General features: G+C 42.5%; 1 protein-coding gene across 5 annotated transcripts; it reads right to left on the bottom strand.

The window, feature by feature from the left end:
• Positions 1–83,991: 83,991 nt before the first annotated feature.
• LOC132828426 (T-complex protein 11-like protein 1) lies at positions 83,992–137,760 on the bottom strand. Of its 5 annotated transcripts, none has more exons than XM_060845531.1 (11): positions 137,716–137,760; positions 134,834–134,996; positions 118,376–118,508; positions 113,620–113,740; positions 108,062–108,282; positions 105,471–105,607; positions 103,811–103,980; positions 100,968–101,149; positions 96,562–96,725; positions 94,771–95,019; positions 83,992–84,718 (listed from the first exon to the last, which is right to left on the bottom strand). In XM_060845531.1, the coding sequence occupies exons 1-10, from the start codon at positions 137,716–137,718 to the stop codon at positions 94,790–94,792; spliced, it is 1,524 nt and encodes a 507-aa protein (XP_060701514.1). In that variant the 5' UTR covers positions 137,719–137,760; the 3' UTR covers positions 83,992–84,718; positions 94,771–94,789. The 5 variants fall into 5 exon arrangements, with proteins under 5 accessions (XP_060701514.1, XP_060701515.1, XP_060701516.1 ...); XM_060845532.1 differs by lacking the exon at positions 137,716–137,760 and adding an exon at positions 137,202–137,287 and having other exon boundaries at positions 134,834–135,022; XM_060845533.1 differs by lacking the exon at positions 137,716–137,760 and adding an exon at positions 137,202–137,258.
• Positions 137,761–144,179: the final 6,419 nt, after the last annotated feature.

The raw sequence follows: 144,179 nt of genomic DNA, 5'->3' as shown, positions 1-144,179 counted from the left end.
TGAATTGCCCATGGTGTTAAGGGATGTGTAGGTTAGGTGCATTAGTTAGGGGTAAATATGGGGTAGCAGATGGATTACTCTTTTGACGGTCAGTGTGGACTTGTTGGGCCAAAGGAGCTGTTTCCACACTGTATGAATTCTATGATATCAGTGCATGCAGATGGTACAATGTAGTGCAGGCCAGTTTTTAAGTATTAGGAGCAATATCAGACTCCCTTTTGATGTTTGCAGCCAACAACCAGTATGGCCAGTGCTGGCCAGATATCAGGGTCCAGACTAGTACCTGAGGCTGCCGTTGAATCAGTCCTTCAGCAACCCCTGAGCAAAAGCTATCCGTTGGATTTGACTGAGATTTGCCGATGACCACGATGAGCTTCCTTTGGTACATGCTAAGTGACTAATCAAGCAGCACCAAGCTGGTGTTCACACTAAACAGAGACAAAAAAAAACTGCAAGTGCTGGAATCTGAAGTAGACAGGCAGGAGGCTGGAAGAACACAGCAAACCAGGCAGCTTCGGGAGATGCAAAAATCGAGGTACCGTGTGTGGATCCAAAGAAGTGATACATCCGAAACGTTGACTTCTGCACTTCCTCATGTTGCCTGGCTTGCTGTGTTCATATTGAACAGGCAGGGCTTAATCTCACATCATGGACTCCACTGTAACTTCTCTATGCCACTAAAATGTAAGATGATCCTTTGAGATTCACAGTTTTCTGCTAATTGTTCTTCATCCAGCAATAAATAGCCAGCATTGTTTATACTTCCCATCACTCTTACCTCAAGCCTAATATTTACCATAATAGTGTAATAAGAAAATGCAGACTATTTAAAGCATCGAGTCACTATCCAACATGGTTCAAACTAACTTACTTTTCATTTCTGAAAATTAACTGCTAACATCAAATAAATTTATGCAAAACAACGATTTAAAGCAAGCAAATCATACAACATGTGATCAGTTTGAAGATACACAGGGCTGAATCCTGCGATTTTTGGCAATTGCATTGAGTTGTTTTGGAAGGCTTTTCACTAAAAGGCCAAGTAAGTTTCCTCAACAAATCTTATCAAACTTACCTCATTAACTACCTACCCTGCCTCTATGACATCCCTCATGTCTGATTCTAGACCTATCTTACCAGTTCCATCCCCAGAATAACTTGCAACTCAGCGCATATCCTGGAATTCACCAGCATCCGCGCCATCTTGAAAATTCCATAGCGCACCAGGGTAAACTCTGTCCACCTGGAGCTGCCCTGTAAAATTCCTGGCATTTGCCATGGACCTGGCAGACAGGGAAACCTGATGCCCTAGTTTGTAAGCAATGTTCTGGGGGTCCTGCTGAGCAAGGTGGTGCCAGTATAGGACTTCCCATTCCCCAGGACCACCAATGGAGGCCACAGCACAAGCCTACACCAGCCTGGTCTGAGGATTCCACTCAAAGTAAAACCAGCTGGAGGAAATCCCAGCACTGTAGGAAGGTGGTCAATGGCCTTCTCCATGCCACCAATCTAAGTGTCACCACTTTATTTCAGAGACCTCATGCACACACTATCTCTGCTGCTGCACCCACCTCCCTCCAAGGCTCAGACTCTGTCATTCTCACTATTGTGTGCAATATCTTCCCTCATGCATTTGTTATGACATGAGGTAAACCCTTCTGCTAATTTGAACCAGACCCACATAAAAGCTCATCTCGCCTCTTAATCTGTTAAAGTATGAGTGACCAAGAACTACAAAAATCCTTCCATGTAAAGAAAAAAAATGTTTGAATGCTTTATTCTTTAACTCTAAGAAATGCAAGAACATTAAACAACAACTATCTACACAGTAATCCTCCTTTGTCTGATCGATATATCTACCTCCCAATCTACAATAACATACTGATCCGATAAACTCCCCCCCCGATTAAGTTTACAAAAAAAAAATCAAATTTCAAAACCAGCATTTGTTACTGTTCCCTTGGTATCTTTGTCTGTACTTTCTAGGGTCTTTTCTTTGGTCTTCAGCTTCATAAATTTTATATGAAAAGAGGCTCTGCAGGCCGTATTTTCGTTCGTGCTCTTTGCCACTCGCCCCAACTCATCAAAATGCTTGATTTTATATCCCCCGAAACATCAGACCGTTTCATTGGCTTGATGTCATCGAAACATTAAAATTTAAATTCAATTGGATTTTGGTATCTTGGCGTATAATTAAAACTGATTGGTCGAATTCAAATTTGTTGTGTATCATGGCAACGCAACTCCAGCTATTTGTTTCACAACCAAATGTTACATTATTAAATTGTTCTGTGCTTTCAGTCAGTCTTGCCAGCTTTAACACTCTCTTAAAGGTACAATACACACCGACACCTTCCTAACATACCCTCCTCTACCCCAACACCACTAACCCTGCTTATGCTCAAATCATCAATTCTCCTGCTTCTCAGATGCTGCCTGACCTGCTGTGCTTTTCCAACGCCACACTTTTCAATACTGCCTACTCACTTGATCAGGTACCTCCACACTTGCACTAAAAGTGATAGCTTTTCCATCCCCTCTCATCTCCTGTAATACTTGCCTCATTCTCATTCCAGGAGTGAAACATCCCCCAAGAGGTTAGAAAGATCCCAGACAGGTGGTCTGCTCCCATCATTCAGCTTCTCACCTGATATGACTCTGACCATCCCAAGCAGGGTCTGGACTGGTACCCGAGGCTGCTCTTGAATGAGGACATTGGCAACCCCTGAGAAAAAGCTATCCATAGGACTTGACTGAGATTTTTTGATGACCATGACAAGCTTCCTTTGGTATATGCTAAATGACTAATCAAGTTTGAATATTATGAGCTTGGTATTCCTGGCTGAGGGGCCAGGACTGAGGACTGCATACCAAGGAAGTCAATCCAGGTGTTCCCCAACAGGGAACCCTGGAAGAATTAGGACACACAGAACCTGCTAAAAATCAGGCGTGAGGCCTTCAGATCAGGAGACCCACTCAAGTATAAGGAATCCAAGTATGACCTTCCCAGAGCCATTAAGACAGCCAAGGACCAATACCAATCCAAACTAGAGACCCAGATAGGCACCCAGCAACTATGGCAAGGATGGAATGACATCACAGGTTCCAAAAAGAGACGGGGCAAGGTAGCAGACGATGATGCATCCCTCCCAGATCATCTCAATGCCTACTACACTTGCTTTAAGCAGAATTCCTGTGGCGAGGTAACACCTATTTGGACAAGTCCTGACAAACCTATCCCAACAGTCACTGCATCAGAGGTCAGATCAGTTTTCCTTCATGTGAATCCAAGGAAAGCGATGGGACCAGACGGAGTACAGGCCGTGCACTCAGAGCATGCACAGATCAACTGGCAGAGGTCTGTTCGGACATCTTAACCTCTCCCTGTGGGATGCCACTGTCCCTGACTGTTTCAAGAGGCCCAACATCATCCCTGTGCCTAAGAAGGCTCATGCAGCATATCTCAATAACCACCGCCCAGTGGCTCTAACTTCAGTGGTCATGAAGTGATTTGAAAGGCTGGTCATGGCATTAATCAACTCCAGCCTCCCCACTACTCTTGACCCACTCCTATTGGACCAACAGATGCCACATCACTTGCCCTTCACTCCTCCCTAGTACATCTTGACACCAAGAACAGCTGCGTAAGAATCCTACTCATTGACTACAGTTCAGCCTTCAACACTATTATCCCCTTGAGACTGATTACTAAACTTAGTGATCTTGGACTAAACCTCACTCTCTACAACTGGATCCTCAGTTTCCTGACCCACAGGCCACAATCAGTGAAGATTGGGGACAATATTTCATCCTCACTAATATTCAACACTGGAGCCCCCCAGGGGTGCGTACTCAGCCCCTACTGTACTCACTGTATACCCATGACTCCGTCGCCAAATATTAGGCTAATGCCATTTACAAGTCCACTGATGATACCATTATAGTCGGTCGAATCTCAGATGGCGATGAAACAGACTACAGACGGGAAGTGGAAGACCTGGAAAAATGGGGCACTGGGAACAACCTAGCTCTCAATTCCAATAAAACCAAGGAACTCATTAGTGACTTTCGACGGGATTTTACTCATGGCCCCCCACACAATAACAGCACAGAGGTGGAACAGTGGAGAGTGTCAAGCTTCTGGGAGGGGTCATCTACAACAAGCTTTCTCGGACTCTTCATGTGGATGCACTGGTTACAAAGGCCCAACAACATCTCTTCTTCCTCAGGCAGCTGAGAAAATTTGTCGTGATGGTGAATACCCTTGCCAACTTTTATAGGTGCGCCATCGAGAGCTTTCTGTCTGGATGTATCACTACCTGGTATGGCAACTGTACCATTCAAGATCAGAGACGGTTACAGAGAGTGGTGAACTCAGCCCAGACAATCACAAAGGCCAACCTCCCATCTATAGATTCCATCTACCAGGCCCACTATCAAGGAAAGGGCGCTAGCGTTCTCAAAGATCCACCCCACCCTGGCAATGCTTTTCTACAATCTCTACCATCGGGGAGAGGGTACAGAAGCCTGAACACACGCACCAGCTGGTTTCAAAAGAGTTTCTACCTTACTGTTGTTAGAATACGGAATGAGCTCATAAATTCTTAACACTTTCCTGTACCTGTGTTTTTGTTTTTACCTATTATTTACTTATTTATGCTACTTAACTCTGTGATCTGCTTGTATTGCTCGCAAGAGAAAGCTTTTCACTGTACTTTGGTACACATGACAATAAATTCAATTTAATTCCATATGCATAAGGCATTACGAGGCAAGGATGTGTAAGTATCCAGCTAAGCTCAGAGTGAGTAAGTGCTGTAACAGTGAGCAAAGAGCCTGTAGCTGCAGCCCTGGTCCAGTCCAGGAGCTGGGTGTGTGTCTCTGAGAGCACAGTGTCCTTGCTGCAGCATTACAATAAGAGTTACCAGGGCAGTATTATAGTACAGAAGCATCCTGGAAAGAGATTGAAGATGTGCCATCAGGGTTATTAGAGGCTGGCATGTATTAGGTGCCAATGTCTGTGCAGCGTGTTTGTGTGTGTGTGGTGTGGGCACATGGAGCGTGAAATGTTGTTATCTGGTATCTAACATAGAGGTGGTTTGCTGGAAGGGATGAACTAAATCCACCAGGTCCTTGCTCTGATTTCAATACTATGTTTTTTTAGTATGTTTGATAAGATGGCAAGCTGAACATTACTGAGGACCATCAAGAAGATATTTAACAGGCAATAAGTTCTTATTTGGCAAGTCACCGCTGCCTAATGTGAGAAATTCCTAATAGTGAGAGATTTACCTCATTGTGACATTTTTCTGCTTTTCATAAGCAATCAGCTGCTAACACCATGACCAGTCATGTTAGAATCCCCATCTAAATCTGCCACAGATCTCACCACAGGCCAGATCACTCAGACGTCTGTAATAGTCCACCCACAGAAATTGATACATGGCAGCAAATCAATAAACACGAGAACTGAGTGCAAACAGACTGATGATGATGACTGTTTTTTGAAAATGCCCCTTTAAAAAGGACAAGAAGAATACCTGCTGATGCAGCATGACACAGTCAGCCAATCAATTATTTAAATCTCAATTTGATCCAAATTTAATTAACCTAGCAGTTCAATGCCAAGTACAGTAAATAATGAATAATGAATAAGCAAGGTATCGTTTCAGCGAAACTTGCTGTAGTTTTTCAGTTCAGAAACTGGATTTACAGAACAGATACAAGCCTGCCCCAGCAGATTACTATCAGCCTGTCATTTCATCCCATCAGCAGACCCTTCTTCTTTTCCCTTCTTTCTCCAATGTACTTGTCTAACCTCTCCTTAAATTCTTCCAAAATAGATATCTCAAATCCTCTGGGTAACTTCATATTGTAACCATTCTTTGGGTAAAGAAGTCTCTTCTGAATTCCTAATCCTATTTATTACCGTCTGTCTTAGATTTTATCCAGAATGGTGTGAATTTATATCTGACATTGTTTTTATCTGATCCAGCAATGTTTACACCATCTGCCCCAAGATATAAAACTGAGTTGATATTTTGTGGTGTTGAAGAATCCAAAATCCACCTAATTATAATGTATAAACATATTCCTCAGCCACATAACTGTCTTGACTTTCAGTAGCATGTGCTTTCAGTGGTCTGAGTTAAGATGGAGCATGAGACCTTTATACCCTCAGGTCACATTCCATGTCGCAGCAATGATGTCATGAGCATGCCTCTTCAATATATACCATTGAAAATCACATAACACCAGGTTATAGTCCAACAGGTTTAATTGGAAGCACTAGCTTTTAGAGCGTCGCTCCTTCATCAGGTGGTTGTGGAGGACACAATTGTAAGGCACAGGATTTATAGCAAAAATTTACAGTGTGATGTAACTGAAATTATACATTGAAAAATACCTTGATTGTCTGTTCAGTCTTCGAACAGATGAAAGACTCAACAGACAATCAAGGTGTTTTTCAATGTATAACTTCAGTTACATCACACTGTAAACCTAAATGGTCATTAATTTGCCACTTAATTGCCTCACTTGGCAGCGAGACTGGAAGAATAAACATTGGGCCTTCCCACACAGAACATTAGTGGAAAAGTGACAGGGTTCAGGTGCACCAAGCATCTCGACAATTCAGTGTTCTTCTTCCAATCCCAACTGATGATATTATTCAGTAAAGAATTAAACCTGCCTTGATGGAACATGGTTTGTTTCCTTGTAATTTAACGTGGCATTTTTTCACCGAAACAAAGGTATGCAAGGCTGCAGATTATTGGTATTAACATTAAAACAGAAGTCTACGACACAAAAGAAACAAAAATAATGTAAGAGAGAACAATCAAGCTAAATGTGACACAATTTGAAATACATCAAAACATATGGTAAAAAAAAACTACCTCCCCAGCACCAACACTTTACAGATAATCAAATTCAGAGAAAATTCGCTTCCTGTGCGAACTGTCAGGTTGACTTCACAGTTCACAGGACCGAAACTGCTTCTTCTCAGCTAAGTCTTTATCCTTGAATTCTGTCACAACCAAGAGCTTAAGATTCCTCAGTTTGAAACATCTGCAGAGTTTTATCTGAAATACATCTGGTCTGCAAGTTTCACAAGCTACATCCTTTGACTGAGGTAACTTGTTTTCCTAACTGCTCTGAACACTCTTGTTTTCTCAGAGAGAGTGTAGACCAGATTCATTAACATGCTACTGGGGATGTGTAATTTGAGTTACAAGCAGAGTTACAGAAATGAACATACGACTAGGCTGAAACAGCCAAAGTACTGAGTGGATGATCCACCTTGACCTGCTCCTGAGGTATTCAGCAACATGGATGCCAGCCATTAGTCAATTTAATTCCTTCCTTCAACATGATTTCAAGAAAATGGCTCAAGGCCATCAATACTGCCAGAACGGTGGCCCTGATAGCATTCTGGAAATAGTCTTGTTCCAGAACTAGCCATGCCCCAAAGCAAGCAGTTCTACCACAGCTACAACACTGGCTTCTACTGATAACATGGAAAGTTGCACGAGTATGTCCTTAAAAAGCAGTACAAGTCCAACCCATCAATTACCACCCAATTGGTCTCCCCTCCCTTGCCAGTAAAGTGATGGAACGTGTCAATGACTGTGCTATCAAGCAGCACTGACTCTGCAATACTTTGTTCGCTGTTCGGTTCCCAGAGCCTCACCACTTTCCAGCCTTGGCCCAAACCTTGACCAAAGATCTGAACTCAGGAAAGGAAGTTATAGTGACTGCCCTTGACATCAAAGCTGCATTTGACTGAATGTGACATCAAGGATACTGAGCTAAACTGAGTCAATGAAAATTCTCTGCTGGTTGGAATTGTACCTCGCACAGAGTAAAAATGGTAGTTGAAGAATAATCACCTCAATCACAAGGCATCTCCAACAGGAGTTCCTCAGGATAGTGTCCCAGGCCCAACCAATTTCAGTTGTTGCATCAATTACTCTTCCTGCTTCATAAGGCCAGAAGTGGGAATATTTGCTGAAGATTGCACAATGTTCAGCACCATTCGAGACTCCTCAAATACTGAAGCAGTCCATGTCCATTTGCAGCAAGACCTGGACAAGGTTCAGGCTCGACCTGATAAGTGGCAAGCAACATTCCCACCACACAAGTGACAGGCAATGACCAAGTTCAAAAAAAGAAAACCATTTGACTTTCAGTGACATCATCTCACAGAATCCTTTGCTATCAACATCTTTGAGGGGGAATCCCAGGATCTGAAATGAACTAGCTTTATAAATAACATGGCTACAAGATCTGAAGAGAGGCTTGGAATTCTGTAGTGAGTAACTCGCCTCCTGAAGCCTCGAAGACTATCTACCATCTACAAGGCACAAGTGATGAGTGTGATGGAATACTCCTCCCTTGCCTGGATGGGTGCAACTCCAACAACGCTCAAAGCTCAATATCTTTGTCATGTATCAGTGGAGCAGCGTGCTGGAAATCAAACTTTCTGCTCTTCCCAGAGTTGCCACAAAGATTAAGGAGGATATGTCAGAGGCACTCCAGTGCAAGGTGACAAAACTGGGAGAATGGTATCCTTGCAGGAAGCAGGGCATGAGAAGATGTAGTCAAGGTAACTAGGCTAATAATGGATATTATATGGACATCCTAACCCCAGAAATAGAAAAACCGAAGTTAAGGAAGTGGTGGAGTCAGGCATAGACCTGGTGAAGATGTGAGAGTGCTAGAAAATGGAAGAAGAACCAGTTTCATTTTTCCATTCTAGTTTAGAGCAAAAAGCAGCACCCATAACGTCATCAACGTACTGGGGAAAGTGTAGGTTGGGGCCCGGAGGATTGGAACAAGGAATGTTCCAGTTAGTTCACAAAAGAACAGGCACAGTTAGCACCCATGTAGCTACCTATGGCCACAGCATTTGACTTGGAGGAAGTGAGATGTGTTAAAGGAGAGGTTATTTGAAGGGAAAACAAACTTGGTGAGGTAAAGATGAATGAATGATTTTTATTAGCGTGTTTTTTTTATTGTCATGCATGAAATACAACAAAATACAGTGAAAGGCTTACATTCGTTACCATGATACGGTGCCTCTATGATAGTTTTAAGTATAAGAGGAAAATGAAAGGATTTTGCTTAAAGAGAACTCCATCTATGTTTGAGCTCTAAGCTGGCTCAGAGCCACCAGCACAGACCCACTAACAGCAGGGTCACATCTCTCACTGCAGCCTACCTCATTGATGTTGCCGTGATGCCCTTCTGCCACCACCCCCATGCCAGCGCCAGATCCAACCCACCAATGAAGTCGGCCATCTTCAGGCACCATCTTTCACCAACATCACCTTGGCCAGTGGTGCAGCCGCTGATTCCTGGGTCCCATGCCTGTCCTTGAAAAGCAAGCCCAGACAGAGAGAACAATGCTCAGCCAGATAATGGGATGGGTAAAAGTCAGTCTTGAAAATCAATAGCTGCGAATGGGGACCGTTAGTGGCAGACAATGGGTTGTTTGTGGCAGCAGCCCATGTGATGACAGGGGATGGTGTGTGGGGGTTGGCAGAAGGATATGGGAGAAGATGCTCAGGCGCTAAAATTGTTAACCTCGATATTGAGAACAGATGGCTGTATAGAGTCCAAATGGAAAATGAGGTGCTGTTCTTCCAGTGTCGAAGAGTGTGGTGCTGGAAAAGCACAGCCAGTCAGGCAGCATCCAAGGAGCAGGAGAGTCGACATTTCAATCATAGGCTCTTCATTAGAACTGCTCCTCAGATGCTGCCTGACCGGCTGTGCTTTTCCAACACCACACTCTCAACTCTGATCTCCAGCATCTGTAGCCGTCACTTTCTCTCATGCTGTTTTTCCAGCTGGCACTGAGCTTTGGTGGCACCAAGCCTGAGACAGGGATGTTGACCAGGGAACAGGCTGGGGGGTTGAAGTGGGAGGCAACAGGAAGGTCAGGGTCATTTTTGTGGACAGAACGTGTGTTCTACAAAGTGGTCACCCAGTCTGCCTTTCGTCTCCCCAAAGTAGAGGAAACCACATCGTGAGCAGGGAATGCAGGAGACTACATTGAGTGAAGTGCAATCATTGCTTCACCTGGAAGGTGTGTCTGGGACCTTGGAGGGTTCGAATGGAGGAAGTAAAACGGCAGGTGTTGCATCTTCTGCGATTCCATGGGAATGCGCTGTGGGGCTGTGGTGAGGTGTGCATAAGGAATGGACCAAGGTGTCCTGGAGGGAATAATCCCTGTGGAATGCTGACAAGAGAGAGGAGGAGAGGAGAATATGTGTCTGCTGGTGGCATCCTACTGGAGGTGGTGGAAATGGTGGCTGAGATCTGATGGACCTGGGTGCTGCTGGGATGATAGGTGAGTACAAGGGCAACCTTTTCGCTATTGGAGGAGGGAAGAGGGGGGTGAGAGCTGAAGTATGGGGGATGATCAGACCCTTCTCAACCATGGGGTGGGGAATCCTTGGTTCAAGAAGAAGGTGGACATTTTGGAGTCCTCCTTGTTGAAGGTGACATCATCAGAACAGACGTGACAGAGAAGAAGAAACTGGGAAAATGGAATAGAGTCTTTACAGAAGCAGGGTGAGAAGATGTATAGTTAAGCAGAGATGCCAAGGAAAGAAAGGCTGGAGTCAGAGATGGGCCATGTGAAGGTGAGAGTGGAATGGAAATTAGAAGTGAATTTGCTAAATGTTTCCAATTCAGGATGAAAGAGCGAAGGGGCACTGATGATACAGCACAGAAAGAGTTGTGGATGGGGGCCCAAGAAATGTTCCACATCCCCAACAAAGGTACAGGTGTGACGGGGGCCCACGTGGGTACCCATGGTGATCTGAAGAAAGTCAGAGGAGTTAAAAGAGAAGTTGCTCAGGGTGAGGACAAGGCGGAGGAGGCTGGTGGTGGATGGGAATGGTTCAGGCCTCCATTCCAGGAAGAAGCAGAGGGCCCTGAGACCATCCGGAGGGGGGTGGCCATGTAAAGAGATTCCGTAGTGAAACAGGAAGCGGCTGGAGCCCACAAATTGGAAATTCTGAAGCCGGCGTAAAGCATGAGAGGAATCGCAGATCTTAGTGGGAAGGGACTGGACAAGGGGAGAAAAGGTTGAGTTGAGGTAGGAAGAGATGAGTTCTGGGGGCTGGAGCAGGCAGGATTGGGATGGAGGTAGCAGCAGGTTGTGCAGAGTTTGGAGACTATCAGCTTAGAGGTTGTTCAGAGGAGAGAACCCCCAAATGAAATGAGATCAGTGACTGTTGTGGACACAATAACCTGATGTTCCATGGTAGGGCGATGGTCCAGGGGAAGATAGGAGGGAGGTACCTGAGAGCTGGCACTCAGCCTCTGCAACATGGAGGTCAATCCACCAGACAACAAGAGCAGCACTCTTATCAACAGATTTAATTACAGCACCAAGGTTGGATCGGAGAGCGTGGAGTGCAGTCAGTTTCTGGGTGGATAGGTTGGAAAAAGTAAGGGTGGCAGAGAAAATGAGGCGAGCAGTGTCCCATCAACAGTTCTTGATGAACGGGTTGAGAGCAGGTAACAGGCAAGAGGGAGGAGACGAGGTAGAGGGAGAGTGTTGGAGGTGGGCAGTGGGATTTGTGGGATGGAGAAATGACTCTCATCCAAACATGAGGGCATGGAGACAAAGGCAATTGAGGAAGAGGTCAATATCATGTCCACAATTCATTGAGGTGGGAGTGCGGGGGATAAAACTGTGACCTTTACTGAGTACAGAACACTCAGCATCTGAGAGCAGAAGGTAATGAGATTAATAAACACTTGACAGGAGGTGGGTTTGGGAGAGGGGATGGAGTCAGAGGAAAGAGGAGGGGAGGAGGGGCAAAATGCAACAACGTATCTCTTAGTTGTTGCATCTTGCCTGAAATGCCTGAAAAGAAAATAAACTGTTTCTTGTCAGAGTGTAGAATGAGCCGGAGGATGAAGTGAAACTAGGGTTGGTGATGGAGAGACAGTGTGCCTATGGTGATGATTTCTCTCTCTCTGGGCTCTATCTCCACCTTTTTTTTTACTCCTCTCCCCTCCCCTCCTCCCACCCCATCTTTGGCGTGTATATCAGCGTTTTCCTAGATTTGAAGAAGGATCACTGGACCTGCTTTCTCTCCACAGATGCTGCCAGATTTCCTGAATTTCTCCAGCAATTCCTGCTTTTGTTTCTGATTTCCAGCATCTGCAGTTCTTTGGGGATTTTTTTGGTTAATAGATAGGATAACGGAGCACCTGAGCTAGTTGTGTGATCGCAATTCAACCATTATACCAGGTCATGCTGATTGAAACCAAGATGAAAGTAAAGTAGCAATTGAACTACATATAGGAACCATAAGAAAAAGCTCCAATTGCAAAACAATTTCTATCTATTGCCAGTGAGAGAGTGTTACAAATGCTGGGAGTAGTCATCAGGAGCATTTTCAAAGTTTTGTTATAATATATTTTTATTAAGAAAAAATAGATTTTTAAATATTACAACAAATACAAAACAATGCAATTCAAAACAGTATAAAATAGTACAAACCTAAACCCAAATAATAAAAAAAATTCCCCAACCCACCCTCCTATACGAATGTATATATAGAGAAGTATAATATTTTAAAAAACCTAAACTAGCTATTTAACTAAGTAAATAAATACCTAACAACAAACAAATTAATAGTTATAACTCAGCCCAGCTAAACAAAACACTCATACATTCACAGTTCCTCCTTCCTGGATATTGGACTCATGAAACACAATCGTTACAGCTATATAAAAGCCCTTGTTAGTGTGGCAGATAAATCTGTCTCCAGGTATTCCAAAAGGGTTGCCATGTCTTGTAAAAGTTCTCAGTTTTGTGGTATACTATGTTTGTGAGAAAATCCAGGGGAATATGCTCCATAACTATCTTCCACCAACCCGACAGGCCTGGGGGTTTTTCGGATATCCAACCTAGCAAGGTATTCTTCCTTGCACAGGACGTAAGAATATTGAAAAGTTTTTTCTTATGCGCGTCTGCAGCAAATACAAAGGGCAGGCCCAAAAGGAGAGAAATAGGGTCCTTCTCCACCCCTACACCTAAAATCCTCTCCATTGCACCGACCACAGCGCTCCAATATGTTTGAAGCCTGTCACAAAACCAAAGACAATGGGTAAGAGTTCCCGTGCAGACCCTGCACTTGGGGCATGCTGAAGATGCCCCTGGTTTAAATTTTGACAAACGGTCTGAGGCTAAGTGGACCCTGTGGAGAATCTTCAACTGTAAAGCATGGGTCCTATTGCAAATTGATATCTTCCTTGCATTCTCCCAAATATCCTCCCATGCCTCTGATGAAACTTCAACACCCAGCTCTCTTTCCCACATCTTGCAGAGTCGATCAGACTCATCTGAGGTGGCACCCCCCAATTGGTGATATAAAGTACTGACAGAGTGTACACTCTTAGCCCTTAGTACCCCTTTTCTATATCAGATTTGTAGGGATCAGTCAAAAGTATGGTTTTTTTTGAATAAAATCCCTAACTTGAAAAAAACTAAAGAGGTCTCTATTAGGTAACTCGTACTTCTGTACTAACTGATTGAAGGACATCATTACATCTCCCTCAAATAAATCACCCATGCAAGATATACACCTAGCTGCCCAACGTTTAAATCCTGAATCTATCATACCCGTTTGAAAACCCAGCATACCTACTAAAGGTGTAAACAAAGATGTTTTGCCCATATTACCTTCCCTCTACCGAATTGCCCTCCATGCTTTAACAGTATTGATGACTATTGGGTTATGGCAATATTCTCCAACTGTCCTCACTTTGTCCAAAAACAGCAAACTGGTAAGGGGGCACCTTGCCTGGGAGGCTCCAATATCTAGCCATATTGAAAGAGGTCCCCACAAACCCAATCACTTACATAGGTCAAAAGGGAGCTTAATTGGTAATTTTTACTGTCCGGAAGGTCTACTCCCCCCAACTGCGACTGCAGTTTTGGCTAATTTAATGAGGGGCCGTTTACGGTGCCAGATAAAGGAGATGAACCAACTGTTCAGTCTCCTGAGTGTTTGTTTATTGAAAATCAGGGGGAGCATCCGTATAGGGTATAGCAAACGAGGGAGAATATTCATCTTAATAAGCACTATCTGACCCAACCATGAGACTGGAAGTGCCTCCCATCTTTGGAGATCTTGTTTAATTTTTTCAAATAATTGAGTAAAATTGGCTTTGAACAGCCAATCCAGAACTGGGGTAATGAATATGCCGAAATACACAAACCCTTCCCCCCCACCCCCCATGACCACCTAAATGGAATCTATAGTCACTCTCAAGAGCCAACTCTTTCGTAAGACCACCCATAGGCATAGCATCTGATTTAGCATAATTAATCTTATACCCTGAAAAAGCGACAAACGCGTGAATGCATTGTATCAGGCAAGGCACTGAGACTGCTGGATTTGTCAAGAAAATTAGAACATTGTCTGCATACAGCGAGATCTTATGTAATTTTGACCCCACTTCTGGAGCTGATATATTGAGATTCCCACGAATGGTCTCTGCCAACGGTTCAATCACCAGCGTAAAAAGTAATGGTGAAAGGGGACAGCCCTGCCGGCTGTCCCTAGAAATATTAAGTTAAAAATCACACAACACCAGGTTATAGTCCAACAGGTTTAATTGGAAGCACACTAGCTTTCGGAGCGACGCTCCTTCATCAGGTGATCGTGGAGGGCTCGATCGTAACACAGAATTTATAGCAAAAATTTGCAGTGTGATGTAACTGAAATTACACATTGAAAAATTGATTGTCTGTTAAGCCTTTCATCTATTGGAATACAATGATAGTTTCACTTCTTTCATGTGTAAATCACAAAACCACATGAAAGAAGTGAAACTATCACTGTATTCTAACAGATGAAAGGCTTAACAGACAATCAATTTTTCAATGTATAATTTCAGTTACATCACACTGCAAATTTTTGCTATAAATTCTGTGTTATGAACGAGCCCTCTACAATCAGCTGATGAAGGAGCATCGCTCCAAAACTAGCGTGCTTCCAATTAAACCTGTTGGACTATAACCTGGTGTTGTGTGATTTTTAACTTTGTACACCCCAGTCCAACACCAGCATCTCCATATCATAGAAATATTAAAATTGCTTGATCGTACCCAGTTGGTAATGACCGCAGCGAGAGGTACTCTGTAGAGAACCTTTATCCATCTTATGAAAACTTCGCCCAGACCAAACCGGTCTCGAGTATAGAAAAGGTACGGCCACTCAACTCGGTTAAATGCCTTCTCTGGATCTAAAGAAATCACCAATCCCTGTATTGACTGCTGTTGGTATGCTCGAATTATGTTCAGCAGCCTCCTAACGTTATTGGAGGATCTGCGACCCTTTATTAAGCCCGTCTGATCCTCTTTAATAATAGAGGGTAACACAGTCTCCAGCCTTAACGCGAGGGCCTGAGAGAGGATAGTAAAGTCCACATTTAAGAGCGAGATGGGCCTGTATAAAGCACAGTCTTCCGGATCCTTCCCTTTTTTAAGGATAAGTGAAATATTGGCCTCTCTCAGAGATGGTGGGAGACAAAGATGACTATATGAATCATTAAACATATTCAGTATTGGACCTGACAGTATACTTATCAAGTCCTTATAGAATTCACTGGGAAGTCCATCAAACCGGGCGCCTTTCCACTCTGAAGCTGCCTCACAGCTTCCTGCACTTCTTGCTCTGATAATGGGGCATTGAGAAAGGACTGTTGTTTGGGAGTCACACCCGGGAGCTTCAGATCTCTAAAAAAGGATTCCATTTTGGCCTGCCCCTCCTCACAATACTCAGACTGATATAACTTAGAGTAGAATCTCTGGAACGCCACAGTAATCTTTTTAGAATCACATGTTAAGTTCCCAGACCCTTTCCTAATCGCTGTAATGGTTTGTGGGGCACTTCTCTTTCTGCCAAGGTATGCTAAGTTTGCCTGGCTTGTCACCATGCTCGTATAACCTTTGCTTTGCAAAAGCCAGCTCCTTCTTTGCCATCTGCGTGAGCACGGAATTTAGTGTAGACCACAGTGCCGTAATCCTTTGTAGTTTGACCAATGAAGGTCTGTCAACATAGGCCTTCTTGGCTGCCTTCAACCATGCTTCAAGGAGACATTGCTGCTCACTCTTCTGCTGTTTCCTACTTGTGGAATATGAAATAACTAACCCTCTGGCATAAGCTTTGGCAGTTTCCCAGAGAACAGACAAGCTATCAACCGAGCCTATGTTGATGTCTAGGAATGCCCGAGATTCCCTAGAGAAATACGCCACAAACTTACTGTCCATGAGAATAAACAGGTCCATTCGCCAGTACCTTGAATCCACTGTAACATCTTTAATCTGAAACTATGAGGTACACTGGAGCATGATCAGAGATGGCAATATTACCAATCGTACAGGATGCCACCAGATCCAGGGTTACCGCAGGGGGTCAGAAAAAAAAATCAATCCTCATGTGACATCTGTGCGGATTGGAGAAAAACGTGAAATCCCTACCTGTAGGGTGAAGACACCTCCAGATGTCCACCAACCCTAATGCCCCACACAAACCCAATAACTGTTTACTTTGTGCAGAGGGTATCGAGGGATCTTTAGGCAACCTGTCTACTGTGGGGTCCATGAGGCAGTTAAAATCTCCCCCTATAATGATGTGCCGAGATTTGAGACTTATCAGTTTAGAAGAAGCATCTACCAAGAATTTAAGAGGATGAGCTGGGGGACAATAAACATTTAAAATACCTTATTCTTCCCCATTTATCAAAGCTTTAAGAATTACAAACCTCCCGTATGTGTCTAACACATTCCAACAATTTAAATGAGAGATTTTTCCTTACCAATATAGCCACTCCCCTACTTCTGGTATTAAATGATGAAAAATAAACTTGGTCAAAGCCATTCTGCTGTAATTTCAGATGCTCCTTGTCATCCAAATATGTCTCCTGTAACAAAGCAATATCCACCTTCTCCTTTCTAAGACTCAAGAGTACCTTCTTCCTCTTAATTGGTGAATGACTTCCCTTGATATTCCAGGTACACCATTTAATCAAATCATTAGCCATAATAGAACATAGAACATAAAACATAGAACATAGAACAGTACAGCACAGAACAGGCCCTTCAGCCCACGATGTTGTGTTGACCATTGATCCTCATGTATGCACCCTCAAATTTCTGTGACCATATGCATGTCCAGTAGTCTCTTAAATGTCCCCAATGACCTTGCTTCCACAACTGCTGCTGGCAACGCATTCCATGCTCTCACAACTCTCTGTGTAAAAAACCCACCTCTGCCATCCCCTCTATACTTTCCTCCAACCAGCTTAAAACTATGACCCCTCATGTTAGTCATTTCTGCCCTGGGAAATAGTCTCTGGCTATCGACTCTATCTATACCTCTCATTATCATGCATACCTCTTGTATATAATCTTCTGCAATTACATTTAAATTCCAGAGAGGAGGAACCGAACTAAAATGCTGTGCCTTAGTGTCGCACGGTCCACCAAATATAAAAACTACATAAACTAAAACCACTACATTTAACAAACATACAAAATTATTAAAAATAAAAAACAACAAAAACCAGAAAACAAATAATATATAAAGCGCCAATAGTGCTGAGTAGGGGAACTCATCGTCTGCCCGGAGGGAGCAACTACCCATCCCGAACTGCCCATAAATAGGCATCTAACCATCTCAACCACCTTCACTTCTCCCAGCTAGAGCTGCATCACAAGCACAAGCTATAAACACCCCATATATCAATATGAATAAAAAAAATTATTTTATTAAAAAAAGGGAATAAATACCCCACCCATCCTTTGGTATGTCCTAACTTAGAAATTTAAAATGTACATCTTAACCACCACCAGACATAGTTTGAATCAAATTATTATCAAGATAGGCACGGTGGCACAGTGGTTAGCACTGCTGCCTCACAGTGCCTGAGACCCGGGTTCAATTCCCGCCTCAGGCGACTGACTGTGTGGAGTTTGCACATTCTCCCCCTGTCTGCGTGGGTTTCCTCCGGGTGCTCCGGTTTCCTCCCACAGTCCAAAGATGTGTGGGTCAGGTGAATTGGCCATGCTAAATTGCCTGTAGTGTTAGGTAAGGGGTAAATGTATGGGTGGGTTGCGCTTCGGCGGGTCGGTGTGAACTTGTTGGGCCGAAGGGCCTGTTTCCACACTGTAAATCTAATCTAAAACAAAGCTCCAACCAGATTTCCTCCATTTCTTTTACAGAATGATAAACGCATACACAAGCAACAATATTTATACATACTACAATTGTTTAAATTAGGTTAGTTTGTCCACAAAGTCTCTTGCCTTCTCCGATGTGTTAAAAAGATGCATGGATCCATCTAAGATGATCTGAAGCACTGCCGGATATACTGAATCCCAACCTCCTTCAATCTTCTCTTGACACCATCATATGATTTTCGTTTCTGCATCACCGCTGCTGAAAAGTCCTGAAAAAACATGATCTTAGACCCCTCATAAATTAGGGCCTTTGGATCCTTCCCCTGGAGTCTGGAAGCCCCCATGACTCTCTCCTTATCCCGGTAATGATGGAACCGCACCAGGAAAGGACGAGGGCGTTGACCCAGACCCGACCTCCATGCTGCGATCCGGTGAGCCCTCTCTATCTTCAATCCCCTCATGCCAGTCTCCAAGTCAAGGAATTTCGGAAGCCTATCTTCAACAAAATCCGCAGGCCGCTTACCTTCCTTACCCTCAGGCAGACCGGTGATCCGAATGTTTTTTCTCTTGCCCCTGTTTTCAAGATCATCCACTTGGTCACGCAAATTACAAACCTGCATCTTCAGGGCTTGGATCACATCCTTAAGTGAATTGGCATCAGCTTCCACCGCTGTGACCCTGTGCTCCACCTCATCCGTCCTCTTCTCCAGGTCTCCCAGCTGCTGCTCGTGCTTCTGCAGTATGAGAGAGACTGGAGCCAGCTTCTCTTCAATCTGTTCCCCAACATTTCGCGAGATTTCGAGAGCTGATTCACCAGGTCCTGGAGAGTAATCAGCTCTGAGGCTGCTGCAGGCTGAGCTGCAGGCCCGGCCTGAGATGCTCCTCCTCCCTTTTTAGGCATTTCTGGACAGCTGAAAATACAGATAAGTCAATTTTTAAATGTTTCTTGGGGCTCCACAATCTTTCCAATGCCCCAAGAAATCCTGATAACCTGGGTTGGGTGAGTTAAAGAACCGGGTAAAAAATGAGGTCTGCAGATGCTGGAGATCACAGTTGAAAATGCGTTGCTGGTTAAAGCACAGCAGGTCAGGCAGCATCCAAGGAATAGGAAATTCGACGTTTCGGGCATAAGCCCTGATGAAGGGCTTATGCCCGAAACGTCGAATTTCCTATTCCTTGGATGCTGCCTGACCTGCTGTGCTTTAACCAGCAACGCATTTTCAACTGGGTTAAAGAACCGTCCTGCTCCTGCTGCGATGCAAAGCTGTGCAATGTGATCTTCTCAGATCGCCGCCATCTTAGATCCCCCTCCAACGTTTTTTAGTTTTGATTTTAGATTTCCAGCATCTGCAATATTTTTCCAGTAATGGGAACTGGGTTTTGATCAGTTCTAATCCATGGGAGCAAAAGTCCAGCCAAAGAATTAAATTGCATTGGATTGAATTAACTCCAGTTTGTTAAAAGTGGAATGTTTTTCTGGGAATGGGGTCAGTGATTATATCGAATTATTCCACAGGGAGGTAATATAATTATTCCTTTGGAATATACAATGCAATGCAACACAATACAGCACAGGAACAGGCCCTTCAGCCCACCCAGCCTGCACCTATTCCTAGTCCTTATTTAAACCCATTCCTTATTGCTCATTTGCAGTTTCTATCCCTCTCTTTGTTTCCCCCACCTCCACTGGCAGTGCGTTCCAGGCACCCACCACCTTCTGTGTGAAATATTTTCCCCACACTTCTCCCCTAAACTTTCCCCCTGTCACCTTGAAACTGTACCCTCTTGTAGTTGACCTTTCCACCCTGGGAAAAGGCCTCTGACTATCCACCCTAACTATGTCTTTCATAATTTTTGTAGACCTCTATCTAATCTCTCCTCAACCTCCATCTTTCCAATGAAAACAATCTGAGTTTATCCAAACTCTCCTCATGACTAAAATCCTCCAGACCAGGCGACATTCTGGTAAATCTTCTCTGGACCCTCTCCAAATCATCCTCATTCTTCTGGTCGTGTGGCAACCACAAATGTTAACTCTGACTTCTGAGATGCTGCCAGACCTGCTGAGCTTTTCTAGTATTTTTCTATTTTTGTGTTTGATTCACAGCATCCATAGTTCTTTCAGTTGTTATCAATGATTGGTTAGAGTGTATGCAATCAAATGGAGGAATGGGTCATTAGACTAAGTAACCTTTTCCTGGTCTGCATTTCCTCATCTTCTTGTGGGTTTAGATTGAAGCACTTTTTTGTTGAGCAAGTGTGTGTTTTCTGTTTTATTTGCTCTCTAATTTGTGATGTTTACTATGAATTGCAATTAAATAATTTTAGTGAAAATGGAAATGTTAAAAACTTTGTCACATAGAACTTGAATATTGCTGAAAGAAGTCACAGTTTGTTAAAAATCTTTGTATTGCAGTTATCAGGACACTTTGCAAGAATATCACTTTGAGGGGAAAATGGACATTCCTACAACATGACAGATGATGACTGCCAGGCTTTGTTTAACTTTTAACCAGACAGATTGACTCTGATTGGTCAGGACATTGACCTGAGAAATAAATCTGCAAAAAGCTGTCGTGAGTTCTGTTGTGTTGAAGCGGGCTGTTTGCATTCATATTGTTGCTTTTTGCAAAGACAGAGCCCTGTGTATTGGTGCATGTAGCTTCCAGTACACTGAGGCCAGCTGACATGACAACCTGCTCGTTTAAAATGTAAACAAAGTCTGGCAGTTAATTGTCAATCGTCATTAATTGGTGCACTTTCCATGGCAATACTCTACCAGTCAGAGTCCACTTGCCAACCAATAAACACTTTCTTCTCATGTGCTATAAGCATTGATATTCCCTGAGGAGTGTAAGACAAAGATGTCTGACAAACCATGTCTTAAGCCAGCAATAAAAAAAAGACCTGCATTTAAATAGTATTTTCATAATCATCAAATACCTCACTTTATGGCCAACGAATTACCTTCTCTTTTCTGATGTAGTACATAGAACATAGACCTGTACAGTACAGGAATGGGCCTTTCGGTCCAGTGTTTTGTTGAATATGACACCAAATTAAACTAATCTGTTCTGCCTACCCTTGGTCCCTATCCCTCCATTCACTGCAAATTTATGTGCTTATTTAAAAGTCCCTGTAACTCCCCTGTTGTATATGCCTCCACATAACCCCTGGCGGAACGTTCCAAACTCCTACCTCTCTCTGTGTAAAAAAAATCTTCCTCTCCTCACCTTAAATGTATGTCCCCTAGTATTATTTCAATTCTGGCAAAAGGATTCTGACAGTCAACCCTATCTACACATCTCATAATTTTATAGACCTCTAACAAGTCCCCCCTTTTGCCTCCTTTGCTCCAGAGAAAAAAAACCCAGGTTTTCTACTCTCCTTATAGCTCTTGCTGTAATCAGTTTGTACTCTGCAATCTTCACACTGAGTAACATGATAACACCCAGGTAATCTGTTTTGTGATGATGATTGACAGATAAATATTGGTCCCCAGGGTACCAAGTGGAACTCCCCGGCTGTTCTTCAAAACATGCTTTTTTTTTTAACTGCAACTTGAGCAAATTGATGGGCTTTTGGTTTAGCTTCACATCTGAAAAGCTGCCTCTACAACAGTGCACTGCCCCTGCATCCTGCACAAAAATGTTTGCGTTTCACTTCATCATTGAATGTGAACCTAGAACCTGATGGGCTGGAGGTAAGAGTGATGCCAATTGACCCACAGCTGACAATAGATCAATTTTCATTGTCTATTAATGAATTCAAAGGAAGAAGACAAAGTTGTCAAGGAGATACTGAGATACAGACTATTAGACTAGACGGGATTGAGGTTTATAAGGAGGAGGTGTTAGCAATTCTGGAAAGTGTGAAAATTGATAAGACCCCTGGGCCAGATGGGATTTATCCTCGGATTACTGGGAATCTAGGAAGGAGATTGCAGAGCCTTTGGCTTTGATCTTTATGTCATCACTGTCTACAGGAATAATGCCTGAAGACTGGAGGGTAGCAAATGCTGTTCCCTTGTTCAAAAAGGACAGTAGAGACAACCCTGGTAATTATAGACTTACTTCTGTTGTGGGCAACGTTTTGGAAAGGACTATAAAAGATAGGATTTATAATCATCTCGAGAGGAATAATTTGAAGAAGGTTAGGTCGTGCCTCACAAACTTTATTGAGTTCTTTGAGAAGGTGTAAAAAGTGAGGTCTGCAGATGCTGGAGGTCAGAGCTGAAAATGTGTTGCTGGTTAAAGCGTAGCAGGTCAGGCAGCATCCAAGGAACAGGAGATTCGACGTTTCGGGCACAAGCCCTTCATCAGGAATCTGATGAAGGGCTTGTGCCCGAAACGTCGAATTTCCTGTTCCTTGGATGCTGCCTGACCTGCTGTGCTTTAACCAGCAACACATTTTCAGCTCTTTGAGAAGGTGACCAAACAGGTGGATGAAGGTAAAGTGGTTAATGTGGTGTACATGGATGTCAGTAAAGCATTTGATAAGTTTCCCCACAGTAGGCTATTGCAGTAAATACGGAGGCATGGCATTGTGGGTGATTTAGTGGTTTGGATCAGAAATTGGCTAGCTGTAAGAAGACAGAGGGTGGTGGTTGATGGGAAATGTTCATCCTGGAGTTCAGTTACTCGTGGTGTACTGCAAGGATCTATTTGGCACCACTACTGTTTGTCATTTTTATAAACAACCTGGATAAGGGCATAGAAGGATGGGTTAGTAAATTTGCAGATTACACTAAAATCGATGGAGTTGTGAACAGTGACAAGTTGCATGTTACAGAGGACATAGATAAGCTGCAGAGCTGCGCTGAGAAGTGGCAAATGGAGTTTAATGCAGAAAAGTGTGAGTGATTCACATTGAAAGGAGTAACAGGAATACAGAGTACTGAGCTAATGGTAAGATTTGTGGTAGTGTGGATGAGCAGAGAGATCTTGGTGTCCATGTACATAGATCCCTGAAAATTGCCACCCTGGTTGATAGGATTGTTAAGAAGGCATATGGCGTGTTAGCTTTCATTGGTAGAGGGATTGAGTTTAGGAGCCATGAGGTCGTGTTGCAGCTGTACAAATCTCTGGTGTGACCACACTTGGGGTATTGAGTACAGTTCTGGTCACCGCATGATAGGAAGGATGTGGAAGCTTTGGAGAGGGTTTAGAGGAGATTTATCAGGTTGTTGCCTGATATGGAGGGAAGGTCTTATGAGGAAAGGCTGAGGGACTTGAGGCTGTTTTCATTAGAGAGAAGAAGGTTAAGAAGTGACTTAATAGAGACGTTCAAGATGATCAGAGGATTAGATAGGGTGGACGGTGAGAGCTTTTTTCCTTGGATAGATATAGGACAGATGTCAGAGGTAGGCTCTTCACTCAATGAGTAGTAAGCGTGTGGAATGCCCTGCCTGCAACAGAAGTGGACTTGCCAATATTATGGGCATTTAAATGGTTATTGGATAAACATATAGATGAGAATGGAATAGTGTATGTTAGATGGGCTTTAGATTGGTATGACAGGTTGATGCAACATTGAGGGCCGAAAGACCTGTACTGCGTTGTAATGTTCTATGTTCTATGAAAGAGAAAGGAAGTTGAAGGCAAGTACAGGGAAGTGTCAGATGAAGATTCTATGCATATTTGTGCTTATTCATGCTGTCCTAATGGCTCTGTAAATTTGTGACGTATTACTGAGTAGTACACAGTAGTGAATTCCAAACCCAGTTTGTCATGTATACTGCAAGCCAGTCTCACTAGGGACTCTGATGGAAGAACTATAATTATACTCTCATGGCCTTAGGCAAAGATACAAAAAGGAAATTAATCTCAGGTCTTGAGTTATTTTAGGTGAGGACAGGAATAGTTAGAATATTTGCTGAATTCTCGCTGATGAGTTTACACATCAAGCGATTCCCACCTGTAGTGTATTGGCACCCCCACAGCATTCTTCAGAGAGGGTGGGGAAAGAGAGAACACCCAGAGACTGTAAATACAAATGGACCCTCAGCAATCATTCTCTCATTGGAATAAACCCACAGTTTATATGTCAGCTCTGACAAAAAAATGTCTATCTTCGTTTAGCAAAATCTCCAGTGTTTTAATACAAAGAATCACAAGAACTCCAAATGGATAAGTTTATATGTGCATGTGTCCTGTGTATAGGTTAGGATGTGGAGTTTTAGAATGGAGGCTGTTTTCTAAGGATTTTTTGCATTGGTCCTTTCAAGAGATGTATTTTTAAACTAATGTCAAGAAGCACAACTGACCATGAAACAAAAGTCACCTTAGAACCTTAAAATATGGCTCTTGCTTTGAATATGTTCTTACAGAGGGAGAATGGGATGGGATGAGAGTAGAATGCGCTGACTTACTTGCTTATGCATTACAATATGGTTCATAAATCTAATCGTTGGAACTGGAGCATTAATTTCATTTCTCCTCTTCCTTGAGTTCAAATGAATACTGATGAGACTAAAGAGCAAGGGGGGTGCGGGGTGGGGTGGGGGGGGGGGGGGGGGGTGAATTGAAAGTCCTTCTCTGTGTTCTTACATGAAGTTATTTACTTTTCTCCCCGTTCAGTATGTTATTTTCTCCCTTTGTCATCAATGATTCAGCTGCTGGAGAGCCTTTCTGACAGAAAGGAAGGCTGAATTGCTGTAAATAACCATCGATCTTGCTACAGGGAAGGACTTCACCCAGCTTTCAGATTTTTGCTCTGTCTCTCTTCTTTTTTCTGCTGTGGTCGATTCCCCAAGTGGATTTGACCCAAGAGGTTAATCACAATGTTTGTGAGATCTGATCGAGTTCATGAGCTGTGGAGGTGTTGCAGATAAATCCAGTTCCCTCTCCCCCTATATCAGAGATGTGCACCTTCCTATATGATTCATGAAGATACAATCATAAATCATACCAGGGCATTGAAGTCAGTTGAGATCTGTGCAAACTGGAGGACTGTGTGTTAGTATATCCCTGTTTGGATCACTCAACTAATTGCTGAGGAAATTTGCTGGGATGTTTTCTCATTCTTTGCTCCTTCCCTCTGTCCATAAAAGCACTGTGTCTCTGCAGTGACACATCATTGATGGTCCACTGTGAACATCCAGATGACCATAGGCTGCTCTCATTACAGAAAGGTGACTGCTGGTGAGTTTAACCTAAGAGTCAGCACGTCTCAGATCCACCCTTGGCAGTACTGAGATGTCACCATGGTGCTGACTTCAGCTGGAATGGGAATTGAACCCACATTCTTGGCATCACTCTGTACAGCAATGCAATCATCTCGGTGAATCATTAGATAGCAGTGTTGGAGCCTGTTCTTCAGCAGTAATGCTGGAATGTGAACTAAGTGATAAAACTGCCTGTGAAAGTACATAGATCAATTCTCTTTTCCCTGTGTTTTTGATAAAACAGTTTTGAATGAAAACCATGTTGACTCGCTACTGACCAGCACCCAGGAAATATAAAGTATCAGTTGTAGGTGCTTTCTTCACAATCCTGCCCTTCCCTCACTGGAAGCTAATGTAGAGATGGCCAGACGAATGGCAGCCACCCCAAACCCACTTCTCCATACCATTTAATCATGGCTGTTTGCTATTTCAACTCAATATTTCTGTCTTTTGTCCGCATCAATTGATAATTATGATGCTAATGTTGATTGTCTTGGAGGAGGTTGTGTGCATTACATTATGATAGGTTCAAGTTACTGGTGGCTGAGATCTCTTCAAAGTTATTATTTATTCATATTGTACTAAATATGTTTACTGAGACTTAACACGAGGTCCAGATTCTTGCTTCTCTCTTCAGTCTTTTGTGGGACCTGTTACGTTTTCATTGACATGGGTTTCCTATTTACACAGTCACATGTTAATGCTTTGCCCACAATCTCAGCCATGAAAGATCCAATTCACCCCCAGCCAATCACAGTCCTTTGAAGCAAAAAATTTGAGATTTTGAGAGCACTTTACGTCAATGATTCTTGATTTCTTTTCTGAAAGATTTAGCTCTAATTGTGAAATTATGTTCTCTTCTTAATGAAATCTCTTTCTCTTTCAAGAACAGTTTACCCAAAAGCTCTGAAACATCCCAATCAGATCATCCCTCAAAGCCCTCAAAAACAGTTTCTTCTGTTCTAGTTAATGTTCTCAAATCTGTTTGATAGTTCAAAAATTTGTTGACTTTCAGGGTGTTGAGTAACTTTGTTCAGCTGTTTCAAATTAAATTCGTCCTAGCTTATAAATGCAAAGAAAAATTGTTTTTAAATCAAATGCTAAATGATAAATATTTAATATGATGCAAATGAAGTCTGATTGTAACTTTGCGAACTATGCAATAGGTTTCTCTCAGTATAGGCACCTCAAAGTAAAATGGAACCATCCATAGATGCAAGTGATTTCTTCTCAAAAGAGTAAGTTTCAATTGAAACCGAACTGTGGCAATGTGCATCATCTCAGTGAAGCTCAGCAATGTCTGGGAGAAAATGACTTTTCTGTCCCTCAGACACAGCATCAATAACATAGATACAATGAGGTGCTGTGACCTTATTAGTCGTGTTCAAGGGTCTCTCTGATAGAAGGTTGGAACTTTTGAAGCTCGGATGTAAGGAGCTCTGCTGCCTTATCATCATATATATATTATTAATAAACAATGTGTAGAAGAAATGGTAGGAGTCTGGCTTGAGTTTGTATGGGGAACAAAAAAAGCCATTCTAAAATGATGAGTTAAAATAGAAGCTACTGCCTGCTTAAACTCTGTATTTGTAGCACCATGTAAGCTCCTTTTAAGGTAAAAGAAAACTACTGAAGTGGATTGAGACAGTAAGAAGACTGCAAATCTCATACTTATTGAAAATAAAAATGTTGGCAACCTGAATGTGGGAGGAGTAACTCCTGCTCAATGCAGAACTGTTGCTGGTTCTGATTGACAAACTAATGAGTTTGCTCAATTTTTATTTACGAACCTGTGTGATATATGGTGCGTTTCAATAAGACCATAAGACATAGGAGTGGAAGTAAGGCCATTTGGCCCATCGAGTCCACTCCGCCATTCAGTCATTCAATAAATACTGGTATATAGGTGGATGGAAGGTGACATTCTGATCTCAGATTCTCCATACAGAGTCAAGGGCAGGCTTTCTTGTTAATTGGATTTCTGTCCATATCTAGCTAATTTCTCTGAGGAGGGTTAATTGTTTAAACAAACATTTCTGTATCGCACCTTAGAAATGTAGATTGAGAACAAAGAACAAGGATCTATTGTTAACTGTTTAATTTTAATCTTATTTTGATGCTGTTCCTGTATTAGTTGATGTAATTAAGCTGTCATGTAGAAGCTCCCCAGTTTCTCTGAAATGTTAAATGCAATTGGGGTGATGTAGTTGGTGGCTGCACAGAATAAAACTTGAACCGCACGGTGGCTCAGTGGTTAGCACTGCAACCTCACAGCGCCAGGGACTCTGGTTCAATTTCATCCTTGTGGAGTTTGCATGTTCTCCCTGTGTCTACGTGGGTTTCCTCCCACAGTCTGGAGATGTGCATTTTGGGTGCATTGTCCAGGGCTTTGCAGGCTGAGTGGGTTAGTCGTGGGAAATGCAAGGCTACAGAGATAGAGTAGGGGGGGTGGGTATGGGTGGGCTGCTCTTCGGAAAGTGGGTGTGGAGTCAATGGGCTGAATGGCCTGCTTCCACGCTGTCGGGATTCTATGATCTTTCTGCATTTTGACATTAGAAGGGATAAGATTGGAAGGTCACATGCTGAGTCAATCTCTAATTAGAGCAGGGAGAAATCATGTAACCTCTGCCAGAAAAATATGCAAGATAAACACTTTTTCTCCTCTTATCCTCTGCTGGTTTCAGCACTAGAACATGAAGGGAGGAATTAAAATAAAGATGATGATGAATGACACTGAATCTCTAATGGAGCCTCAAAGAAGCACTGGATAATATTACAGTTAATACAGGTTATAGTTCAGTGGGTAAAAGAAGGCTCAATTCTGAACAAAGGTGAGGAGCCTCCTAAAGGCAAATTATGTAACAAAAATTTCTCAGCTGACCTTCCTCTCATTCACATTTTCCCGTGGATGTGAAACAATGGTTGACCAGAATAATTAAGTAAATCCAGATCTGTGAAGTCTTTACATTTTCCAATTTAAACAAAAAGTCATTTGTCCCAACAATTGGAGTCCCTTCAATTAAAGGATAAAACCTTATCATTATGAATGATGTCCTTTATCTTGAACTCGGCTTTTTTAAAAAAAAATCTGATTTAGCTCGGGCAGCTTGTTAAACAACTGGAGGTGTGCTGTTCTTCAGTTTTTCTCCCAGAAATAGGTTTGATTTTCATGCTGGTTACAAACATATTGTGGGTGTAATTTACTTTTACTCTTGTGGAAAATTAAGCCCACATGAACCTAGTTAGTGTTGATGATTTGTGTTATCAATCACTCGGACTCTGTGTTTACTCTCTTGAAATCTGGCACTAAAATGTTCAGTTTTATTTTGACATGTAGAGATGTGTAGAATGAAGGCATTGAGAGTACCAAGGCTTCTATTAATAGAATCCTATGACCAGGGGAATTGCTGGCAGAAGATTCTGAATAGACAAGCTTATAGATAACTACAGCACACTCTGGTGTTCTTTGCAAATAGCTATCAATGGTCGGTCTCTACTGGATCATTGCTAAGTCCTGTACTTTGAAGAAAGGGTCTAAATATTAAAATGTTGTGATTAATTGAAATCTAGTTGTTGCTGTAGTTAAGTATTGCTCTTGAATATTTGTTGTTTGGTTAATTTCCTTGGGAAAAGGTCAGGATATCTGAAAGCAAAATCGACAAGAAATAATGAGCTTATTATTGATGTGAAGAGAATTCAAGATGGTGGTGACCCAGTAGGTCTGCCCTGCTGAGCTCTGCACCAGAACCCAGACAAAGTGGTTCACGCATCCTCCCTTTATTACCCAATGTGGTAGAAATAGTTATTTTTTGACCCCCAGAATTGTTCGGTGTTTAAAATAGTTAGAAAAATGACTAAGGGGAAGAGACCGCGAGGATTGCAGCACACAGGGCACCCCCCTGCAACTACAGATATGTCCATGGCTGCTGCGTTGACCTCTGCAACCACCCCAGGGGACTAACATACAGAGCAGAGCCGGGTCTCAGAGTTTGTGAAATTCTGAGAGAAGATCGATTCAGCAATGGAGGAGACCCAGGCCAGGCTAAAACTGAAACTGGCAGAAGCATGACCAGGGGATCCAGTGTCTCAGGCGGGTGTGTTATGGAGGTGGAGCAGCGAATCACGGCCTCCGAAACCGTGGTAGAATCTTCAGCAGGTCGGGTCCATGCCCTGGAATGGCAGACACGGGCCTTGGAGGAGCAGGTCGATGACCTAGAAATTCAATGCAATTGGAAGAACAACCGCCTGGTGGGGCTTCCTGAATGGGAGGAGGAAGGCCAGCTCATCAGCTTCTTGGAGCAATGGCTCCCACAGTTTTTGAAGCTGGAAGTTGAGGCAGGCTGGGTGAGGGTCACATATCAATTGAGTTCCCTATTATCCTGTGTGGCTGACTGCGCCCGCCAGGACCCGTGGTCAATCTGGTTGGACCTGCAGGTCTCCCAGGTAAAATGTTCTCTCATCAATTTGTTGTTTATGGACAAGATGAGGACTGTTATGGACCATTGCAGAAGCCCGATCGTCCTTAACATGGTTAAAGCATGGAGAGTGAAGCAACAAGGTGAAGGCAACTTACAAAAAACTTCTCCTCCCACTCCCATAGTGGGAATGTTAGGACTCTGGCTGCGGTCAATGGACTCTGGCTTTAAGCTCTGGGAGTCTAGAGGAGTCCCCTCTTTAGGAGATTTATTTAGTGGGGAGGTCATAATGTCGTTTGAGCAGCTGAGTCAGAAATATGAGCTATCTCGGATGGACCTATTTCATTACTTTCAGGTTAGGGACTTTATGCAGAAAAAGACGATGTTGATGGTTAGTCCCTAGAAGTCAGATATGGACAGGAGAGTGCTTCGGTCTATGGGCGCTCTCTCGGTCAGCACCCTCCATCACTTGTTAGGAGGTAACATTTTGAAGGACATTGAGTGGCTATACGGAATCTGGACTCAGGAATTGGGGGGTAGAAATCTCCTCAGCAGCGTGGGAGGATATTTGAGAGAACATAAGGAAGATTTCTATTTGTAATAGGGCGCAGGCTATGCAATTGAAGGGACTCCACAGGGCTCATTTGGCACCGGAGTGGCTTGCGAAATTTAAGATAGGAGCGTCCCTAATGAGCCCCAAATGTAAAACAGGTAGTGGCATGACCACAAGCTTCATTGGTATTGGGGTGCCATAGCGAGTGTTTTGGAAGGGGTCTTGGGAACTGAGGTTAAGGTGGATCCGGTGTCCCTCCTTATGGGCTTGCCAAATCTCCCTTGTTTGGACGTACATGGCAAGAAGCTGCTTAATATTCTTTCATTCTGTGCAAGGAAGAACATTCTAATGAGCTGGGTATTGGAGAATCTCCCGGGACTCTTGCGCTGGCATAGATTAGTTATGGAGCACATCCCCCCTGGACTTCCTGGTGAGTATGGTGCACCAGAAAACGGAACTGTTTTATAGAACGTGGCAGCTCTTTCTGAATTATATAGAAGCAAGACTTGTCGGATATATTGGCTAGGGCCTTTGTGTAGTCATGAGGGCGATGTCTGGCAGTTTGGGGCCCCTGGGGGAAGAATCCTGAATAAATACGGATTTGCCAATGGATGCTCCCGGTGATGGGGAGCTTTGGTGGGATTGCGCTGAGTGCAGTAACTTAACTGAATGTAATTTAATTTACCTTGGTTTAACCTGGTTTAATTTAGTTTTTTTTAGTTATTTATTGAATTGTAGTTTTTGTAGTTTTTTTTCTCTCTCTCCTCAGTGGTTTGTGGAGTAGGCTAATAGTTTGTTTACTGTTATTGTCATTACAAAATTGTTATACTATTTTGTAGTGATTTTGTAATTTTGTAAAAAAGTTAAAATCTTATTTCTCAATAAAAATATTTACCAAAAAAAGTATGGATGAGCAAGCTGTGATATTTTCACAGTACTGTATTTCTAATGAGGCGCTGTTTTGTGAAGCCAGGAGTGTTATACTAGTTAGCAATTTGTGTCCACATGCAGCGAAACCTGAATGGTATCCCAACTGGGGCTGAAAAGTAAGGAGGTGGTGGGCGGGCACCTCCTCGTCACTGATGTCATGCACAGGAATGCTCCCCTGAGACTGATTAATGTGTACGCCCCAGTGGGTAAGAGTGAACGGTTGGCCGTCCTGCAGCAGCTTCCACTGTTGCTGGCTACGTCCAGGCCGGTCATTCTGGCCGGAGACTTCAACTGTGTCATTGAAGCAGATGGACGATCCGGTGGAAGGGGGACAGTAAACTGGACGCTACGTTCAGAGTCCTGATGGAAACGGTAAAAGATGCCAGGCTGCACAACGTCTTCAGCACCCCTGCAGACAGAGTGCAGTTACACCTGGTCACGGGCAGACGGGTCTATCCACTCAAGGATGGATTACCTGTTTGTGTCCTGAATGCTCTTGGTCAGATCCACCGACGTCAAGCCGGTGTTCTTCTCTGCCCACTGCCTCTTGCTGACCGACTGTCACCTACAGGACAAGCAGCGGGCTGGTAAGGAAATGTGGAAGCTGAACACCAAGCTGTTGACCCCGGGAAACATTGAGGAGCTCAAGAGGGACTACGGAGGTTGGAGAACCGTGAAGCCCCTCTTTGGGTCCCCAGCGGACTGGTGGGAAACAGTAAAAGGGAACATCAAAAGGTTCTTCATCCTTAAAGGTGTTCAGGAAGTGAGAGAGAGGCGGAGAAAACTGTCCCAGCTCCAGGAAAGTATGCAGAACCTGCTCCTGCTGCAGACGATGGGGGTCAATGTCAAGGAGGACCTCAAGGAGGTGAAGGGCCAGCAAGCCTCGCTCTTTGCCTCAGAGGCCTCCAAGATAATCTTGCGGTCCAGGGTCTGCTCGGTGGAGCAGGACGAGACGTGCTCACGTTCCTTCTTCCAGAAGGTGTACAAAGAGAGCTCCGTGCTCAGCAGCCTGAAGGAAGAAGATGGCTCGGTAGCGTCATCTCAGGCTGACGTCATGAGGATCAGCAAATCATTCTATGCCAGCCTGTATGATGCAAAGCTGACCGACAGCGTGGCCTCCCAGTCGTTCCTGTCCTCTATCGCGGAGGTCTTAGACGACAGAACACGGGAGAGGCTGGACCAGCCGCTATCTCTGGATGAGCTGACCAAGGCCCTCGAGTCCTTCGAAATGAATAAAACTCCTGGAAGCGACGTCTTACTGGTCGAGCTCTATTCTGCTCTGTGGGACTTGATAGGCCAGGACCTGCTGGAAGTGTATGTTAGTATGCTTCGGGTAGGTACCATGAGTGAATCCATAAGGAAAGGCATCGTCACCCACAAGGGGGAGAGGGAGGAACTCAGAAATTGGAGACCAATGTCATTATTGAATGGGGATTACAAAATTCTGTCAAACGTTATCGCCAACCGGGTCAGGTCTGCTCTGGGGTCGGTGATTCACCCTGACCAAACTTGTGCTGTACCGGTCAGGAAAATTGCTGAGAGTCTCGCACTCCTCAGGGATACGATCGCCTACGTGCAGGACAGAGGGTTGGACATCTGCCTGATCAGCCTGGACCAGGAGAAAGCCTTTGACAGGATATCACACACATATATGAGAGATGTTCTCTCCAAAATGGGCTTTGGGGAGGGAATCTGCAATTGGATCCGACTGCTGTCCACGAACATCGTCAGTGCAGTCTCAATCAATGGGTGGGAATCAGATAGCTTCCCAGTCAGATCTGGAGTCAGGCAGGGCTGCCCTCTCTCTCCTGCCTTGTTTGTGTGCTGCATAGAGCCATTTGTCAAGTCCATCAGGAAAGATGCGAGCCTGAGAGGGGTGACTATTCCTGGCAGCGGGGGCCTGCAGGTTAAGGCCTCCCTGTACATGCATGATGTCGCCGTTTTCTGCTCAGATCCGCTGTCCATGCGCAGACTGATGTGCATCTGTGACTAGTTCGAACGGGCCTCGGGGGCCAAGGTAAACCGAGGCAAGAGTGAGGACATGCTCTTCGGGAACTGGGCCGACCAATCCTCGATCCCCTTCACCGTCAGGACCGACCACATGAAGGTGCTGGGTATTTAGTTCGGGGGGGGTGTTGGGCATGCGCCAAGTCTTGGGAGGAGTGTATCAGCAAAGTGAGGCAGAAACTGGGCAGATGGAAGCTACGGTCGCTCTCCATTGCGGGAAAAAACCTGGTCATCAGGTGTGAGGCACTGTCATTGCTGCTTTACGTGGCACAGGTCTGGCCTATTCCCAGAACCTGTGCCACTGCAGTCATTCGGACCATCTTCCAATTTATATGGAGATCAAAGATGGACCGGGTCCGAAGGGACTCGATGTATAAAGATCTGGGCAACGGGGGAAAAAACACACCCAATGCCACCCTCACCCTGATGGCCACCTTGGTGTGTGGCTGCATCAAGCTGTGAGTGGATCCCCGGTACGCAAACACCAAGTGTCACTACGTACTGAGGTTCTACCTGTCCCTGGCCTGGATGGGCCTGGCCTCGCTGCCGCGGAACGCTCCGAGTAGTTGGACCATTCCGTATCACCTGTCGTTCGTGGAGACATTTATGAAGAAAAACACCTTTGACCACAAGTCCATCAGGAAGTGGTCAGCACGTAGTGTCCTTGAGACCCTTCAGGAAAAGGAGAGGGCGGATCCTATCGAACAGTTCCCTGAGCAGACTGTCAAAGCCAATTGGCAGAATGCCTCATCACCAGAACTTTCCAACAAGCACCAAGACATGGCTTGGCTGGTGGTGAGAAGGGCTCTGCCTGTGAGATCCTTTATGCACGCCCGGACTCTCTGCCACACCACACACTGCCCTCGAAGCAGCTGTGGGAGGGATGAGACTGTCACACACCTCCTTCTGGAATGTGCCTATGCAGAAGAAGTCTGGAGAGGAATACAGTGGTGTTTGTCGAGGTTCGTCCCGAGCAGTGCGGTGACGTGGGACTCCGTGCTCTACGGTCTGTTCCCCGGTACGCACACTGAAACGAACATCAACTGTGCCTGGAGGATCATCAACTCGGTGAAGGACGCTCTCTGGGTGGTCCAAAACCTGTTGATCTTCCAGCTGAAGGAGTTGACCCCGACTGAGTGTTGCAGACTGGCACATTCCAAGGTCCAGGACTATGTGTTGAGGGACGCGCTGAAGCTTGGGGCAGCTGTCGCCAAGGCGCGGTGGGGAAAGACCACTGTGTAACATCTGCCTGCGTAAGAAGAACAAGGGGCCCATGCAGTCATTTGGGCTCCGCTGATGCCTCAGCTAAATATATGGATATATGATTGATAAACGTACAGACCTGTACATACAAATGATAAATCCTGATCTCTGTATGCAAAGAAATGAAATGTTTCCGTATGTATGGCATGACCAACTGTACAGACCATCAAAGTAATTTATGAATAAAGTTTAGTTTTGAAAAAAAACTGGGGCTGAAAAGTGGCAATGTGTGCTACACGGGGACCAGAAAAAGACCATGTCGAACAAGAGAGTCTCCAGCCGTCACCGCTTGAAGTTCAGTGACATTAATATATTTGAAATCCCCCACTCACAATATCCTGTGGGTTACAACTGACCAGAAACTGAACTGGACTAGCCAAAAAATACTGTGCTATAACAGTAGCTCAGAAGCTCGGAATCCTGTGAGGAGTCACTCACTTCCTAACTCCCCAAATTCTACAAAGTGCAGGAAAGGAATACATTGGAGTACACTCACTTGCCTGAATGAGAATAGCTCCAACAATATATATAGGTTTCCTACAACCCGCAACAAAGCTGCCTGCTTGATTTGTACCCCATCTACCCACTCTCTTCACCATCATGTAAATGGTGCTTTCCAGTGACCTCAACAAGGCTCCTTGATCGGCGGCCTCCAGATTCCCTCCCTACAAGGATAAAGGTGGCAAATGAATGGGAACACCACCACATTCTCATCCAAGTCACAAACCATCCTGACTTGTGCCATATCACCGTTCTGTCACTGTTACTGGGTCAAAATTCTGGAACTGCCTTCCCAGCAGCACAGTGGGTGTTCCTACACCCCAAGGACCGCAGCTCACCACCACCTTCTCAAAGGCGATTAGAAATGGGCAATATATATTGGCCCAGACAATGACATCCGATAAATGATTAACAAAGACTTTAATACACAGTGTGTAATATGATAGCATGATGTTTCCCTAAATCCACAACACTGCGTTATCCTAGTTATCTCCGTTAACCTAGAAAAACTTAAGTTAATTATTTGGTGGTTGAACTTCCGAGAAGGCAGTTTTTCAGTGAATTTCAGATTCCAGTGACCAGTAGTTTTCTTTGTAATATTTAGAAATATATTTTATTCATTGTTACTGAGATCCAGTTGGACATGTAGCTTTTATCTGTAACCATGACCGAAACTGAAGCAAAGTTTCTCAATAAAATCAGGTTTCTTTCCTCCAGTGAATGCAGTCAATGGAGGATAGTTACATAATACACATTCTGAGTGTAAAGCTAATCCCAGTCACTTATGACAATGTGGGCTTCAGGTCTGATAAACTCTTCTTTGAAATCATCTTGGACTCAAAATTTGATTTGATTTATTACTGTCAAGTGTACCAAGGTGGAGTGAACAGTGTCCTCTTACATGCCATTCAGCCAGATTTGTACTGTACAAGTGCACCAGGGTAACAGGACAGAATGCAGGATACACAGTTACAGCTGCTGAGAAATTACAAAGAGAGAGAGAGAGAGAGAGATCAACATTAACATTAAAGAAGTCTATTCAATAGTCTGATAACGGTAGGGAAGAAGCTGTTCTTCAATCTGTTCATAAGTGTATACAAACATTTTTTTATATCTTCTGACTGATGGAAGAAGGTGGAAGAGAATCTAACTTTGGTGGAAAGGGTGTTTGATTATGTTGGTTGCTTTCCTGATGCAGCAGGAAGTATAGATGGAGTCAATGGCTAAGATGCTGGTTTGCGTGATGGCTAGGCCGTGCTCACAACTCTTTGTAGTTTCTTTCAGTCTTTGGAAGAGCAGTTACCATATCAAGCTGTGATACGTTCAGATAGGATGCTTTCTATGGTGCATCTATAAAAATCGATAAAAACCTTTATGGACTTGCCGAATTTCCTTAGCCTCCTGAGAAAGTAAAGGCATTGTTGTGCTTTCTTGACTGTAGTGTCAATGTTGGTGGACAAGGACGGATTGTTGGTGATTGTCACTCCCATGACACTCTTCACCATCTCCACCTCAACACCATTGATGCAGATTGGGGTGTGCCCTCCACTCCACTTTCTGAAGGCAATACCAGCTCTTTCATTTTGCTGATGTTGATAGAAAGGTTGTTTTTACGCTATGCCAGTAACCCTGCATCTCCTTCATGTACTCTCTTTGAGATCTGACCTACAATGATGGCATCGTCAGCAAACCTGTTAACTCTTGTCAAAATGTTAACTCTTTGTTATCTCTCCACAGATGCTGACACACCTGTCATCAGGTTCAATGTCTTCATTTAATATCTCCGGTACTTTGCTGTTATCCGAAACAATTATGCTGTTTTATCCTCTCTCAAGATGAAGGTAGGCCAGATTACAAATATGTTTAGCATTTTCAGATTTTCAGCATCTATGTTTTACAGACCAATATTAAATTAGGCAATAAAAGACTTTAAGTGATTTACAAAGATTGTATTATAAATCTATAGTTTTGAATAAACAACAATATCAAGCTTTCCCATCTGGTTCCTTTCCCTGCATTTACAAATTTATAAGGTGTTGGCGAGACCACATCTGGAATATTGGGCCCAGTTTGGTCTCCTTACTTGAAGAAGGATGTGGTGACAATGGAGGCAGTTCAGAGGAGGTTCACCAAGTTGATTCCGGGGATGAAAGGACTGTCATATGAGGAGTGGTTGAAAAGCTTGGGCTTTCTTGATTGTAGTGTCAATGAATGTGGACAAAGACGGATTTTGGAGTTCAAAAGAATGAGGGGGGAAGGTAATCTGATTGAGGGATGTAAAATGCTAACTGTATTGATAAGATGGACATTGAATAGATGGTCCCCCTTGTGGAACAGTCTCAAACACGGGATCATAGATAGAGAGTGAGAGAGGTAGGTTCAAAACTGAGATGAGGAGAAATTACTTCTCTCAGAAGGTCTTGAATCTGTAGAATGCACTGCCCTAGAGCACAGTGGAGGCAGAATCAATCCACAGATTCAAAAAAGAAATATAGTTCTGATGAAAAACTGAATAAAGGGTTATGGGGAGCTGGCAGGAAAGTGGAATAGAGACCAGGATTAGATTAGCCATGATCATGTTAAGTGGCAGTGCAGGTACGAAGGGCTGAATTGCGTTCTCCCTCCCCTAATTCCCATGATCCTTTGTTCTTATCCAGAGGCAGCTGGAGAAGATCCCAGCATTCACCTTGTCCACATCAAACAGCAGCTCCATTACAATTAGTGTATGTTCATTTTCAAATATTTACTGTTTTTCCCTTCTGGCAGGGCATCAAGTGCAGCACTGCTGGTTCAGAGGCAGTGACACTACCCATTGTGACACAAGACTTCCAAATATCCAGCCATGTAAAAACAAATGTAATCAACCTGTTCAGACATAGCGAGTTTTCAGACATGCTATAACACATTTCTGGAATGGGTAGGATTTCAACCGAGGCCTTCTGGCTCAAAGGACACTAACATTGTCCCACGAGAGTCTAACCCTTAAACGCAAAGCCTGTTCAACATGATCTGCTCTCAATCAACTCTGGAGTTGTTTTAGTTGGCCCTTAATGGGACCTGCATTTCTAACACTGGTGTTGGAGTATTCTGTTTATCTCTTTGAGGGTCAATTCTTTGTAACACTGCATAATATACTTCTGATGAGGCACTGTAAGCTTCACAACTCTCTCCCTGAAGAAAAATCAAATCAAATGTCCAGGCTGCAGCATGCATCATTTCTGGAGTCCAGGGCAGAGTAGACTAGAAATATTTCTATTTTTGTAATCACTGGTGCTCCTTTTTTTCTAGAAAAGCAATTTCACTAAATAATCTCAGGTGCACAAGAGTTTATCAAGGTGTTTGGTCCAAGATCTCTACCCCTCTAAACTTAGGCTGGTTGACAGCTAGGATGAATCATTGTGAGAAATGTGCAGCCTGTGATGTCCTTTTCTTCAACCAAGTCTCATGGGCTGTAGGATTAAATTTCTCAGCATGATTTTCTGTTATATCCGAGGTTTATTCCCATTAGCTTGTCTCTGACTCCTTGCTCCCTATAAGCGAGGTCAGGACCTGCACATTCATAGATAAATTTTATTTTGGGGTAAAGCTCAGATGAGGTTATTCCCTTATTTACTAATTGCATCTAGAACTGTGTGTTTTCTTTTTTTAAAAATGAAAGTATGGTGGCATTCTTTTGATTATGTTTAATAAAAGAAAGCAGGATAACTGCACCACATTAAAAAGCAGCTGCTGAATTTGCTTCAATTTATTCTTAAGCCTATGTTGTTTGAGACTATGCTGAGAAAGCAAATAACTGTACTGACTCTCATTATATTGTATTACAATTGGGTGAAGAAGGGTGATTCGGTTCCCCTTGTTTTAAGCCCCCACTTCGAGATGCACAGCAAATATCTTCACTTCTTTTTAACATTCAGTTATCGCCCCTCAATTCAAAATGTGGTTAAGTAGATGAAAAGAACAAGTGAATTATAAGCTTTTCTGAGTGAAAGAAGGAGGAATTTTCTGTCCTGAGTGAAGAAAATAAAACATGATATTGAGCAAGATGTTGGTACAGACAGGAAGAATAAAGGGTACACAATTCAAACGTCCTTAAAGGTATTGCGGTGTTAGATTTCCAACCTGAGGCCACAGTTTTTTTTTATTGTTGACTGGAATACTCAGCAATGGTAAAGTTTGTAAATATCTTTCACTATGTTTGTATGTTCCCAAGTCTGGCTTCATCGTCTTTCAAAGCTGAACAGCTGCAACCAACCTTTGATGTCCAATGTTTTGGACTTACCAAACAGGAATTGCAAATTTCTTGACACGGACCCAGCTATTTAGTTTCAATGTCTTCAGATAAAATGGTATTCAGTGCAAACAGTTTCATTTATTCCACCTTAATCTCCTGGATTTACTTCAATGTGTGGGCAGGTAATCACAGCAGCCATTTTACATCAATATTCATCCATTCTAGTTTCAAATAAAATGTATGAACTCAACACATGGAGCCATTAAAGATGGCCGGTGGGAGTCTTTTGTACATGTACTAAGGGGCCCTGATATTGCTTTCCCATGCAGAGAATCTCCATTGCCCATAAACCTTGTGCAAATGGCAATAATATCCCATTTGTCAAGAATGTGTTGAGATTTTAAGTAACCAGCCTGTAACTCCACCCACCTTAACCAAGAACAATTCCAAAGCGAAGCATAGGCCTTTCTGGTTTAACCCTAATTATATCAATGATCTGTATTGATATCAGAGAAATTGCTGTTGGAGAAAGATTCATGTTTTATTTAATTAACCTTGTACCAATTTATCAATTAATCCTCAAATTCTAAAATGTAATTTTCTGAAATAATCACAGTTGCATTTAAATGATATAATACTAACTACAATGCGCTGGTTGTCAGGCTCCCATCTTACTTCCCAGAGGATTAAAGCTTTAATGAATATTTAAGTTTGCTGGAGACATACTCAAGCTTCTGCCCCATGAATGTATGGGTAAGGTCATCTTTATGACAGATAGGTATCTCTCCGTGACTTTGCAGGGCTGCAGCGCTCCAATTCTGCTGTACGCATGGGGTGCTCCACCTAGTGGCAGAGCTGGTTTTAAGCACAGTCTTTTCTCAAACCATTTTAGTCCATGACAAGCGTTGGGTATACAATCAGACGATAGAAATTGACATTTGATAATCCATATTTACCACTGTTGTAACATAAATTACACCAGCTTAGATGTTTTTCAGTTAGATCTGAACTGACGAAACTTCAGAATGATGGACACAGGATAGCATTGATCCCATCTGAGTCCAAATGTGGCAATGTAGAGAACAGAAGTGTATGTTCATCAAAGACATTCTTTTAAACTTGCTATCCAGGGATGTGGGTGAAGTGAGTAAAAGTACATCTCTGGATCTCATTAGATGACATAATATTCTCCTGAACTATTATGGTCCTTGTTATGGACCAGACCAAATCCTCAAAAAAATATCAAGAAGATAGCCGAGACCCTAACTCTTGTCTTATTTGAAGGCAAGTGTAAAGTGCTATGTTCTTGATGTAATTCAATTAGTCAAACTACTTGGCTTTAACCAAACTGCATTTTATTTTTACCCTACAGATAAAATACAATAAAAAAAAGAATTGGCACAAGTTTAACTCTATGAAATACTTTACAAAATAATAGATTGTTTAATTACTGCTGACCAACTGTTTCAATATAGCAGCACTGCATAAACCCACCCCTGGCAAAGGCCAAATCAGCAAAACAGGTTTCCCTCATTTGCAATCTCTTGCAGCCCAGGAGAAAGAACACTGACAGAATAAAGCTAGCAGCTGAGAGAGGACTCAGCTTTTGCAGCAGCAGAGAGAGAGAGTTGTATCAAGCAATTTCAACTTCAAAACCCCATTTCAGCGACTGGAAGCAAAACTGAAATGCTGAGTCTGTGTGAGACTGACTCCACCCAGCCATGCTGCTTTTGTCTCATTTTTTAAAAACTCAAAAGCTATTTCCTCTGATTTCCATGGAGCAGGCACTTCGATACCAGCTCTACAACAGCTCTCTTCAAGAAAACCAGAACAGAAGAAATTCCGCTTAAAGGCATAGACCATCACACCTTGAGGTAGCTCTGTGTCATGTAATTTTATTCTGACATGTAAGAGTTTAGGTTTCAGACAGAGAGGTTAAGGAGACGGCAATGTCAAAAACTGTCTTCAAGATTAGGTTTCTTTAAAATTGCTTATTGCCTATTAGCACTAACTACAGCTGTACATGGTAATCTGAGGTAGACCAGGCTCTAATCTTACTATTATATTATTGAATGACTGTTCTCTACAAATGCTTCTGTCTATCCGTCTCCCACAGATATCCCTAACTAACTTCATCTGTACCAGTCTTTCTGCTATAATGCGTATTTCGTTAACGTGAATTCGCTGTAATGCAATTGACACAGTTTCTAAATGTGTTAAATATAACTGTACCATATTATTTATGATGCAGTCACATACTCTCCCTCTCTCCAACACACACACACACACACACGCACTCTTTCACTCTCTCCCTCACATACACACACACACACACACACACACACACACACACACACACACACACACACACACACACACACACACACACACACACACACACACACACCTAAGCCTATGGGGTGAATTTGTATTTGCAGAATTATATTTGCCAATATATTCTATTTTGTTCAAAAAGCACACAATCTGTAATCAGTCATTTTTTTTTAGATGCCCTGTGACAATTTATAAATTCCTATTTTGGAAATAGAACCAGTCTGACTCAAGATTGGAATACATACATATTGTAACCTCATACCTTTAGTGCTTGTCTGAGCTGAGATGTAATTTTTGTTTATAAAACTTTAAGTTATCTCGGGAATGCGACTTCAAAGAAGTTCTGGGATTTATACATTAATGAATTGAAACTTGTGACTTATTCTAAAAGATCACTCACTTAATAGCAATTTAGATTTGTTCAATATATCACATCAGTGTACGACACTATGATCTTTTGCTATAAATTCTGTGTTCGGTGATCCTATTCCACTAGCTACCTGATAAATGAGCAGCTCTCCAAAAGCTTGTACTTCCAGGTAAACCTGTTGGACTAGAATCTGCTGTGGTGTGACTTATGCCCAATTGGCAACATTTCTGTGCCATCGTTTCAGGGTTGCTGCAGGTTCCTAAAGCCCTTACACAATAGCAATAGTGTTCCAACAATGGCATTATGGAGGGAACCCACTGGCTTTACAATAATGAATGAGTGGAAATACATGTCCACATCAGAACAGTAGATAGTGTGGAAGGTAATTTGGTAATTGGCATTCCACAAAGTTAATGCTCTTGGTGATAGAAGCCGCAGAGAAGGGAGATGCGGGACTGGCTCTGTATTGATGTAGCTGGTGGTAATAAGTCTCAGTGAATGAGTTCATTGCACAACTAACATTTCACTAGAAGAGTTCTCATAGAACCAGACTCAAGTAAGTAACATAAAACAAAGAACTGCCAATGCTGCAAATCTGATAGCAAAACAGAGATTGCTGGAGAAACTCAGCAGGTCTGGCAGCATCTGTAGAGAGTAGCAGAGTTAACATTTTTGAGTCCAGTGATCTTACTTCGGAACTGATACAAGCTGGGAAAAGGTGAATATATATGATGAAGATGAAGATGGGGGAGGGGAGTGATGGAGAAGGGTGAGAGCTGATAAATGGAGATGGAGCTCATTTAGAAAGAATAACAGGGAGACAAAAGGATGAAGGTTAGTAAGTCAGGGAGAAAGAAACATTGACAATGGGGAGTGCAAGTCAGTGAAAATGGCAGAGCTGTGCTGAAAGCAACCCTTGTTATGACAGGGCTGCGGTTTGGGTTTGGTAAAGGACACAGAAAGAGGTGTTCAGGCTCTAAAGTTATTGAGTCCTGAGGGTTCAGGGTCCCCAAGTGGAAACTGAGATGTTCTTCCAATGTGTGCTGGAGCACTGCAGCAAACCTGAGACAGAGATGTTGGCCAGGGAGCACCATGGGATGTTGAAGTGGCTAGGCAGTAGGAAGCTCAGGGTCATTTCTGCAGCAATGCACACATAGGTGTTCTGCAGACTGGTTGCAAGTCTACATTTTGTCTCCTCAGTGTTTGCGAGCAGCAAATACACTAGACTACTAGAGGGTGTGTCTGGGGCCTTGGATAGTGAGGAGGGAGGAGATAAATAGGCAATTACAAGTAAATAATAAATGGCCTCTCCAAGCTGAGAAACTAATTGAATGATGGCTAATTGAAAGTATGTGTCCGTGTTGAGTATCTAACTGTTCCCTTAACAATCAATAAGACAGTTTATAAGCAGGACCTGTGTGAATTAGCTGACTGGGGAATTGATGGTATAATGCTATTGTCACTGAACTGCGGAGACCCAGGTATTGTTCTCAAACCAAGATTTGAATCTCAGCACAAAACTGAATTTAAAAACTCTGGAATTAAAAGGTCTAGTCAGAACTATGTTGTAAAAACCTATGGTTCATATCTGGTCAGGATTATATATATCTCTAGACCCATAGCATTGAGGCTGACGGTTAAATGCCCTCTGAAAACGACTAGCAAACCTCTCAAACTACAGAACAATCTGAAAAAGAATGAAACCAAATAGTTTACCTGGCATTGACTTGGGCATGAGAGACAAAAATAGCAAACGTAGGCTTAACCCTACATTGCTAATGTCTTCATTACTATTATCAGGGAGCTAGTGTAAAAAATGGGAGTGCTGTCTCTCAGCCTAGTCAAGTAACAGCAACAACAACAATCATATTTTACGTTCCATGTCCCAGTCAGCACCATTACTATCTCTAGGGAAATTCTCCCACTGATAGGACAGGCCCAGCAGAGATAGTGGTGTATGGTCTGGAGCAAGTTGCCCTGGGAGTGCTCGACAGTGAATCCAGACCCCATGATTTCATCATTTATATAAACTATTTGGATGTAAGCATAAGAGGTATAGTTAGTAGGTTTGCAGATGACACCAAAATTGGAGGTGTAGTGGTTAGCAAAGCAGGTTACCTCAGATTACAACAGGATCTTGATCAGATGGGCTAATGGGCTGACAAGTGGCAGATGGAGTTTAATTTAGCTAAATGTGAGGTGCTGCATTTTGGGAAAGCAAATCTTAGCAGGACTTATACACTTAATAGTAAGGTCCTGGGGAGTGTTACTGAACTAGAGTGCAGGTTCATAGCTTCTTGAAAGTGGAGTCGCAGATAGATAGGATCATGAAGAATGCGTTTGGTATGCTTTCCTTTATTAGTCAGAGTATTGAGTATAGGAGTTGGGAGGTCATGTTACGGCTGTACAGGTCATTGGTGAGGCCACTTTTGGAATATTGCTTGCAATTCTGGTCTCCTTTCTATCGGAAAGATATTATGAAACTTGAGAGGGTTTGGAAAAGATTTACAAGGATGTTGCCAGGGTTGGAGGATTTGAGCTGTAGGGAGAGGTTGAATAGGCTGGGACTGTTTTCCCTGGAGGTTGGAGGCTGAGGGGTGACCTTATAGAGGTTTATAAAATGATGAGGGGCATGGATAGGATAAATAGATAAAGTCTTTCCCCTGGGGTGGCGAGTCCAGAACTAGAGGGCATAACATTAAAGTGAGAGGGGAAAGATATAAAAGAGACCTGAGGGGCAACTTTTTCACACAGGGGGTAGTAAGTATATGGAATAAGATGCCAGAGGAAGTGGTGGAGGCTGGTACAAGTGCAACATTTAAAAGGCATCTGGGTGAGTACATGAATAGAAAAGGTTTGAAGGGATATGGGCCGGGTGCTGGCAGGTGGGACTAGATTGGGTTGGAATATCTGGCTGGCATGAATGAGTTGGACCGGAGGGTCTGTCTCCATGCTGTACATCTCTATAACTATGTCTCATCACATCAGGATCAACATGAACAAGAAAATTTCCTACATTCTATTAAATATCACACATGTCTCCCCACCCTTCAACTGATGTATCAATATTATACATCACTTGGAAGAAGAACTGAGAGCAGCAAAAAGATAGAACATGCACTGGTTGGTGAATTTAGAGTCCAGCACCAGAAATAGCTTGGCAGCAGCACTATTGACCAACCTGGTCAATTCCTCAAGGACATAGCTACTAGTCTGCAGCAGTTGGTGAAGGAACCAATGAGAGTCAGTGGTGGTGCAGTGGTAATGTCACTGGATTAGTAATCCTAAAGCCCAGGGGCACAGGTTCAAATCTCACTTTTGCAGATGGTGGAATTAAAAAGCTGATCCTAACTGTCTGGTTCACTAGTATCCCTTAATGCATCTGGCCAGCAAGAAGCTTTGAACTGCCCTCTGGGTAATTAGTGGTTGGCAGTAAATGCCAGTCTAGCCAGGGCCACCCACCACTTCCAGGAAACACTTGCCAAATAGGTGGTTGGAGATGCAGCTCTAAGAATCAGGCTCATTAGCTACACAGGAACTACAGAACCCATAGCTAGTGACGCCGAACTTGCTAGGCAGATAATCATACTTACAAGTGAGCGTTTGTCGAGCATGAACCAATTTCTTTTTAAAAAAGAGGGAAAAAGAACACCTCATCCTCATGTTCATGACATAATGGTAAGATGAAGTCCCATCTTTGCATTGAGAATATTTTACATTGTGTTGTTTATCACAATCACTGTACTAAATGGGGTAGACTTTGAACATCTCTGAAGGAATTCCTCAGGGTCGATATTTTCCTGAATCCACTTGGTCAGAGATGTTATTACACACATCTGGAACAGGTGGGACTTGAACACAGGCCTCCTGGTCCATCGCCAGGGACACTACCACTGTGTCACAAGAGCCTGGAGTTCCTTTGAGTAGTTTCCTAGGCCCAGTCATTTTCAGCTGATTCATCAATGGCCTCCTTTCAATCACAAGGTCAGAAGTGGGATGTTCGTGCTTCCATAATGTTCGGCATCACTCACAACTCCTCAGATACTGAAATAGTCCATGTCTAAATGCAGGAAGACTTGTCAAAGTTCAGGCTTGGCCTGACAAGTGGCATATAGCATTCGCACCACACAAGTGCCAGGCAATGACTATCTACGAGAATCTAATCTTCCTCCCTTGATGATATTCAAAAGCATCACCATCACTGAATCCTTCATTGTCAAAATCTTGGGGTTTTAAAAAAGAGGGAAAACAAACACCTCATCCTCACCCTTTGTTGCATCAGTCCATGACAGTAATGGTAAGATGAAGTCCCACCTTTGCATTGAGAATATTTTACATTGTGTTGTTTGTCACTATCACTGTACTAAATGGGGTAGGCTTCCATGACCAGCCATCTACATACTGTGGCCATAAGAGCAGGTCAGGGCTAGGAATCCTGCAGTGATTAACTCACTTCCTGCCTCTCCAAAGCCTGTCCACCATCTACAAGACACAAGTCAGGAGTTTGATGGAATATTCCCCACTTTCCTGGATAGGGGCAGCTCCAACAAGGCTCAAGGAGCTTGATAGCATCCAGGACAAAATAGCTGCTTGATTAGCATCGCATCCACAAACATTCACTCTCTCCACCATTTATGCAAATAGATGGTTAATATCTATGCGAACCATCTACAAGATTCACTAAAACTCCTTAAACAGCACCATCCAATCCCGCAATTACTATCACAGAGAGGGACACAGGCAACAGGTAGCTGAGGAACACCACCACTTGAAAGTTCCCCCCCAAGTCAACCACCAACCTGAACTTGGAAATATGTAACTTTCCCTTCAGTGTCATTGGGTCAAAATGCTAGAATTTCCTCCCTAATGGCTACCTATACCAAATAGACAGCAGCAATTCTGGAAGCAGTTCACCACTATCCTCTCCAGGAAAAGTTTAGGTGGGCAAGAAATGTTGACTCTAGCTAGCAATGCCCATATCACCATAATGAACAAAATAGTACATAATAGTGTGTTCAATCTAAGAGCTTCAACCTTTTTCTTTGGTCTTGGATTATAATTGACCAATTGATTCACTAAAGTCTTTGTTGGGTCCGTGAACTGTTGAAGTGTATCAGATCAACACACGTATTGTATTCTCAGTAATTCAGTGTGATTAAAAACTTCAAAAAAGCATGTGAAGAATAATATAATGAACTTAGCACAGTTGATTGCCTTCAGCGCCGCCATGTTACAAGAGCAGATCCTAGACTACATCACACCTTAATATAAAACTGCTAACTCTGTCATAGATCGATTCATGCGTTTTCTATGTGAAGCTTTGGCAATAGTTTAGGTGCATCTAAATGTCTGTTGCTAGTTTAACTAGGATGGATAGAGTTCTTTCCAATCTGGGAGGTCTGGCAAAGATTCCAATAAATTTGAATGAGATTCTGTGGATTCATCAGTGATTATGAATTTCATAGCTGTTACTCCACATCTCTATTTTGCTCTCTAAGAAATTTAATGGAGGAGCAATGCTAATGGGTTATCAGCCATTTGCTGTGCCAGGGAGTGAGAGAGCTGGACTGGAGGTTAAATGATTGCTATGAGAGCTCAATGTGCTTGATTAACTTGCTGAAGCTGCATTTGCTGCATGACATAGCTCATAAACCTAAAGCTGCATTGACTTTGAGCTGCTGCATTAACTTTGTTTCTCCAGTCCCTTGTCTTATGATGAATACTGATGAGACCAAGGAGTGAGGGCAGCAACTGTAGCACTTTCTCTATACTCTGTAATGCTTGGGATCATAGAAATGCCCTTTCCAACATTTCCTCTTTCGTTTCTCAACTTGGGAAAACTGTATTTTGTCATTAGGGAGCTGAATAATAAAGGACATCATGATGATAGCTCCAGCCCCAGCTAAAATGTTGAGAGGAGAGAGGAGAATTTATGCTGGGGAAAAGTGGCAGTGCTGTAATCACTTAGGTCGGTCAGATCTTTCACTCCTCAGGGACAGCGAGTCCTGCCGAGAGAGATCTGCCAATCAGTCAGAAGTTGGCAGCTCTCAGTGTACCCACGGACCCAATGGCTAGACTGCTCAATGTCATTCTGCCACTAGTGTAATTACATTGGAGGCTGAGATAGATGTGTAGCTGGTGGCCAGGCCACTCATTAGGTTTAACGTGTTCCCTCACCTTCGAACCATTAACATAGCACAAAAAGTTGTTTTTGCCTATGTGTGTCTCTTTGGCTGTCGCTAAATCCCAGTGCTGAATTTTATTTCTATGTATCTATGTTCCAAAGATGGTGGTAATGTAATGGTGAACTACAGCCTGCCTGCTCCATATGACGTATGGTGGAGACTAAGCAGTGCTTTGTAACACCCACTCTCAGGCACTGTGAAGCTGCTTAATTCTCAAAACTTGGGCCCAGGATATACGTTCACCTGATTAACGGGGAGTGCATTGGGCACTGTGCCAGAAAAAGGGTTTGCAATGCACACCTGTCCCTCATTGGTGGTGTATGGTGTCGGCATGTCATCAATCAGTGTATAATATTGACTTGACTCCATTTCCTAAATAATCCAGCTGACAGCCTCCTGTCTTAGTCACATATAATTAAACACAGCTCCAAACACAATGGAGCATGCCCATCGGTGCTATTTAAAATGATGGTGAAATATTTACAGATTCACTGCTGGATCATTTTGTTTGTCCAGTACTACCTCCTCCATGGTGGTTAAAAGATGCCTGAGCAATTTTCCTGCTGTTAGTTGATCTAGCAAAGGTTCAAACCAAGGCAACATCTTCCCTCTCAGATGAAGGCAGATAATCCCTTTGAAAGAGCAGAGATGTTGCCATTGGTGGCCTGGACAATACTTATCCCTTCAACAACATCACTAACACAGATTCAATGGTCACTAACACAGATTAAATGGTCATTATCACATTATTGTTTATGGGATCTCAATGTACATAAATTGTCTGTTTAATTTCCTAACTTACTCTGACTACTGGGCGGCACAGTGGCCTCACAGCGCCAGGAACCCAGGTTCGATTCCAGCCCTGGGCGACTATGCAAACTCCCCTCAGACGTTCTCCCTGTGTCTGCATGAGTTTTGACCAGGGGCTCCAGTCTCCCCCACAGCCCAAAGATGGATTGAATGTGCTAAATTGCCCCATAGTGTCCAGGGATGTCCGGTGGGATTTGCCATGGGAAAAGCAGCATAGCACAGATGGGGTAGAGGGGTGGGTCTGGGCACGATGCTCTTTGGAGGGTGGGTGTGGACACAATGGGCTGAATGGTCTGCTTCCATAGTATAGGGTATTCTATTTTAAAAGTATTCCATCAGTTGTAAAGCACCGTGGAAATCAGAGGAGCTCGATCACTGGAGAGGAGCTCATTAATACACCAAAAGAAAAGTTGCAAATAACTGTAAGCAGAGTGCCTTTCATGACCTCAGCATCCTCCTAAATTACTCTGGTTACTAGGTGGCACTGACTTCCTAAACTCAGGCAGGATTATTTCTGGTTCCTCTAAGATAGCATTTAATTGTGAGAAGTAAAGGAGATTTTCAGGTTTCCACTTGGTGTAAGTCAATGGGCACCATTTTAACTATGTACAAGTTACTGGTCAGGCTATGTCATGGATACTGTGCCCAACAGTTACTCTCTCACATGATGGGTAATGCGCTAGCCTTAAGAGAAAAGGTCCAGGAGAGAACCACAGCAATGACACTTCGCTTTAAGAAATATAACTATTCAAATAGACTAAGATTTTTGAGTCTATTTTCAATGGAACAGTGTAGACTTACAGGCAAACTGTTGGGTTTGTAAAATGATTAGCTGTCTAGATAATGACCCCGTTGGCAGATTTATTCCTGTTAAAGATATTGGAGAGGAGACAGGGCCTGAGTATATAAAATAGGAGAAGTAGGAGATTCCTTTCAGCAGAGGGCTGTGAGGTTCTGGAATACATTGTCAGGTGGTGTAGTGGGCCTTCAGTAAAAACCACAGTCAGTTCATGGAACTTGCATATTGTAGAAGGTAATTGTCATGACAGATAGCAGTTGGTGCACGGCAGTCCCTGGACTGTCGTTGATTACTTGAAGGGGTCAAAGGGGAACTTTCCAAAGTATATTTATTGGCTTTGTATGTATTTATTGGCTTTGTATATTTTTTCTATTGTTTTTCCTTTCACAGTTACAGGGATACCAATTAGGAGAAGAAGAGGTCATTGATTGAAGAGATGCTTAGCCACAATGATTCAGCGACGACTATGTGAGGTTTGAAGATTCAGCTGGTCCTATCTCTCTTGCCTATCGTGTTTATATGTCTCCCATTAATTGCTCCTCTGGAGCAATAAAAAGGTGCAACGAGCTTTAATGCTGAGTTTGTGTTTTAACTGCAATTACTGTAATTTTAGAGGCACAGGCTGTAGCGATGGACAGGTCTTTGAACACTTACTCAGAGTGACTGTTATTTAATGAACAATTAAAGTCTGCTTTTGGTCTAACGTATTGACGACATGAATCCTGGTGTATTTTTCTCCCAGTCTCTCGTTGAATGCTTCTATTTGCATTATAATGAATTCCTCCATTTCTCGCACCAACTGTCTTTATAGAAGCTTCATTTTAAGAAAGCTATTATTACTTTCAGTTGTGAACTTGTATCCATTTGAAATGTGGTTGACATTGTGTAAGCAGATTTTAGCATCATCCTCGAAAAGGGGAGATATGCATTTCTGCCACCTTAGCAAAATATTAATTATTTTTTAAGGAGAGAGAGAGAGGCCATTGCATTATCCAGTCTCCATCATGTTTTCTGTTCTACATAACACTGCTGGTATAAATGGTATATAAAATTGTCTAAAATGTTTTTTCTAAACATAACTATTTAGACATGCATGACTATAGATCTACAAAGGGAAACAATGCAAGATATCTTATTTCCCATTTCAACTTGAGCCACAAACATCTTGCCCACCACCACCATTTTTCCCAAATGTCTTACCCACAGCTGTCTCTGCTCTCTGCAGCCACTTGCCATGTTTGTTTGAGCTGTCAGTATGTATTCCTCCTTTTGGGGATTATCCTGTACAATGTAACAGAAATGTGAACTTGCACGTGTTGGGCCTTAGTGGCCGTTTCCTTCAGGATCGAGATGAAGCAGTTTGTCACAGGCCAGGCTCACCGAAGCATTGACAGTGCACGTTCTTGTGTGAGAATGATTTCGCTGTTTAATCTTGGAAGTCCCAAAGTTGGACTCAGGTGTTGGTTTCACACAACCTTGCCTGATGCTGTACATAACTGCAAAGAGCTCCCGGTAGCTGTGAGAACTGGGACTGGTTTTGGCTCTGCGCCACAAAGAGTGCAACTTGTTTCTCACTTCAGTTTGTAGGGACATTAGAGTCATAGTCTTCGAGTCATAGAGATGAACAGCACACAAACAGGCCCCTCGGCCTGACTCATCCATGCCGACCAGATATCCCAACATAATCTAGTCCCATATCCCTCAAAACCTTTCCTATTCATGTACCCATCCAGATGCCTTTTAAATGCTGTAATTGTACCAGCCTCCACCACATTCTCTGGCAGCTCATTCCATACACATACCACCTTAAGTTGCCCCTTAGGTCCCTTTTATATCTTTCCCCTCTCACCCTAAACCTATGACCTCTAGTCCTGGGATACCCCACCCTAGAGAAAAGACTTTGTCTATTTACCCTATCCATGCCCCTCAGGATTTTGTAAACCTCTATAAGGCCACTCCTCAGCCTCTAAGGCTCCAGGGAGACAACTCCAGCCTATTCAGCCTCTCCCTGTAGATCAAATGCTCCAACCCTGGCAACATCCTTGTAAATCTTTTCTGAACCCTTTCAAGTTTCACAACATAGGAGAGAGACTAGAATTGTACATATATTCCAAACATGGCCTAACCAATGTCCTGTACAGCTGCAAAGTGATCTCCTGACTCCTATACTGAATGCTCTGTCCAAAGGAAAGCATACCAAATGCCTTCTTCACCATTCTAACTGTGACCCTACTTTCAAGGAACCATGAACCTGCACTCCAAGGTCCTTATGTTCAGCAACATTCCCTAGGACCTTACCATTAAGTGTATAAATCCTGCTCTGATTTGTTTTTCCAAAATGCAGCACCTCACATTTATCTAAATTAAACTCCATCTGCCACTCCTCAACCCAATGGCCCATCTGATCTTGATTCCATTGTACTCTGAGGTAACCTTCTTCACTGTCCACAAAACCTTCAATTTTGGTGTCATCTGCAACCTTACTAACTATACCTCCTATGTTCACATCCAAATCATTTATATGAATGATGAGAAGTAGTGGACCCAGCACCAGTCTCCCATGAGGAACCTTGTCGAATGCCTTACTGAAGTCCATATAGATCATGCCCACCACTCTGCCCTCATCAATCCTCTTTGTTACTTCTTCAAAAAACTCAATCAAGTTGGTGAGACGTAATTTCCCATGCACAAAGCCATGTTGACTATCCCTAATCAATCCTTGCCTTTCCAAATACATGTACCTCCTGTCTCTTAGGATTCCCTCCAACAACTTGCCCACTAACAATGTCAGGCTCACCGGCCTATAGTTCCCTGGCTTTTCCCTACAAATTAAAGAGATTAAGTTCCTCAGTCAGAGTTTGAAACTAATTGACAACAACTTTTTTTACTTTATCTTCATTTAAAAATATGTCAGTCTCCCTCTTTTTGATTTTATTGAAGATATTCATATCCTGTTTAGCCAAACTGTATAATTATGCCAGCTAAAAACCCAGTACAAGTTGTCATAATTCAGGATCTATGGAATCAAGAATAATTTGGGTTCCTTTTGAAGGTGGACATAAACCGCCCCGTGTTTACCGTGGAGCAAGGCCCACATCGGGAAAACCAGCAGTATCCATTTTAAAGCAAACAGTATTGGGAGAAGGGACCCAAAGACTGATCCAAATACACACCAGACCAGACACTAGTCAGGACTCCAGACAACGGTCATGACTCACAGATCGAAACCCACCTTATAACCTCGTCAAGACTCCAACTGACACACACGCATAACCTGATCATGTAAAACGGTCCTACACAAAAGGATGAACCTAACACTTTGGAAGTAACAAAGGGGGGTGCTAGCCTCCAGCCCTCATGGAGAGACAAGCAGATAGCACCCAGACCCATTCACATAAAAATGAACACACCTTTTGTGTATGCTGCCGACTCTCCGAGGACGGCAGGAAGCTTGACATTCACACATACTCCAGCCATGATTACCACCATTCACACTCATTCATACCCAATCTCCTACATCCTGACTCATGAAGTATATAACTTGTAACATCGCACGGGAAACGTTAGAGCAATCGAGATTCAAACCTTGATTGGTCTCCGCCGACGTTACATACTTTAATAAAGTTACCGATTGTCGAACCGCACTCTGGGCTCGGACTGAAGATCATTTCATCCGCGCTAACACTTTCCTAATTTTTCCTGCTCCAAAAATGGCAGCATCTGTTTTTCAGAAGCCTACAGCACTTTATTTTTTAATTACTTTCCATTATATTTCACACGAAGGTGATGAAGCTGCTTTAAGGAATACGTTGCGTTTATACCGCATCACATCACATCCTCAGAATGTTCTGGAACGAGCTTCTGAAGTTAAATGTAGCCACGTGCGCAGACGCAGCAGCTAACTTCACACATCAGTCCCACAGACAACAAGTGAAATGAATGATGAGTTATTTTTTTTTCGGTGATGTTAGTTGAGAGAAGAATGTTGTTTAGAAACTTATTACTATTTGACTTAAGGTTATAAATCAATAACCAAGCTCGAGCAATGCTTAAATTAAAGTTATGCCCTCCTATTGAGCTGCAGATGCCTATAGCATGGTTAATTATTAATGGTAGTCATTTTCAGTACCTGCTAAATCCAGATATTTCTTGTACCTACTGTCAGAAGAAAAAGTTCAAACGTTGAGACTTGCATCGGGGTAATGCTTCATCTCCGCACTATAAACACACTGTATCATTTGTATTAACTTCTGATCCACTATTTAATAAGGTTTTCTCTGGTCTACAGCGTGTGTAGAACATGCTGCTTGATTCTTGTGTCTGAGTCAGTCCAATATTCCCCTTTCATCCTTCTAATGTGTATCACTTTACAAGTGATGTAGCCTGATCAGTATCATAATTTATTTTGTACAATCATGTCTTTATTTTTAAGCTGTTTGTGTAATGTATTGACAGAAGGAGAGAAACGATTGACCCACTAAATTGCGCTGTATGTCATGAACTGAGATGAGAATTTTATTTATGCTTCTTTGTCTCTATAGTTACTACTTAAGCATGTGCAGTTATGTTGGATTCTCCTTGTTGAGTAAAAACAAAATGATTAAAGATAAAAAAAAAGGCCTCCTCAATACATTGGTAATGTGGTGACATTTAAAAACGAGACCTGGGAGACCAGAGATCATCTAACTTTATCATGGCCTCTCGTTAGGGATGCTACCTTCATGAAAAAGTGCCTGGTAGAAGTTTTGATGTGTGGGATGGCAGTCAAGTGATGTGATAATATGTAGTGAAATGCAAGTGAATGATCCTTTATCCTTTGTTCAGTTTTCCCCCTCTTTCTCTTAACGTAAGGCACATAAGCCATGATACTCAGCTGCTATCTCATGCAGGCCATTTCCAGGGTATCCTAAATGCCATTTTGACATTTGTCATACTCGAGGCTGGACAGTGGGTGCCGACAGATTTTTGTCAATGGGAGCATCACCAAAGGTCAGATGCTGATCTTATCCAGTGTTTACGTCGGTGCTATTTCAAACAGGTTATCTGAAACTTTGGCTGAATTCCCCACTTCCCTTTTCCTATCTGAGAAAAGCATCCACTATTATGCCTCTGACCAGAGATCAAAACTGGGATCTTTCTGTCACAAAAGATTCTTGTCGTACATTTACCCTGGATAGAATTTGAAAACATGCTTTTGAAACAATTTTTCTCATTAGGTTGCGTTTGTTTACAAACAAAAGGATTTGCAAACCATTTTCTCAAAAGATTAAATCTTGGAAGAAACCATCAAATCTTTGAAGATAGGAATATCTTGAGTAAAGTTCAGATTTGATTTCTTACTGCCCCAGAAAACCTTCTATCAAAATATTGTTCCTGCCCTAGATCACAGATATTACCTTATGTGTTTGTAGTTATGCTTCCAGTTCCATTTGCCAATTGCCAGACCCTTCCACTCACTGCCTTTGTGAAATTCCAGTTGCTGGGTAATGTGTCTAGAAATATCCATAATATACACTATTAGGTTGGTTTAGCTCAGTTGGCTGGGTGACTGGTCTGCAATGCAAAGTGATGGGAACAGTATGGTTCAGTTCTTGACTGAGATTACCATGAAGGACTCTCCTTCTCAATCTCTCCCCTTGCCTGAGGCATGGTGACCCTTAGGTCAAGCCACCACCAGTTATCTCTCCCTAATGAGAAAGAGCAGCTCTATGGTCTGGTAAGATTATGATGGCTTATTTTTTAATGGAAACAATATAGCAAAAGTCCATTCTTCCATTTACTTCTGTATCTTATGACCGAGCCATCAACTTTTAAGAGTTTTAGTAAACTTACGTCGGACACATAGCAGAACATGAGCTAAAATTTCACCTCCATCCTATTTCATTTGGTTAGTGGGTGTCTCATGCAGTTGCTGAAACAAATATGTTTGAAATGCTTAACTGTATTTCAGTCACAACGTGAAATCAATATGTTGCTGTACTCCCAAACATTCTGGTGATGATGAATATTCAGTCGTACATTCCTTAATCTCTAGTGATTTTCTTTTTGTATTAGGTGTCAAATTTCACTCAGTTTAATAAAGGAGTGCTCTTCATGTATAAATCTGTGTTTTCCTCTGTTGATTATTTTAAATGTAAATAATTTTTAAAATTAAATGTCACAAAAGAAATACTGTAGTGCTTCTTTTACAAAAACAAGCCTAACATCTTCAGTTTTCTCCAAGTGAAGTTTATGAACACTGTGATATTGGGTGCTGTGTTACTATTGCTGAGGCTATTGGTTACTGTGACATTGAGTGCTTCTGCAGCCCTCTAGTTCATTGAATGTAATACTCACTCAGTGTTTCACCTGATTGTCTATTCTAGTTGGAAGTCATTCTTGGATTAGGAAGCAGGTGTTAGCAAGGACGAAGAAAGTTTCGAAGTGACTCATTGTTTGTGTTTACATTCAAATGAGCCAAACAAAGCAATTTCAAATTCTGATCAGTGGTGAGTTAATTGCAATGCCTGGGGTGATAGTGGTAGGGGTAGCTGGAAGTCACAGGGAGTGGTTCTTATCTTGGCTTTAATGCCTTAGGAAAACAGACTGGATTCTCATGATTGTTATGCATTAATTTCTCTTGGGAATACCCAATACTGTCAGTAGGTGTAAGGCAAGGTCTGGCTAGGCTTGTAGGTATTTGGAAAATGTTGTTAGTATTTTAATGACCAGGCTGCACTGTTACTGTGACAAATGACCTCCTGAATTTATACCTAAAATTAAAAATCAAGTTATGGAAAAAAGTAAGTGTATCAATGATGCATGCCAGTGTGAACATTGGACAGGAACTTGTGGTAAAGGAGAGATACTGTGTGAAGTGCCATTTAACAAAAGTACTGGCTGTTTAGGCTGGTCTGCCATAGCTTTGTGAAAACTATATCTCACCATTAACCTCCCTGAGTTTCACACACTTCATATTTCCCTTTTGACAATGAATTTGCCTACTTTAATGCACCTTCCTCAGTCCTTATTCTGTCTATTTCTCAGTTTTTTAATCTCATTATTTAAGGAGATACCCCATTTGTCACACTGTTCACAAGGTCCCAAATGCTGCTTTGCTCCTGTTTCACTATCATTGGCTCATGCTTCCATGAGGCGAAAGTGAGGACTACAGATGCTGGAGATTAGAGTCGAGAGTGTGGTGCTGGAAAAGCACAGCCGTTCAGGCAGTATCCGAGGAGCAGGAGAATAGATATTTCGGGTAAAAGCCCTTCATCAGCAATGAGGCTGGGAGCCTTGGGTAGGTGAGATAAATAGGAGGGTGGTGAGGCTAGGGGAGAGGTAGCTGAGAGCTCAATAGGTGGATGGAGGTGGGGTAATGGTGATAGGTCAGAGGGGAGGGTGGTGTAGATGGGTGGGAAGGAAGATGGACAGATGGATCAGATCATGAGGATGGTGCTGAGCTGGAAGATTGGAACTAGGGTAAGGTGGGGGGAGGGGCAACAAGGAAACTGGTGAAATCCACATTGATGCCATGAGGTTGGAGGGTCCCAAGGCAGAAGATGAGGTGTGGTGATATACTGAATAAACCTAGACCCCAGTTAAGTCTTTCATCTTTTAGAATGACCTATAACCAATTCTAAAAGATGAAAGATTTAACAGCAATCTAGATTTGTTCAACATATTTCAGTTGCATGACACTGTAATCTTTTGCTATAAATTCTGTCTCTTATGATCCTGCTCCACAACCACCTGATGAAGGAGCAGCGCTCCAAAGGCTAGTGCTTCCAAATAAACCTGTTGGACTAGAGCCTGGTGTCGTGTGATTTTTAACTATGAAGCGAACAAAGAGTTTAAAAAGCTAAGGCTGTATCTAAATAATGAGGCCTGCCTCAAGGGGACTCACTCCATCAGAATCTGCACTTTTTAAATATATTTCTCTCTTACTTTGCAATGTCTTTGATATTAATCAACAGTTTAAGCAAGTTGTGACAACTACATGACGGGAATAAAGTGAGAATTGATTGGGGAGATGCCAACAGCAGGGCCGGTTTTACAGTCATTCACAAGCAAATTACTGCAGATTCTGAAAGTCTGACATGAAGACAGAAATATCCAATTCACAACGCAACATCTGTGAGGAGAGAAACAGAATTTACATGATTTCACTGCAAATATTCATACTTAGGAAGCGTTTTAGTGAAAAGTCAATGCCCAGAAATATTCATTTTGTTTTCTCTATCTCCACAGAGCCTACTTGGCACCCTGAATATTTCTAGTATTTTTATTTTTGTTTTTGTTACAGTAGTTAAGGCAATTTCTGTTTTCTTTTTAATCAGTGTTTTGAGATTCTATTCAAGCACGTTGATGAGCTTGATTGCAAGGAGTGAGTGAACAGCTCATTTTTTTTCCCCAAGAAAGGGACATCTGCATTTGAAAAGGAGAAGAAGCAACTTAATTGGAGTTCATTACGTTCTAGTTAGAAAATGTACCTCAGTAACTGAAGACCCACATTTAGTAGGGCTATGAATGGTGCTCAGTAGAGCAGATTTTCAGTTTTGGATGGTTTTTGACTTGACATAAATACTTCTAAATCACCTGGGAACTCTCACTGCAAGTGTTAGCATTTTAGAAGAACTTTAGTGCAGGTTGATGTTGCCTTTTAGAGAGCTGGTAGCTCATCGATATCTGTGACCTGGTTTCAAGACATAAAGCAATAAAGGTTGTTGGGTCTTTAACAGCAAGTTGAAGTTAAGACAGGTGTGTGCCATTTAACTGGAGGAATAGAAATGGTTCAGTTTGTAATTGATGCAACTTGTTTTTATTCTATTGAGGAGGTTAAATCCATTGTAACATCTACAACAATAATGAAACAAGCATGAGGCTTTGTTGTATTTAATACTCAGCCAGATAGTCTGGTCCCTCATTCCCATGTCATGCCATTAATCACCAGTATGCAGGAGGTCATCAACCTCAGTTGGTGAGACACTTAGCATGTGGATCAGATTAACACCAATAGCATGGGGTTCAATCTCTGTAGCAGCTGAGACAGACTTAAGGCTGTGTATGTGCCCTACCCGTAGCAAAGATTTCTGGCATTTTGCCATGATTCAGCAAATAATCACCAGTATACAAGGTCATAGCCCATACAGAAGGACTATTGAAAGAAAACGTTTGGAATTATTTCATTAATTTCTGCTTGGATATCCCAAGTAATTTAACACATAGGGTCATAGGGATGTACAGCATGGAAACAGATCCTTCGCTCCAACTCGTTCATGCTGACCAGATATCCTAATCTAATCTAGTCCCATTTGCCAGCACTTGGCCCATATTCCTCTAAACCGTTCCTCCTTGTATATCCATCCAGATGCCTTTTAAATGCTGTAATTGTACCAGCCTCCACCACTTTCTCTGGCAGCTCATTCCATACACGCACCACCCTCTGTGTGAAAAGGTTGTCTCTTAGGTCCCTTTTAAATTTTTCCCCTCTCACGTTAAACCTATGCCCTCTAGTTCTGGGCACCCCCATCTCAGGGAAAAGATCTTGTCTATTTACCTTGTCCATACCCCTCATGATGGGGAAGCACAGTGATGCAGTGATTAGCACTGTTGCCACACAGTGCCAGGGACCCGGCTTCAATTCCCACCTTGGGCGACTGTCTGTGTGGAGTTTGCACATTCTCCCCGTGTCTGCATGGATTTCTTCTAGGTGTTCCAGTTTCCTCCCACAATCCAAAGATGTGCAGGTTAGGTGAATTGGCCATGCTAAATTGTCCATAGTGTGCAGGGATGTGTAGGTTAGGTGCATTAATCTAGGATAAATGTAGGGGAATGGGACAGGGTAGGTTTCTCTTCGGAAGATTGGTGTGGACTTGTTGGGCCTGTTTCCACACTGTAGGGTTTATATGATTTTATAAACCCCTACAAGGACACCCCTCAGCCTCCAATGCTCCAGGGAAAACAGCACCAGTCTATTTAGCCTCTCCCTATAGTTCCAACCCTGGCAACATCATTGTAATTCTTTTCTGAACCCTTTCAGGTTTCACAATACCCTTCCTATAGCAGGGAGACCAGAACTGCATGCAGTATTCTAAAAGGGGCCTAACTAATATCCTGTATAGCAACAACATGACCTCCCACCTCCCTATACTAAATAGATTGGTCAATAAAGGCAAACATACCAAATGCCTCCTTTGCTATCCTATCTATTTGTAACTCCACTTTCAAGGAACTATGAACCTGTACTCCAAGGTCTCTTTGTTTAGCAACACTCCCCAGGACTTTACCATTAAGTGTCTAAGTCCCGCCCTGATTGGCCTTTCCAAAATGCAGCACCTCGCATTTATCTAAATTAAAGTCCATATGCCACTCCTTGGCCCATTGGCCATCTGACATACAAACTCAACCTCTCAATGCTGTTTAATATTCAATACAGACTCTGAAAGAGAACTATTTTTCTAGCGTTTGTTGGTTGCTCCACCTCTCAACCGTTGATTACTGAGAAAATTAACAATGGAAACAATTCCACAGCTGATAATGTGAGCTGGTCTAATGGCCTTAAGTGAAGATCTTTCTTCAGTAAAACACTTCAGTGCAATTGCGCATTTGGAGGTACTGTTTACTGTAACTGTTTGAGATGTTAAGCGTTTTCACTGCAACTACTAGACTAGAAAAGGTTTATTTTTAGTTTGCTTGCTCTTTCTGCTATGACTGAAAATGTAATGAAGTCATACAATTGTTCCAGTTTGCCTGGTCATTAACTTTAAGTGCATTGTCTTCTTGGGATTATTGCTCATGACTCCATTATACCTTCAGAAAGGTAATGTTCCCCTCTGAATGGAGTCTGGAGACTGCATAACCCATTTTCTGCAATTAAGCTGTATGTCAGGATTATTCATCAGAAACTAGTTTCTCATTACACTGGAATACTAATGCTTGTGGGAGAGTGTTAAAATAGATAATTGAAATAGTCTGTGCCTTGAAATCCAAACAGACATCAGAAGACACTGAGATAAAACATCTTGGAATAATGTTCACAATGCAGAAGATGAGAATAAAGTAGAAACCCAAATTATCCTAAATATCTCAGACTTCTGGTTGCCTCATGAATTCTTCAAGCTGTTTCTATTCAATATTTCAGCAAAATAACATTGATGTACGATAGTATGCAATTCAGCCAAAATAAAGCCAAGACAGAATGCTGCAGCAGAATAGGTCTGTGTTATAGATTTAGGATGTACAAAAGATATCCTTGTGGAATTAATAGCGTTGGACTCCACAATAACTGATTCTGGATCAGTGGTGCTGGAAGAGCACAGCAGTTCAGGCAGCATCCAACGAGCAGCGAAATCGAGGTTTCGGGCAAAAGCCCTTCATCAGGAATAAAGGCAGTGAGCTGGAAGCTTGGAGAGATAAGCTAGAGGGGGGTGGGGTGGGGAGAGAGTAGCATAGAGTATAATGGGTGAGTGGGGGAGGAGATGAAGGTGATAGATCAGGGAGGAGAGGGTGGAGTGGATAGGTGGAAAAGAAGATAGGCAGGTAGGACAAGTCTGGACAAGCTTCCTCATTCCCCCTTCCCCCACCTCATCCTAGTTTCAAACTTCCAGCTCAGCACTGTCACCATGACTTGTCCGGACTTGTCCTACCTGCCTATCTTCTTTTCCACCTATCCACTCCACCCTCTCCTCCCTGACCTATCACCTTCATATCGTCCCCCACTCACCCATTGTACTCTATGCTACTCTCTCCCCACCCCACCCTCCTCTAGCTTATCTCTCCACGCTTCCAGCTCACTGCCTTTATTCCTGATGAAGGGCTTTTGCCCAAAACGTCAATTTCGCTGCTCGTTGGATGCTGCCTGAACTGCTGTGCTCTTCCAGCACCACTGATTCAGAATCTGGTTTCCAGCACCTGCAGTCATTGTTTTTACCTCCACAATAACTGAACCTCACTCAATGTGCTTGGTAGTGATCTTTTGTTGCTAACTATTGACTTGTGCAATAGTGTGAGCTGGAGCCGAAGCTGTATACGTACAGGATTCTGTGAACCGTACATGTTCTGGATCCTATGATCTTGCATGTTGTAGCAAGTGTGCCACAGAAAGTGATTTAGGCCAAAATGTTTAATATTCTTCAGAAGGAGTTGGGGGATGCTAGCCCCTAGTGGTATTATCGCTGAACTGATAATCCAGAAACCCAGGTAATGTTCTGGGGACCTATGTTCAAATCCCACCACAGCAAATGGTGGAATTTGAATTCAATGAAAAGTCTGGAATTATGAGTCCAATGATGACCATGAATCCATTGTCAATTGCCATAAAAGCCCATCTGGTTCACTAATATCCTTTAGAGAAGGACACTGCCATCCTTATGTGATCTGGCCTACATGTGACTCCAGGCCCACAGCAATGTGGTTGACTCTGAACTGCCCTCTGACAATTTAGGAATGTACAATAAATGCTAGTCAGCAATGCACACATAGAGTCATAGAGAAGTACAGCACAGAAACAGACCCTTCAGTCCAACTCGTCCAAGCCGGCCGGATATCCCAACTCAATCTAGTCCCTCCTGCCATCACCTGGCCCATATCCCTCCAAACCCTTTCTATTCATATACCCATCTAGATGCCTTTTGAATGTTATAATTATATAGCCTCCACCACTTCCTCTGCCAGCTCATTCCATACATGTACCACCTTCTGAGTGAAACAAATTGCCTCTTTCCCCTTTCACCCTAAACCTATGTCCTCTAGTTCTGGACTCCCCCATCCTAGTGAAAAGACTGTCTATTTATCCTATCCATGCCCCTCATAATTTTATAAACATCTATAAGGTCACCCCTCAGTCTCCGATGATCCAGGGAAAACAGCCCTAGCCTATTTAACCTTCCCCTCAAATCCTCCAACCCTGGATTCTTTTCTGAATCCTTTCAAGTTTTACATCCCGTGAATGAATTTTAAAAAATCAATGAAAGGGTCAAAAGATATAGGTGAAAGCAGGGACAGGGTACCGAGGTGGAAGATTGACCATGTTCATGTTAAATGGCAAAGCAGGCTTAAGGGCTGAGGGGCCTACTCCATTCCTATTTCTGTTTCTTCTAACTTGCAAAAGGTAAATCATAAACATTAGTGATGTAAGTCAATCATACATAGAAACTGTTACATTTTACATCAGAAACAAGATCACATTTACAGTGAAATTCAGTCCATTTTCACCCACTTTTCATTTTAAAGAGACAATGATGAATTTATTCATATTATTAATAGGATTTGGGTTGCACAATGTTTTAAGATGATCAACACTTCATTCTGAACAGGAGACAAACAGAGGGAAAGAAACCATGTATGAGCAGCAAGTAGCATGTTTAAATAACACAGGCTTGATGGGCCCAAGCAACTGGGAGAAGCAGCCGATTAGGCAACCCTCATGAATAATAAACCATCCCTGGTAATCCTGCTTCAGCTGTACAATATAACCTGTGCTAAATTATTGAAATGTATATGAATCAGGAGCTTCTAACTTTAAATTTTTTTTTGCCTGTTGAATTGGAAAAATCAGGGACTATGCTATGGTAACTTAGAAAACCTTTCATTGTATTTTTTTGTAGAAATACACATGACAAAAAATTTGCTATTCTAGTCTATTCTTTTGACTGTCTTTTTGGTAGAGACATGACTCAAAAATTGACTTTTGAATCTCCCAAGTGTTTGTATCATGGATTAATTTCATTAATTTCCAATTAAAAACACAAATAAGGAAAACTGCTCACCCACCCATCCCTGGTACAACCCCTCAGTCGTCTAGTCAGCAAAGACATAACTAATGTTATGTTCAAACGAATGGACTCATACTTTATTTCGAGGTACTGTTGACTCTTAAAATATACTAATGAGCTCCCTTGTCTCAATCATTCCTTGCAAGTGAGAGACACATTCTGTGAAATGCAATACCAGTCTCTGGGTGAGATTCCCCAATGTATTACAGTTCTAGACATGATATCCCAAATTGGTGAAAGTGAGGACTGCAGATGCTGGAGATTAGAGTCAAGGTTAGAGTGGTGCTGGAAATGCACAGCAGGTCAGGCAGCATCCGAGGAGCAGGAAAATGACGTTTTGGGCAGGAGCCCTTCATCAGGAAGGGCTGATTCTGATGATATCCCAAATGTTCCCAGATGAGCAGGGATGAATATTTTTATTCACCTGCCCCGAGGTTGGTTCCTTGTGGATTCTTTTCTCTCAGACTGAATGAATTTATGTTTTAAAATGAACTAGTTTAATCAGTAACAGAAGGATAAGTTTATAAGTTGGTAAATGGAGAACAAAGCACAAAAGGACACATATATGCTCAGATTAAAAATGAGGGGTGATTTGGAAAAAAAGATAAAGTTTAAAATGAGTTCAGTGAAGAGCAGACAATGGGATGTTGCATCTGTTGTATTGCACTAGTAGCACAAATGTTGGTGGGTGACTGACTGATTTTCAGATGTTTGGTTTTGCAAGACATCTGAAATTTTCTCCTCATTTCCTTTTAACTGTGGTTTCACTTGCTTTCTGGCTTTTCAGGCTTTCTTGTTCACCAGCGATCACAAAGGATTTTCTCAGCTCTGACCCTCTCAGAGTCCACCTTTGCCCACACAGACCAAGGTCAAAGCTGCCCTTTAGCCGCTGTTCCTGAGTCGCATCAGAGGGGAAAACATTAACATGTCAGCATTGTGGAATGTAATTAGCAGGTGATGGCTTTCTGCTGGGATCACAGCCCATTATATTTTGATGTGCCAGTCTCCCTTCAACGGGTGACTGTTTGAAGTTCTCATTGGCACTTTCAGATGCGGCACACCAGGGTTCCACTTCAGGCAGACACTGAATTTACATCTGCAGTTGATTTTTGGCAGTATGCCATCTTTTTAAACAAAAATATTGTAATTAAGAATGCAGTATGTTCATCAATTATTTCAGGATTCTGATACATTGTCATGACATACCCAATTTTAGTTCCTGGTGATGGGCCTCAACTACATTTCCAGATAGCTGGTATAGTGGGTATCTATCCCATAGTGAGCTGAATTTAAAAGTAGCACCATATTATTACCAGCATCGGCACAACAGGCAACATGGCCTCACTCTGTGCCATATTATTTTATGAAAAACCCACCCTTCTAGGACAAAGAGATAAGAAATGTGAAATGTGATATTCACCTGAATTCATAATTTTCCCTGCAATAATTTCTTTTCTCATTTCGGGATATTTTTCCATACAATTTGTTGACTCAGATCACTTCTGCTGGTTTCTCTCAATATTTTCAATAGATTTTGGTCACTAGGAACACAGGTTATATCTAGTATCCAGTTTGATTAGAGAAAAGTTAGTTATAAATTTATTAGATGTGCATATACTTAATAAATATATAGAGCACTGCAGTGTGTTGACAGTTGTTGTGGTAGTCTTGGCTATTACTGCATGTTCAAGGAACAAATTTAAAGTGCTTGAGAAGCTCATTAGGTGCAATATTATCAGCTCTATCAGCACCCCAGAGTCAGTACAAATTGCTTTGAAAGGTCACCAGATTTAACACGTGCCAGGTTTTGCAAAACTCTAAATTAATCAGGAACCCACCTGTCGGCTGTTATTTCGATCACTTTCTTTGTGGTCACATGGTTGTCTGTGTTGGCTGAAAGACATATTTGATGATAATGCTAATACATTACCTCCTGTCCGTAGCAGCTAGGAGAAGCAGCCGATTAGGCAACCCTCATGAATAATAAACCATCCCTGGTAATCCTACTTCAGCTGTACAATATAACCAGCCTTTTGGGTTGAAGCAAAATAGACAGCAACTTTGATGTGACAATTCAATGCACTATCGGAGCTCATTCATACCCTGGCTTCAAAAAAAGTCACACAGTCAATGCCCTGTTTTCCCTTCATGCTCTGACATTTAATTGGCAATAAACAAGTGGCTGTGTGCAACTAATGTATGCTTTTTGTTTGAATAAAATGGAGAGTAGGAGATAGCTTCATAAAGGAAGAGAATCTGGAATTGTTTCTGTCAGGTTCATGGGGACATGTTACTACATTCACAGCAATGTACAAATGTGCAGATAAAAACACACGAAATGGAAATTGCTGTATTTTTCCTTCGAGTCACAGCTGCCTCAAAATCATTGCCCCATCACTGCTTGTTGTCAGTCCCTTCTTGGATGCTCCTATTTTTCTTTCACTCTGCCCTGAAACTCACGCATGCCTTTATTCCCTTACATTCAATGGAGACAACATGAAGTTGGGTATTTTTAGACTGTCCTGAATTCACCAAAACACCACAGAACAGAACAGAATAAAATCCTTGAAAACAGTAAGTTTGCTGACTGCATAACCCTGACATTAATTTACAGCTGACGACCAGTGACAATGAGATCAAGTGCAGCAGAAAGAAAGGATGTCTGACATTGAAGAACTGAGGCATAGGATCACACCAGTCATAATCCTGGGAGACGTGGACTGATCAGATTCCTGAAGTCTCTCACCATTGTGTGATAGATATCCCAGGAAACTGCTTTGGTCATGTGCCCAATTACAGTTTAACGACCAGCCACCAACTCTGGGTGTGATACAGCAGCTACCAAAACAATGTCAGCACCCAACAATCTGAAAGGATCTATTCCCATTAAACATCTCAAAGTTGGTTTTCAACCTCATATTAGGCTGTGATTGGAAACCAATTCCAAATATTTAAAAGCGGATAAATTAATTTGTCCACATTTTTCAAACAAATATTTCACTGCGACAGCATGTGGGTTTAATTTGGTCTCCTGCATATCTCCTTCCTTCTTCATTCCCTTCATCTAAACACGTACATCTCTGAAGCTAAATGTCGTCTAGTTACGTAATGCCCCTGTTTACAATGCAGCTGATTCTCTTTGTGTTGTGTCTGGAGGCTATAAATTTCATCATATTCATGGCTAGCATCATCACAATGAAAATAAAATCCAGTCTTCACCCACAGGTCACATGAAGCCATTAGCACCTAGAATCGCTGCTGATGTTGGAGATTTTATTTCATTTTGGATGCATAAAGTATTTTCACTTCACGAAATGCTCATTCAGCATCAAGTAGAGTATTGAGTTTAGTTCTACGCATTGTGGTTGAGGCAGGGTGTGTTTGAGAAAGTTTTAGTGAAGATATGGAAGTGTTTGATGAGGATGCTATCAGGAATGAGGAACTTTGGTTGTGTGGGTGAAATGGAGAAGCTAGGGTTACTTTCTTTTATTCAATCAGGGGAGGTGGGCATCATTGGCTGAGTTAGCACTTAGTGCTTTTATTAGAGAAGAGAAAATTGAGATTTTAAATCATGAGGGATTGAAACAAAGTAAGTCGGGAGAAATAGTTCCTGTTGGCAGAAGGATGTAGAACTAAAGGACATAGATTTAAAGTGATTAGAAATGTACTTTTTAACCAAATCAATGGTTGGGATCTAGGATACCTGTGTGGTGAAAGCAGATTAAAATGCAACTTTCAAAGGGGAAATCTCCCAATGATGATAGTGTGATGGAACATCAGACCAATAACCAACACACTGACTGCACATCTGCACACCCAGATTAGCTGAGGCTTAGAGCCAACCTTCCAGAAGGCAACATTTTGACAAGATCTGAAAGAGTTGTTCAACTGCCAAAACACCACATGCATCCTGACACTTCTGGACTTATAAATTATAGAATCTTTATCACTGTATGACTAAGAATAATATAAGAAATAGGAGTAGGCCCATGGAGCCTGTTCCGCCATTCAATAAGACATTGGCTAATCTTTTCATCGACTCCGCTCCACTTATCCACTCCCTCACCACAATCCTCAATTCCTTTACTGTTCAAAACATTATCTAGCTTAGCTTTAAAAACATTCAATGAGAAAGCCTCAATTACTTCACTGGGCAGGGAATACCACAGATGTACAACCTTCCAGGTAAAGAAATTCCTTACCAATTCAGCCTTAAATCTGCTCCCCCTAATATTGAGGCTATGCCTTCTTTTCCTAGTTTCACCTGCTAGTGGAAACATCCTCCCTGCTTCCATCTTATTTATTCCCTTCAGAAATTTATATGTCTCAATAAGATTCACGCCTCATTCTTTTGAATTCCAGTGAATATAATCCCAGACTACCCAGTTTCTCATAGAGGCATAGAGTCATAGAGATGTACAGCATGGAAACTGACCCTTCGATCCAACCCGTCCATGCCGACCAGATATCCCAACCCAATCTAGTCCCACCTGCCAGCATCTGGCCCATATCCCTCCAAAACCTTCCTATTCATATACCCATCCAAATGCCTCGTAAATGTTGCAATTGTACCAGCCTCCACCACTTCCTCTGGCAGCTCATTCCATACACGTATCACTCTCTGTGTGAAAAAGTTGCCCTGTAGGTCTCTTTTATATCTTTCCCCTCCCACCCTAAACCTATGCCCTCTAGTTCTGAATTCCCCAAACCCAGGGAAAAGACTTTGCCTATTTACCCTATCCATGCCCCTTGTAATTTTGTAAACTTCTATAAGGACACCCCTCAGCCTCCGACGCTCCAGGGAAAACAGCCCTAGCCTGTTCAACCTCTCCCTATAGCTCAAATCCTCCAATCCTGGCAACATCCCCGTAAATATTTTCTGAACCCTTTCAAGTTTCACAACATCTTTCCGATAGGAAGGAGACCAGAATTGCATGCAATATTCCAACAGTGCACTAACCAATGTCCTGTATAGCCACAACATGACCTCCCAACTCCTGTATTCAATACTCTGACCAATAAAGTAAAACATACCAAACACCTTCTTCATTATCCTATCTACCTGCGACTCCACTTTCAAGGAGCCATGAACCTGCACTCCAAGGTCTCTTTGTTCAGCAACATCCCTAAGACCTTATGACTGCATTGGCGCCACCTTGTGCTCCCGCAAGGAGGTTGAGCAATTCATCAACTTCATCAACACATTCCACCCTGACCTTAAATTTACCTGGACCATCTCTGACACCTCCCTCCCCTTCATGGCCCTCTCCATCTCCACTAATGACGACCGACTTGACATTTTTTACAAACCCACCGACTCCCACAGCTTCCTGGATTACACCTCTTCTCACCCTTTCTCTTGCAAAAATGCCATCCCGTATTCCCAATCCTCCGCCTCCGCCGTATCTGCTCCCAGGGGGACCAGTTCCACCACAGAACACACCAGATGGCCTCCTTCTTTAGAGAACGCAATTTCCCTTCCCACATGGTTAAAGATGCCCTCCAACGCATCTCATCCACATCCCGCACCTCCGCCCTCAGACCCCATCCCTCCAATCGTAACAAGGACAGAACGCCCCTGGTGCTCACCTTCCACCCTACAAACCTTCGCATAAACCAAATCATCCGCCGACATTTCTGCCACCTCCAAAAAGATCCCACCACCAGGGATATATTTCCTTCCCCACCCCTTTCCACCTTTCGCAAAGACCTATCCCTCCGTGACTACCTGGTCAGGTCCACGCCCCTCTACAACCCACCCTCCCATCCTGGCACTTTCCCCTGCCACCGTAGGAACTTCAAAATCTGCACCCATCCACCTCCTCCTACACCTCTATCCAAGATCCTAAAGGAGCCTTCCACATCCATCAAAGTTTTACCTGCACATCCACCAATATCATTTATTGTATCCATTGCTCCCAATGCGGTCTCCTCTACATTGGGGAGACTGGACGCCTCCTTTAGGGAACATCTCTGAGACACCCACACCAATCAACCACACCGCCCCGTGGCCCAACATTTCAACTCCCCCTCCCACTCTGCTGAGGACATGGAGGTCCTGGGCCTCCTTCACCACCAGACGCCTGAAGGAAGAACGCCTCATCTTCTGCCTCGGAACACTTCAACCCCAGGGCATCAATGTGGACTTCAACAATTTCCTCATTTCCCCTTCCCCCACCTCACCCTAGTTTCAAACTTCCAGCTCAGCACTGTCCTCATGACTTGTCCGGACTTGCCCTACCTGCCCATCTCCTTTTCCACCTATCCACTCCACCCTGTCCTCCCTGACCTATCACCTTCATCCCCTCTCCCACTCACCCATTGTACTCTATGCTACTCTCTCCCCACCCCCACCCTCCCCTAGCTTATCTCTCCATGCTTCAGGCTCACTGCCTTTATTCCTGATGAAGGGCTTTTGTCCGAAACGCTGATTTCGCTGCTCATTGGATGCTGCCTGAACTGCTGTGCTCTTCCAGCACCACTGATCCAGAACCTTACCATTAATTGTCTAAGTCCTGCTAAGATTTGCTTCCCCAAAATGCAGCACCTCGCAGTTAACTGAATTAAACTCCATCTGCTACATCTCAGCCCATTGGCCCATCAGGTCAATAATCTGTTGTAATTTGAGGTAACCCTTTTCGCTGTCCAATACACTACCAATTTTGCTGTCATCTACAAACTTACTAACTTTACCTCTTATGCTAGCATTCAAATTATGTAAATGACAATAAGTAGAGGGCCCATCACCAATCCTTGTGGCACTCCACTAGTCACAGGCCTCCAGACTGAAAAACAACCCTCCACTACCAACCTCTATCTTCTACTTTTGAGCCAGTTCTGTATCTAAATGGCTAGTTCTCCCTGTATTCTGTGAGATCTAACCTTGCTAATCAGACTCCCATGGGGAACCTTGTCGAACGCCTTACTGAAGCCCATAAGCCAACCCCCTCAACTCTGGTTCCAACCTAGTGAACCTCCTCTGTACCCCTTCCAGTGCCAAAACATCCTTTCTCAAGTAAGGAGACCAAAACTGCACGCAGTATTCCAAGTAGCTCTCACTAGCACCCTATACAGCTGCAGCATAACCTCTCTGCTTTAAATCTCAATCCATTTAGCAATGAAGGACAAAATCCCATTTGCTTTCTTAATTCCCTGCTGCACCTGTAGACCAACCTTCTGTGATTCATGCACATGGACACCCAAGTCTCTTTGCACAGCAGTGTGCTTCAATTTTTTACTATTGGAGTAGTAGTACTTTTTCCTGTTAATCCTACCGAAATGGATGACTTCACATTTATCAACATCTGTCAGAACGTTGGCCACTCACTTAAACTATCTATATTCTTCTGCAAATGTTCAGAGTCCTCTGCACACTTTGTTCTACCACTCATCGCTGTGTCATATGCAAAGTTTGACACACTACACATGGTCCCCAACTCCAAATCAGCCCTGTAAATTGTAAACAAATGCCATCCAAACACTGATCCCTGATGCACACCACTAGTATTGCCAAAACACAATCCTTGTATGTTTTCATTTGAAGCATACAAGAGCTATCTTTGGACAGTATCTTATCTCATTTGGCATGATGTCCTTTTAAGAAACTCATCAAGCTAAATGAACCAAGTACCTGGATGTTGTCACATGTCCACAGGCTCTCTGCATTTAAGTTCGACTGCATAGATTAGTTTAGCTGTAAATAAACCCAGCAGAGATCTCTTATCTCATTTATGCTGCATTTAGATAAAGCAAGAATACTCTTGCAGCTAGCACATGCTGACAGGGCTGAATGGCCTCTTTTTATGCTTTATCTTTTCTATGATATTATTATATTTGATTGTCCGAATATTGTGACGTTGAAACTGTCCATACTGAGGTTCATGAAGACAACATAGATCGAACCTGCCATGTGACCACTCTGCTGACTCAATTATTTATTCATTTAACCAGAGGAATTATTTGGACAGCATGTACCCTTTTCCTTAAGATTAAAATTCAGATTAATTTAAAAAGAAAATTGGCAATGTAGCCAATTTTAACATAGACTCTTCACGTAATTCAGAGCTATTCCATTCAGGGCTACCTTTAGTGAACATGATCAGAGCTGCACTTTTCATTACCAGTGACTAATTGTACTGTCCTTGGCTGAAGAACATTCATAATGAAGTAACCGTGACTGATTATTCATGTAAATCGATTCGTGCATTTGGGCCTGAAATGATAGCAATTCAATTGAAAGCTTAATGAATGTAATAAGTAAAAATGCATTCTGCCATCCTAACCTGAGACTGGGAAGGATGAGAAATCTATATTCCTCCAACTACTGAAGACGTAGCTGTGTTCTGCATCAGTAGAAATGACACTTAGGAAATAATGGGTTGTAACAATTATGCAGGGTAGCAGAAATAATGGCCGTGACATTCGATAATTCCTGAAAATGGGCACAAGGATCATGTTGTGCTCTGGACCCTCACCTACTGCTTTCGATGCAGGTCACAAACAAAACTCTCACTGCTTCTCAATGAGTGAACATTAAATATATTGTGTACCTGAGTAGGGGGCACAAAGTAATGAGACACTTAAAGCTTGCTAGTCACTAATTAAAGACAGCCTGCAGTTCAGAAAGGGGAGGAACATTCTGCTTGGAGGAGATGCTGCAATTATAGAACATAGAACATAGAAAAATACAGCGCAGTACAGGCCCTTTGGCCCTCGATGTTGCGCCAACCGAAGCCTACCTAACCTACACTAGCCCACTATCCTCCATATGCCTATCCAATGCCCGCTTAAATGACCATGAAGAGGGAGAGTCCACCACTGCTACTGGCAGGGCATTCCATGAACTCACAACCCGCTGAGTAAAAGGATCTACCCCTAACATCTGTCCTATACCAACCTCCCCTTAATTTAAAGCTGTGTCCCCTAGTAACAGCTGACTCCATTGGCAGAAAAAGGTTCTCACTGTCAACCCTATCTAAACCCCTAATCATCTTGTAAAACCCCTAATTCATTCCAGATTCTGACCAGGTAAAGGCACAAATAGCAAACCATGGCAAGTATGGGCTCCAAGGATTTCTAAAATTATGCTTAGGGCCTTGGTGCAGAATGTTAAGAGTAGGAGAGGAATAATCTATCCCTTGAGGACCAGGAGGCATTCCAGACCAACTTTGCAACGGACATGGGACCAGATAGTTATGGCAGTTATTGTGCAATGGCTTTAGGGCCCTGGAGGAACCTTGTGATGATGTCACAGAGCCGCTCCGTGAGTGAGTATAAATAGCACAGTGTGACGAATTAAGAAGGAGAAAAAAAACACATGGAATGGTAGACAGGAGCTTGAAGATGAGCCCTGTTAATGTTGGAAACAAGTAAAGAATCATGTGGAGTAGACCAGCTAACACGGGGTGGTAGAACTTATGGAATAATCTTTCAATAATATAATTATAAGATTACAACCTAATACATTGCTGAATACCATATATTATAGAGTTTAATCAAAATATGTATTGAAGTGTTATGTGGAAGCCCAAGTCCGAAATCATTTCTTGTCCTTGTCTTCTTCTCTTGTTTGTTTTGAACCTAACCTCATGGGTGTGGACACTGCACCACACAGCAGAAGAGAAATGAACGGTGCAGGATGAGTCACAAGAATCTGGATACAGAGCTGCGAGAAGTTCAATGAACTCACACGAGCTGTCAAGGTCAGCAAATATACTTTTAGGCACCATATTCCACTAATTGCACTAACAACCACAAACGTTTCTCAACGCATCGTTCACTTAACATAATCTCTACCAATCACAGCCCATCCCTCACATTCACAGCTTCATTTCACACACTCACACCGCTGCAAATCTCACCCTGGTCTTTCGCTTGTTCACTGTTCAACCCTAGCAGCTACATCAGCCAAATACTTTGCACTTGCATCACTGACATGCTTTGCTCTCTGTCTTGAAAAACATGGGTGACACATAAACAGGGGCCAAAGCACTGACGTAGTGGGAAGAGAGCTGCAAATGTGTTGCTGGTCAAAGCACAGCAGGTTAGGCAGCATCTCAGGAATAGAGAATTCGACGTTTCGAGGAAGGGCTTATGCTCGAAACGTCGAATTCTCTATTCCTGAGATGCTGCCTAACCTGCTGTGCTTTGACCAGCAACACATTTGCAGCTGTGATCTCCAGCATCTGCAGACCTCATTTTTTACTCGTAGTGGGAAGAGACACAGCTTTGTGTGCTCCCCCTGAGGAGATAGTGCTCATCACTGTTGGAGCAACCGTTACTGAAAAGGGGATTATCTCTGATGTCCTGGCTAATATTTATCCCTCTATCAATGCCAAAGAAAACAGATTGGAGTCTTTACCATATTACTGTGTGTGGAAGTTTACTGTGCACAAATTGGCTGCAGCGGTTCCTACAGTTTTAACTGTGACCAGGCTTCAAAAATTAATTAGCTGTAAATGACCATGAGATACCAAATGGTTGTGATTGATGTTGTATAAATGCAAGTCTTTTTAAAGGTTTAGGCCACCAAACACGTTTGTTATCTCACTAAGAACCAACAGGAATCAATCAGCAAAAAAATCCAAAGTAATTGCATTTCCTTTGAACAGCAGCAATGGGGCTTCTTCCAGCTGTCTGATGTTCACAGAAGGTGTTAGCTGACCTTATGGTTTCCCTATTCTGCAGAGTTCCAGGGAGCGCTGTGTCAGCTAATGATGCGGCTGCAACTGGAAGCAGCTGTATGCACGAGAAACTCCAATTTCAAGACAAAACAAAACGTTACATAGTGAAAGATGAAACAGCATGGAGCAGGAGTTCATGGCCAATAATTTTGTGCTGTTTTCACACTGCCTGAAATGCCTTGTACAGTGATCTCAGAGAAATTTAAAAAATTTAAGCCAATGCCTCCACTAAACACATCCTCCAACTTTCAAATTTCCAAAATGACCATCACTCAATGGTCCACACCTTGAAGCCTCCTATTAGCCCTCTCCCTTCTCATGGCACCTCTCCATGCAAATGCAGGAAATGCAAAACATCCCCTTTAACCTCATACCTCATCATTACCCAGAACTAGAGATACTGCTGCCATTTTGGTTTGTTTTACTGTGCTGTGGCTATTTATGATTCTGCCATTCACACCACCCCTTTACATGTCTTTTGTTTCTTTTCTCATCCCATTACTGCTCCCTCTGGTTCTATACTCCTGCAACCCTTTTAGCATTTAATTTCTTCTGCCTTTCAACCTATCACAGGACTTCCAGAACTTTCAACCTTCTTCCACCCCAATCTTTCACTTTTTAAAACCAATTACATCTCTAGTTTGTCCCCATTTTAAATGTCTGCTGTGTTTTCTCTCTCTCCACAATTGCTGCTGGTCTACTATATATCTCTAACACTTACTGTTTTGATTTCAGTATTTCCAGCATCAGTGGCATTTTGTGACTACAACACCTCATCCATAACTGCAGCTGAACTTGGCTAACAGAAGTATCATGCAACAATTGACTCTGGTTAAAGTTCTTGTCGACCAGTGGTAGTGTTCTAATGTCTGGGTCAGAAGGTCTGTGTTCAAGATTCACTTCAGCATGTGAAGGCTCTGGAGGTATGTCACATAATATCCAAAAGACTTGATTAAAAAAAAGACCCTGTGACACCTTTGCTCTTTCGGGGCATTGTATTTACCAACTAAACATGATCAGTAATGGAGTCTTAAAACGTTCTGACCCACATCGCAATCCAGTCTTCTGCACTGTCAGGAGGACTACACACCTTGCACATGAAGCAAGAAGTTGAAATGGAGAATTAAGTCATTAGAAAGTGTCCTGTCAGCAACTTCCAAAACTGAATTAGGTCAAGATCAACCAGAGGAAGTGAAGGACAAAAAGCCCCCCAGATTCTTTTCAGCTTCCTGAACAAAAATATGATCATAGAATCCCCACAGAGTGAAAGCAGACCAATTGGACCATTGAGTCCACACTGACGCTCGAAAGACTATCCCACCCATATCCCATCCCTGTAATCCTGTATTTCCCATGGCTAATTCACCAAGCTGCACATCCAAAATATGGGCAATTTAGCAAGATCAATTCACCAAAAAGCAATGCATGGTATCACGTGCAGACAGAGGTATGGGGCAGCCCAGTGGCTCAGTGATTAGCGCTGTTATCTCTCAGTGCCAGGGACCGGGTTCAATTCCACCCTCGAGTGACTACTGGTGTAGAGTTTGCACATTCTTCCTGTGTCTGTGTGGGTTTCTTTCAGGTGCTCTGGTTTCCTCCCACAGTCCACAGATGCCAGGTTGGGTGGATTAGCTATGCTAAATTGACCATAGTGTCAAGGGATGTACAGGCTAGGTGTATTACTCATGGAGAATGCAGTGTTACAAGAATAGGTTAGGGAGATGGGTCTGGGTGGGATGCTCTTCGGAGAATCACTATGGATCTAATGGGCCGTATGACCTATTTCCACACTGTGGGGATTCTATGATTCTACACTAATAAAGATCAGTGAGACTAAATTGGAAATTTCTGCAGACCAGTCACGCTGATGCCAAGTATTCAGTGTCTCTTACTGCAGCTCATGTCGTGTGATTGTTTTAGTCTTATCAGGTCTCCAGGAGGCAATGGGGAAGGGGATTGCCAGAACCAGGACCATCTCACTTGAAGTATGTTTCTATCTTTGATCCTAGTAATGAAATTTCACTCCTTTGGGCTGTATGGTTATTTTGGGTGTGGGGAGAAATTCATAAATGAGAAATGATTGAATTTGGCTACAAATAGGGACAGCACAGTGGCTCAGTGGTTAGCATTGCTGCCTCACAGCGCCAGGGACCCCGGTTCGATTCCCACTTCGGGCGACTGTCTGTGTGGAGTTTGCACGTTCTCCCAGTATCTGTGTGTTTTTTCTCCGGTTACTCCGGTTTCCTCCCACACTCCAAAGATGTGCAGGTTAGGTTAATTGGCTATGCTAAATTGCCCATAGTGTAAGGTGCATTAGTTAGGGATAAATGTCGGGGAATGGGTCTGGGTGGGTTACTCTTTGGAGGGTCGGTGTGGACTTGTTGGGTCAAAGTGCTTGTTTACATACTATAGGAAATCTAATCGACAAATCTTCATATAATACAAATCAACTTCTCAATTTGTGTTGAATATGTTTCTGGAAATTCACACAATGGAAACTTTAACTCATGGGGGATCACATGAACAAGAGGATGAGTTTCATCCAAGATGTTCTGAGCGTAAGAGGTGGGCTATGGTCCAGTACACTCTGCCCCGTGTCCAAGGCTAAGTTAGAGCAAGTAGACCCAGTGCAAAAACGTCCCAGGGCTACAAGTAAAAGGAACAGGCCTATGTCCCTGGACTCGGGGTTGTGTTTGGGGAGGGGGGAAATGTAGCGATTGTAATAAGGTCAGCCAGTGCATCTCATAGAATCTGAATTCCCTGCTTGAGGCTGGGAGTCCTGGATGACAGATATAAACAGGCGTGTCAGGGGTTCAATTCACTCTAAGAGTTGGCTCTGAGGAAGCCGAGCCAGTATCACAAACTATGTACATGTAAATAAAGGGTGACTTGGCCTCTGTGGAGTTATTTCACCTGCACTTGGAAAATTAGGAAAAGATGGAAGTGAATTGAGATTTCAGTCTGTCAATATTTTCATCTTTTTTCTCATTTTCCCCACCTCTTGGGCCTGTGAAAACTGCAAATGCATCTTAAGTGATCATTACAATACACCAGAATATAAATCCCAGAAAACTGGCTGTGTAGTTATACAACACTTTTATACATTTATTTAGAAATCTATTTAGAATTATACAACATGGAAACAGAGCCTTTAGTCCAACTTGTCCATAGTAACCAGCTTTTCTAACCTAGTCCTATTTATCTGCATTTGGCCCATGTCACATTAAACCTTTCCTATTCATGTGCCCGTCCAAATGTTTTTTAAATATTGCAATTGCACCCGCTTCTGCCACTTCCTCTGGCAGCTCATTCCAAATGCGCACCACTGTCTGCATGAAAAAATGCCCAATGTCCCTTTTAAATCTTTTCCCCTTTACCTTAAACCTATGCCCTCTAGTTTTGGGTACATATAGCATTCAAAGCAAGCTAACATACGCAAATAGTTAAAAAGATTGGCCATTGTCATAAAGTGAATCATTCTGTAACATTTCATATTGTCGAAGGTTACACAAGGTTTAAACTGTCCAGACATTCCTCAATGCTGAAAAGCTAAGGATGCACTGGATGAGCCATTCTAATTAAATAGTATCCCTTTGCCAGTTCTACTAGGATAATGCTGAACTGAATCAGATTATTTTTATTTTATCTTTAACACGATTTAACCCAATGATGTATTCTGAAGTGAGCACATGTGGATTTGAGATTGATTTTCTGCCCACCCAGCTTCTGATCAGAGCTGTGCTGTCTGCGGAAGGGGGAAGCATCGAGCGAAGGTCTTGGAAATGGTGTTGCCTGGGAGATGGGGGTGGGGGTGGGGTGGGGGGGTTGTGCTCTTTGATGACTAACTCTATAATGAACGAAGTGTGGTTGACTGACAGAACTGCTCTCCTGCTGTTCTCACAACTGCCTGCCTGCATTCTCTCCAGCAGTAATTTCAATTCTAACATCACCAGCTTTCCATGAATTTATTGCCTGTCTTCATTTACAAATCTCCTCTGTAACGTTACCAAGCCCTGCATCTTCACGCTGGCCCAGTTCTGCTGTCAATTTGGCCTCCTTCAGTGACACCATTTCAGCCATCATGAGTTCACATTCTCCTCTGACCTGTTCCTGTAAACCAGTCTTCCAGAGACTCTATTTAAACTGACTCTTTAACCCCTAACTCTGATTGCTTCTTGGTACGTTTTCATTGTGACAAAGCTGCCAAATAATTAGCTGTTAATTGCACAGAGGCAGATGCTGAGGAATCTCTTTGATCCATCTGCCTCTTGGCTGAAGTTCAGTGTATATTGTATATATTTGTGTGCGTTAAGTCTCTACCTTGTGAGAAATAAATAACACAAATGCTGTAAATAACAGTCAATTGAAACTATTTCCAAACGGTTTGAAGTTTTTTTTCAATGAAAACAATCGGTTGGATGATAAGCTGTGAGTACTGAAAGAGTTAAACAAAGTCCAGTTAGGTTTGACACTGATTGCTTGCCTATTCAGTGGATCTAAGAATTCTATACAAAATATTCTCAATCTAGTACCTAGTGAGCAGAGGACAGCGGCTTAAAACTGGCGCACGGTGGCTCAGTGGCTAGCACTGCTGCCTCACAGACCCAGGGACGTGGGTTCAAGTCCCACCTCGAGCGACTGTCTGTGTGGAGTTTGCACATTCTCCCTGTGTCTGTGTGGGTTTCCTCCGGGTGCTCTGGTTTCCCCCACACTCCAAAGTTGTGCAAGTTAGGTCACTTGGCCATGCTAAATTGCCCATAATGTTAGGTGCGTTAGTCAGGGGTAAATATAGGGTAGGAGAATGGGTCTGGGAGGGTTACTCTTCAGAGGGTTGGCGTGGACTTGTTGGGCCAAAGGGCCTGTTTCCGTACTGTAGGGAATCTAATCTAATCAGTGCATAACCTGGATTGGCAACTTCAATCAGAGGCCACAGGATACCTGCTATAGAAAATGTAAAACATACCGGTAGATCTTTCTTTACCAAGTCAGCGGAAGACACAATAGTAAAGATTGTAGAGTTTCGTACTGAATACTGGGCATGTTAAATTAGCACAGATTGTAATAGTGCACAAGAAGGCCATTCAGCCAATTGAGTCTGTGCCAGCTCTCATTTAGTCCCATTCTCCTGCCAAATCTACACATTTGGCCTCTCCAAATTACAATCTAAATTAAATTTGACGGCTTCGATTGAACCTGTCTCTACCATATTCTCAGGCACTGTAGTCCAGCCCCGAACCACTCACTGCATCAAAAGTTTTACCATGTGCCACTTTGGCTTCTTTTGCTAATTATTTTGAATCGGTGTCCTTTTGTTCTCAAATGTTTCAAGAGTGGGAATGGTTTCTCCATTTCTGTTCTGTCCAGAATATCTCTATCAAATCTCCTCTTGGCCTTCTATGCTTTGAAGAAAACAGTATTAACTTCTCCAGTTGGCCTTCATAAGTGAAGTTGGAACCCCCTTCAAAGATGTCACCTCCTTCCTAAAAAGTGGCACCCAGAACTAGTCACAGTGCTCCAGTTGAGGCTGAATTAGTGTCAATAGAAGTTGCTTTCGTCAGCCATATTGTGATTAATAATGCTGGGATACTTTTTTTTCCAAGCTAATCCTTCTCTGAGCCTGTCCTGCCACCTTTCATGAGTTAAGCCCATAGGTCTGCTACCCTAGGTCCCTCGGAGCCTGGACTCCATAGCCTGCTCTTTCTTTTGTCTTGTCTCTCCACATTCTACCTCACTTCACATTTCTCTGCAGTAGCTTTTGTAGCTGTACACTGTCCTCCTCACAGAGTACAATGCTTCCAAGTAACTGCAACCTTTGAACTTGCACTTTGTACACAAAGGTCTAAGTAATTAATATATTATGATAAGGAAAAACAAGTATCTCAACACTGATCCCCAGGAAACTCCACTACGAACATTTCCCTGGACCAAAAATATCCATTAACTCTATTCCTGTCAGTCAGCTACTTCCATATCCTGCTGCTCCTGTCTCTTTTAGGCCATGAACCATGACATCATTCACAGGTTTGTTCTTTGCCGCTGTATGAAGTGTCTTATTGAAGGCGATGTGCACTGCATCAACTGCGCTACTCTGATTCCCCCTCTTCATAAAATGTCAGCAAGTTAGCTATTCACAACTTACCCTGTAGAAATTCATCTGGTGCTTTCTTCAATTCATTTACACTTAGAAGAATTCCATCCCCACGTTGGGTGCATAAAAAAAACTCTCAAAAAGATAAACATTGAAATAAGAGGAATAATCTAGCAAGACTTATTTGAAAAGTGTTTTCTGTGAAGATCTCATTTTGAAAAGGTCAACGGATGTGTACACATCCTGTAATGGATGAAAGGATTAGAGGGGCCATGAGGAAAATGTTTTTCATCAAAGGGAGGTCAGTTTCTGAAACTAGAGGCAGAAACCCTCAACTCGGTTAGAAGGTGCCTGGATATGCAACTGATGTTCTGAAAATGAGAAATATGCAGGAATGGAGGAAGTGATAGGACATGAATTGCTCCTTATAAAAGCAAGTACTGACATGATGGTTGAATGACCTTCTGTGTAATGATGATTCTCTGACTCTATGGTACACAGCCCCAGGTAGAACAGAAACAGCCCTGGTTCTGTACACATTCATTGTAGAGTTGGATAATTTTTTGGTGGTAGAGAAGTTCTACAATTGGCTTTAATGTTCTTGAAGTAGTTTGGATTCCTGCCCCCAATCATAATGCAAGCAATTTTGCTGGAATTATATGCCTGAGAATGCTGAGTAAGGAAAATGCAAGGTACAGTTGTATAATCCTCGGAATATTAACTGGATCAAACAGGAGGATTGAGGTGGTAAGATAAATCACAGTAATTTCTAAATGGAAACATGGAGATGATGAAGGAACAATTAGTTATACTGATCCAAACACAGAAATCACAAAGTTACAAATTATAATTTAAAGAACAACGGAATATGGGGCTTGATTTCAAAGGGGTGGAAATTACATTACTCCAGTCGGTGCACCAAGTTCAGTTCTGGACACACCATCTCAGGAAGGATATGTTGGCCTTGGATGGGGTTCAGTGCAGATTCACCAGAAAATAATCATAGTTAATGGGATTAAACAATGATGGAGGTTTAGAGTGTTATATTCCCATGAGCGTAGATTGAGATTTAATTGGCATTTAACTTGATCAAAGGAATTGACGGTTTTTCTCTCTCTCTCCTATTTTCTCTGATAAGTGAATCCAGATCAAAGGAGACCTTTAAATCTCTCATTTTAAGGGTCACAATGTCAGGAATTACTTCCCTAAAAGGGTGGTACAAATCTGGAATGCCCTACCTAGGCAGCAGGGTCAATTTTTAAAAAAACAAATCTGAGATTAAACAAGGGTTACAGAACCAAAGCAGGTAGATAGAATTAAGATCAACCATGATAGAAATGAATTCTGCAACAGGCTTCAGGGGGCTCAATGAGTTCTTATGCCCATCGAACTTTAACGTTATGTGGTGCTCAAGTCAATTGATCACTTCCACCTGCACTTGCACACACCATACAATTAGCAAATAGAACTCTTGTAGTGCAATGGTAGGTGAAGTGACTCCACAGAGGCCAGTATCCCATCACCAAGTCATCCTTCATTTACACGTGAATAGGCCTTGACTTCAGTACTGCTTCCTTCGGAGTCAGGTTCCAGGATGATGTCGGTATCTCTGATACTAACTGTTTTTTTCCCTCTTTTTTTTTAACTGCGGTAGTGCTTATTTTTTCCCCAGCACCCCTGGTGTGTGTGTGTGTGCAGGTGTGAGACACAGTGAGAGGCACAAAGTGCACGAATCTTTATTCAATTTCCACCACCAGGAAGATAGGAAAACACCCGGGTGGCCAGTGACAAGCAGTGCCCTTCACGTCAAAGGGCAATGCTGTGTGATCAAACTGTGAAGGGGAGGGCAGGGACTAAATCAAAATAGAGTTGGAGGGGGAAATAATGCACTCCACTCCCCCTAACCGTTCTTTTTTTATTATTAACCCCACACTACCGCCTAACTGCGGTAGTGCTTATTTTCCCCAGCACCCATGGTGTGTGTGTGCAGTTGTGAGACACAGTGAGAGACGCAAAGTGCACAAATCTTTATTCAATATCCACCACCAGGAAAAGTAGGAAAACACCCGAGTGGCCTGTGACAAGCAGTGCCCTTCACGTGAAAGGGCAATGCTGTGTGAACAAACAGTGAAGGGGAGGGCAGGGACTAAATCAAAATAGAGTTGGAGGGGGAAATAATGCACTCCACTCCCCCTAACCGTTCTTGTATGTCAGCCAGGACTCCCTGATTGGATCAGATTAACAGTCCCAATCAAGGAACTCCTATTCTATGATGTCCACCTGGCTGACCATGTTACAACCATTACAATAGTGTCCCTACCTCTGAGGCAGGAGACCTGGGTTCAAGTTTCACCGGCTCCAGAGATGTATTATGACACATCTGAATAGGTTGTTTTAAAATATTCAGAACTGCTCAACTCTGTTAAAAACAAGCTTAATTTGGTTTAATTCAGCCCAACTGAACTTATTTTTTCAAAAGCAAATGTCAACAATTGATACAATTCTCCTCAGCATCCAGTAAACACAGTTGCACAAATAGCTGCTGCACAAAGATTGCTGATAATCCCCCCAGCCTCTCACAATATGGAAAACGTGGTGTTGTACATTTATATTTCTTTTCCTCCCCTTGGTAAGTCCATATCATGAGTTCCACATCAGTGAGCAACGTAGGTGACTTGCAGACTTCAACAATGCCGGTTCACACAGTGCTAGTTGTGGAGAGCGAGAAGGGATCCTGATTCACTTGGTCAGTTCCTTTAGCAGGTGGTTGTGCTAATTTCAATAATTTGCCACTGGTAGCAAGGTGCAATGTGCCATGAAATGCACGCTCATGGCTTTTCACTCACCTGGGATGTGGCACCAGAAGTGAAGTCATCTCCACACACACAAAAAAAATAGGGAGCATCAGAAGTTGGGTTGTAATGTCCTCTTGTGATGTCTCACTTGGGATTCAGCTTAAAGCTGCAAAGACGGGGTGACCGTCAGTCTTTGGTAGTGAGACATTGAGTGATTACTTGGAAAAGTGGCAACAACATCAAAAGAAGGCAGAGTATATAATCCTGTAACTAATACAATCTTCAAAATCTGTAAAACATGTCACTAACATAATTGCAAACAAATATCATTTATAATTCTTAAAAACTCCACACTGATTAGGAATTTTACCAGGGTAACAGTTTATAGCCAGCTAAGAATAATTATGGGACCAGCTCGTTGAATAAAAATAGAATGTTCTGAAAAGAGAAAATATCCTCAGGCATGGAAAGAGAAACAGATCTGTATTTCAGGGAGAGTTTCTCATTAGAGCAACTTCTGATTAGGAATCACCTCCTCACCACCTGATCAGGAATTGATCACAACCCCCCCAAAACCAAAGCTAGACCCTGATCAGGAATTAGCCCCCCACCCCCCACCCCTACAAACTCAGACCCTGATCAGGAATAACCCCCTCCCTTCCCTCACCAAACCCAGATCCTGAATTACGCCCCCCCCTCACCAAACCCAAACCAGGAATTACACCCCCCCCCCTCACCAAACCCAGACCCTGATCAGGAATTACCCCCTCCCTTCCCTCACCAAACCCAGATCCTGAATTATGCCCCCCTTCACCAAACCCAGACCAGGAATTACACCCCCCCCCTCACCAAACCCAGACCCTGATCAGGAATTACCTCCTCCCCCCCTCACCAAACCCAGACCCTGATCAGGAATTACCCCCTGCCAGCTTCCACCAAATTCAGACCCTGATCAGGAATTACACCCCCCACACCAAACTTAGACCCTGATCAGGAATACCATCCAAACTCTGAACTTGATTTTTTCTTTTACAGGATTTATAGTCTGTTTTCAGAAATTTCCATTTTTTTCAGGCTTCCCCAGTTTTTAACCTTGCAGTGAAATAAAAACCTGCAGTTACAGCACCATGAACCATATACAGCGGTAGAAAGGACAATGCAACAAACATGAGGCAACAAACATAATCAACATTAATATTTTAGAACAAAATCAATGAACAGATTTATCTTATGACCCTGATTACACAGCAATCCTTGAAACCCATTACCTTAGATATTCTCTGTCTAACCCCATACGGAGAATTTATTTATCACCTCATGCAAGCTTATTAAAAATATAATAGTGCAATTAAAGTATGTACAGACTGTTGTTGCATGTGCTGCTCCAGTAGGAGGCAGCAATAGCAGGTCAGAGAGTTCTTTTTGTGGAGAAGCTGAGAAAATCAAGCTTTGAGTCACCCTTGGCAGAAAACAGAATGTTCTACAACAATGTTGCTTTGAACAGCTTCGCACGATGATTTATTGGTGTTCAGATTCGAGTAGACATAGGGTGATGAGAGAAGGTCCTAGTTCCAGCTGGTTAAAGAATGAATTGTTTTTTTTTTGCTGGTACAAGCAATGGACTGAAAACAGAAGCACAAACAATCTTTCATGATCTGCAGCCTCAAAATTATGCTAGGCAACAGTGAGCAACTGATTTTAAATATTTATATAAAATTACTTACTGCATTATTTACCACCAACACTAAACTTTAAAGTGAAATCTTAAGATTAACATCTCCACTAAATGTGGAATAATTTTATGTGCCACAAGTAAATTTCGACATAAGAGACTGGTAGCAAAAACAAAAGCTTGCAGAATAGAAGGCAAATGATTAACCGGGTAAGGAGATTAGTTTGACGCTAGAAGATCAGGAATGGAGAATGGAAATCCAATAAAAATCTGCAATGGTGCTTAACTATTTGCTACGTTCATTAATAACTTCGATACACAATAGAAAGAGAGAGAGAGAGAGAGAGAGTCATATATCTAATTGTAATGATGACACAAGGACTGATGACATAGTCATGATGCAAAGGGGAGCACAAAATTCTAAACAAACATTGATTAGACAAACAGTAGTCTCCAGAGTAGTGATCCAGAGACCCAGAATAAATTGGCTAAATACAATTTACTTCCCTAGAATCAGCACCAGACATATTAAAAGTGACTTCAGTCTGTTGAAACTACAACACCTGATTACTGACCCGCTAAGCAACATGCAGTAGCTCAAGTTTAGGGATACCACAACTGGCAAATCAGATGCAAGCTCTAAAGTCCTGCCACATCCAATCATGATTGATGATAGACAATTAAGCAACTGAGTACAGGGGTAGTCTCCAAAAACATCCCCATCCTCTGTGATGGGAAAGCCAAGCATACTAGTGCAAAAGGGTGAAGTATTTGCAAGCCTCATCAAACAAAGTACCAAATGGATGATCAATCTCAGCCTTCTTCTGAGGGCCCCAGCAGCAGAGATGACAGCTTTCAGACAATTCAATTCACTTAGCATGACACCAAAAAAATGATACTGCAAAGGTAGGCCTTGATCACATTCCAGCAATAGTACCAAAAACCTGTGCTCCAGAACTTGATTGACCCTTAGCCAAAACTGTTCCAGTATGGTTACAACACTGGCAGCTACCTAATAACATGGAAAATTGTCCAGTCCACAAAAATAACCAAGAAAAATCCACCTCCACCAATTACTACCCCATCAGTTTACTCTTGGTCATCAGTAAAGCGATGGGAGATGTCACCAACAGTGATCTCAAGCTGCACTTACTCAACAGTAATCTGCTCACTGATCCTCGGCTTGAATTTCACCAGGCCCACTGAACTCCTGACTAAATCAGCCACATTACTGGGAACCTATGCAAGGCCAAGAACAAATGACAGAAAGGGAATATGAGAAGTGATAGGCAGTACAATCAAAACAATGCCACAGTAAAAAGTGTATTTTCTTTATTCAGTCATGAGATGGGGGTCTTGCTGATTAGATAGCATTTGTTGCCCATCCCTAGTTGCCAGTGAATTGAATGGCTTGCTCAGCCATTTCAGAGAGTCAACCACATTGTTGAGAGTCTGGAATCATAAATAGGCCAGACCAGGTGAGGATGACAGATTTCCCACCCTAAAGACAACAGTGTACCAGATGGCTTCATGGCCATCAGTAGATTCTTAATTCCAGATTTTTAAAATTGGATTAATTTCCACCATCCACTGCAGAAGTCAAACCCAGGTCCACAGACTATTAGCGGAGTTTCTGAATTAATAAGTCTGGCCATAATACCGCCACACCAACACCTCCTCATAATGGGACAAAGAACATTAAAGAGACAAGCTGGGAGGCTTTGTGCCTGAATTCATGGAGCAGATGAAATAAAGTGGATGCACTAATCACACAAATAGATATATACAGGAATGATAGATTGTTGGGCTTATGGAGACATGGCTGCAGGGTGACCAGTGTTGGGAATGAAAACCCAGGGATATTTGGTATCTAGGAATGACAGACAAAAAGAAAAAAGCCAGTGGAGGAAAGGAGCATTTGTATTTACAGGTGATTTTAACATGCATATAGATTAAGCAAATCAAATTAGTCACAAAATTATAAGAATTAAAGAATTCCTAACTCCTAACATGGGATGGTTTTCTGAGGAACTAACTGGAGAATAGGCTACCTTAGACCGGGTCTCATACAATGAGAAAGGGACAATTGATAATGTAATTGAGAGAGACCCCTTGGGAATGAACAACTATAATATGCTAGAATTCTTCATCAAGATGCGGAATAAGGTAGTTGATTCTGAGACTAGGGTCCTGAAAGTTAATGAGGGAAGCTATGACAATATGAAGTAGGAGTTGTCTACTATGGACTGGGAAATGTTCCTGAAAGGGACACGGTGGATAGACAAAGGCAAAATTGAACTATAAAAATTGTTTTCCCTGTCTGATTCAAGAGTGTAAAGAGAGCAGTGGCCAAACTATGGCTTATGAGGAAATCTGAAGGTAGCGTTAGGTGCGAAAAAAAAAGCATGCAATGTGGCAAGAAAAGAACAATAAACCTGAGGATTGGGAACAGTTTAGAAATCAGCAAAGGGGGACCAAGGGATTGATTAAAAAGGGATTGTGACTCAGCTCGAGGTAAACATCAAAGTAGCCTGTAAAGAGTTTCTATAGTTTTGTAAAGAGACAAAGAATGATGAAAAATTAATGTACGTCCCTTCTGGTCAGAAGCAGAGGAGTTTATAATGGGGAACAAAGACATGATTGACACAAAAGGAGGATAAGGTACCAAAAATGAAGAACATCATAAGGTTTAGGGAGAGGAAGGAACTGACGCAAATCTGTATTTGTAGAGAAATGATGTTGAAAAAAAATTGATGGGATTAAAGGCTGATAAATTCCCCAGGTGCTGATAATCTACATCCCAGAATACTTAAGGAAGTGGTCCAAGAAAAAGTGGATGTATTAGTGGTCACCTGGACTCTGGAACAGTTCCTACAGATTGGAGGGCAACTAATGTAACCCCGCTAATTAAGGAGGAAGGAAGACAGAAAACAGGGAATTATAGACCAAAGAGTCTGATGTCAGTAACGGGGAAGATGCTAGAATCCATTATCAAGCATTTTATATCAGAACACTTAGAAAACAGTGGTAGAATCAACACAGTCAGCATGGATTTACAAAACAGGAGTCTTGCTTAACAAATCTACTGGCATTCTTCAAGGATGTAACCAGTAGAGTTGACCAGAGGGAATCAGTGGATGTGGTTTGTTTTGGAATTTCAGAAGGCTTTCAACAAAGTCCCACGTAAGAGATTAACGTGTAAAATTGAATGGCAAGCAGTGACTAGTGAGGTACCTCAGGTATTAGAACCACAGCTATTCATAATATATGTTAATGATTTAGATGAGGGAACTTAATGTAATACCTAAAACTTTGCAGATGACACATTGCTGGATGGGAGAGTGGGCTACGAGGATGCAGTGATATTGCAATCTGATTTGGACAGGCTGAGTAGGTGAGCAATTTCCTGGCAGATGCAGTATGATGTGAACAAGTGTTAGGTCAGTCACGTTGGTAGTAAAAGTAGGAAAGTAAATTATTATTTGACTGGCTGTAAATGGAGAGAAGGGAATGTTCAATGAGACCTAGGTGTCCTTGTGCATTAGTTGCTGAATGTAAACGTGTCAGTGCAGCAGACAGGAAAGAAGATAAACTGTATGTTGGTCTTCATAGCAAGAGGATTTGAGTACAGCAACAAGGATGTCTTACTACAATTGTACAGAGCATTAGTGAGGCCACACCTGGAATATCATATCCATGTTTGGGCTCCTTATTTGTGGAAGGATGTTCTTGTTAGAGAGGGAGTGCAGCAAAAGGTTCACCAAATTGATTCCTAGGATGGCAGGACTGATGTATGAGGAGAGATTGAGTCAGTTAAAATTGTACTCATGAGAAAATGACCTGGGGGTTGCAGTGAGAAAGAGACTCACTGAGATTCTTGTGGAGAGAGGAGGAGAACTTCTTCAAGGTAGGCATCCTTGCAAGATGATTCGCAGTAAGGTTAAAATTAGCTAGGCTAAAATTAGCTAGGCAAAAATTAGGACTGCAGATGCTGGAAATTAGAGTCTACATTAGAGTGGTGCTGGAAAAGCACAGCCGGTCAGGCAGCACTCAAGGAGCAGGAAAGCTCTTCATCAGGAGCAATCCTGATGAAGGGCTTTTGCCCGAAACGTCGATTTTCCAGAACCAGGCCTCTCAGTTTAAGGATAAGGGGTAAACCTTTTAGGACTGAGATGACAAGAAATTTCTTCACCCAGAGAGCAGTGAGCCTGTGGAATCCACTGCCGCAGAAAGTAGTTGAGGCCAAAACATGTTTTCCAAGAAGGAGGTAGAGATAGCTTTTGTAGATAAAGGGATTAAGGGATATTTGGGGGCGGGGTGGGAGCTGGATGGGGGGGGGGGGATGCGAAATGGGATGAGGATATTGAGCTCAATGATGAGCCATTGCTCATAACGAATAGTGGAGCAGGCTTGAATGACCTACTGTTGCTTCTATCTTCTATGTTTAATGACTTTGCTACAGCTTTGCTCCAAACCTGGATAACACAGCTGATCTCAAGAGGTGAGCTGAGATTGACTGCCCTTCATATCAAGGATACATTTGACCACTTGGCACCAAGGAGGCCTGGCAAAACTGGAGTCAATGGGATTCAGGGGCGAGGGTAGAAAGAGGAACTCCTCACTGGTTGGAGTCATACTGAGCTCAAAGCAAAATGGTTGTGCTTCTTGGAGGCTAGTCAACTCATCCATAGGTCAACACGGCAGGAGTTCATTGGGCACTACTTCATTGGCATCACTCTAATGTAGACTCTGATTGCCAGCATCTGCAGTCCTCACTTTTTCCTAGTTAATTTTAAGACAACATCCTCAAGGGAGCAGTGGCATGACGGTAGTGGTAATGTCACTGCACTGTAATCCAGAATCCCAGGCTAATGTCCTGGAGTGAGAGTTGCAGTGGTCATGGCCTGAAAACGGTCTCACCACTCAGCAAATGATGATAATGTTTGCCTCCTAGTGGCTTGCCATAGAGTGACTTTAGCTGCAGAACTGGTGAGGAAGTTCTGCTTTCAAAATCTAAGGACGGAAAGAACTGTTGAGTTCCGGTTTTTCTTTGAAGCTTTAAAGTAGTTATCACAATTTGGGTGAGAAATGAGCATGACTGAGCCAAACAGATATCATTTTATCACAATAGAGTAACATTCCACTGACTGTTTCATGAAATGCATTAAATATTACAGCCTCACATTACATGAAATGCTTCCACTCTGATTTGGAAGTGAAGTGTTCTTTGTACTTATAAATTTCAACACTTCAATAATAAATTTTTATGTCTCTTTCAATCCTATTGCATTGCAAGATGTACCTAAATTTGTAACTTCTATTATTGGATTTTAAATAAGTTCCTTAAATTACAAATGGCTGCTATTTTTTTCAGGTTGACGTGAAAAATTCAACACTAAAATGTCCATATTGTTGGAGTTGATGCCACCTACTGGTACAACCTCAGTTTACAAATAGTTGCAATCAAAATGATGAGTTGGCCCAGAATCTCATTTAAAATTTCCGAGATGGCCGTAAGCATTATAAGTACATCTCACAGTTTTACAACTATTCATTTATTTTTCTTCTTTCATCACACCTCTTCCACATTATAGAATCCCTACAGCGTGAAAGCAAGCCATTCAGTCCATCAAGCCTCTACGAACACTCCAAAGAGTTTCCCACCCAATTCCATTCTCCACCATATCCCTGTGACCCTGCATTTCCCATGGCTAACCCACACATCCCTGGGTACTACTGGGCAATTTAGCATGTGTAATCTACATAACCTGCACATACTTGGACTGAGAGGGGAAACTGGACCACCCAGACACAGGAATAGTGTGCAAACTCCACAGTCACCCAAGGGTGGAATTGAACCCAGGTGCCTGGCACTGTGAGGCAGCAGTGCTAATCACTGAGCTATCATGCCACCCTATTATGTCAAAAGTAGTGGATTCTCAGCTACAGGACACTCCTACCTTGCAGATAATTATAGCAAAACATCTCAGTCTCCTAATTTGCTCACCCCCAGGGATATTTTGCAATCTGCAAGATGGTTCCACATTTTTTCATTGCTGTTTGGATACATTTCTAATTCGGAACAGGTTCCGCCAATCACTGAATTGTGACAATAGCTAAACTGACAAAAAATATTTGTTGAGGGATATTTTCAAACTTGTTTGCAAAAGAGAAAACTCCTTTTAAATGGCATTGTTGCCATCTTCAGGGTGTCCCAAAGTGATTTCTAGGTAAGTAGCACTCCGAACCCCAGGCTAATGTTCTGGGGACAAGTGTTTGGATCCAACCGTGGCAAATGGTCAAATTTGAACTTAAGAAAAATCTGGAATGAGGAGGTAGCCAGACGACAACAATAAACTCTTACCTGGCTCACCAACATTTACTAGAGAGGGAACTCGATCATCTTTATCTTGTCTGCCTTACATGTGACTCCCAACCCATGGCAATATGCTGGACACTTGCCTCTCTACCCTCTGAGTCACTAAGTATTGGGCATAAATGATGGTCTAGCCATCGACGCCAACATTTCATAAACAAATGCATTAAAGTACTTATTTTATAAAACACAGTCACTGTTGTAATGTATGGAACACAGTAATCAATTTGTGCAAGACAAGGTACCATAAACAGCAATGTGATGATGGCCAGACAAGCTGCTTTTAAAATGGTCGAGGGATTATAAATATTGGCCAGTATACCAGGGACAACTTCAAAACAATGCGATGAGATCTTTTACGTCCACCTGAGAGGGTTGACAGGACTTGGCATTAATGGTTTATCTAAAATGCAGCACCTCCTACAGAACAGCAATCCCATGGGTCTGAGTTGAAGAATCAGTTGAGATGTTGAGTTCAGATTCTAGCTACTACTGAAATTTGAAGGCACCATATTTGTGGCAAGATTGGACAAGTTTTGTTTGCCACTAGATGGCACACAATGAATATATTTGTACAAAGCATCAGTAGTGTGTTTCTGTAGAAATAATAGTTAAAAACATATGCCACAATTTAGATAAAGTGCGGTCACCTTTGGTCACTGTCTATTCACTGGCTGTGAATAAGAAGAGAGTTATAATTTTAAACAAGCTTTGAACAGATTTCTACAGTGTTACTCTGCTGTTTTCCTGGAGCGTCAGACACTGAGGGGTGACCTTATAGAGGTCTACAAAATTATGAGGGGCATGGATAGAATAAATAGACAAAGTCTCTTCCATGGGGTGGAGAATCCAGAACTAGAGAGCATAGGTTTAGGGTGAGAGGGGAAAGATATAAAAGGGACCTAAGGGGCAACTTTTTCACACAGAGGGTGGTACGTGCATGGAATGAGCTGCCAGAGGATATGGTGGAGGCTGGTACAATTGCATATTTAAGAGGTATTTGGATGGGTATATGAATAGGAAGGGTTTGGAGGGATATGGGTCAGGTGCTGGCAGGTGGGACTATATTGGGTTGGGATATCCGGTCAGCATGGATGAGGTGGACCGAAGGGTCTGTTTCCTTGCTGTACATCTCTCTGACTCTAACAAACACAGGGCAGCATGGTGGCTCAGTGGTTAGCACTGCTGCCTCACAGTGTTAGGGACCCAGATTTGATTCCAGCCTTGGGTGAATGTCTGTGAGGAGTGTGCACATTCTGCCCGTGTCTGCGTGGGTTTTCTGAAGGGTGCTCTGGTTTTCTCCCACAATCCAAAGCTGTGCAGGTTGGATGAATTGGCCATGCTAAAATTGCCCATAATGTTCAAGGATGTGCAGGTTAAGTACATTAGTTAGGGGTATATGTAGAATAATAGGATAGGGGAATGGATCTGAGTAGGCTACTCTTCAGAGGGTCAGCGTGGACTTGTTGGGCAGAATGGCCTGTTTCCACACTGTCTTGGTTCTATGAACATATTGAAGGAATCTAGGATTACTTGTTTGGTTGATTTTATAATGCCAGGGCTTTATGGGAGTCAGTTCTGTGTGTAAAAACTGAGCATATTCACCCCTCCTGTTATTACAGTATACAGAATCAACTGAGCAGAAGAGTCAGGAGTTCTTGCTCAGTGTACCTTTCATTGTGGTAATTTGGATTGGATGGAAGAGTATTGATTACTAACTGCAGACTGTGGGGAATGAAAGACCATGACATGAACTGTGCCAGTACAGTGATCACGACAACCAGGTCTGAATATATACAGACAGGTGAATAATTGGGAACATTTGCAAAATGAGATACTTTTACAATGAAAACAATAATATTGTAATCTCAGGTTTGTATATTTTCAACAGGTGTTGGAGTCCAGAATTTCGCAGGTTACAGTGAGCTCTGGGTATGGCTGGTGTGACCCATGGCATAGGTTCTCAAAGCAGATTAGCTCAATTAACCCACAAGTAACATATTCCTATACTATTTTGATCTGAGCTGCAAACCTCCAGTTTCAAAATCCTGTGGTGGCCCCAGTACAATCTCAGAAACACACCAATGGAATTAGGTCAATGGCATGACATGGGCCTTTGTAATACTAATGGGCTCATTCAATGTTGCACTAACAGTCTTTGCTACGATATCTTTGTCCTCCTCCTCCTTCTGCTAGCAAATCTCCAGGTTTAACCAGTAGGCAAAAAGCAAATGGCAGATGTATAATCATAAGTGCATTCAGGACCTAAGTTACAGATCAAATTTCACAGTCCATGTGGATTTCCCAGTACTGGGTGTCAAGCATCAATTTAAAGAGCAAGGTGTCATTTAGGAAGTCTGCAGCACAACACAGTCAGAAATTTTCTTTATGACTCTGTAAAATCACATGGAATTTCGTGGCAACCTCGAATGTGAATCATTCTAGGAGGAAAAGAGCCAACTAACACAGCAGAACGAAAGTTAAGTTAATCACCGCTATGTGGCTGATAGTTTTGGTAGTACCTCTTGATTGTGCTTTGGAAGTTACAGGCTTCCAGCTACAGCAAGTGGCAAGTAAATACCTATGTTCTTACAGTTTTACAAGCATTCAGACAAACATAGGGTGGCAGAATGGCTCAGTGGTTAGCACTGCTGCCTTACATTGCCAGGGACCCGGGTTCGATTCAAAGCTGTGCAGATAAGCTGGATTAACTATAGTAAATGTGGGGTTACAGGGGTAGGATGGGATGCTCTTCAGAATGCTGGTGCAGACATAATGGGCCAAATGGATTCTGTGTGTAAGGATTTTTGTGCAATGGTAATGTCCCAACCTCTGGGCCAGAAGGTCTGGATTAAAGTCCCACTTGCTCCAGAGGTGTGTCATAATGTGCGTAATTAAAAATATCTATAAATGATCATGAGTTAGCAGTGGTTAGCCATTCAGCCCCTCACACCTGCTCCATTGTTCAATAAGATAAGGATGATCTGACCGTGACCACAACCCCACATTCCCCAGAGCGGGGGCTGAGATTCCCCATACTCATGACCCTCTAAGAGAAAAACATTCCTATTCAACTCCATCTTAAATGGTAACCTCTTATTTTTAACCTATGTCTCCTAGTTCTAGTCCCTCCAACAAGAGGAAACTACCTTGCAGCATCTGCCCTTTCAAGTTCCCTCAGGGTCTCTTATGTTTTTAGTAAGATTGCATTTCATTCTTCTAAACTCCAATGGAACAGGCCCCACTTATTCAACCTTTTTTCATAAGGGCAACTCCTCCAGCTCAGGAATCCCAGTTCTGAAGGGCTTTGAGTTATGCTAGCAATACACTGCCTACTTACAAACGTGTCCACAAAGGATGTATGACATTGGGATAGCAAAGATAAGGAAGGGAGTAAAAATTGAAAAACAAGTGTTCCTTTCAACATTATGAGTAGTTGCCAATGGTTGAGAGACAAGACTATTGGATGCCATGGGATTTATATTTGTTGCATGAAACCAACAACAATTTTTATTATGCTGATAACTGTACTCATTTCTAGAATTATACCGTGGCCAAAAGGATACGGTTAAGATAATAAATACTTCAGATAACTCTCGTTCACCTCTAACATCTCTGATCCTTACCCATCAACTGACTGCAGACTCAGCGGGAGTCCATCCCAGCGTCACCGTCAGGGAAGAGCAGCTTTGCCAGAATCCCAGAGTAATAGGGTCCAAACACCATCCTGTTGTGGTTCAGAATATGGCTGAAGGTGCAGCCAACCTCCTTTAGCTCTGCCTGAATTGGAGCAAGACCCCCGGGGAGAACATGAAGGCCGTTCTGTGGACTCGAGGAGTTGAGAAAACCCTTCAGGTATGAATGAACCCGCTCACCTACAAAAAGAGATACTGCTTAATGAAACCAGTAAGATGACATTGCAGAGTAGGTCCTAGCAAGGTAGGTCAAAAAATGTTAAAAAAAGTATGAAATTTTCTCATAATACATTGATCTGGTTTCAGTATGTATATAGTGATAGTATTTCTCTTCAAGTAGGAAATTAGTACATCTTCAGAGATTGAGATCTTGGGTGTTGGGGAGATTCAAACATTTCAGTTAAAAACTTTCCGAATGTTTGGAGCCTATTTCTTGGGATTGCCTAGATGTTTAGGCAATATTGGATTGAATAGTCTGGATGTTTGCATTACCTCGCTTAGGGAAGATCTGTAGATATCTTCCCTTTGTATCTAGACAAAGGGAATGAAACTTATTGGTGGACTTTCCTTAATGGCGAATTAGTAGTGTGAATACTGTCAATATTTCTAATAAACCCTTGATTCTGATGGTAGCACTTCATTTTGACTGTTGTTCCCTCTCCTACATTTTGATCTCTAGGTATTGACCCACCCTGGGGTCCAGCTCAATACCTTTAGCATTTAACCACCATGGCCACCCTTTATGACACAGCAAAGAGAGTCAATTGTGGCAGGCTGGAATGGGGTAGTCCTGACTAATGTTCCCTCCTCTGGGCTCCATTGCTAATTCCAATGCTGCTTTGCTGAGGTAGGCCCATCAGCACGGAATCAAATCCATTCTGGGATCACGCTGGCCAAAGTGCCCCGGTTCCACAATAAACACTGCATTAACCAGCTGAGTCATTCCAGACACACTTAATATTGAATGTAAATGGAAATAATGGAATATTGTGTGTCAATTCACATCTGGCCTTCAATGCAAAGGAACTTTAAGTACAGGACTAAAAGGTGAGTTGCTGCAATTGCAGAGAGCTGGAATGAGGCTGCCCCTGCAATATTGTGTGCTGTTTTGATCTCCTCATCTAAGGAAGGATGTACTTGCCAGAGAGGGAGTACAATAGAGGCTCACCAGATTAACTCCTGGTACAGTGGGATTTTCTTACAAGGAGAGATCGAGGAGGCTCCAGCATTATGAAGAATGAGAGGCAATCACATTGAAACTTGCAACTTCTTACAGGGCCGACAGGATGGATGTCGGAAGGATCGTTCCCATGTGTTCAAGGTCAAAGATCGGGGGCACAGTGTCAGACTAAGGGATTGGCGAATCCAATCGGAGAAGAGGAAGATTCTCTTCACTCAGTGAATGGTAAATCTTTAAAATTCTGTGGAAGCTGTGGAACTACTGAGCACGTTCAAGTCAGAAATTGACAGGTTTCTGGAGAGTCATGGTATCAAAGAGTCAAGAATAGTGGGAAACTAGCATGGAGGTACATGATCAGGTAGAATCTTGGAGCTGAATGGCCTCCTCTAGTTACTATTTCTGATGTCGGTCTGCTCTGTGTAAAGAACAGCAACATGCAGTCATGACATGACAGCTCAATCTCATTCAGAAAACAGCCTCTATTTCACAGGTCACTATCCAGGAGGGCTCTGCTTATTTTGGAGATTACACAATGAACTCACCAATCAGATTCCAAATGACATTGTCTCTCTGTGAAATGCTGCAGATTTGTCCTTTTAAGCTGGCTCCCTGCTCACTTGTCAGGGGAGGATACCCATGGGCAGGAAGTGACTTGTCGAGCTCTCTGTATATCTGGTCGCTGACTGCAAGTAATACATCTTCGAACCTGAATATTGTGGAGATTGACAGAAGGAGCAACACAAGAGTCCTTTAGATAACACTTACTGCCAATGATGATGGAGAGGGACCCTTTGATTACAGATACCACCTGTTCAGGATTCAGAATCAAAGCCTCAGCCGTTCAGGTCTGTAAAGCTCAAAACATCAGCTTGGCTTGCAATATGGAGGATAGAAAAGGGAAACTTTCTCTCCCTTTCATCTATCCTTCTGACAGTCATTCAAACAATGGAGGCAAAAAATAAACAGTGTTACACTTAATGAACATGGAACATAGAACATTACAGCCCTCGATGTTGCGCCGACTTGCCATACCAATCTGAAGCCCATCTAACCTACACTATTACATGTACATCCATATGCTTGTCCAGTGACGACTTAAATGCACTTAATGTTGGAGAATCTACTACCTTTGCAGGCAAAGCATTCCATATCCTTACTACTGAGTAAAGAAACTACCTCTGACATCTGACCTATATCTATCACCCCTCAATTTAAAGCAATGCCCCCTCGTGTTCGCCATCACCATACTTGGAAAAAGGCTCTCCCTGTCCACTCTCTGGGAATGGAACTGAAAATATGGTAATTGGACTTGGGAAAAAAGAATGTAAAATAGGGGCACATGGAAAACCAGACCAAAAAAACTTAAATGTTTTCCAATGTTGAGATGGAAATCCTCTCAAGAGTCTCAGAACGAAGACAGCTTTTTTCCATCAATATTTGAGAGGGTTCTAAATGAGCCAAAATCTTATGATGAGCTACTCCAAGTTGTTGGCTTGAAGGACCCCTCAGATTCAACAACAGGTTTAGCCAGGTGGGAAAGAAAATGAAAGTGTTTCACAATTAAATATCCCAAATGGGGAAACTGAATTCCATTTTGAAATTATGATGCACACAACTGGAAAGGAATTGATTTTCACCAGGGTGTGAAATAGGAGTGCTTCATTGTGTCTATTTCCCAGGCAGCAGTGACCATCTTGGGCACTTGGTTATTGACAACAAAACAAGGTTATTGACCAAAAACATTGGACTGGATGTAACCACGGTAACAGACTAGGAGGCAAGATGGCAGTCTTCTGGCCACAATGGCATCCAACCAGCTGCAAGAATTTGAGCATAGCAGCCAATGGAGGCACTTACAAGCCACCTTCCATCACTACCAGTGTGCCATAGTCATGTGAAGGTCCAACCGCCAAGTGGATAGACTATTAGGTAAATCCTAGCGACCTCCCAAGAAGACCCTTCTTTATGACCAATCCATGGAGCATCATTCTCCACCCCCCCCCCCCCGAGTAACAATAGCCAACCCTGTGGCCACCACTTGAACCTCCCTGCCAGGATCTTGATGTGCTGAATAAAACGGACTGTGTCTTCAAGGGCACGTCACCATCTCACCTTCATCTCTCAGTCTCATTGAGGGCTACCTCCGATGGTGGAGCTGCTGAGGTTGCTCTGTTTGGACAAGCAACTCTGGGAGAACCTTAGCACATGGTAGTCCCAGCAAACTGGTCGCCATCAGTAAAATACCACTTCAGGTTCCCGCGTTTTGCCAGTGCCAGGTCAGCACCTGCTTTCAACCCTGGCACCTGAACCCCTTCCCTTCCCTCGAAACGTTGAGCCAATACTTGGTTTCTTCCTAGAGGGGTGTTGCTGAGTGTTTCCAGCATTTTCTGCATCATATGTTCCACTTGGTTTATACTCAGCCGGATAATTGGTTTATCAGTTCACGTGTGGTCCCAACCAGGAGAAGTACCCAGGAATCTCGGAAGCAGATAGAGAAGATCACAGCCCGTTTAATGGCTGTCACTATTTCCAAAACATCTGATCACAGGCTGTGAGTGAGTACTAAGAGACCAAGACGTGCCACATAAATTATAGGTCAGAAAGCCATGGTAAATTTGAGTCCCAAAAAATTTCTTGATTCAGCTGAGACCTCTGTTTTCTGTCCTTGTGTGTAGATTGGGACAGGTTTACATAAATAGACAAAGGAAAGTTGCTTCCTTTAGCTGAAGTTCTAGCAAACACAGATTTCAGAGTTTGGGGAAAAAAAAACGCAGGGGAGATGTAAGGAGTACCTTTTGTAAACAGAAACTCTGCCCTTGAAATGAGCATGAATAATATTTACTGAAGAGCATTGGATGGACACTTCAGGGAAGTACAGGGGACAGAGATGGAGAAGGGGATTGGGAATGATTGGATTGATTTACTGAGGGCCAACATAAAGTACATGGGCTGAGTGATCTCCTTTTATGCCTTAATGACTTCAAGAACAAACATAAGCCTCAAGTCCGGCAAGGTTATTTGATAAACATTTCAACCTTCCGATGGCCTAGTTTCCTTTGTACAAGCTAAACACTTCTACATTCCAGAGTAAACATGTGCCTTGGGATATACTTAAACAATCTCCATGCCCATCATTATCTGGGAAACAACTTTTAAGTTCAGTTCAATAAAATGACTGATTCTCACCTTGTTACGGCTGACCTTTAGTTAAACTGTTTAGCTTAACCATCCAAAATGTCTACAACAACCCTAAAACGCAAATGAACCTGGAATGATGTTCTTGGTCTAAATGCTACAAGACTTCTAACTTTTTTTAAAAAAATGTCTTATGGGGATTTGGACATCACTGGCTGGCCAGCTTTTACTGGTTGTCCCTTGTTGCCCTTGAGAAGGTGGTGAAGCTGCTGTCTTGAACTATTGCAGTTGGTTTGGTGTAGGTAGACCCACGATGCCATTATGGATGGAGTTTCAGGATTTTGATGCAGTGACACTGAAGGAATAGCAACATATTTCCTATTTTATGGTTGGTAAGTGGCTCGGAGGGGAAATTGCAGGTTGTGGTGTTCCTGGGTATCTGTTGCCTTTGTCCTCCTACATGGCAGTGCTTATGAATTTGGTAGATGTTGTCAAGGAGCCTTGGTGAATTTATGCAGTGCATCTGGTAGGTAGGAATCACTGCTGTTTCTTCGCATCACTGGTACAGGGGGTGGATGTGGTGCCAATCAGGCAGGCTGCTTTGTCCTAGATGGTTTAAGCTTCCGGAGTATTGTTGGAGCAGCACCCATTTAGGCAAGTGAGGAACTTTTCATCACAGAATCCTGAGGCCCTGATCTGTTCTTATAGCCACGATTTATTTATATGGTTAGTCCACCTCAGTTTCTGGTTAATGGCTCTCCCAATTTTGGGACTAATGAGGAGAATTTTATACGTGTGCCAAGATGGTGTGCGCCATTCTGTTTCCTGTCATTACCAACATCCTTTTCTTCTTCAGTATCGGCCAGAGGGCAGTGAATTTCTGTGGGTCTGGAGTTACATGTAAGCTTGAATCTATCTGGCAATTTATCTGCTCTGGTGGAATACAAACCTGTGTCCCCAGAATATTACCTGGGTCTCCTGATTACCAGGTGAAAGTGAGGACTGCAGACGCTGGAGATCAGTCAAAAGGTGTTGTGCTGGAAAAGCACAGCAGGTCAGGCAGCATCCGAGGAGCAGGAGGATCAATGTTTCAAGCTAAGCTCTTCATCAGGAACCTGATGTCATTCCAAACAAAGCTTATGGTCAAAACATCAACTCTCATGCTCCTTGGATGCTGGCTGTGCTTTTCCAATGCCACACTCTCCTGATTACTAGCCTCGTGATAACACCACTATCATGATCTCACTGACTGCATGTGTGTATAAAAATAGGTCCATTCTGTTAGTATAGGATATCGAGGTTGATGCTAAAGAAAGTCAGCATTAACACAGGGCCCACGATTGTAGAAAGTAAGGGGGTACAAAAGCTCTCGTGTTTCAAAGGAAAGACCAAACACAGTTTAAGGTGGAAAGGTGTCTTTATATAGTGCATTAGTGAAAGCTGGATGGATTGTGTGTTTGAGACCTTGTCTAGACATTGTTTTTATAACAAAAGAGTTGAATGGTGAAAAGGAATGGCTATAGAGTCAATTTTTGGGATGCTGGGGCAAAACAGCATTTTGCTTCCAGATCTATCATGTAATCATAACATAAGTAGGTTAGACTGAAACAGGTGAGAGGTTTCCAAAACTATTGTGAAATAGTGGACCCGGAAACGTCTGTCTACATTCTGACAGCTGAAAGTTGTGCAATGTTTTCACCTGGGTAAACTCAATGAATAGAGCGATCATTACAGCTGGTGCTCCTAACCACACTTCAGAATAATCCATCTCCCCTGTTGCTTCCTGGAGACACAGGTGCTCAGGTTAACTTACTTGCAGTTCAGCCCATCCAACAAGGCACAAGTGACTTGCTTTAGTTTATCTACAAACCCAGGCAAACCACAAATGGCTGCTCCCACTGCATTACTGGTTACCAATAGAATGGAGGCCACCAGAGTCAGCTGATCAACTCTTTGCTGCAGTTCCTGGAGACGTGATCTGTCCATCAGTAGAGTCTGTATTGGGGGGTTGGAAATGCAAATGTTAGCTCAGTTTATCAACAGGAAATTTGCAACATTCACTGGTTGAGAGAATCATCAGAGCAAGTATAACTCTTTTCAAGTATTGAACTATTTCTATTCCATCTCTATGCTCATTAACTGGGACCAAACAACAGCACCAATATGTGGGTTAGAATTGGCCCATGCAGACTTTGGATGATTGGAATAAGAGGTGGGAGGGAAACCAGACCAGGTTTCAATATTGGATTGTCATTGAGTGACCTTTGCTGGACAACATGCAGTGTGCATGTGTCAGGACTGGTCATTTCCACAATCTGATAAGTAGCTGACCACCAGCCAAAGCACAGACTCTCACTTAAGGGTCACAACAACTAAAGACTCACCACCACCCAGGAACCATACCCCTGCACTTTCAGGACAAGAATGAAGTTAGAACCTTCATAAATCAATGTCCTAGCTTGGCCTGAGTTGCTAGAAGTATTCATCCTGAAGTAATTAAGCCGCCTTCCAATTTTTGGGAAAGGAACAACATATTCTGGCTTCTCCAAACTCTCAGTTGTGAGTGGTAGTATTGAGCTTTATTATCAGAGTTCAAAGTTTTCTTTAGATACCGTGTTGACATTAAAGTTCCCAAATTGTAGGTGGACTTCAGTCTTGCAAGACTGTTTCTGGGACCCTTTGCTCTCCTCTTCACTTTAATCACTTTCTGCTTATCTGTCCTTCTCCATTAGTCTTGACTGGGAATTCTGTTTTGACATTTCTATTCATGTCGGAAGAGAATACAATCCGACAAACTGATGGGAGTGGGAGAATCTGGAGCTCGCAATATGAATTTTTGTTTCTGGGAGTAAGCAGGTGTGAAGTTGGTTCCAGGAATGATCAACAGTTTCAGCTGCAGATGGTGCTATTATCACTCAACTATAACAAATATCTGGAAGCAATCAGATCATCAGAATAAACCTGAATTTTAAATAACTATTTTCAATTTAAGTTGTTGAAGGAATGATTTGCATGAGATGTGGATCTTGCAGCTGCTCCCAAGATTCAGGCTTATTTCTAGATTTACTTGTAATAACGGAGAGAAATCTATATCTCAGAATTGGAGGGCCAAATGCAGACTGGTGGGATTCATCTAGTTTGGGATTATAGTCAGCATGGACTGGTTGGCCCAAAGGGTCTGCTTCTGTGCTGTATGACTCTATTACAGTGACTCCATGAGATGCACAGTATCCCACCAACATTCTGACAAAGCATCAGAAAAGCCATTCACAACTGCTGTACTTGGAGTAAGTCTCATTATCAATACCGCCAATTGCAAGATTGAATTACCGTGGGCGGCATGGTGGCACAGTGGTTAGCACTGTTGCCTCACAGCGCCTGAGACCCGGGTTCAATTCCCGACTCAGGCAACAGACTGTGTGGAGTTTGCACGTTCTCCCCGTGTCTGCGTGGGTTTCCTCTGGGTGCTCCGGTTTCCTCCCACAGTCCAAAGATGTGCGGGTCAGGTGAATTGGCCATGCTAAATTGCCCATAGTGTTAGGTAAGGGGTAAATGTAGGGGTATGGGTGGGTTGCGCTTCGGCGGGTCGGTGTGGACTTGTTGGGCCGAAGGGCCTGTTTCCACACTGTAAGTAATCTAATCTAATCTAAACAGAATCTATTTTACTTCTCTCAATGTGCTTGTTTGTTTGTTTAAAATGGACAGTGGCTGTTTGGGAACTACTGTGCTGAAGATATTATGAATGCTAGTCTCCAAGGCAGCCTTGATAAGTTCTGAAACACTATGAAGCAAAAGATCTCAATTCCCTTGTCAACATTGATCAGTAAATATAAGTCGTTTAAATGTAAATAGCCAAAAATTGTCCCACGCTGTTCAGGACTAGCCAGCTCTGACTCTACTCGGTCTCATTTCCTCAGGCTCTCCCTGAAGTCACATTAAATACATCAATTATCAAATTGTGAACAAGGCCACAGCTGTACAATGGCAGAGAGTGATTGAAGGAAGGAGGGTCTTTCCACCCATGAATGGATGGACAAGACATAATAACTATCACAGCAAAGAGTTTGACACATGTTTCATTTGGACAGAGACTGCCCTTTGAAGGCTGTGTATACACCTTTGCCTTCTCCTTACATTTCTCTTTTCCATGGTATGCACTGTTAAACACAAAAAAAGTGTGCTCGCATATTACAGTATTCAGGAGTCATGTGATTGGTGGCTCGGATCAAAGTAACTATGTATGAGAAGCATATGAGGATCTATATGGGAGCGAATAAGGAGTTGAGGGAAGATAAAGCAGAATTATCTAGCACTACAGCAAAGCTGTATCCAACCAGATTGGCAAAAAGGTCATATGCTGGTTTTAAACTTAAAATAACTCAATCTGTTTTTCCAATGATATAATTCAATTCTAATCCAGTTCCCACCTACTGTATGATTTAATGTTCTCTGTTAATTAGCAGTTTATTGTGACAAATTTAATTAATCTGGGCACCTTTAAAGCATCTTTAAGTAGGAAATGAGTCCATGAAGATAGCTGATTTGTCATTTTGCAGCACTATCTGCATTCTCCAGCATGGCAACAGTAGGTGGTAGGCACAGCCCTCTAACCTGTTCAAATAGGTGCTCTGTGTTCACTGGTGACTTGGCGCTTACCTCTGGATAAATGTTGGTGTCCTGGTCCCATTTCAACAAGTTCACGTAGCCTTGATTCAGCACCACTATCGGGCTCACTGCTGCTGGACCATTACCACGAGATGGTGAGACTGAATGGATAGTTTTTTCAATTGCTGCCTTCAGCCAGGCAGTTGTGTGCTCCAAACCATCTGAAAAAATGAGGAGGAAGAGGATAACAATGGCAGCTTGATGTAGAAATTAATGAGACACTGGTTCAGTTACGGACTTGTTTACCAACACAGGCCCAAAAGGCAATTCTGAAGAAGAATCATATCAGATTCAAAACATTCACTCAGTTTTTCTCTCCACAGATACCACCAAACCTGCTGAGTTTGTCCAACACTTTGTTTTATTTTATATCCAAAAGGTCCTTTATTTGATTCCTGGTCTGTGAAGTGATCTGCAAAGTTATATCAGTGATATCCTTCAGGGATTGGACCAGGGCAGAGAGACAGAAATATATAACCCATTAATGTGGGTCTGGAGATAGTTTCATTTGTTAGGTGGTGCCTGGAGGAATGTTGGAATTGAACTGAAAGATGTGAATCCTTAAAACAATTTTAGCCCAAAGGGGCAAGAACAATTTAAGCCCATATGAATTAACTATGATCAATTTAAACTGTGAAGCCTCAGCTCGCACTCAGATTTTTAATAACTTCCCTCGATACCGATATTTGAATAGCAAAGCTATAGATGGAGGCATAGCAAATTTAATAACTGCGTTTTCTCAGACTCTCCAAAATCCTTACCATAAATTTATTTAAGTCTCCATCATAGGAGGGAGGACTCAGTCTCATGACAATATATATAGCCACGTTGCAACTATGTTCAGAAATAATATATCAAAACATTTTTTCCCCCATTGCCTTTCCCTTTTGTGTACACTTGTCCCTTCATTTTGAGAACAGATCTCGGGGAACAATTTGCATTAATTCTCAGTGGTTCTTACAGTTTATCTTCTGTGACAGTTCTACAGCTTTAAGAGGTGTATTTTGTCCTGTTTATTAAATGAAGAAAGGTTAAGATAAGAAGTAAAAATCAGTCTGCTTCAAAGCCAGTGAAGTAAACACCTTGAGGCCTTGGACATTTTTCCCATCTAAGATTGGAACAATAGAAGCAGCCTGAATGGGTGGGGTCAAGCTCCCATAGAACCAGGATTTTCAGTTTTAGTTTTTCAATAGCTGTTGCTGGGGTCTTGAAGTCAGGTTTGGAAGCTGGAGTACATCCCTCCCTGTTACTCTGAGTTTTCTCTTGATATTTTTCCTCATTTACTGGAGAATTGCCTGGGAGAGAATCTATTTTACGGATTTTGCTTTGCCAAGGGTGTGTTTAGGCGATATTATTATATTGGAACGGTTACTGTTCAGTAATTAAATAATCTATTATCCTGTTAAGTTTTCTAATAGAGTTGTTATTCCAGTTTCTTCTTTCTTTTGTTATATTTTTATTTTAGTTGCTTCAAATCTGGTATTTTGACCAATCAAATTGCAATGCCTGGCATTTACCTTTAAAAGAAGAGAAGGTTAGGATCTACACCTTTTTCTGAGTATTTTGAGGGGAGTTAGTCTGATCCATTACACTTCTCATGAGGTCAGTGCCATAACAGGCTGAGCATTGACCCTTCCGGTGAGTTACTTACTGGGTTGTTTGTCAAGGAATGCCTGGAACTTGCTGCGCTCGTACTGGATGGACTCTTGCTTTAGATGAGGCTTCAAAGCCTTCATGGTAAAGTTCGCCATGTCGATCTTCATCAGGTCAAGCACGCGGAAGATCTCTCTAACAGAAAGTCAAGTCAGACTGGATTACAGATTTCATTCCTCTCACCACAGAATAGGCTGTTTTGCTGATACGCTTAGTATGTTACTACACTCAACCTAAGTAGGGTTATTTACTGCAGAGAAGGCAAAGAAACTTGAGAAATGGCCCAGGAGATGATCACTCAAATTTATTTAAAAATGATCATATCAAACAAAAGAGACCATTGTCATTTATTTATGATGTTCTACGGTTAATGTTTAATAGATAACAATAGAATGAAATGACAAGGTTCTGACCTAATCAATTGATAGGTAGCTTGTACTGATATGAAATCAAACCTAGAGGTAATAATCCCACAGGTTACTTGAGAAAGTGAATGACTATATGGCAAATGGATAATAGTCTTCATTTGTAGAGCTGGCCAAGTAGCGAATGTAACTGCAAACAGTACAATAATAAAAGCTGCAACTACAAAAGGTGCAGCCCGTGTTTGACGGCACAGCAGAAACATAGCATCACTATTTACTGGCAGGAGTACTCTGACCAGGGACAGGAGCACTTTGGTCAGAAATCCAGGTCTCTCTGCTGCGATTGCTTTTTGAGATTTTAAAATTTTTAATGTTCTATCCAATCCAATCCCACTTGCATTTTGGGGTAATGTGTCTGCTATTATTGCAGTGAGTAAGAAATCAAGCTAATGAAACAAACTCACCAGGGAGATGGTGGAAAAAAATTGGTCCTGATTCATTCAAATATGCGTTAAATTTCTTTCAACATTAATAGTTTTAGAGCAGTCTATGAGCAATTTAATACAATAATTTGTGATTTGTGGTAATTCTAGCATATGCTGAAGGAAGGGGATATTAGATCTACAAGTTCTGAAGCCTACTATGCTAGGACTCTAACTTTAAGTCAATACGCAGCACAGAAACAGAACCTTCCGTCCAACTCATCCATACCGAATAGATATCCGAACCTAAACTTGTCCCAATTGCCAACACCTGGCCCATATCCCTCCAAACCTTCCTATTCATAAAAGGCATCTGGATGCCTTTTAAATTCTGTAATTGTACAAACCTCCACCACTTCCTCTGCCAGCTCATTCCTTACATGCACCATCCTCTGCGTGAAAAGTTGCCCCTTAGTCCCTTTAATATCTTTCTCCTCTCACCCTAAACCTATGCCCTCTAGTTCTGGACCTGCCCACCCCTGGGAAAAGACTTTGTCTATTTATCCTATCCATGCCCCTCATGATTTTATAAACCTCTAAAAAGGTCACCCCTCAGCCCCAGCTTATTCAGCCTCTCCCCATAGCTCAAATCCTCTAACCCCGGCCACATCTTTGTAAATCTTTTCTGAACTTTTTCAAGTTTCACAACATCCTTCCGATAGGAAGGAGACCATCTGCACACAATATTCCAAAAGGGACCTAACCAATGTCCTGTACAGCCACAACATGACCTTCCAACTCCTATACTGAATGCTCTGTCCAATGGAAAGCATACCAAATGCCTTCTTCACGATCATGTGACTCTACTTTCAAGGAACTATGAACCTGCACTACAAGGTCTCTTTGTTCAGCAACACTCTCTAGGACCTTATCATGAAGTGTATAAGTCTTGTTCCGATTTGCTTTTCCAAAATGCAGCACCTTGCAATTATCTAAATTAAACTCCATCTGCCACTCCTCAGCCCATTGGCCCATCTGATCAAGATCCCGTTGTACTATGAGGTCACTGTCTTCGCTGTCCACTACACCTTGCTAGTGTCATCTGCAAACTCACTAACTATACCTCTTATGTGCACATCCAAATAATTTATATAAATGATGAAAAAATAAAGAAATTGCAAACAATTAGTCAATAACTCTACTGTTGTAGCACCATGTGATGGCCAGGATGGTATCTGACAGACTGAATCACCTAGTTTCTTTCTTAAATCTTAGTAATAGTTGGAGCTTGAAGTTTCTTGAATCTAGCACTTCTTATGCTCCTAATGAAATTGACCTTTGATATGTGGGAAAGTTCTGATTATTATGAACAAGTTGGTCAAACATTTATAGAAATAAACAACCTAACAAAAACAAGCACTGATTTACAAAGGGAAATCAAACTTGACCAACTTAGCAGAACATTTGATAAAGTAACTAAAGATGAGGCAGTGAGGATAGCTGACGTAGTTTTTTCAAGTGTTTTGCAATGGGTTACAGGAGTATTGTTTGATCTGACTCTTGTATATAATAAGAACCTGCATTTATATAGCATCTTTAATGTAGAAAAGCAAATTTCATAGGAAGGTTAACAAACAAAACAGATCATTGAACCATAAGGAGATATTACGGCAGGATTAAAGAGGTCCACTTTGAAGTGCAACTCTGAGAAGGCAGAAGGGGTGAGGAAGGATATTTATATAAAAAAAAATTAGAGCTGATGGTATTGTGCATTCACATATCATTCCCCAGTCCAAACATACCTGAAGAGAGAGACAATCTCTGTGAGGCCTTTCAGCTTCTTAATCTCTGTATCCCTGACTGGGGCACATAGATTTGCCATCATGCCTACAACGAAGCCAGCCAGTCGCTGGATATCCAATGCATCATGCTTAGCTTGTTGCTCAATCAACTCCATATCCAGCACTTCATTGATCTGAGTCCTCAAACGGGTGTGACCAGGAAGCAGGAGAGATAACAGTGACTAAAGAAAAGAAAACCAACAAAGGAATAAGGTTCACTTTAGACCAGCGCTTCTATTCCTCTCTGACATCTTTTGATAAACTCTCAAGATATGGAATTGTGGATCTAACCGTGTAGGTTATACACCTTGTATCTCAGCCCAACAAAGAACTGTGGGGTGGGGTGGCTGCCTAACTAGGTGGTTTCAGCATTTCATGCTATTCATGCTCCCAGAATCAGGTGTATTGTGTACTTTAAAAGCAATGAAAATCAGTTTTATTCTACTCAAAAACCTGGGAACAGCAATATCCCATAGTGCATCACAGCATCCCTCTCAGAAATAACAGGAGGGAGATGAGTAAAACATGGAGTAGCCATTATTGGGGCGTGCAGCTTGCAAGATCATAGGCGGGAGAGAAAGCTGCAGAAGGCAAGGGTTACAGTTTTTATGATTCTAGGAAAGAATGTTTGAGTTGGAGATGGGACATTTATTGCTGTCCTGAAGAGGAGTTGAACAATTAGTCCTGATTCAAAGTCTTTCAATTTTGCCATGATTCCATCCAACTACAGGCTGCCTTCTCTCAGCTACAGGTATTCATAAATATTGTATGGCTCAACGTTACACCTTCAAGTATCAGAGCATCCCAATGTGATAGCATTGCAACAAGACAGACAGAAAAACAGGGGCTCAACCTTTACCAAACAACCAAGACTATTCAGTCCATTATGTCAGCTCTGCCATTCAATGAGGTAGTGGCTGGTCTGATCATCTTAACTCCACTTTCCTCCTTTATTCACTTAATCCTGGATTCCATTACTAATTAAAAAATCTATTTTTGCTTTGAATACACTTAATGATCCAGCCTGTACAATTTTCGGCTATGAAGAATTCCACTGATTCTGTTCCCCGAGAAAGATGAAATTCCTCCTCCTCTGTCCTGATTAGATAACCCTCTACTCTGAGATTATGCTGTCTGGATAGAGACACTCCCTCAAAGGCAAACAACCTCTCCATATCTACCCTGATGATTCCATTAAGAATCTTGTATGTTTCAATAAGGGTGCCTCTCATTCTTATAAATTCCAATGAGTACAGGCCCAAACTACTCAACCTTGCCTTATAAGACAGTCCCTCCATACTCAGGATTAACCTATTGAACCTTCTCTGAACTCCTTCCAATGCCAATATATCTTTCCTTAGATAAGGGAACCAATACCGTTCACAATTATCTATGTGTGGTCTAACTTGTGCCTTGTATTGTTTTAGAAAGACTTCCCTATTTTTAATATTGCATTCTGATTGAAATAAAGGCCAACATTCCATTTGCCTTCCCTATTACCTGCTGATCTTTATGCTAACTCTGAGATTTATGCATGAGGACTCCAAAATCCCTCTGCAGCTTTCTGTAGTCATGCTCCACTTTAATAAAAAAAAACAGATCCTCTATGCTTCATGCCAAAGTGCAAAACATCACATTTTCCCACATTATATTCCACCTGCCAATTCTTGTCCACTTGCTTAACCAGTCGATATCCTTCTGCAGACTGTCATTCTCATCACTTGTCTTCCCACCTATAATTGAGTCATTTGCAAACCTGGTTATAATGCATTCACTTTTCTCATCCAGGTCTTTAATAAATATGGTGAATAATTGTGGCCCCAGCACTGGCCCCTGTGGCACTTTACTAGTTACAGGTTTCCAACCTAAAAATGCCCCCCTTATCTCAGCTCTGTCTTCAGTTAGTAATCAATCCTCTCTCCATGCTAAAATACTACCTCCAACACCAGGGGCTCTTGTCTTAAGTGTTCTTTTATCCTTAACAAATATCTTCTACAATTCCAAATATAATTATATCCATAGCTTCCCCTTTATCTATCCTGTGATCTCTTCTCAAATAATTCTAAACAATTTATCAGACATGATTTCCTCTTAAATGAAACTACATTGACTTGATTTTATTACGTAATGTTAAATGTCCTGTTACTACATCCTCTATAATACACACTAACATTTTTCCAATGACAGATATTAAGCTGACTGCTTCATTTTTACATGTTTCTTGTCTCCTTCCCTTTTTGAGTAATAGTGTTACATTGGCAGTTTTCCAATCCTCTGGTACTTTGCCAGAATCACAGGATTCTTGAATGATTAATGCCAGTGCACCCACTATACTGTAGCTACTACTTTTATCTTACGATGTATCCCATCGGGTCCTAAGGCCATCATTGGCGCCATCAATTTCCCTAGTATTTTTTCTCTAGAAATAGTCGATTTATTTATTTCCTCTTACCTTTTTGCCCTTGATTATTTATCATTTTTGGATTGCTAATAATGTCTTCTACCTTGAAGATGGAAGCAAAGTATTCAACTCCTCTGCCATTTCCTTCATCCACAGTATTACTTCTCCAGCCTCATTGCCTATGGGGTCTGCATCCACTTTGGCCTCTCTCTTCCTTTCTATATATTTAAAGAAGCTCTTGCTCTCCATTTTGAAATTACTTGCAATTTTAACCCAAAGTTGAATTTCCTCACTCTTTACTGTTTTTTGGGAGATCTTTTGTTGATTTTCAAAAAAAAAAACTTACGCAAATTTTCTGGTTTACCATTAATCTTTGCCTCTGACCCTTACTGTCCAACTCTGGGTATCACTATCCAAATAGCTACCGAGCAAGCTGCCAAATCCTTTTTCTTTGTAAATCTGCATTTCTCCTTTCCCAAACCACTAGCCTCCCCAATTACTTTAAAGCTCTTGCTACATCTCTAGGATACTGGTCCCAGCATGGCTCAAGGGAAGCCCATCCCTCAGGAATAGCTCCCTTCTACATACTGGTACCAGTGTGCCATGAACTGAAACCCATTCCAACTGCACCACTCTTGGAGCTACACATTTAGCTTCTTCACTTTCTTTAGCCTATGCCAGTTTGCCCGTGGCTCAAGTAATTATACAGAGATTACTACTTTGGAGGTTCTGTATTTACTTTATCTCTTAACTGTTCAGTTTTGTTTCAGTAGAACCGCTTTTCGAGTCCTATCAACATCATTGGCACAAACATGAATGATGACAACAGGATCGCTCCCCGCCTCATTCCAAGTTGCTCTTCAGTCCGGAGGAGATGTCCTTAACCTTGGCACTGGGCAAGCATCACGACCATTGGGATTTTCACTCACGGCTGCAGAGAAGAGTGTGTGTCCACCGCAGTTATAATCTTATTGCCTCCCTGGTTTGAATGACTCACGTTACAAGATTTATGATATGCAAGTTAGAGCAGAAATTCTGACTGATGATTTTTACATAATTGTGTCACATCCCTGGGTGCTCCTTTTATTTTTAAACAATTAAAGTCTGGATGAAAAGAATTTAGTCCAAGTCCGTTAAATGTCCTGACGTGAGCTGTGCTGATTGTGTTATCTGTTTCATTGAATGTAGACACTGCTGGCTAGGCCAGAGTTTAATGCTCATCACTAACTGTCCTTAAGAAGCTGGTGATGGGTTACCTACTTAAACTGCTGTCATCCATCTAGTGTGGGTATGTCCAGGATTTTGACTCACTGACAATGAAGGAATGGACATAAAATTCCAAATTAGGATGATGCATGGCTTGGAGGGCAACATTGGTGGTATTCCAATTTTTCAGCTGCCCTAAACTTTGGGTTAGCAAAAGTCATTGGTTTGGAAGTGCATTTGTAGATGGTACCCATTGTGTGCGATGATGGAGGGAATGTTTATTTAAGATAGTGAATCCAGTGCCAATTAAATGCATTACAGTAGGTTCTGCTCTAACATGTGTTTCTTCAACACAAATTGGCTTTGACGTGATTGAAGGATTTAGACCGCTATTTGTGGAATGCAAACATTCCTTACCTATATTGGCTGTAAACCAATTCCAGTCCCATCAGTTTAAATGACGTGGCTATTGCGCGGTGTTCTCGTGACACAACATTGCATGAGAACAAAACTATTGCGTTATATCAGAACCGACTGTATTTTATCTTGAAAGACATTGAGCTCAGAGTGTTGTTGGAGCAGCCCCTTTCCAGGCAGGTGGAGAGTATTTCACCATACTCTTGATTTGTGCCTTGTAGATGGTGAACCGGCTTTAAGGAAACAGGTGGTGAGGAACGCACCTCAGAATTCCTAACCTCTTTCCTCACAATTTTTACATCGCTTTTCCAATCCCAGGATATTGATAGTGGGGATAGTGTTCTGATGAAGAGTTATTGGTCATAAACCTTAACTCTGCTTTCTTTCCACAGATGCAGACAGACCTGCTCATTTTCACCAGCAATTTCTATTCATGTTATTGCCTGATATTTGAGAGATCTATTATTCTTATCATTTTTATAAATCAACAGCTGAAAGGAGAAGACTTCAAAAATACTTCTGAAACTTTTATTCCTTGTAGTTTATGTTCAATTCTCTTTGAACTCTGCTAGATTTATGGAGTTAATTATTTGTGAGCTATTGTATAGCATAGCTGCCATTTCTGAATGGATGCTCAAGGGAGTGCTAATATTAGTTTGAGCCCTAATTGGTAGATCCTGTGTGTTAAGAGCAGAAAAATTGTCATGTAGTTGCTTAGGTAGGAAATACCTAGAAAACACCATTTGCAAACTATGCTGGACCATTCATACTTCAAGTTTGTCAAGGCTGAGAGATTTTCCAGCTTTTAATTGAATTTGGTGTAGTTATCATTTCAGTTTTTAGTATTTCTCTCATGTTTCACCATTCCCCTCTCAAGTCCTTCACAGATTTCTTTCCAAAGACTGGACTCTATCCTTTTCCAGGCTTATTTCCTCAGCACACATCATAGGCCTGAGTTTGGTGGGGGAGGACTGTCCACTGCCTTGCTGGAAGTGGAACGATTAGCTGAACTGAAGGACATACAGCCAAAAAAGGTCTGAAAACTCAGTTGCTGCACTTATTGGGCATATCCCTAGACTCCTACGCGGATCAGCACATCTGCAGCTGAAATTCAGACTTCTGCAGGGTGTACAGTCAATTTAGTGGATTCTGAAATTTCCTAATTGCCAAGTTATGAGCAATTTTCCAAATATTTTATCACCCAAGTGCAAGGGTAAATATGAATTTGACAGTTTTACCGCTAATGTCGCCAATTTGGCATGACTCTGAAGGGTTTATGAAAGTTGCTGTATAGTTCAGCTGATTGATTGAACAGAGGAACAGTGAATTTGAAGGTTGCTTCAGTGTTGTAAACAGTTGCCTTAAAGTTTCAGTGTTAAATTCCATCCTGTCTTATTCAAGGAGAAGAATTGAAATCTGGGCCAATTAACACAACAGAGGCTCAGTTTGGTACAGTCCAGCCTGAACTGGTTTTCAGTCCATCTCCAGCACTTACCTCTTTAACTTCCTGGAGCAGCTTAATGGCCTGAGTGTACTGCGGTGGTTTCTCGTCTAATTGTGCCTGCAAGCTATCCCAGAAGGCTTTGTGCACAATCTCCTTCACTTTCCTTTCCAAACTGAAAGAAATATACAAATGTTTATTGAGAACCTCTGCAACTACATCCCAAAAAAATAAATTCCAAAGGAGATGGCATATCATAGAACCTTAGAATGATACAACGGAAAGAAGCTACTGCAGTTTCTTAGGTGTGGGAGTGCCACTAGGGAGGAAGAAGATTGTGAAATTTGACTCAGGAGGAAAGGTGATCTATTTTGAAGTCAGGATGTTGTATGACTTAGAGGTGGTGGAGGTCATGGACTTGAAAGATGGTGTTGAAAGTGCCTTGGCATGTTATTGCAGTGCCTCTTGGAGAGGATACACACTGTTGCTAATGCAGGAGGGAGTGACTGTTGTAGGTGGTGCATGGGATGCCATTCAAGTGGTCTGCTCTGTCCTGGATGGGTGTTGACCGCCCAGAGAATTGACATAGATGCACTCATCCAGGCAAGTGGAGAGTATTCCATCACACTCCTGACATGTGCCGTGTAGATGGTGGACAGGCTTTGGGGAGTCTCAGTGTAAAGACTCCCTCCTAGGCTAGGTTTTAAAAGGGTACCATTGGATGGAAAGTCAGTCAATTCCACCTCAGTAACGGAGGCCCCAATCAGTTCATACTCCTGTTTAAGGAAGGCTGTCTAATCTGGCATGAAGAACAACTGGCCAGTGGGGAAGGCTGGCCAGGTGGAAGGGGGCCTGGAATTAAGAGTTCACCAGGACAGGCCACCATCGGGTTTGGTTTTGTGGTTGGGTTGACTTATCTTTCGGTGAGGGGGGTGGTACCTTTCCCACAGAGTGTCATGTGGGGTAACTGGCAGGTACATTGTGTAATTGGTATTGGCCACTAAAGTTGGTAGTAAGGCTGTCTATTTCCTGACCCACCAATGATAAAATGCCTTCTTTGAAGATGGCAGAGAGAATTACAAAGGCTCTGAACAAAACACGGGAATGTTGATATGAGGTAGGTTTTGCAAAGATTCTCAGTCATTAGTACATCACATGTATTATACCACTCCTATCCTGATAAACCAACCTATTCTCTGTTTCACTGTGAAAAGCGTGATCAGGTTAACAATCATCCTTCACGTAAGAAAAAAGTACAAATGTGCAGCTTCCAAGCTGTTACATGCTGTCTAACACACATGGCAAAGGAAGTTACAGAGAAAAAAGACTGACATTGCACAGAGAAACTCTACAGCAACGGATACTATTTTAAGCACAGTTTGTGCAGTTTAGTTAACCAATCGACAGATGAACTTACCCAGTGTTAACTTTGCATCAGTTGGGTCTGTAGCCTTAAAGGGATTTTGCTTTTTAATAGAGTCATAGAGATGTACAGCATGGAAACAGACAGTCTGGTCCAACCCGTCCAGGCCGACCAGATATCCCAACCCAATCTATTCCCACCTGCCAGCACCTGGCCCATATCCCTCCAAACCCTTCCTATTCATGTACCCATCCAAATGCCTCTTATCCAAATGTTTGTCATCTTTATTACTGTTTGTCATCTTTATAAATGATCTAGAGGAGGGGCTTGAAAGCTGGGTGAGCAAGTTTGCGGATGACACGAAAGTCGGTGGAGTTGTGGACAGCGAAGAAGGATGTGGCAGGTTACAGCGGGATATAGATAAGTTGCAGAGCTGGGCAGAAAGGTGGCAAATGGAGTTCAATGTAGCTAAGTGTGAAGTCATTCACTTTGGTAGGAGTAACAAGAAGATGGATTACTGGGCTAATGGTAGGCTACTTGGTAGTGTGGATGAGCAGAGGGATCTTGGTGTCCATGTACACAGATCTCTGAAAGTTGCCACCCAGGTAAATAGTGCTGTGAAGAAGGCATATGGTGTACTGGGCTTTATTGGTAGAGGAATTGAGTTCCAGAGTCCTGAGGTCATGTTGCAGTTGTATAAGACTCTGGTGCAGCCTCATCTGGAGTATTGTGTGCAGTTTTGGTCGCCATACTATAGGAAGGACGTGGAGGCATTGGAACGAATGTAGAGGAGGTTTACCAGGATGTTGCCTGGCATGGTAGGAAGATCGTATGAGGAAAGGCTGAGGCACTTGGGACTGTTCTCATTTGGAGAAAAGAAGGTTTAGGGGAGATTTGATAGAGGTGTACAAGATGATTAGGGGTTTAGATATGGTAGACGCAGAGAACCTTTTTCTGTTAATGGAGTCAGCTGTTACTAGGGGACACAGCTTTAAATTAAGGGGTGGTAGGTATAGGACAGATGTTAGGGGTAGATTCTTTACTCAGCGGGTTGTGAGTTCATGGAATGCCCTGCCAGTAGAAGTGGTGAACTCTCCCTCTTTATGGTCATTTAAGCGGGCATTAGATAAGCATATGGTGGTTATTGGGCTAGTGTAGGTTAGGTAGACTTTGGTCGGCGCAACATCGAGGGCCGAAGGGCCTGTACTGCGCTGTATTTTTCTATGATCTATGTTCTAAATGTTGCAATTGTACCAACCTCCACCACTTCCTCTGGCAGCTCATTCCATACACGTACCACCCTCTGCATGAAAAAGTTGCCCCTTAGGTCTCTTTTATATCTTTCCCCTCTCACCCTAAATCTATGTCCTCTAGTTCTACACTTGCCCACTAATGCAAAGGTTAGAAAAAACAGTTTTACCGCTACTACAACCCAAACTCTGAGTCAGATGTGTAGATGATACCTTTGTAATCATTAAAAACACAGAAATAGAGAACACACACCGGATCATCAACGCCACACTCACAGGAATCCGATTCACGAGAGAGGAAGAAAAGGACAACCAGCTCCCATTCCTGGACGTGATGGTACAAAGAACACCGAATGGAGAATTCAGCACGAAGGTATACAGAAAAGCCAGACACACAGACCAAGTCCTGAACTATGAAAGCAACCACCCCAACACACACAAACGAAGTTGCATCAGGACATTATTCAAAAGGGCCACAACGCACTGCAGCACACCTGAACTACAAAAAGAAGAAGAACACCTATACAAAGGTATTCAACAAAAACGGATACCCGCGCAATTTCATTAACAGATGCCTCAGGGAAAGACAATGAAATGAGGACATGCCACAACCCAAAGGACTGGCCACACTACCACACATCAGGAGCATTTCTGAACTGACAGCCAGACTGCTGCGACCACTAAGACTCATAACAGCACACAAACCAACAGCCACTCTCAGACAACAACTCACCAGTACAAAGGACTCGATACCCAGCATGAGCAAAACCAACGTGGTTTACAAAATCCCAAGCAAGGACTGCACAAAACACTACATAGGACAAACAGGAAGACAGTAACAACCCGCATCCATGAACACCAACTGCCCACGAAACGACACGACCAGCTATCCCTAGTAGTCATACACTCAGATGACAAACAACATGAATTTGATTGGGACAACACCACTATTATAGGACAGGCCAAACAGAGAACAGCCAGGGAATTCCTAGAAGCATGGCACTCATCCACGAATTCGATCAACAGACACACCGACCTAGACCCTATATACCGGCCACTGCAGCAGACAGCTACTGACAACCGGAAGCGGCAGATTCAAACCACTATATATGCCAGAGGAATCAGCACAGAAGCGCTTCACAGGAGGCTCCCAAGCATTGAAGATATCACTAGAAAGGGGACGAAATGTTTGCAAGAAAAACTCCCAGCTCAGCGAACAGAACCACAACAACGAGCACCCGAGCTACAAATCTTCTCACAAACTTTCTACACTCGTTCACCCCAGGGAAATGACCCTGTCTATTTACCCTATCCACACCTCTCATGTTCTATAAGCCTCTATAAAGGTCGCCCTCTCAGCCTCCAAAACTCCAGGGAAAAACAGCCCCAGCCTGTTCAACCTCTCCCTGTAGCTCAAAGCCTCCAACCCTGGCAACATCCTTTTAAATCTTTTCTGAACCCTTTCAAGTTGCATAACATCCTTCCGATAGGAAGGAGACTGGAATTGCACGCAATATTCCAAAAGTGGCCTGACAAATGTCCTAAGTTGCAGAATAATAGATTTAAGCAAAAACTGGCGAATTGCCTTGACAGTAATTACTCCCAAGGCTTTAAACAACAGGCATACTACAGCTGAGACTGGTGCCATCTTCACATTCCAAATACTTGCATACTCAAACTGAGTTGTCAACTTGTAATCGATAAAGGGATGAAGTCCATCCAACTTCAACTCTTGGGGACTCTGAGGCTGACCAAACTATCCTTCTGTCAAGTGGCAAAATGGTGCCTTGGTGGTAAAATCTCTTAACATCTCATCATGGCAGCTGGTGAAATTTCAATCTGAGATTAAAAGCTGGTGTCAGTATTGGGAAACACTATAACTACCTTCAATTGGCTCACTAATATCCTTCAGAGATAGAAATCTGTTGGCCTTACATGGTCTGGCCGAGTCATGACTCCAGCCCAACAGCAATGGGGCTAACTATCCTCTGACGTGATCTAGCAAGCTTTCAAGGGCAAATAGGAATAGGCAGTAAATGCTGACCCATCATTCCCTGAAATAATAGGGGAAAAAATGTTGAGGTCAGCCAACTGAAGTTTAACCTGGTTCAAACACTTTGGTGAGAAACTTGCAGATTCATCAAGGTTGCATGAGTAATTTAATTGATAAAGTCATCTCATTAATTTAGACCTTTACCTGTTTTTAGGAGATTCCATCTTCTGAATCTGGAAGTTGCTGTTTATGACAATTTCATGTGCAATGACCATGTTGGACACATCTCGTGCTGTTTCCAAAACTTCCGTCATGGATACTAGTCTTGGAGGACTGGCTGGAGAAGGGACATAATGCAGACATTTCTTTACTTTCAACATTACTGTGATACAATTCCCTAGATCTACAATCAAGTGACCAGGATGTACATGTCTATAATGCTGGAAAAAATAGAGATAGTTTCAAATTAATAATGCTATAAACCAATGGTCTAAGGTTTAACCCTTCAATCACCACATTATTCCTTCTGCTGTGAATGTGCTCTCACAGCTGTACCTTTGATCCTCTTTTACACCAAGAAAACCTCATGTCTCCCTTCATTGTCATTCCTCTTGTACAAATCCCTTCTTTACTAAAGTTTAAAACATGCAGATATAGGCATGTTAAGTCCTAAAATGTATGTGGATTGTGCCTTTAACATAGTTAACCATCCTGAGGTGCTTCATAGCAGTTTTATTGAACAAGGTTTGATACTGAGCCACATGAGGTGATATAGGGCTAAAGAAAGAAAGTTTGCTTAAAGAAATTTTAAAGTATGATGTGAGATAAAGATATATTGTGGTTTCAGGAGGGAATTCTAAAGCTGGAGGGGCCTTTACAGTGGGAAGTGTAGCACCAGTGGAACAGCAATTAAAATTACAGATTTTAAAATCATAAAAACCAAATTCTAGGGATACAGATATCTCAAAAGATTGTAAAGTTAAAGGCTACTGAAGAGAGAGAGGCCATAGGGGAATTTGACAAGAAGAAGAGTTTTGAACTTGGAGCACTGCTAAACTGGGAGCAAGTGTAGCTCAGTATCTATAGAGATGATGGATGAACAACTGTTGGCGTGATTCAAAGTAGGGCAACAGAACTTTGGATGGCCGAGTTTCCGGTGTATATCACATGGGATGCTGGTCAGAATTGTATTAAAATAACCAAGTCCAATGGTAACAGAGGCATAGTTGAATCATTCATCATTTCTGGCTTGATAGTAACAAGCCCCACCACCATCTCTCTATGAAAATAGGCAGTAATTCTAATGGACAAAGATAAACTATAGTTTTTCTTCTTACCAAAGCCTCCTTAAAAATCTTCCCCCACTGCTGCTTTTATCTCCAGTAAAAATGTGAGGAGAACTTGGACTGACCAAGACAAAGATAAGTTGTCCTCTTACCACAACTACTTCCTTTCTTCCATCCTGTCCAGCATGCCACATTCTCCTCTCTCCATTCATGGAGTCCTCCCTTGTGTAGCCCTATAACATCCCCTCTCTCTCCACTACACCAATCTCACATTCTCTATGAGACTCACCTCCTGCTTTCCCGATTCATAGTAAATAACTTACTGACCACCTCACTTCCTTTCTTCACCCCCCCCCACCATGCTAACTGATGTTGAGAGTGATTTCCTCTCTAAGTGTCAGACCTTTGGTTTTGTCACTTTTGTTCTTCAAAAACTCCACAATTGATGTCTCTGTCCTTCCAAACACTTCTCCATCTCCAGCCTCACTTTTTGTTGAATGCAGTGATGGTTCTGAAGGGGTTAATACTCATGTTAGTTTAGCTCCCCCCATTCCACTAATGTCAAGCAGTCTGTGGTGGAGACAAGGAGTTCTACCTTAGCTTTTGGTCAGTTAGCTGGATGGTTAGTTTGAGAAAGTGTGATGCTAACAGCGTGGGTTCAATCCCTGCACTGTCGGAGGTTACCATGAAGGACTCTGTCTCACCCTCTCTCCTTGCCTGAGGCACAGTGGCCTTCAAATTAAATGGACACCAGTCATCTACAGTGAGTGCAGCCCTGTGGTCTGGTAAGACAATGGTGACTTGACCGATCAGGTCTTAATGATGTTGATGTACCTAATTGTAAAGCAGTAGACACCACCATCCTTGCTGTCAAGAGAGAGGGGTGAGTTACACCCTGAACATAATCAATCCAGTGTCCTTACCATGCTAAACTCAAAGTTAGACAGCATACAGACAACAGAATTAGTACAATATCACAATGACACTAACCTGCTCACTAATTTCAGCAAAGTAAATGATATGCAAATACAGATGGAGCTCTCATTATCCATCCAGAGCACCCAATAAGACATTGTACATGGTCGGGGAATGAGACCATGTGCAGTAAATGTAGTAATTTACAGATTAGATTCAAGGTGAGGCATAAATTAAAATAATTGTCCCGACAAATGCTATCAAATTAACTGATCAGATTTTATTGTACAATTAGAAGAATATTCAAATTGCCACACAATCATAAACATTTATAAAGGAGGAGATTTTTTTCCTCAGTGTTCTATCATTTTAGGTTTTACACTATAAGCAAAACAAAAATACTTAAAAGGAGGCACTACAAACAAGTCATCCTTTCCAGTGATATCACCGAGAACCAAAACCTCTCAGTAATGAAAGGTATTGAAGCAGTAGAAGACAAAGCAGCATTCCTAATTCATGATGCCGTTGGGGAGCATGCCTGTGAATTGGGATCCTTTGCCAAATGTTTACTTTCAGGCTGCCACTATGCTACTACAGTCAGTGTGGAGAAAACCAGTAAATGTACAGGTAAAAGCTCCTGTTTATTGACTTTATTTGGAATTCAGATGGACAATGCCTATTTTGAGCAACTAGCAAGAGGCCCCTGGTCTCCATTCCAACAGAGCATACTGCATCTATCTATTTGCTTCACATTTCAAAACAGCTAGGAGTTACCCATAACTGGGGGCCAAAACCATGCACGTTCCTTGCTTTGACTAATGAATAGGTGGGTCTCTTAAGTTGACATAATTAGAAAGTATCTTTATTTTGAACGTGTTAAAGCTTTCACATCAATTCACTGTACCAGGTAATGATAACATATGCATTCCCTTAACCTCTGAACAGAAATGGTATTAAGTTGAAATGCTATAATCTGTAAGCATACCCTTCATTTGCTCTGGGTGTCTAGACAGTGGCTGTCTAGAAATATACAGCTGCATGTGATTGTAATCATGGACACTACAGCTCAGCTGCTTCGATTTCAATTACCACAGCTTTTGTCTTCAAGCTATGAAACATCTAAAGGCATCTCGCACAATTTCTCTACTGCAGAACGAATGGAACCTATAACAAAGATCTCCACTGCCTGATCCATTATCATTCTGACTGGCATCACTGTTCCTTGGCACCTACTGTTGGAGAATCCGTTTATACACGGGTATGAGAGCAATGGGAACGCCAACCACAGATGTGTCTCAGTTGGCTTTCTGCACTTGGAATTAACACAAATAGTCTTTGTACACTTATTTATTCATTCATGGGATGTCAGCACCTCTAGCTAGGCCAGCATTAATTGCTCAGAGGACAGTTAGGAGTCTGCTGGAGAAAACAAGCAAGTCATTTTATACAAAGGAAGGTAGTACAAATAACAAATGTGATAATGATCAAGTAATCTATTCTTTGACTAGGTAACCTGATTTAAGTGACAAAAGTGCTGCATTGATTTTGGCACTCATATCCTGGAATAGGACTTGAACCCACAAACCTCTGACTCAGAGGCAACAGTGTCACCAACTAAGTCACAGCTGTGTTGTAAATTTAAGTGTCATTACATTCCCAGACAGTAACAACTTGGAAACATAACTGAAGAAGGGTCACTGGACTTGAAATACTAACTTTCTCCTCACAGATGCTGCCAGATTTGCTGAGTTTCTCCAGCAATTTCTGTTTTAGTAACAACTTGGTGTTTGGTGCAAACCACTCCAATTTTCTACTTGCACTTTATGACGTCCTAATTTTATTGCCTTGTAACATACTTGCATTTTTATTGCAGCTTTCATGACCTCAAGTGCCCCAAAGCACTTCACAAATACTAAAGTACATTTTAAGTGTGGTCATCATTGTTAATGTGGCCGCCAAGTGCACAGAGCAAAGATCAACAAACAACTGAGATAAATGACCACTTAGGCTGTACTAATGATGCTGGTTGGACTCTGCTTTTCAATGAATAGTGCACACATTTTTATCAGATATTCCCACACATGTAGAACTCATGCTAAAATACCAGAAATGCTCAGCAGGTCAGTCAACACCAAGGTTTTGAATTAAATTCTGAGAATTTATGAATTGAAGAATGAGACCTGCTATTACAAGAAATAGATACAATGATTGAACTGTTAATCTAATATTCAAGAAGCTTTGTTTCAAGAAAATGCAAATTGTTGGAGCACGTATTGTAACTCCTGGTTTCTGAGACTGGTGTTTAATCCTGCTCTTGCTCTTTACTCATAAAGCACTTTTCAATCTGTATTTTAAACATCTGTACAAATTTACTCAAACAATGGAAAATAAAGAAAATCAATTTGAAATTTCTCTTTCCTTTTGTGTTGAAAGTGAGAAATGTAATTGCTCTATTTCTTAACCCTCCTTTTTATCTCTTATCTTCAACCCCTATTTGTTGGGTGTCTCTCTATTATCTGTCCAAAGGGTCACACTTCTTGTGAGAATATCTACAGTGAGCATTGTTAAAAATCACAAAACCAGGTTATAGTCCAACAGGTTTATCTGGAAGCACTAGCTTTGTGACAATCACCTGATGAAGGAGCAGCGCTCTGAAAGCTAGTGCTCCCAAATAAACCTGTTGGACTATAACTAGGTGTTGTGTGATTTTTAACTTTGTGCACCCCAGTCCAACACTGGCATCTCCAAATCATGACTAAACTTATATTGGGGTTTTAAATTGTTAGGATTTTTTTTAAAACCACAAAGTTCCAAATAGTGAGAAGGAAAACAATGAGCAAGTTGGCTGGAAGTTCAAAAAGCGTTTAGACCGGTTTAATGCTCCTAACAGATACTGGGAAAAACAGTGCAAAGATAAATAAAAAGACAACTTTTTGATTCTATACTCAGGAGGGCATCTGTTAAAGAAGCAAACAATGCTTTGACATAATTCTGGGAGATGAATTAGTTCAAATGGGGAATAAAAGTAGGAAATTGATTAGTTCATACTGATCACAACATTTGGTTCAGAGGAATTATGGAAAATTACCTGAAAATATCACATGTAATAAGGTTCACTTGGGGAATTACTAATTTTTAGTGCCTTAAGAAGGGACTTAGCACAGGGAATGGAAGGGTTGAGTCATAAGTGAGGCTGGATAGGCTGGGACTTAGAGTCATAGAGATGTACAACATGGAAACAGACCCTTCGGTCCAACCCGTCCATGCTGACCAGATATCCCAACCCAATCTAGTCCCACCTGCCAGCACCTGACCCATATCCTTCCAAACCCTTCCTATTCATATCCCCATCCAGATGCCTTTTAAATGTTGCACTTGTACCAGCCTCCACCACATCCTCTGGCAGCTCATTCCATACACGTACCACCCTCTGTGTGAAAAGATTGCCCCTTAAATCTCTTTTATATCTTTCCCCTCTCACCCTAAACCTATGCCCTCTAGTTCTGGACTCCCCAACCCCAGGGAAAAGACTTTGCCTATTTACCCTATCCATGCCCCTCATAATTTTGTAAACCTCTGTAAGGTCACCCCTCAGCCTCCGGCACTCCAGGGAAAACAGCCCTAGCCTGTTCAGCTCCTCCCTGTAGCTCAGATCCTCCAACCCTGGCACCATCCTTGTAAATCTTTTTTAAACCCTTTCAACTTTCACAACATCTTTCCGATAGGAAGGAGACCAGAATTGCACGCAATATTCCAACAGTGGCCTAACCAATGTCCTGTACAGCCGCAATATGACCTCCCAACTCCTGTACGCAATACTCTGACCAATTAAGGACAGCATACCAAACGCCTTCTTCACTATCCTATCTACCTGCAACTCCACTTTCAAGGAGTTATGAACCTGCACTCCAAGGTCTCTTTGTTCAGCAACACTCCCTAGGACCTTACCATTAAGTGTATAAGTCCTGCTAAGATTTGCTTTCCCAAAATGCAGCACCTCGCATTTAGCTGAATTAAACTCCGCCTGCCTATTGGCCCATCTGGTCCAGATCCTGCTGTAATCTGAGGTAACCCTCTTCACTGTCCACTACACTTCCAATTTTGGTGTCATCTGCAAACTTACTAACTGTACCTCTTATGCTCGCGTCCAAATCATTTATGTAAATGACAAAAAATAGAGGGCCCAGCACCGATCCTTGTGGCACTCCACTGGTCACAGGCCTCCAGTCTGAAAAACAACTCTCCACCACCACCCTCTGTCTTCTACCTTTGAGCCAGTTCTATATCCAAATGGCTAGTTCTCCCTGTATTCCACGAGATCTAACCTTGCTAATCAGTCTCCCATGGGGAACCTTGTTGAACGCCTTACTGAAGTCCATATAGATCACATCTACTGCTCTGCCCTCATCAATCTTCTTTGTTACTTCTTCAAAAAACTCAATCAAGTTTGTGAGACATGATTTCCCATGCATAAAGCCATGTTGACTATCCAGAATCAGTCCTTGCCTTTCCAAATACTTGTACATCCTGTCCCTCAGGATTCCTCCAACAACTTGCCCACCACCGAGGTCAGTGGTCTATAGTTCCTTGGCTTGTTCTTACCATCCTTCTTAAACAGTGGCACCATGTTTGCCAACCTCCAGTCTTCACCTGTGACTATCGATGATACAAATATCTCAGCAAGAGGCCCAGCAATCACTTCTCTAGCTTCCCACAGAGTTCTCGGGTACGCCTGATCAGGTCCTGGGGATTTATCCACCTTTAACCATTTCAAGACATCCAGCACTTCCTCCTCTGTAATCTGGACATTTTGCAAGATGTCACCATCTATTTCCCTACAGTCTATGTCTTCCATATCCTTTTCCACAGTAAATACTGATGCAAAATATTCATTTAGTATCTCCCCCATTTTCTGTGGCTCCACACAAAGGCTGCCTTGCTGATGTTCGAGGGGTCCTATTCTCTCCCTAGTTACCTTTTTGTCCTTAATATATTTGTAAAAACCCTATGGATTCTCCTTAATTCTATTTGCCAAAGCTATCTCATGTTCCCATTTTGCCCTCCTGATTTCCCTCTTAAGTATACTCCTACTTTCTTTATACTCTTCTAAGGATTCACTCAATCTATCCTGTCTGTACCTGATATATGCTTCCTTCTTTTTCTTCACCAAAGCCTCAATTTATTTAGTCATCCAGCATTCCCTATACCTACCAGCCTCCCCTTTCATCCTGACAGGAATATACTTTCTCTGGATTCTTGCTATCTCATTTCTGAAGGCGTCCCATTTTCCAGCCGTCCCTTTATCTGCGAACATCTGCCTCCAATCAGCTTTTGAAAGTTCTTGCCTAATACTGTCAAATTGGCCTTTCTCCAATTTAGAACTTCAACTTTTAGACCTGGCCTATCCTTTTCCATCACTGTTTTAAAAACTAATAGAATTATGGTCGCTGGCCCCAAAGTGCTCCCCCACTGACACCTCAGTCACCTGCCCTGCCTTTTTTCCCCCAAGAGTAGGTCAAGTTTTGCACCTTCTCTAGTAGGTACATCCACAAACTGAATTTCACTGGAGCACAGGAGGTTGAGGGATGACCTTGTAGAGGCTCATAAAATAGGAGGGAAATAGGGATGGTGAAGGGCAGGTGTTTTTCCCCCCCGATAGTGAGGAATTTCAAGACAAGGGGGGCATATTTTTAAGGTGAGAAGAGAAAGATTTTAAAAAGGACTTGAGAGGCAACTCTTTTTTTTAAATGAACAGTGATTCATTCATGGATTGAACTTCCAGAGATAGTGGTGGATGCAGGTACAGTTACAACATTTCAAAGATATTTGGATAGGAGTCAGGGAGTCCAGAACTAGAGAGCATAGGTTTAGGGTGAGAGGGGAAAGATATAAAAGAGACCTACGGGGCAACTGTTTCACGCAGAGGGTGGTACGTGTAGGTAATGAGCTGCCAGAAGATGTGGTGGAGGCTGGTACAATTGCAACATTTAAGAGGCACTTGGATGGGTATATGAATAGGAAGGGTTTGGAGGGATATGGGCCAGGTGCTGGCAGGTGGGACTAGATTGGGTTGGGATATCTAGTCGGCATAGATGGGTTGGACCGAAGGGTCTGTTTCTGTGCTGTACATCTCTATGATTCTATGAGGTATATGAATAAGAAATGTTTAGAGGGATATGAGCCAAGTACAGGAGGTTGGACTAGTTTAGTTTGGGATTATGGTCAGTGTGGACTAGTTGGATTGAAGGATATGTTTCCATGCTGTATAACTCTATGACTACTGTAGAGTAATGCAGCAGCAAAAAAAGGAATATGGAAAGTATTCTGTAATAAGTTAGTTCAGGTGCTGATTAGGCATTTCCTTTTAAAGGGAAAGGGTAAAGCATCCAAACTAAATAGTCCTGAAAGATAGAAGAAATAAAATTGAAAATAAAACAAAAACACTAACAAACGTCATTTAATGACCAGAAAGTGCAAGAGGGAATTGACAAAGATAATATAAGAAGCAAAGAGAGAATTTGAGAAAAGTTTAGCAGGCAATATTAAATTGAATCTTAGAATGGTGACAGGACACATTTGTGTCATGTTTTCTGCAAGAGCAATTCACCAGATAAAATTCCCCTGCATTTTCCCTGTGGATCTACACATTGCTCCTCATCAGATAAAAGGATTCAATTCTCTTTTGAAAGTTATGATTTGATTTGCCTCCACCACTGCTCTCTCTCTCTCTCATTTGGTTTTGTGAAGATGCTAGAAGCAATTTTTAAAGGAAGAAATAGCAGGATATTTAGAAAAGCTAAACACCATCAAACTGAGTTAGCATAGTTTTATGAAAGTCAGATCATGTTTGACAAATTTTCCAGAGTATTGTGAGGATTTCTTTCAAGCAGAGTTTGGTTTCAATTCAATTTTTTTAAAAAAATCTGAAGTTAAGGGTCTAATGACTATGACACCAGATTTTGCTTATTCTGTATATGTTATTTTTCTATCCATAGAATGTTTACAAAACAGTTTGTCTTCTGACTGTTTAAATCCAAATTGAATTTGAATTTTGAAGGAGTACAGTTTAAGTTAATAAATTAGTCATCCTTTCTTTTCACTGCTCTTACGTATGCTACATTGAAATGATTTATTTCTGTTACTGATGAAACATGGGTGTGAATTGCTTTGTCTTGAGCATCACAGAGTCTGGCACATCGGTCATTTTGGTAGGTTTATCAGGATGCCTACAGCATCCAAAGTGGGTGTGTAGCTGCACTTTAAATATGGTGCCAATGGCATGAACAGCTCTCGGACCCAACCATGGTGAGCCTGTCCACCCCTCTGGTCATGTGATCCCACAGGAAAGGTGCTCACTTACATAATTAATGGAGGTGAAGAATGGATACTGCATGGGAAAAGCCACTGCGTGCCATGGTGGATTAGTACCATGAATTTGACTCAATAAAACTTTAAGGGAAAATTCTGCATAAAAGCATTGTGTTATGTTTCCATTAAACTCAATTCACAATGAAGCTTTTACAATTGTCAGAAATTTGACCATTTCATTCATTCTCTCTGGACAGCATTGGAACTCAGTGACCAGCAATGAAAAGACCACTATAGACATCAACAATTTATCTTGACATTCTACCTTAACATTGTTAAGCAACCCAATAGCAATTCACGAAGTAAAGTCAGACAAGATCTGACAGTGGAGATGCAAAGATAAGTGATCATCAAAAAAGTAGATTTTAAGGAGCATTTTACAAGAGAAAGTTGGATTTGTGAAGAGATTTGGGGGAGGGGTGGAGGTGAGTTGAAGAATTTAGTGTTTCAAAGACATCGCTGTTGACATTGGATGCACTTAAAATCAGGGCTACTCAAGAGGCCATAATTAAAGCAGGGCAGATATCACAAAGGGTGCCAGACTGGAGGAGATTACAGAGAGTGTGAAGGGTCATGCTCTGAAGGGATTTAAGTAAGAATGAAAGTCTAATATTGAGGTATTACCAGTCTGGAAGCAAGTGTCAATTGGTGGGTGAACAGAACTTGTTAAAGTTAGGATGGGAGCTGTTTTGGATGGTCTGAAGTTTATAGGGACTAGCCAGGATAAACTTTGGAATGGTCAAGTCTAAAGTAAGAAAGGTATAGACTAGGGTTTCAACAGCAGTAGTGCTGAGCTCTGATACCAGCTAAAATTGGAAACCGATGTTGCACACTGTCTGGTTCAAGCACATGTTATGTGCCAAGGAGAGATTGGAATAGCTGGCCAGAGAATAGAGTTAATGACCAAAAGCAATGCATTCAGTCTTCCTAATATTTTTGCAGAGAAAACATGTTTTGGGTCCAATGACCCTTTATTATGAAAGGGTGGTATATAGGGGCTGAGGGCAGTTAAAGGAGTGAGAGGATAGGTGGACATGGAGCCAAAGGGGGTGAAAGATAGTTAGACAAACAAGAAGATGGATAATAGCCAGTCAACAAGGAGAAAAGATGATAATGAGGATCATAAATAGGTGAAAATGGATCAGCTGTGCTGAGAATAGCTCATGTGATGATAAGACCTGGGGTGTAGGAGTAATTAAAGGATATGGAAGATCGTGTTCATCCCTAAAATGATCAAACTTAATATCAAAGGCTGCAGGGTCCCCAAGCAGACCATTATCTATCTCATTGTTAGTATTACACAAGTTACATAGAAGTAACTGCCAGAGGCTGTCCTTTCTGTTGAGCTTATGCTGATGCTGGCTTCCCATTCAACGCACCCTCCCTAATCCCACTTCCTTATCCTATTCATGCCTCATAGTCACAGAGTCAGAGTCAGAGAGAATGGAAGCAGACCGTTCCATCCAACCAGTCCATGCTGACCATAATCTCAAACTAAACTAGTCCCACCTACCTGCTCCTAGCCCATAGCCCTCCACACCTTTCTTATTCATGTATTTACCCAAGGGTATTTTAAATATTGTAGCTGTACCCACATCTACCAATTCCTCAGGAAAGTCCATTCTGCACATGAACCACCCTCTAAAAAGAATTGTCCCTCATGACTTTTTTTTTAAAAATCTCTTTCTGCTCTAGCCTTAAAAAAATGCCCTCTAGACTTGAAATGTTTTCTACTTTGTTCTTATTTTCTTTAAATATCATAAATAATTCAGCTACAAGAGGTCTGTAATTAATTATTCCATGCAGATGCTCTTAAATATACAACATAGGATATTACAGCACTGTAGAGGCCCTTCGGCCCTCAATGTTGCGCCGACCTGTCATAACATCTGAATTCTGGATCAGTGGTGCTGGAAGAGCACAGCAGTTCAGGCAGCATCCAACGAGCAGCGAAATCGACGTTTCGGGCAAAAGCCCTTCATCTCGTTGATTTTATACCAATCTGAAGCCCATCTAACCTACACTATTCCATGTACGTCATATGCTTGTCCAATGACGACTTAAATTGGCGAATCTACTACCGTTGCAGGCAAAGCATTCCATAACCTTACTGCTCTCGGAGTAAAGAAACTACCTCTGACATCTGTCCTATACCTATCACCCCTCAATTTAAAGCTATGCCCCCTTGTGCTCGCTGTCACCATTCTTGGAAAAAGGCTCTCCCTGTCCACCCTGTCTAACCCTCTGATTATCACGTATGTTTCTATTAAAGTTACCTCTCAACCTTCTTCTCTCTAATGAAAACAGCCTCAAGTCCCTCAGCCTTTCCTCATAAGACCTCGTGTGTGTGAATTGAGCTTTTAACCTTGCCACTATACTTCCACTACTAATTTAAATACATGTCCCTTGTGACCAACTCACTGACCACTTAATAACCATTATTTTTTTTCTAAAACCTTCTAGGGTGCGAGACAGTAATGATTTTCACTTCATGGCATTATTCTTGACCTTGCTTTGTCTTCAGGTTGAATTGCAAAAGAAAGGTCTGACATCTTACTGTCTGGAGTGGGAAAGGGGAGCAAGGAACTGCAACAGGAAATTAACTCAGACATCCGTGTACCTATTTCCCAGCTCTCTCAGTTGATAATGTAAGCAGGGTCGTGGAGACCAAAAAGACAATCAAATCCGGAAAACCGAATAATTATGAAACCAACCCTTTACATTCACCTCAATGGCCTTTATTGAAAGCAAGTTTAAATTGAGGTTCAAGAATGATTGTTGCTTGAAATTATGTTAGCTGTCATCACTCAGCTAAACTTTAAGGGTAGTTACAAATATGTCTTTTTAGTTCACCCTGTCCAAAGAGATCAAAGCTCGAATAATTAATCTTGAAGACATTCAGTGATGGAGTTCACACATCATGCTGGGATAGAACATTTCAAAGATTCACCACCCTCCAAATGAAGAAATATTTTCTCATGTGGCAGCACAGTAGCTTAGTGGTTAGTACTGCTGCCTCATAGCGCCAGGGACCCAGGTTCGATTCCAGCCTCAGGTGATTGTTCGTATGGAGTTTGCATATTCTCCCCGAATCTGTGCTGGTTTCCTCTGGGTGCTCCGGTTTCTTCCCACAATTCAAAGATGTGCAGGTCAGGTGAATTGGCCATGCTAAATTGCCCATAGTGTTAGGTAAAATAATCAGAGAGAAATGGGTCTGGGTGGGTTACTCTTCAGAGGGTCGGTGTGGACTTGTTGGGCCGTAGGGCCTGTTTCTGCACTGTAGGGAATCTGCTCTAATCTCAGTCCTAAATGATTGAATCTTAAATTGAGACTGTTCTGAGATTCTCAATTCCCAGCCATGGGAAATAATTTCTCAGTGTTTCTATACAGCATGACCCCATGGGCCTTGTCATAAGAAGTCTCATGTCAATGTTGTAAATGCCTGAAAGAGATTTAATGAACTTCAGAGGAACCTCAACTATCTGAAGGAGATCTCGAAGTCCCAATAGAAACATTACATCAAAGACATGTTTCCAGCAGCGATCACGTCTTTTGTTTACAATGATTAAACAGGCACCGTCTCCAAATGACTGACCTCCCGCCCTCTCTCCCCCCACACTTTCCCTGGAATTCTACAGAGGGGTGTATCCTAAACCCAACTTCCCCAGATAGTCTCTCCAACATTGTCCTGTACAGCAGAAAAGTTGCAGTAAAGGTTGTGTGTGTGGCTGTATTTGGAGACTTACCCCTCTTCTTGTTGGTGTCCAGGTCAGCTGCCCCAGAGAGGGGGCAGGAGCAGTGTGGGACGTGGGGGGTGGTGGTGGGGCGGGGGGGGGAGGTGCTGTGCTGGACTGGGATTGGAGAGGGGCAGTGCTGGGGATGGGGGCACAGGCAGGGGGAGGTGGGATGGGATTGGGGGTAGTGTTGGGGACGGTGGGGGGAGGGTGTTGGCTGGGTGGCGGGGGGGGGGGGGGGGGGAAGGTGGTGGTGGATCTTGCGCACTGTGTGCTGCTGCAGTTTCCTGAACGGGGAGCAGACTTTAAAAACTCTGAGCCCCAGAGGAAAGGCATTTAATTGATTAACCGAATAATCAATTATCCGAACGAAATCGTGTCCGCACATCTCGTTTGGATAATTGAGGTTCCCCTATATTGGATTTCATAGGAGCTGATTAAGGGATGCTGGGTCTGTGAGGTTTAAATTCACTACTGAACTATCTGCTCAGTTAAACAGCACAAAGAATACTGCATTTGGTCACAGACAGAGCCACAAGCACTTAAAGTGGGGATCAATATTTGACTCGGAGGAAGAACTAGATACCAGAACAATTTGGAAGGGGTGGTGCAGTCTTTCATTATCCCACCTACCCTTTTCCATAATGGTTGTTCCCACGGCCTCTATGCAAGTGGGAAAATGGTCCTGCTCCAGATTGCTGCCCAGTCACTATAATTAAGTGTGGCATTTGGCACACCACACACTTACAATAAGGTTGCACATTGTTACCCTTGCAACAGTCAAAAAGAATTGAAAGATGAGCTCAAACAAAAGCAAAGTATTGCATACGTTGGAAACCTGAAATAAGAACTGAAAATGCTGGAGCAACTCAGCAGGTCTAGCAATATCTGAAAAGAGAAACAGAATTCCAAAGAGAAGTCGTATTGAACTCAAACCATTGATTTGGTTTCTCTCTTGTGATGATGCTGTCATTTTAAAAAGATTATTTTGTCCTGGGTTTTTTTTGGAAGAGAAGTTGTAAAGGCAGAGGCACTGAAGTTGCTACTGGAGATGACCCAAGTCAGTAACTTAGGAAGTCTTTAGGGCTTTTTAAAAAATGTTGTAACAATGGAAGGGGAGTGGCCAGTTCTCAGAGATCAGGCTTTCTAGTTTTTTTTTAAAAAAGCTGTAACAGTCAGAAGCTGTTTGGATCCCAGGAGAGTTGGAGCTTCAGTAAAATGATTCCTAGCTGCTACTTTCCCTGAAATCTCTCTTGATGCTATTTCATCCTGGAGTGGAAAACCGCATGTAAAAATCGGTGTCTGATTTTACTTTTTTGCCACAGGGTGTGTTTATGGAATATTATTATATTGGAACAGTTAATTAGTAATAGTTACTATATGTATTATTCAGTTAAGTTTTCCAGTCATTAATTTGTTCTAAATTCCTTTCTTTTGTTTGCATTTTAACATTTTAATTTAGTATTTAAATAAAATGTGTTTTGCTTAGCATAGAGTAGTTTGACCAGTCACATGACATCTAGAACACACACTTTATATCTATCTTTAAGACAAGAAAAGTCAGATTCTAAGCTACCTTCTTAAAATATTTTGAGGCAGTCTAGCCTGGCCTGGTCCATAACACTCTGCACGAATATCGCCAGACCTGCTGAGTTTCTCGAACACTTTCTGTTTTTATTTCAACTGGAAGCTGCTGTGGTATCAATAATTTTGCACAATGGTTTGCACATGATGTGTTTGGAGACACAGAACATTCCAACATCAACTTTGTAATAGTGAATGATACAGTGGCTAAAATGTTACCGGCTGGGGGATGGGAGGGGCTTGGCAGCAGGCCAGTTAGAGCTGGGCCACAGAAGGATCTGCCATCAGCAATGGCTACACCACCCACCATAGTCCTGATTCTACCTCTAGAGGGTCCACCCTTTCAAAAACCATGGGATGGCTCTCTGGGCACTCGCACAAGTATTTTTTATGCCAATCCTTGAGGGTACCTCAACATAGAGGTGCCATCTCCCTCCACTTTAAGCCTCATCACTGGATACTTCAATTGTCCTGAATGCCATAGTGGAATCAGCCTTTTTGTCATGGTCCTGCTGTTCACTTGTGTGGCGAGGGACCTGCCTTTGGTTCCATTGGCAGCACTGACTGTATGTCAATGAAATGCCAGATTAAGATGTCAATCAAGCAATGAAGTATGCCGCACTGGTTGCATGTGCACCAGTTCCTCTCAGTGCAGCATGGATGCCAGAGGCTATTTAATACCCTGTCCATACCTCCTGGGCTCATTCTAACTCAGATCAAAGGGTACTTCCCGCCTCAGTCTGATGGGAATGCCTGAGCATCACACCTGACAGTTAGCATAAGTTGGAAAAACTGCTGATTCTAAGAAAAATGGTTCATCCTTCAACTCCAAAGGTCAGCTTGCTGAAGAGCCCATTATGATCAGAAAAAAGAAATAGCAGCAAAAGCTGCTAGAGAGGAACACTGACAATTGCTGCATTCCCAAAGCTGTTTGGATTAATCATAGGGATCGTACAAAGTTTTCAGATAAGTGTTCTCAAGCAATGGGATTTCAGTGAGTTATAAATGTGTAATGTGATCCAATAGAGGATAATATTTCTTTATTACCAATTAGTAGGAAATAATTAATATGAACAACTACCATGATCTGTAAGGATCAGAATGGAGATTCTGCTAGCTACTGGGCAACACTAATGATGGTCACCACCATCTTCAAGGGCAACTGGAGATGGGTAATAAATGTGGAGTTCTCCAATTTCAAATAACCTCCCTTCCCATCCTTTTCCAATCCCCCTCCTCCCTTTCATTCCACTTTCTGACTTGTCATTCCAGCCACCAACTGGATTCATTCCTCCCATCAACCAACCAGGCAGTACCATCTACCTGTTTTCACCTATCACTACCTCACTAGTCCACTCCAGTCCTCTTCTCTCCCCACCCAAAACCATCCCCATACCCCCTTTATCCGCAGTTCCCCTCACCTCGACCTCCAGTCCTGAAGAAGGGTTATACCCGAAACATTGACTGTTCCACCTCCTGATGCTGGCTGGTTTGCTGCATTCTTTCAACCTCCTGTTTGTCTACCTTGGATTCCAGCATCTGCACTTTTTTTGTCTCTAACTAGGCCTTGTCAGCGATGGCCATATCCATTGAATAAATTATTATTTTAAAAAAATGGTGGAGTAAGTAGCACTTTTGTGTGACTGCACTACTGACATTATAACCTAGACACCTGTGTAAACCAGTGTGGATGTGCTGATTTTGAAATGTCATGTTTGCTACATTTGGTTGACACATGCAAAGTGATGCCTTGAGAGTGGTCACCTTGTACTTACAGCAGGAAACCCCTGGTTTACAGAGGCCAGGCATGTTGGCATCGCCTTTTCCTGTTGCAGACGTTGTCTCATCAAGCAAAGCTCCTCTGTCCTGCTCCTGTTGACCTTTGCCATGGGCATCGCTGGTCTCCTCACTGTTGGGCATTTTGTCTGGGCTTTCCTCCTTTCGAAACAAGTCAGATAATTAATCTGTCAAAACAAGACATGTTTTTCAAAAGGTACTGGGAGAAAGTGAGGACTGCAGATGTTGGAGATCAGAGTCAAAGAGGGTGGCGCTGGAAAAGCACGGCCAGTCAGGCAACATCCGAGGAGCCAGAGAGTCAATGTTTTGAGCATATGCTCTTCGTCAGGAATGAGCATATGCTCGAAACATTGACTCTCCTTCTCCTCGGGTGCTGCCTGACCGGCCGTGCTTTTCCAACACCACACTTTACCTTTCAAGGTACTGCTGACCAACAGGATTTCTCTGACAATTGAGGGCACCTTTCCACTAGCCTCCATCTTTGGAATTGTCACCATTTGACTTTGGCATCAATCTATAAAGTGCTGACTCTGTGCTGGAAAACTCTTTTTTACAGTCAGTTTTCAAAACTGTAGAACCTTTGTGGTGTGGTATGCTCAGATCCAAGCTCATGCATTTACAGATGATTACCTGCTGTTGCTGAGACTCTGACAGCTATTAGTTCCAATAGTCTAGATACAGCACAGCTTAAACACCAGATTTGTTTTGGTAAATTGACAGGGAAGGGAACCTTAATTTGGAGAATAAAATTGGGCAGAGCATGAACATTGTCCCATTCCCTCATTTTTTTTTTATAAAAAGCAAGTGACTCTCAAAATGCTTATCATATTGACCAAAATTACTTTTCAAAGGAAAGCCTCCACCGTTTGTTCAGCATGCCCTAAGTAAAGGAGAGCAATTCACATTGTAACATGAAACTTAAGAACAGGCCATTCAGCCATGCAACCCGCTCCCTCTCTGCCCTATAATGCTTCTCCTTGCCAATTTCCAATGCTTCACCTTCTCTTTGCGAGTTACTACTTAGCCTTTTTTCTTTAAAATTCATCCATGAAATGTGGGCATCGTTGACTGGGCCTGTATTTATTGTTCATGCTGAGTTGTCCTTGAGAAGGTGGTGGTGAGCTGCTATCTTGAATGCATTCAGTCCGTGTGCTGTAGGTGGAGCCAGTATGATATGGGAAATCACTCCCTATCACCTTTGCAACTCCTTCCTGCCCTACATCCAGCTTACTATATGGACTATTATGGCACTGGCCATCTATTCAACTAGCCTCCAACCATTATGGTGAATCCAGTATGGGGAAGCCTCATCCCAACCTGGAAAAAAGGGCAGGGAGGACTTGACGGGAGGCAACAAATGAAACCACGAATACAACTCCTGAGTGACCTAGACCCGATTATGGTAGTAGGGAGAAGCAGGAAAGCGGAGATCAAACTGTAGTTGGATCAGCCAGGACCTGACTGGAATGGTGAAGACAGCTTAGTACTCCCATTGGCCCATTGCTGATTTCATTAGGATTGAAATTAGGTATCACTTCTACCACAAGAAATGTAGAACTTCCTTTTGCAAATGAGAACTGATGCTAGATCAATATGAGGTTATGGGATGGGGAGCAAAAAGCAGATAATTCACTGACAGATTAGCCATTTCAGACAGATTCAGGGGTTGGGTGACACGATTGCTGTTCTGATGGGGGATACAGTCAGTTAAAGTGCAGAGGGTGCCCGGGAGATTCTAACCTGGAACCCAGTCCCAGACCCTGGAATTCCACAGTGTTTGCAACAAACAACATCTGAGACAATTCCGCGCGTCAGGGACATGACGGCAAATCGCACACAGGCTTCGTGCCTCCTGCATTCACCAGCACCTATTGCTGCTAACAACCGCCTTCTGCAGTCAGTGTACACTGCTCGCGTTATCTCAGCACCGACACAGTGTGGAGCAAGCACGGGCAAGAGGGAGGGACACCAACAGACCTGTCTCAATCGAAATCCAAACACTTTCGGTTGCATCGATGGCAAGTCTGGCTTTCAAACCAAAATAAAGCTGAAGCACATCCCAGATATTCAACCGCGAGACGAATAAGCGCATAAATAGCGAAAATGAACTTGTAATACAACTTAACATTTCAAATCTGGAATGCAACCCTTTCCGGGACCATTTAACAAGAGTTGGGGATAAATCTGCAGTGCACACAATTAAATTTAACGCCCTCCTTCCGAAATTCGGGTTAAAAACAAACGTCAAGCAGTCGATCTGCTAACCTGTGGTGAAGAAATCTGTTGGAAAGTTTTGAAAAGAGAGTAAATGGAAGTTTTGTTTGTCCTTAAGCTGAACTACCTTACCTGTGAGATGACTGCTCGGAGTGTTTACACCCTATCACTCCCGCTTGTAACTTTAAACTGAGCCCTGCTACTCTGCAAACAGCACGGGAGGGCTCTATCAATACAAACTTATACATTTAGACACAGCGCTCCGCAGCGGGCATAAATTTTCATCATATTCCGATTGTAATTGTTTAAAGTGTGATATGTGCAAAGTTGCACGTGTTTCATTTGAATTATGGTATGATGATGTTTTCCGCAGCTCCTCTGTTACCCCTAATGAATGGTCCATTCCAATATTGAAACTAAACAGAGCGCTGGAGTTCCGCCCTTGCAGCCAGTTACAAAGTTGTACAGTCATTCAACAGCTCCGGAAATCCCTGTCAAAGATACATTTGTTGTCCTTCCACAGCTAAGGGGTTTACAAAATTCACCCGCTGTAATACGGAAAAGAAATTGCGTGGAGTCACAGATCTGGACAGTCCCGTTGTCACCCCTGAATCAAATCATAATTTAAAAATAAGCAATGTCTTACCATGGCAACCGAGGAAGTGACAACGAAGCGACGACAGCGAATTGGTGAGCCCATATCAGGGCAGGGATTGCACGAAAGCCTCACGCTGCGAAATGGGCAGCACAAACAGGAAAATGCCAGGAATATACAGCCCCTCCCGGCACCGTCAGTGGAGAGAGAGAAACAATTTCGAATCCAGTGCCCCTTCTTCAGAACTGATAGTTCCTGGGAAAAGGCTATATATAGGAAGATGGCACTTCAGATTTCTAGGACAATATTTAATTTTTAAACTTTATATACCGTATAAGTTGAAGGCATGGGTTGGGGGGTAGAGCCAGCGGATAGAAGAGAGAAAATAAAGTTAGGCAGACAAAGGGGTAGCTCATGCTAAACCAGGAAGAAACGCTGATAATGGGGACTACAAGTAGGTGAAAGTGGCTCAACTGTGCCGACTCACTCCATGAGATTGACAGGGCCTGAGGGATGGGTCAATAACATGGACAGTGTTCAGGTTATAAAATTATTGAAATAATCCGCAGGACCAACAGCAAATTCTGTTTTTGACTGAAATTATTGAACTCTATCTTGAGTCCTGAAGGCTGCAGATCCCCAGAAAATGAGATACTGTTTTTCCAGCTTGTGCTGAGCTTTGCTGGAGCACTGCAGCCTGTCAGAGACAAAGATGTTGGCCAGGGAAACACGGTGTTGTGTTGAAGTGGCAAGCAACTTCAGGGTCACCCTTACAAACACAAGGTGGGGGTTTCCTGATGAAGGGCTTATGCCCGAAACGTCGAATTTCCTATTCCTTGGATGCTGCCTAACCTGCTGTGCTTTAACCAGCAACACATTTTCAACTGTGATCTCCAGCATCTGCAGACCTCATTTTTTACCCGTTCTGCAAAGCAGTCAGCCAGTCTGTGTTTCTTCTTCCTCAATACAGAGGAGACCATATTGAATACAGCAGACTAGCCTTTAGGACTCAATGTCCAGCTGAAAATGTGTTGCTGGTTAAAGCACAGCAGGTTAGGCAGCATCTCAGGAATAGGGAATTCGATGTTTCAAGCATAAGCCCTTCATCAGGAATGAGAGAGAGTAGCCAAGCAGGCTAAGATAAAAGGTAGGGAGGAGGGACTTGGGGGAGGGGCGATGGAGGTGGGATAGGTGGAAGGAGGTCAAGGTGAGGGTGATAGGCCGGAGTGGGGTGGGGGCGGAGATGTCAGTAAGGAGATTGCAGGTTAGGAGGGCGGTGCTGAGTTGAGGGAACCGACTGAGACAAGGTGGGGGGAGGGGAAATGAGGAAACTGGAGAAATCTGAATTCATACCTTGTGGTTGGAGGGTTCCCAGGTGGAAGATGAGGCGCTCCTCCTCCAGCCGTCGTGTTGTTATGTTCTGCCGGTGGAGGGGTCCAAGGACCTGCATGTCCTCGGTGGAGTGGGAGGGAGAGTTAAAGTGTTGAGCCACGGGTGGTTGGGTTGGTTGGTCCGGGCGGCCCAGAGGTGTTCTCTGAAGCGTTCCGCAAGTAAGCGGCCTGTCTCCCCAATATAGAGGAGGCCACATCGGGTGCAGCGGATGCAATAGATGATGTGTGTGGAGGTACAGGTGAACTTGTGGCGGATATGGAAGGATCCCTTGGGGCCTTGGAGGGAAGTGAGTGTGGTGGTGTGGGCGCAAGTTTTACATTTCCTGCGGTTGCAGGGAAGGTGCCGGGGGTGGAGGTTGGGTTGGTGGGGGGTGTTCCCTCCCCTCCCCTATCAGCGTTCCGCAAGGACCACTCCCTTCGTGACTCCCTCGTCAGATTCACACCCCCCACCAACCCAACCTCCACCCCGGCACCTTCCCCTGCAACCGCAGGAAATGTAAAACTTGCGCCCATACCTCCACACTCACTTCCCTCTAAGGCCCCAAGGGATCCTTCCATATCCGCCACAAGTTCACCTGTACCTCCACACACATCATCTATTGCATCCGCAGCACCCGATGTGGCCTCCTCTATATTGGGGAGACAGGCCACTTACTTGCGGAACGCTTCAGAGAACACCTCTGGGCCGCCCGGACCAACCAACCCAACCACCCCGTGGCTCAACACTTTAACTCTCCCTCCCACTCCACCGAGGACATGCAGGTCCTTGGACTCCTCCACCGGCAGAACATAACAACACGACGGCTGGAGGAGGAGCGCCTCATCTTCCACCTGGGAACCCTCCAACCACAAGGTATGAATTCAGATTTCTCCAGTTTCCTCATTTCCCCTCCCCCCACCTTGTCTCAGTCGGTTCCCTCAACTCAGCACCGCCCTCCTAACCTGCAATCCTCTTCCTGACCTCTCCGCCCCCACCCCACTCCGGCCTATCACCCTCACCTTGACCTCCTTCCACCTATCCCACCTCCATCGCCCCTCCCCCAAGTCCCTCCTCCCTACCTTTTATCTTAGCCTGCTTGGCTACTCTCTCTCATTCCTGATGAAGTGCTTATGCTTGAAACATCGAATTCCCTATTCCTGAGATGCTGCCTAACCTGCTGTGCTTTAACCAGCAACACATTTTCAGCTGTGATCTCCAGCATCTGCAGACCTCATTTTTGACTCAATGTCCAGTTCAATCATTTTAAGGCCAGAACATCTCCTTCCATGTCCTTTGTCCATTCCCAACACCCTGAGTCCTGTCATGACATGGGCTGCTTCTTTTTATGTCAAAATTATACTTTATTCATTATATATAGTCACAAATGCTGTACGGTTCTGTACAATAGAGTATCAAGGAAACAAACACACATTGGAGTTTGACTCTATCCAAACAAAACAAAGGCATCTCTTATATATACAAGACATGCACTTGAGGTACTGGGATAGTCTGATAACAGAACAGACCCACATTTAATTTCAGTAGGAAGACCTCTGATGGTGGTCTTTCCCCACTGTGCCCTTAGAGGCAGCTGCCCCAAGCTTTTGTGTGTCCCTCAGTACGTAGTTCTGGAACTTGGAATGTGCCAATCTACAACACTTGTTGGAGGTAAGCTGCTTGTTCTGGAAGACCAACAAGTTTCGGGCAGACTAAAGAGTGTCTTTCACCGAGTTGATGGTCCTCCAGGCACAATCGATGTTTGTCTCGGTGTGCATCCCAAGGAACAGACCATAGGGCGTCACAAAGCTGCTCAGGATGAACCTTGACAAAAACCACTGCATCTTCCTTCAGACTTCATTTGCAAAGGCACATTCCAAAAGGAGATGTGCAACAGTCTCTACCCTTCCTGCCCCTGCAGCCGTTTCGAGGGCAGTGAGTGATGGTACAGACCAACCATATGTTCATGAAACATCTCACCACCAGCCAAGTGATGTCTTGGTGCTTGTTGGAAAGTCCTGGTGATGCAGCATTCTGCCAAATGACTTTGACAGTCTGCTCAGGGAACTACATGACAGGATCTACCCTCTCCTTTTCCCTCAGGGTCTTCAGGATGCTGTGTGCTGACCACTTCCTGATGAACTTGTGGTCAAAGGTGTTTATCTTTGCAAATTTCTCCGCAAAGGACAGGTGATATGGAACGGTCCAACTACTTGGTGCATTCTGTGGCAACAAGGCTAGTCCCATTCTTCCCAACACTGGTAAAACCTCAGTACGTAGTGACACTTTGTGTTTGTGTGTACTGTGGGTGACTGCACAACACATGGGCTGCTTTCAGCACAGCTAACCCCTTTCACTTACCCGTTGTCCTGACTAACAGCTTTTCACCCTCCATAGTTTAGTATTAACCATCCATTTGCCTAACTTTCTTTCCCTCTTAGCAAGTTTTGAGAAGATTTGTAGATTTCTATCCCTCTCTATAGATTTCGCCTCCACCTATTGGCTCACACCTTTCCCCCATCCCAACCCCTGTCTTCATCTGAAACCACTTTTTATTAACTGCTAGCAGTTCGGAAGAAGGGTATCTAGACTCAATGTGGTTACTCTGCTTTCTTCTCACATGTGCTGCCAGACCTGTTAAGTTTCTACAGTGATTTATTTTTTTTTGTTTCAGATCTCCAGTATTCACAGTTTTACTACAGAATTAATATCTGTCTAGTTAATTAAGTATTAGATTTATAGAGATGTACAGCACAGAAACAGACCATTCGGCCCAACTAGTCCATGCCGACCAAATATCCTAAATTAATCCAGTCCCTTTTACAGGCATTTAGCCCATACCCCTCTAAACATTTTTATTCATGTGCATTCAGATGCCTTTTAAATGTTACAATTGTACCAGTCTCCACCACTTCCCTCTGCAGCCCATTCCATACATGCACCACCTTCTGTGTTGAAACGTTGCCCCTTAGGTCCCTTTTAAATCTTTCCTCTCTCACCATAAACCAATGCCCTCTAGTTTTGAACTCCCCCACTCCGGGAAAAAGACCTTGACTAGTCAACCTATCCATGCCCTCATGATTTTATAAACCTCTATAAGGTCACACCTCAGCCTCCGACCCTCCAGGGAAAACAGCCCCAGCCTATTCAGCCTCTCCCTACAGCTTCAAGTTTCACTACATCCTTCCTATAGGAGGGAGACCAGAATATTCCAAAAGTGGCCTAACCAATGTCCTGTACAGCCGCAACATAACCTCCCGACTCCTATACTGAATGCTCTGTCCAAAGGAATGCATACTAAGAGCCTTCTTCACTATCCTATCTACTTGCGACTCTACTTTCAAGGAACTATGAACCTGCACTCCAAGGTCGCTTTGTTCAGCATTAAGTGTATAAGTCCTGCCCTGATTTGCCTTTCGAAAATACAACACCTCACATTTACCTAAATTAAACTCCATCTGCCACTCCTCGGCCCATTGGCCATCTGATCAAGGTCCCAATGTACTCTGAGGTAACCTTCTTCGCTGGATGCTACACCTCCAATTTTGATGTCATTTGTTCAATGTTCAGATGCTGATGAATTTCAAACACCCCATTTTGACAGACTTCTCCTGCCTGAACCCCTCTTTGGCTCCCTCTGATACAGGAAGGTGGAGAAAGTGAGGACTGCAAATGCAGATGCAGTCAGAGTCGAAAAGTGTGGTGCTGGAAAAGCACAGCAGGTCAGGCAGCTTCTGAGGAGCAGGAGAGCCAATATTTCAGGCTAAAGTCCTTCATCAGGAAAGTTCCCCTTCCACACTCTCTCAGATATTGGCCCTAGTGACAGTGAATTGAACCAGAGGCTTTGAAGTTTCTCAGAAATTTGCACCATTCTCGCAAGAGGTTTTGATAACAGGCACAGAAGCAGTGCGGGAATTTGATTCACAGCAAAAGACCTTTTTTTTAACACAAACTGTTTTCAAAAGCAAACTTTCTAAGAAATCTTCTCATTTGCACTCTCCCCTGATTGGAACTGGAATTCTAACCAAACATCATTGACCTGACAAGTTAACTCTACTTCTCTTCCTGTAGATGTTGTCAGAGCTGTCATTCTTCCCATACCTTGTCTTGTTTCAGAATTCCAACATCACTCCAATCTTTCACTCGAACAAGTGTAGAAGGAAAATCGGCCACTTTATGAAAAGACAGTAGTAAATAGGAAGAGGCCATTTATCCCCTTGCCCCTCGGCCATATAGTGGGATTACGGCTGATCCATTATTCCTGATCTCCTTTCTTGCCCTTTTCCCATTATCCTTGATTCCCTGACTGATTGAGAATCTTTATCAGCATTCAATATACACAAGGACTCTGCCCCCACAGCTTTCTGTGGCAAGGAGTTCCAAAGACTCACATTGCTCTGAAAGATGAAATTGCTTATTATTTCAATCTTAAATTGCTTCCTTTTATTCTGAGACTATGCTCTTTGGTCCTACACTCTCCTATGAGCAGAAACATCTTCTCAGCACTTATCCTGTCCAGCCCCTTCAGTTCATAAATGTAATACTGTCATTGAAATAACGAAACAGAGTGAGACAACAGGGAACGAAAGGCCAGTAAGCCTGACATCAGCTGACAGGAAAGTGTTGAAATCTTCTGTGCAATATCCATTTATAATTTAAGGATCTGTAATTAAGGCAGTCTTAACAATGCACTTAGAAAATCTCAGCTTGATCAGTGTTCAGATTGGATTATAAAGGGTAATTGTATCTGACAAATTTATTAGACTTTCTAAAGAATGCAACCAGGAAGGTGGATAAAGGGGAACTAATACATGTTATATACTTAACTCTTGAAAAGGCATTAGATAAAATGCAACAAAAATAAGAGCTTAATCATGAGGTCATATATTAGCATGGATAGAGGGCTGGTAAACAAGCAAGATGCACGAGAGGGGATAAACGGGAGATCTTCAATGTTGTCAGGCTGTAATTGCCTCAAGGGTCACTGTTGGGACTTCACCTATTTGTAACCTATACTGATGACTTGGGTGCAGAGTCTGAGTATAATGTATCTAAGTTTACTGATAATATAAATCTGGTGTGAATGCAAGCTGTGAGGAAGATAAAAGAAGTTATAAAGAGATATAGACAATTTAAGTGAACAACTG

The sequence above is a fragment of the Hemiscyllium ocellatum genome, chromosome 26, assembly GCF_020745735.1.
Source record: "Hemiscyllium ocellatum isolate sHemOce1 chromosome 26, sHemOce1.pat.X.cur, whole genome shotgun sequence".
NCBI lineage: Eukaryota > Metazoa > Chordata > Chondrichthyes > Orectolobiformes > Hemiscylliidae > Hemiscyllium > Hemiscyllium ocellatum.
The sequence above is the reverse complement of the archived record's forward strand: the minus strand, read 5'-3'. Positions and strand labels throughout refer to the sequence as shown.

What these genes read in the sequence shown, in the direction of transcription:
- LOC132828426 (XM_060845531.1), bottom strand. An exon ending in ATGGAATCTCCTAAAAACAG is followed by an intron (nt 113,741 to 118,375) that starts GTAAAGGTCTAA and finishes TATTTCTTTCAG; the next exon opens with TTTGGAAAGGAAAGTGAAGG. An exon ending in TGCTCCAGGAAGTTAAAGAG is followed by an intron (nt 108,283 to 113,619) that starts GTAAGTGCTGGA and finishes TCTTTTCTTTAG; the next exon opens with TCACTGTTATCTCTCCTGCT.